Source organism: Amblyomma americanum, chromosome 10, assembly GCF_052857255.1.
Source record: "Amblyomma americanum isolate KBUSLIRL-KWMA chromosome 10, ASM5285725v1, whole genome shotgun sequence".
In the NCBI taxonomy this organism is placed as follows: domain Eukaryota; kingdom Metazoa; phylum Arthropoda; class Arachnida; order Ixodida; family Ixodidae; genus Amblyomma; species Amblyomma americanum.
The window spans coordinates 97,873,234-98,017,412 of record NC_135506.1 but is presented as its reverse complement, the minus strand read 5'-3'; the positions used below and the strand labels follow the sequence as shown (position 1 = coordinate 98,017,412).

The following is a 144,179-nucleotide window of genomic DNA, read 5'->3' as shown; positions in this document are numbered from 1 at the left end:
CGATTTCTTTTTTATGCCTTCATAAGTTCACGCCATCGCTAACATCGCATTACTATACAGGCGGCGCCAAAGCAGGGATTTTCGCTGGTGTCATAATCGGTGTTAGCCCTCTATCCTAGACTTTAGACTGCGTCCTTGCAATCAAGACTCAGGTATAGTATAATGTTAATAGCTGAAAGTTAGTGACAGTCTGGTTTGGGCAAATTTCCATTTCTTCTTGGCAAAAAAATACTTAATTATTTTTTCACCGTGAAGGCAGACTGCTCTCTTTATTTTTGAGAATCGAGACCTCCGGGGATATTTTCTGTTTATTCACTGGAGAGCTGCAACGCTGCTTAAATCCGATTACGAAATTTTGTAGAGGCGAACACGACACAAAAAATTTTAAAGGATATATATGAGTTCACTGACAGAAGTTAGCAATTCGTCATAGGTAATCGAATTGAACAAGTCTTTCACAAAAGGCTGAAGGTTCTTGGCGCAGAACTTTCATGGGAACTTTGTTGGAAAAGCTGGAGGTGTAGGCTAAAAGAGTAGCTTGGTGGAGAACAGTTTCAGGACGGCGAGGAACTCAGAACCGCTGTTGTCAACTGGCTCAGTTCCCAGGCCGACAAAGTCTTTGTTAAGGATTTAAGAAGCTGGTGCAGCGTTAGGAAAAGTGCTTAGAAGTGAACACCTATTATGTAGAAACGTAATTAGGTTTGTAGGAAGCTAAATCTGTCAATAAAACTTTTACTAAAGAATTTATTTTTCATGGCCTAACAGCCCTTACTTTTCAACTGCCTCATAAGTAATGAAAGCCCTTGAAATGAAATGAAATACAGCGCTTTTTTTACGGTCGGATACACGAACACCCATGACTGAACCGGCGTGACTCAAGCTTTGTGTATTAAATAACACACCTCCAATTTCGAAATTCTTGTTAGAACGAAGGCTGGTAGCTAAAGCGCGCGATGTGACAGAGCAAACAATATGTTTAAAACAAATACAGCAATTTAGCTTCTGCAGCGAAAGCATGATTCTTATATCGCCTTCTGTTCAATGAAGTTTACGCGCAAAGTGAGACTAAAAGAGCCCCTGAAACAGGTGCTGCCTCTAGACGAGATAAAACAGACACCAGCTAGCCAACACGTCGCTATAGCGGTTCATAAATAAAATTCTGACGTTCTCTAGTTGACGTTCACTACCGGCGCTTTCGTATAATAGACGTTGCACGAAGAACTTCTTTTATTCTAACACACTTTACCAAATAGCCCCGCAACATGTTCTGTTGGAGAATAATTTGATTGAAACTAATATTATAGGTCTCTTTTACTCTCGGAGAATTGCATGCAAACAAAAATCATGTGTTGTCTCAAAAACTTTCTGGCCTCGCTGTCACCAAATTTACTGCTCGGTCGAGACAGGTCGCGTGACCATGTTATAAGCCAACCGCGCCGGAGCAACGAAGTGCGGGGAACACTGGAGCGAGGGCACAGCAGAGATTGTGGCGTCGTACAAGCGCCACGTATTGACGCGATTTGATGTACAATGAGGGTCAAAATTCTCCAGACTATGCCCACTGCAGGACAAAGGCCTCCCGCATATCTCTCCATTTAACCCAGTTCTTTGCCGGCTTGGGCCGCCCCATCCACGCAGACTTCTTTATCTCGTCCGTGCACCGAACTTTCTGCCTCCTCTGATACGCTTGCCTTTTGTTGCAGTCCTGTGCGTTAGGCTCAACAGCCATCAGTAGCCTTGCCTTTACATAACATACCCTGCCCAAGCCCATATCTTCCTATTTGTTTCGACTAGGATGAAATTAATCCGCATTTGTTCCCTGACCCATTCTGCTCTATTACTTTCTCTTAACGTTACACCTAACATTTTCCTCTCCACAGCTCGCTGCGTGGTCCTGAATTTAAGTTCAACCCTTTTCGTTAGCCTCCACCTTCTTCTCTATAGGTTACTACTACTAAGGTATAGCTGTTACACATTTTTGTCTTGACGGGTACTGCCAATCTGCCATTCATGATATGACGGTGATTGTTCAGACAAATCACTCGGCTCTGATTGGGGCGCCCGATAAGGCGTACGGCTTTAAGGACTTCTGTGTGATGATTGCGCTCGTCGGCATGTTTGTATCGCCGAACACCTGAGCTTCTTTTCATGGCTAGTTCTGAAAGCCCCAATCTAAGATTTCAGCAATGTTTGCCTGTAGGAATCCTCTCTCCGTGACCTTGAGGTTGCTCAGGTGTCATAAGCCCTGCCGGTGGCGACACTTGCCATCACAGGGCTGTAGACAGTGTCAAATTCCGCATATATGAGTATTAACCCATTACACGCTGCCGCGTCATATCCTTAGGCAAAGACTAAACATGATTTCACCAATCATTGTCTGAGGTCTGCTTGACCTTAAAAACCTTTCCTCTAATCGTGACATGACCATCATCCACCATTTTTTTTATAACAGTTTGACCAAGAACACCACCGCCGGAAGTCCATCTAGTTGCATTTTTTAAAAATAAAAGTTGATAAATACAGTAACCAAACCGCTTATTTTCATCCCAACGATTCAGGCCAACTCTGTCACTTGTTCTCTGTTGACTGAGAGGTGAGCATACAGCATCAGAGCGCGCCCTTCGCTTTCCATCTGTTGTTATGGGGCGAAGGCCACCAACAAACGCGGAGAGGAGCATTTTCGCACTCCTGTTTGCCGTCGGCTTAGTGAGCCGGATGCGCTGTGACTCGTGAACGGAATACGATTCGCACCAACGCGCTCAATGCTACGAAAGGGATTTTGTGCTCAGTGTGCTAGCAGCGCTCGGCGATGGGGTTGCTTTCCCGAATTCATTGCCCAGGCGTCATTTTTATGTTGCAAGATTCTCTTATTGAGATTTTTTTTTACTCGCCGGGGTATGAGGCTCCGTACTCTGAGTATGGAATTTTGTAGGTAACGCACTCTTTGGGGACGCGGTCTTTGGGCCATGGTAGAAGTGGCAGATTGCTGAAGCCGGTTTGTGAGCCGCGCACATGTATTTTTGTAGAATGCGTGCCATCGCCTCACTGCCGCCCCTCATGTACGGCAGCACAATGTGAGGGTTTTTCTTGCTTCGCTGATGACTGGCCTTCGTGTCCTCTGTGCCTGAAGGCGCGAAACGCGTCGCCATTGTTGTCTATAGTGTCAGGGGGAGTGATTCCTGCCCTTCGTAATGAGTTTTTCGACTGCATGTGGACCGCGTAATCAGAACGCACCATGGCGAACTCTAGTGCATCGGGCATTGTTTGGTATATGTTCCAGTTGGGTGTTTTTAAAACAAAGGCTACAGGAAGGGCTACTTCTTTTTTAATTGCGCTAGCACTGCGACTCCCCATCTACGATTTCACCTCTGTCAGTCTGGCGAAGCTGGTGGCTCGGAAAATGAAACCTGCGTCTCACAACCCTCACAGGTGGAAGTACCTGCGATCGCAGGGCAGTGGCGCATCGCTTAATCGCTGCACCACTGAGCCTGGAGTGGTATGAGTGCTCTCAGCGATCAATGAATGTAGAGTATTCAGAATGAACAATTTCGCATATATGAACATTAACATATCTTAACACTGTCGCATCGTACATTTAGGGCGGAGCTTAAGTGTCCCCTTCAGTTTTAGAGCGCCAGCACTGAGGTACGTCACCACACCGATTTCGCCAAATTTTGTCTTAAGCCCGTCTGACCTATGAAACCAAGCCTCGAACTGATACCAAAACCGGAGTGAAAACAGAAGTGCTAGAGTACTAATTTACACTTGGCCTAAGCACGCTAAATCATACGCCGTTTTAAGAAAAACCACGAGATGTATTCGACCACCTCGGGATCTTTAACGTGCACTGACATCGCTAAGGCACGCGTGTGCTGTGCGATGTCAGTGCACATTAAAGGTCCCCAGGTGGTGGAAATTGTTCCGGAGCCCTCCACTACGGCACCTCTCTCTTCGTTTCTTCATTCACTCTCTCCTTTATCCCTTACCTTACGGCGCGGTTCAGGTGTACATCGATATATGAGACAGATACTGCGCCATTTCCTTTCCCCAAAAACAAATTATTATTATTATTATGAACTGCTCTTTCTTCGTGCTGCTTCATGCGTATTATTTCCTTCTATGTGAAGGAAACCTAAAAGAAAACCCGAAGTATAAACGAACATAATTCAATTAAAATGGGCAGGCCAGGGCCACAGACTTTGGAGCGGGTTCTTTAATGAGATGAAGCCGTCTTCATGCGGTCCGCGCCACGAAAGATCGAACATTTTTGTTCAAAGCATGAACCCTCAAGTGTTTCGGTAGCGGCTGCACCACACAGAAATCAGCAACAGCAATTTCCCAGCAAGCACACGGATGCTGTCCTGATGGGTGTCGGTAGCTCAATAAGGCCTTTATTTTACTCTCATAACCTTTGAACCGCACACACCCTCGGCACAACGACACGCATCATGACATAGAATTCGTCATCAAGGTTGTGCACTAAGCTGTCCTATGAATTTTTCAAAGGTACGGCGATGAAGCTTGTGTCTTGTGGTCAAGTCATGAACAAAAATTCGTCTGTTCAGGCATTTAAGAGAAAAGTTTGCAGTCACTGACCAAGTCAAACAATGATGGAAGACGTGGTGGAATATTGGCGGAGCGGAACATAGTTGAACAGAACTGCACCTCCCAGTCTTCTCTGCCTCGTAGTGATTAAGGAACCTCTTCGGGTACGGAAACGTGTTTCCTCATTGTGTGGCTTGGTCACTGAGTGTAAACCTTTTTTTTTCATCTTTGAGTGAAAACCTTTTTTCATCTGTTGTCTTGAAGCACGCAGCTCCAAGAAATAAAAATACCGTGTAGTATCAGCTCAGAAATTTGGCATGCTGTTCAACCACCAGCGACAGCTTCAATGCGTTACGCTTCACGTATGTAAATGACTCCTATTTGTGCGACACCGCAGCTAAAATGTTCTGATGCGAAACACAAGGCCACGGGCACGATTCTCCGCCTTGGAGGCCACTTATTGATGGACCAAAAGGAAAAAATGCATTGAGATTTTGGCACAGGTGAGGAAGGCTCAAAATTAAACCTGAGGTCTACTTTGCAGTCCCGGGCGCAGCTTTCTAAGATTCTCTTCCTGAACCAGACGTAAACCCCAGTGATAGAAGCCAAATACGACACACGTGCAGCCTCAGTCGTCATCTTCAAAGTGACAATTTAAGAGAGAATGTTCTCTTAGATAAAAGACATTGGCACCATAACATGTAACAACAAACAAATTTGGGGGAGCCCGCTGACCTTTATGACTCTGACCGAACTGGTCTGGGGCTATTCACTCCAATCTACAAAGGGCGAAATGTGCTGCAGTGGTTAGTCCTTCGAGGACGAACAGTACTGCAACCACCATTAGTCTTTAAGAAAGCAACTGCTACTGACTTCGAGAGGAACTGCAAAGAGCAGCAGCTGCAGTTAACCTATCCTTGGACCATCCGTTTGTCGCCAGGGGACAGTGGTGCAATTCGTCTCATTTGGCCAATGTTTGGCTAAGAGGGTAGGAAACATGGGGGAGTTAGTCTAGCTTTACTCGGCAATGCACTAACTATGGTGACAGGACCGACGAGGACCTGCGACTTTCTCTATTGATGGCGACGTGGACAGGGTTGTACAAGATACACAGTCACTACTTCGCGCGGTCGAACCAAGAGCTCTTTAAGATTATCGTTGCTAAAACATCTAGCAAATATATAGAAAGCGTAATATTTACCTTTTTAAAAACCGATTTGAACAGAAAGTTTCTTCGCAGCAATGTGTGTTTTCACACTCAAAGCGAGTCCAGCCTGTCCCACTTCTAGAAATACGTCTGCTGTGCTCGAATTGTTTCGTGCAACTCGGAAAAGATAACTGCCCGATTAAATTATTTCATACGAACTGTGCGTAAGAAATAAAGACGTAATGTTGAGCCGCTTGCGCTCACATGAGGACTTCGGTCCGCCACGACGCGTTAGTCGAAAGAAGTTTGAAAGATGTGAGAGAAAGTTTTGCGCTAGATGCTTACTCTTCCTCATCCTCGCTTTCAGCTGCCAGCATCAAACCACCCTTGAGTATTGTTTTTCTTTCTAATAAATGCCGCCAGCCGTATTACGGCCCTAGCGCTCAGACTTTTCGGCTGATTTCTTCGTCGTGGACATGTTATAAGAACGTACTGCTATTTTTTGTCGTTGTTGTCGCATGTGTGTCCATTTCTCTCGTCCTTTTCGACTTCCGTATGCTTTTTTTCATATTTCTCTCAAGTTCGCCGGAAGCTGGTCTGAGGATAAGTGAAAGTGTACTGAAAGTAAGCAGAAGAGCAGCACCACACTTTCTAGGAGTGTTATTGTTTTCTGTAGTTCAGCGTACTTTTCTGTTTGCCGAAGACAGATTGGTACCGCGTCTCGACTAGTCCTACGAGACTCAAAACTGAAAGAAGGCCCGGACGTTTCTCGCGCAAATGGACAACTGCGCAGTCAGGCAGGAGAACAAGAGGACATAAGAACTATGACAACGGCTCAATATCAGTGTTAAAGTTACGAAGAGGGCTGCTGCGAAGAAAAGAAAAGGCTTGGGGCAGAAATACGCCCCTCTTCAACGACGCGTGAAATTTAATAACGACAAACTTCTCGGTCGGAAGCATAGGGACGAAGAGAAGACACGGGTGGGGACAGTCGGAAGCTTTAGAAGTGGAGATACTGGAGATCATCTTATGTGCAACTTTCTCCGTGGTGCAACAGCTTCTCGCTGACGCAGCTTCACGGAATCTGGGTGTAACTCACTTTTCCTTGTCAATTAGTGTGGTATCTTTATAGCACTTTATTTTGTGATTCTTTTGGTGCGGAAATTCTCTAAACTTTACTTCTGACACAAGCAGAGACGACACCCTCTGTGTGAAGACTACCGTTCAATGTGAAAGCAATGTAATCAGATTGATTGACGAGACCCTCTCATGGCGTAGGAATGTGCGAGTGCGAACAAATGAAAGTACAATCGCGCTGGTGGCCCAAGTATTGAAAATCTGATGATTTGATTTGCACGTAACTCGCGTGTGCAATATGGCAATTTAGAGCGATGTGCCTATAATATTTTGTTGGGCAGTATGCCAAAGAGCTTTCTTTTCGGAAATGTGTTTCTTTGGTTCCTTGCATCACCTGCACGAAAAGCGTGTTTTTGTACACAGTCGCAAACAAAAGTAACCATATTGTGCTAAGATGGTCAAGCTCACCTTAGGCCTTTGCCAAAAGGAAGCATATTGCATAGCTGCTTCCTAGTCTTACAATAGAGCCCCTTGCTTTCATAAAGGTGAAAAGGTGTCGGAAGGAAAGGACACAGATTTTCCTTACCTCACAGATTTTGATTTTAATGTGTGGGGAGGGCGGGGAACCATAAGTAGTCCGCTTTGCGACTGAGAAACAAAAGACTGCGCCCCTAAGTACTATGTGGATTAAATTAAAGGATCAGCGCTGTAGATTTATTTCAATAAATGGTCTGAGCTGCTTGTATTTGCCAAAGCTTTTACGAGGCATTTTGTTGTATTGTGCAGTGGGAACAAAACTGAAGTAGCAGTTAAGCGTAACAGTGGCGTTCATATGGTTCTTTTGGGATCCATGGTTACTTTGTTGTTTCAGTGGTTTAAAAACACCAAAAAGGTTAGAGCAGCGTTTTAAAGGGGAGCGAATGCAAACATACAGATAAACAAGCGTTGAATTTTGAGGATTAGGCCGTATACATACGCCCATTTAACTTATGTTTGTTTCATAAATTCATTGCTCACTTCATATTTGCGTTGAGCAAAACTTTGTGAAGGACACATGTCTGTTGCATTCATGTCAAATGTATTTATTTACAAATACTACTAATCACATTTGGGATTGTGGCAGGAGGGCGTACTTAAATCAACGAGAAAGCGGTCTAGTATTAATGAGAACATTAAACAGGTCAACATGCTAAGAAAAAACTACAAAAGGTGCAAGGCAAATACAACAAAACTTTGACGCAAACAATGAAATATTACATGAAATAAGGCTATTGTCGGTAGCATTATACAAAAAACAACAATGTAGAAAATGATAGGTAAACAACAAGTACTGTTAACATACACTGCACAGACATTGATATATTATAAGTAACTGTTCTTGTAAGACTACATAGGTGAAATAAAATATTTCAACGTGAGAAAAACTACACACCCCAAAGTATAATGACGGAATAGAACCAGTCGGGAGTTATTACCGCCACAGGGTGTCAACAGCAATACTAAATTCTGTCACTGATATGCTGTTAGTAATGAATGGACTAAGACTGCTCCATTTATTAATTGGTAGTGAGGAGAATTAGTATTTGAAGCAGTCACTATGAAAATGATACTCACTTGACGCGTTGATTTTGCTTCGGAATTAAGTAGTGTCCAGTTCTAGACGTCGCTTAATTTGTTCAAACATCAGTTTAAACCGCCCGAGTTTAGCACGAGTCTTCAATGATTTGATTCCTTCTGCTCTAATTTTTTAAAGTAAGCGAATCCGTTATTTGTATTTGCTAAACGTGAACCTGCCTACATTTCTCTGAACTGCTTCAAGTTTGGTTATATCTTGATTAGTACAAGTAAACCAAACGACATTATGCCTATTCGGGAAAAAATCTAAATAAAGCATTGTAGGCTAATAGCTTGGTTTGAAAAGAGGCTAATCTGAGGCGTTGTGTAATAAAAAAAGTCGTTTTAGAGCCCTTGAAGTGACTGCATCCACGCGAGCATCCCACTTGAGGTCATGTTTTATTAGTACGCCAAGATAGTTATGTTCAGTTACTGCAGTAAGTCGTGCGTTATTTTTAGTGTTCTGAAAGCAGGAATTATGCTTCTTCCTAGAAACTGTCCTAATAGCAATTTTAATAGCGTTAAGTGTCATCTGCCAGTCGTTTCACTATTTAGTTAGAGTTTCAAGTGTGTTTTTAACGGCTTCATAATTCTCGATTGCAAATGCTTCTGACAGAGCTCGCTGTTATTTCCTGTTTTTTCTTGCACTTTTGATTTCTAGAATAGCAAATAAAAAAATTATGAAGACACGTTTCTTGCAATAGCTGACGTCTTTATCCAAACGACGGTTAATAAATGTCCTCTAGAATTCTAGCCAGGAAAAATTTGAGGCAAAGAAACTACTACTAAATCTTACCTTAACATAAAGCTCCTCAAAATTGACCACACAATGCAAAATGCGAGTCGCAACATGGAGAGACAAATTTTGAATAAACTCGTGAGCGTTGCAGTGTCGCTGACGCGGCACTCCCGGTGTAGAGACTTGCAATTAGATTTTCAATTGCGGACACAGCTATCAGCAAACGCAGCCAGTAAAAACATTTCAGAAACTACAGGACGCGACCTGTTTAGGTGAAAACAATTAGGGAGGGCAATCATGCGTAAGAGTGCGGCTTCGCCTTCGCGACAGAAAAGGTAAAAAAAGCAATACAAAATGAATAACTAGAAATACGGAGATCGATGGAAACATGCATCGCTCAGGATATAAGCTTAGTTGCCGCCGGGCGTTGTAAGACGAAACAAGCGTGATCAGTGTACGCGCCAGCTGCCTTCGCGAGGTTCCAGCAGCCGTTGTTAATTAAACGTTGCGGTGAGTCGGTCGTAGCGCCAGAGTCCAAGCTGCCGACGGCATTGAGGAGAAAGGACGTGCGCCTGTCCAAGCGCCAGGGAAATTGCGCCAGGCGTATCGTCAACAGGAGCAAGCGCCGAATAACGCCGCATGAAGCCACGCGCCTTGACGGCAGCGGGTGCGTCATTGTGCCTTGACTACCCATCCCTCTTGTTTGCCAGCATACGCCCACCACGCCCGCCCTCTCGGCTATGCTTGCCACGCGCCCCACAAAGTTTTGCGCCGACTTTCTGCTCTTGTTCTTCGGGTCGCGCTGGATGATCGGCCGTGTGTACCCGACCAAGCATCGCAAACATGCCGCCAGGTTGTGGCGGCAGTGGTTTCGGAGGGGTGCGAGCTGTCGTGTACGCGTGTACGCATCAGCGGATATTGCTAGCAACACAGAGTTTTTGTGTCCTGAGTGCCGCTTAGATTTTGCGCTGAGGGCTGAGTGTTTTACGCTTCATGCGGACGTGTGAGCCGGGGAAACGCAGAATCTACATGCTGATGCGCAATAGTACGCATAATGTTTAGTGCTTGCGGTGGACGGCCTCGCACGTACGCGTGTGTGTACGCAACGCTGATGAGTTTAGGATCAAATAAAAAGATATACTTGTGAAATGCGCGAGAAACTGCCTTTAGAAAACTTCTCGTTGACTTTGTCTTGAGTTCTTCTGAGCGGACTTAACATGCGATCTTTAATTCACGTTGAGGCCTAGAAGGTCTTGTGTTGGTGGAATGTTGAGGCGGTGCAGAATAAGGGAAACGTGGTCACCATGCTAGGTTTGAGCATTCTCAACACAATTTGTGGACTAGTTTCGTGTTTATGTACAAATTGCTGGGGCGACTCTAGACATCATTTTGAGTCTCGGCTGTAGTAAAAAAAAATTTCTATAAATACATTCCTATTGGACCAGATGAATCGACTACCTATGCAGCTTTCGGCGGCATGTTCACATTTATTACTGCAATTTCTCGTTAACATGACGCTGACAGCCCCCAGTCATGTCGTACTCTCTGCCTAGACACAAATACACGCGTGTATAAAGGAACCATCAATACATGCAATTAGGCCTAGAGGACCGTCACACAGAGAGCATGGAGCCGAATTGCAAACTAGTCTATAACCTAAACTGATGGACAGCACTTTTCCATCTTAAGCTCCATCTCAGCTTAGTCCATATATACTTCTCCCCATGAGTGTCTGGATGTGCGCAGGCAGTGGCCTGCTGATCAGGAAAGCTATGTCAGCTATTATTGCAACTATTTACTTATTTCACGAGCTGCAGTAGTGAATTTCGCATGCGCCGTTCTGTTAGTTCAAGAGCTTGATTCATGCTTTAAACAGGAATGAAGCCATAGTTAATAGCCATTTTTATGAGCGAACGTAAGATTTATGGTTTATGTGTGTTTAACGTCCCGAAGCGACTCAGGCTGTGAGGGACGAGAGCACATACGAATCCTCCGCAGAAGGTATGGCTAAAAGAGCATATTGCACCACTGGCACTTCATTATCTGCAAGGAAGAGTTTGGGCTGTTTACAAGCCTTAACATACGCTCCACGTGTTCTTAATGTGCATATGTGATGAGGCTCTGTTTACGTTACGCATATGTAATTTAGGCTTGATTTCATTTAGTTAGGCTAATACATATCGACGTCCATGAGATACGAGTCGACATAAATTTAAAAGAAATTACTCAATAGAGAGGCGTTCCCACTGATTGGCCATAGGAAAGGGAACTTGTCTAGGCTTAGTCATGGTCCACTCCAAATAGAAAATAAGACGAGAGGATGCCGAACAAAAATTTCCTTTATTGAAGTCCATGCGTTCTATATAGACCGCCGTCTTCTTTTTCGTCGACTAATTAATCATGTCGCCATTAGTTCAAGGTCACCTAGATAACATGGATAGCCTGTCGTACCCCCATGCTCAGACACATGTGTGAACAGTGCGCAATACATGGCAACGTATATATAAAGTACGCTTAAAAAATAATGGAAAATTTTCAGTATTATTCATGTAAGCGCAGTGCTAGAATGCTGTCCGAGTGAGCTTTTTTAAACGGATGCAAAGGTGTTCCTCCGATGAGCGCACGGGAAACTAGGTCTGCGCAAATCACGACCCACCTCTGAAGGAAGTTTTTACCTAAATATCAACTCTACTGTCCAGCTTTAGGAAACGCGATTGACTGAGAGTGTCAAGGAAGCTCAGCAATCTCTCACCACCTCCTACGTACGCGCTCTCCTCCATATCTACCTCACTACATTTCTCACCTCTCCCCGTGCTTTTTTCTACCGTGTCCGTCCACAGCATGCCCCTACGGCCCCAAACCTATATCAGTGTGGGGCCGTCCCATTTCTCCGGCCTCGTTATCATTCAGTTCCCCCCGTTATCCCTATCTATCTCCCACAACGTCACGAACCTAGCCAGCCTCTATCCTGACGACGGAACAGTTGGCCTTGTTTAGTTTGGCGCTGTACATTCTCGAGTTTGAGTCCTGCGGTGGACTTCTCTCTCTGAGTGGGATTGGACGCTGCCTCAGTTGGGGTAGCCAAGAGTGGAGCAGCCAAGTATTTTAAATGGAGTGGCGCAGTGGCATTGCTTGCCAGTGCATTGCCTAGAGAGCTAAGAGAAGAGCGGCACACTACAACTGCTCCTTTATAAGGGAGACTTTGCACCCACATCTGGATTTCAACTCGCTATCTTGGTGAGATTTGTAATGAAGCGCCGCTAAAAAAAGAACTTCGCGGCGCATCTAGCAGAATATACTGCCGCACACTATGGCGTATGTTCGCCTGGACTTCTGTAGAGCCCAACTTGAAATATAGAACGTATGACTGTGGGCTAGATGATAACATTAGGAATGAATAACCTGAAGAGGCATGACACCGTAGATGTAGACTGCACAAGGTGGTGCCAGACATGGTTTAAATATCCTAAGGGCCGTATTTATTTACAATCAATAGTCGTAGGTCTTTCGTTGTATGTAGCAACGCTAATGGGTGAACATGGCACACACTCATCATGGAGCTTGAGGCGGAACATAAAATAGCTTGCATATAAAAGTGGGGCCAGACTTTTTTTTTATGTCCAAGAATCAATTTCTAGATTTTGCATCCTGCTGATATGACATTCCTCTACACTACAAAAATTTGTTTACAATTGTATATTCGCGACTTATACATGGTCTCTTAAATCTTTTTCGAGGTCATGTTTTGCTTAAAGGTGGAAGTTGAAGGCTTTATGTGCGCTGTTCTCAGCCCACTTTGTTCTCAACTATAAAGTTTGGCAACCTTCTAATGCAGCATGTTCTACCTTTCAGAAAATATGTAAAGCTTCGTTAATCACTACTTCCAAAATTCTTATATTTATTCATGGTGGCGCCCAGCATAAAATGCCAGTTTTTAGATGATTAATGCGCATTTTAAAGGCATTTTTTGATATTCACATCACACTACAAAGCAGAAGAAAACAAAATTTACCCCAGAGTGAAACAAATGTTGTTTAGATGACTGGTGCGAGAATCAAAAGCCTTAAGTTTATTTTTATTTTTTGTAACTAAAAAAGTCGTTCATGGGTCGCACCTTTATTGCCCGAGAATGAAAATTGAACGTAAACAAATATTTTTGAGTAGAACAACAGAGTCTACACTCATGCAAAATGTCAACACACTACATTCATTGAATTTTAGAAAAGGTACATTAGCTGAAAACAAGTATTAGAGAAAAATTTAATGGAGTTTATAGCGCTATAACAAGTTTCATCTGTTTAGAAATTTGATAGTAAATTTCCAAGCTATTGCAACTTCACTACAGCAAACTTTCCAAAGCTGCATCCAAAGTCTCCCCCCCACCTCACTGCTGCGAAATTTTTCAGGATATGTTAGAAATGATGCTTAAGCGAGTTGGTATACGATTTCGAAAAACGAACAGCGCAACTCTTCACAGAGATGAAAGAAAGAACACACGAGGACAGGTGCTGTCCAACTTTTGACAGTATGGCTGTAGGTCGGCTGGCAACGCATGTAAGGGATGATTGTGCGTTATTCCTAGAACCGCGCGGAAATTAGCTCATCGCTAAGACCACTCAGAGACTTCTATGAAAACACGATGACCGTTGAAGCAAAGAAAACTTATAAAAAGTTGTGACGCTCCGCGCATGGTTTGACGTAAAACAGAAACACTGCGCACCGCGAAATATTTGTTCGCACTTCTAGTTCCATTGGATGTGTTGAAAAAATAAGATAAAAGTTTTGTTTTGTTTAGGGTTTTGTTAAAGCATGCACAAGAATGGCGGTGGGGTCCTGCTGTGACAGAGAGCACAAATCTGAAGAGAATGAGCAAACCTAGAAAGTTCAGTGGGCTTCTGTAAAAAATTGTTAACTGTACACTGAACGAACTTAGTGGTGTGCTTGATGCTGCAAATAGGCTTTTTAGCCGAACTTCTACCGGCCACATCTACCCCCAACTTTCCAACTCCTTCTAAATTGTGAGAGATGCCGTGGACGTAAAGCAACACTTCGAATTTCTTGACTGTTGTTATTTTTCTTCCTGTCATTGGCGTTAGCCCTATGTGTATACATAGGGCTATACTTAGGGCAAACCGGGAAGTTTCTAAACGACCGATTAAGACAACATTCTAATTTCCTTATCAGTGGCTGGCACATGCCAAGGGATTGCAGGGACGGCGATTGTCCTCCTTTGTTGTTGCAAAATAAAAAGTTTATTAGTGCAGAAAAAAATAAAGCGTGCAAAGATCGAACAAAAGTAATGTAACCCGACGCGGTTGAGAACAGAAGGGCGGAACGCAGCCACAAAGACGACCGCAGCGTGGACGTCGTTAGAGGCAGGATTCCAGGAATGAACATGGGCGTCGTTGCCACACTTTGCACCGTGGTAATGGCTCAGTCCTCGCGAGCACCCTCAATCAGTACCAGCTTGCAAGAGTGGTATAGGCTTTGCGTCGAAGAAGCAAATTGGCCTTCTTGGCCAGGAAAGTGCCGCACACCTCTCCTAGTACTCCCAGTTTTGACGCTGATGCCTGCGCAATATAACTGACATTGGGCACCGCGCAGAAACGATAATTATGACAACAAAAAAGAGGACTATTTTATTGCCTGTAGATCAGTGTATTCAGAAGAAGGAAAAGGGAAACCCCAAATTTCCTCAATCAATCAGGTTGTCTATTTCTTATGTTGATCTTGTCCTGTGCAGGATATGTGTTTGTATGAGCTTTCGGGAGAATACACAGTGCATATCGCTATCTCTGGCGGAAATTTATGCATCGAGATAGCATAGCGTAATTTGGAGCAGGTTGATCACTCGTGCTAAGAACAACAAACTTTCTAGCAGAAATCTTACATCAGAGTATTATCCGGGGGCAAATGGTCGGCGCGTGCCTTCGGCCAGCGCCCTGTCAATTTTCTTTCTACATTAATAGTAATAATTATTGGTTTTTGGGGGAAAGGAAATGGCGCAGTATCTGTCTCATATACCAATGGACACCTGAACCGCGCCGTAAGGGAAGGGATAAAGGAGGGAGTGAAAGAAGAAAGGAAGAAGAGGTGCCGTAGTGGAGGGCTCCGGAATAATTTCGACCACCTGGGGATCTTTAACGTGCATTGACATCGCACAGCACACGAGCGCCTTAGCGTTTTTCCTTCTTAAAAACGCAGCCGCCGCGGTCGGGTTCGAACCCGGGAACTCCGGATCAGTAGTCGAGTGCCCTAACCACTGAGCCACCGCGGCGGGTTCTTTCTACATTTGCAAATACCCAAATCAGGCAATTGTCACTGCCGTTTGCTTTTTGGTGCTCACCTTTAACATATGTATATTTGCAACGCAGTCAGTTTTGTGTTCAGTTCAAAATTAGCGCAGCTCCACCTCTTTTCTTTTTTGAGTCTCATTTACTTGTTGTAGTATTTTCGGCCTCGTTCAGCAAAGAACTTGACGTAGTGGGTGTCTCCGTTCGTGTGTGCGAGAAAATCGAATTGCTGTCGAGGGAGAAGACGTCACACGTGACGCCGGGGAATGAAAAGTGGTTGAAGCAGTAGAAACGTAATAATTATAGGGTCACAACATCATTAGGATATGAAAGAATACAAAGTAAATGGTCTGCGTTGAAAAGAAAAGTGGTGTAAGTAATTGGGAGTCGAATCCCTGACTCCTTCTGTAGCGATTCATGCATGCTACCTTCAGCCACGCAGGAACTGTTTTTTTGCTTTATTGCATGGAAGTACAACACTGACAGGGTTCAAGCCATACTTAAACATGTCGCACACCGCGAAGCCGCCATACATAGCCACACCAGAATCTTACCATCACTCTGCTAGTACATCAAAATTTAAGGGTACACACACATGCATTGAGTAAAGGCAGCCAGACAGGAGTTGTATCAAGAGCTGCACATATCCCGAGCACCAAAGCAAACTGCTATTTGAACCCAGTCTTCGGCGTATGTGGCGGCTCTGCAAGGCGGCCTATTTTTCAACTCTTCCACGCGCTGAACAGGCCCTATGTGAACAAAACGATCACATAAGACTCAAGCGCTTTCCATTGTAGGAAACAATTTATAGCATAGGGCGTGTCTTTTCTGAGAGTCCGTTTAAGAATACCCCAAAAGAGCACAGAATCCCCCAAAACATAAAGCTATTATGAATAGTCTCTGGCTGCTGTCACATGCGGCAGCTCATTGGTCATGGCACAAACACCTCCATAACACGAAGCCACGCTTGGATAGGTGTGGTCGACATGTGAATTTTCTATAAGAAATTTTTTGCGGCCGACTGAACAAACATCCCTTGCACGCGCTTCAATTATCTGTAGTCTATAAAGGCAATGTGAGGTTTCGAATACATTGGCGCATGAATAGCGTCTGAATCAGAAGTTGTGTTTTCTGTTTTCAGGAGAGGCTTTAGAGATACTCTAAAGAAAAACGTACAGGGAGGAAATAGAATATGTCGGCAACCTCCTAAAGAAAACCTCAAAAAGGCCTCTCATGTCTATGACTTTTTTGGCGCAAATAGAATCGGTAAACAGGGCTTCATATGTATGTCGTGGGAGCTTTCACGTAATATGAAAACACTGTCCGTATCTGCCTGGGCAATAGGAGCCACTGACGAGATGCGTTAACTATATCACGCCATACCCCACAGGCGGCGCTTAGGATTTCACACAATTTTTGCGCTCCAACTTTTAAGGGTTTTGGCTCATGTTTAGAATCGCAGTGGTTGCCTAGCTGTACGAGCATCCTCCTCGCATGCGGGAGGTGCGGGGTTCGATCCCCAGTGAACCTGAGTGCCCACTAGTGATACAATGTGTACAAGCCTTCCTCTGGCATGGTGCTCGGCTTATCATGGGTGGAATGCTTGGCAAATTGGCCTGTGATCACACCTTGTGTAGAAAATAGCGTTTTTCATGGCGCTCTTAGGCAAACCAGCCCTTGCGGCATAAACAATATCATCGTCACCACATTGTTCAGCAAGGTTTTCAAAAAGTAAGAAATAATTATCTCTTAACGATGCTAATTTTATGTGTGTGAGCACAACAAACCCCTTCAAAAATCTGCGATGGAAAGAAAACAATTTCAGAAGAAAATCGTAATAAAAGAATCATTGTTCTGACTTGGGCATCAGCAAAACTGCCTTTTTCAAACTTTAAGGGAGTGAGACGTTTATTCGTGTCAAGCTTCCAGTGCTGTAGCATTCCCTAAATAATGAGGGAAACTCAGAACAGCGCTCTTCACATTAGTTTCCTCGTTGTGCAACGTATTCTTGGCTGTCAAAATATAACAAAGCGTTTTTCGTGTCGAGTTCTCTGTTCTTCACGAATACATTTATAGAAAAGCGTCTTTACTAAAACGCACTACAGCTGGTAGCCAAAAAAGACGCCACATTTCATTTTCGTTTGTTATGGGACAGCGGTCATCGTGGGTCCGGCGGGTTTGGTGGTTCTTTCTCGGAATGCGCCGGTGACATCCAGCATTGTTCAAGAAAAAAAAAATAAAGTGAAGCAAAGATATTTGCTTTTTTGCTTGTTTGGACAGATGCATTACCCGAAATATCCAGGCTATTATTACCGTTCTTCCCTAAGCTAGTGCCATATTTCCGCGAAAGAGAACCCAATTTCGCGCTGTCCAGTAGGTATCATGGCAGTGTCATGTTACTAGGGCCTTCTAAACGACGATGACGTTAACTTCCTCCTCCCTTGACGTCATTCTAGCTGACAAGGACATCGGCAAGCTTTCTCCAACCATTTTCACACCCTTTCTATTTCTGTACCTCTCATTTTTGGACCCTGGCGACCTGCTTACGATGTGACTCTTTTACTTTCGCTTCTTGTTTTAAGATATAAAAGACAATGTACACTTTTCAGGAGAACCGGCTGTCTTCTTGACCCATTGTTTCTTTGCTCATTCTTGCGTTCTTATTGAGTCAGGAAATCGAAACGTGTTTCCTTATTTATTACTGCCACGGCTTTGCAATAAAACGAGTGAAAGACCGATACAAGTTGAATGTAATTTCTTCAAGAAGAAAAAGTTTCTAACGGCATTCTTATATCACAAAGACGCAGACTACATCTCTGCACCTAGTTCATTTCCAGAAAGAAAGGACTGCTATCTATAATGCAATAAAAAAATAGTTCAGAAACACAATATCTGCCTTTGCACGAACAGTAATAATTAAACCATATGTATGGGTTGTACTCCTCAGAAGCAAGGATAAAGAAAATATAGTTTACTAGTCATCAGGGACCGCTAAGGAAAAGCACGGCAGATTTAGATGCTCACTTTAATTTTTGGTGGTAACAACGTAGAATGCGACCGCAAACACTGTCGCGCTCTTTGTGCTTAATTTACTGCACAAAGAGAGAAATAAAAGTAGTCCGAAAGTAGATTTTCTTTTGCTTTAGTTAATAAATGCGCTTTTCAATTATTTGACCTTAATCAAACGCTAGCAGTTTATTCCTATACACATTCTGAACACCTGCGGTCATGTTCTGGGTAGCACAAATTTGAGAGCGATTCCTTCCCATGCCCTAAATAAAAAGTCACTTGGCGTGGGCATAATTTTCCCGCCCTAAAGTGAATTTTATAATGAGGCGCCTTGGATGATTCCCCTAAAACATTTGACTGAAGTGAAGTTTGTATTCTGATCAGAACAATTAATTGCAAACGTAACGGAGGATACGTTTCCGTAGTGTAAATATTTCTTATAAGTTTTGAAATACAATATACAAAAACTGAAAGTAACACCGGACTTTATAATACCCATTTCCCTCAAACAGAACGCTAAGCACTGACTCTACGCTTCTTATCTGAAGGTAATATAGGATTTTCATGGTGTTTTTACAACAAAATGCGAAACATTTGGCCACCTGAAGGTATTTGGTTGTCACCTACAACATTATTTTTAGTTCCTATAGCTGTTCAAAATAATTGAGTTCAATAACCTTTCTTCGACTTGCGCTCAGTTAATAGAATGAATATTGTTCCTACGTAGGCATAGATGCTACATTCTGACTGATTCTGATAGAATTCTGGTGTAGGCTAGTTCGTTCATACTTTCTATGAAACAGATTAACACAGCTCAACGTAATGAGGGCGAGAAGAAGAAACATGAAACACAGGACGAGGCGCTCCGTCCTGTGTTTCGTGTTTCTTCTTCTCGTCCTCGTTCTGTTTCGGCTGTGTTAATCTGATTCTGATGAGTGCTTTTTATAGAGACTGTAATATATGCTAAGTCGTATGCATCCAAAGGTCCAGTTCAGATAGTACACTGCCTTTGAAGGAACTCTTTTTTACGTTCTAAAGACAGTACATCTGGCAGATCTCATAGACTACCCTTTCATTATAACAATGGGCTCACATCAAGTAAGCCAGCGGAGCGCGAGCGGAAGCTTGGCCACGAATGCTGTCAAACGTACGACAGTTACGGAGAAAGTTTCTGTAATTGGCTGTGGAAAGCGTGTGGCTTTATTTTAAGAGCATTACCTCTTACTAATCACGTTTCTCGATTTCTTGGGTTCTGCTGCCACCTCCTTTCGGCGTGAAATTTTTTGTCCGAGGAATTCAAGATGGCGGCCCCCATAGTAAATCTATATAGCAACCCTATTGGTGATAGATTGGTGACGTCAATTATAAATCCAAGATGTCGGCGAAGTGAATTGTTTGTGAGCGTGTTTATCATGGGGGAAAATAAACGTACAAATTCATAGTTACATTGGTGTAACTATCTTTTAACTCATTCGTATCAGTTCAAGTAATCCAAACAGCCAACGCACGTTACTTCAACGTCTTCCAGACGGTTACGGCATCTTTTTGCTCAGTGATGTGTCCTCCGCTTCACTAGCAAGCGGCAGCGATCGGCTGGAGAGAAAACAAAAAGCCCCGTCTGGAAGAATCCGCCAAGCCTGATCAGTAAAAACACGCGTCTCGAGGGGAGGATGAGAGAGCGTCTTCCCCTTTCGAGACTTCTTTATGTGCGCGGCCCACTTTTGCGTCGTGTAAATTATAGACATGGCGGATTTGTAATAGAAGGACGTTTAGCGCCGTGGCGAGCTCTTGCAGTAGTTTTGTTGCTTTGAAGAAACCGCTGCCGTTCGTCTCTCGGGACTAACACCACTCGCCTATCCAGCGGATCAGCTAGCTAGCGCCCGCCAGTTTTCGGGACGGTCACTTCCATGATCATCGGTTCGTTGTATTGTCGCAGTGCCTAGTGAAAGGTTTCTGTTTATTCTGTTTGCCTTTCTCGTGTAATAGTGCACTGTAGTTAAAAGATCTCTCTTTGTAATGCAGCCTCTCTCTAGTATGGCTTTGTATGTTTTACGTTATTTTGAAGAACACTTTGCAGGCGTTCTTAAGACTGATCGGTAAGTGCTTTGCATCCTCTGTCTGCTGAGCAATAGTTTGTTCAGAGCTGATCCTTTCACTCCGGCCCATTGTCTTGCTTGCGACCAGTGTGGGTCGGGCACCTAACGTGGACGCTCCGTTGTCAGTTAACAACCGCTTTCTAGCTGAGCTTGTCGCGCAAAATCAAGGCCACCTGCTCTGAGACAGGAACCGTTGCACCCACACGCTCTAAGGGTGACTTTGGCACGCACTACATTTTTGCACATATTACATTTTCTTAACGCAAAGACTGTCGTGAAAGGTATTTTAACCCTTTATTGCAGGAGCGTAAAACATCTGATAAGTTTTTGCCGGGTTTTAAGGTGTATCTTTTATGCAGGAAGAAAAAAATCCGCAGTTTTGTGTCACTTACTTTGTGAATTACGATCTGTCCACTAGTATTGACACCATGCACCCGAGCTGTGGCGTCCGGGAACAAATTCGTTTGTTAAAATAACGGGCTTTTCTCTTCTTGTGCGTAAAAACGAACTTCTGTCGTACACCACGTTGCATGTGGAAAAAAATTCAAGCATTTGCTATTGATAACTATACACAAGTAATTAAACCTTGCATCTGATGCACGCGTTTGTACATTTCCGCTTGCAAATGCTAGTTTTACAATGTTGTGCGACGGACGTGCTTTGGCGTGCAGTGTGCGGAAGTACATCATAGCGTATGCCTGTTTGTACAGAGTCTGCTTTTCTCGATGGCATTCACTGTGTGGCTTCAACGTTCTTGGAAAGGTCGGATGGACGCGAGTCATATAACAGTGAGGATCTTGTTGGAGCTCCTATGAGTGCCTGTACATGGTTCCCTTCATATTCATATCCAGCCGTATTGGGCAGCTCCGTGACTAGTGCCTGTACACGAGCCAGGAGTTCAAAAGAACTATCTTTATTTGATGTAAAAGGATGCACTTGTAGCACTTTCGCGTCTAGAAATGCATCATTTATAATTAAAAGGAGGATGCTGCAATCTGTCTCTTAAAGTATAACTGCAAAAAAAAACGAACATCACAATACTTGATCATACAAGCCAGAAATACAAACGGAAGCGTGTGCAATGTCCTCCAGAAAGCAACTGCAACGTTGCTGCTTTGCATGGCATGCACGACAGTGCACAAATGCAGAAACGCACACTATCGTGTTAGCTAGCTTTCGTGATCCGAATAAGCTCAATGCACCTTTCCTCTGGGAACTACAAGTACTGAATGCAACTCCTTCTAAAACACCACTTCACTTTGGAATATATGCTACCTTTATTCATAATGCTGTGTCGAAAACATACCAGCCCTTCAAGCAAACTTCAGATATAGCAGTTCTTCAAAAACGGAACTTTATATAATTCGTCAGGGCTATTGCCAATTCTGATGTTTGGATTACTCGTGTTATACCTATGAGGTGGAACCTTTGAAATTAATGAAAATATTAGAAGTGGATCAGAATAGTGCAGTGAGCTATCTACTTGGACATTTAAAAAGTAACATTACGAGACGAGAAGGGGACAAAATTGGTCAGGGAGTGAACGCGAGTCAATGATCTCCTAGTTGAAATCAATAGGATGAAATGGGAAAATAGAGGGAATATAAAGGGACGGCAAGGAAACGGCTGGTCGTTTAGGGTAACAAATAGATTGGAAGACTGGGCAAACGTACCAGGAGCGACAAAGAGTCAGTTTGGCGGAGGAGATCAGGAAGTCTGCAGGAATTAAGGTGACAGCAACTCGTACAGCGAAGTCTCAATATGAAATATATTGAAGCAGTTATTTGTCTCTCTTAGACCGCAGCGGTGGCCAAGTGGTGGAGCATCCGACTCGTATGCGGGAGGTGTGGGGTTCGATCCCCAGTGCCGCCGGGTACCCACCGGTGATACAATGGGTACAAGCTTTCCCCTGGTCTGGTGCTTGGCTTATTTAGAGTGAAATGCTTGGGAAATGGGTCTTTGACCCCACCTCGAGAAAAAGAAAAACACCTTGTGTCATGACGCTCTTTGGCCATAGATGCCTTTACGCCATAAAAAATCCGTCATCATTATCAGTTATTTGTCTCGCAGTGGATGTAGTGAGGCCCATGATGGTGATTAATGCTGTGTCGAAGAGTGTGCTGCTTATTTAAGAAAATAAAGCAATAACACAAGTATCCAACACAACGACGACTATAAAATGATCTCGGGATGTTGTTTCGTATTGCCTTGTTCAAATTTGTTTCCTGATTTAAACTCTATGGTTGAACCCGTGTTATTGAAAAAGGGTGGTCAAAAGAGCTTTATTGGTAATGTCAGCAGCGAATACCTTCAATAACAATATAAATATAGCTAGACATAGTCATAAACTGAAAAATAAGAAGAAAAGCGGAAGCATTGATAATAAAAAGTGCGCTATGTAATGTTCCTAAAGAAGTTTAAAAATTTTGTACTTTAAAAAAATCTTCAAATAACGTGTTCTACTCAGTCGTAGCTCGAAGCAAATATAGTTTCACTGGCTATCATTAGAGCCAACGGAAGTTAGTATTTCACAATTAAATTTAAATAAGCGTCCTGGATGCTTCTGTAGGTTTTAGCAGCTCCGAATTGCCTTCCTTTTTACATGAGACCCAGACTATGATAGCATATCCTTGTTTAGAGCTAATGATATACTTACTATCTACTAACTATTTTTACGTCGCGTGGTGTTCCTTCCAGTTACACGCCAGAGGAGGCCGAAATTTTGTTAAGGAAATTTTGTTACTTAATTATTGTGCTTTGTCAACGAAACTGCGTAATAAATGTAACACCTAGGTATTGGTAACTTATAACCCCACTAATACGTCAACATACCCTTCTAAAGTTTGGTCCGCGCTCTTGTTTAAAGAACATTTTCGGTCCTGAATGTTTTCAAGACGATTGGATGAAAATGTTAGGTGATTCAATGTTCGTTGAACATTTGTGCGACACAATTCATTATGTTTATATCGTTAATAATTAAACCAGTCTAGGTGCTTTAGTATCTGTCGACATAATCATATTTTTTCAGTACAGTACTGCAGCTAAAGAAAATTTAACATAATAAATAAAAGCCGAAACACAACGGCAACACAAAAAGCGGCGCTAGATGATGCGTAATCATGAGGCGTCTTCCCACTCTCCTCTCTTTCGTGTAAGCACTGTTTTCCGCCGGAAGAAATACATTGTCAAGGAGAGTACGGTATCGCACTACATCCACGTCAGAATGCGTGTGCGTAACTTCTTTGCATTTAAAAATTTCAGCGCTCGTCATTGCAATGCAGCTCCATTGTGTAATTCTACCACAACTGCGGTATGTGTTTTTGTAACTGGTACGCATTTATTTCACCCGGTTATCTATTCGCTCTTAACGATAACTGTTTATTTACATGCATATCAATACGAGAAGAAGTGGGCTTGGGCATGGCATGTGATGCGAACTCAAGATAACCGTTGGTCCTTAAGGGTAACGGAGTGAATGCCGAGAGAAAGTAAGCGTAGCAGAGTGCGGCAGAAGGTTAGGTGTGTGGATGAGGTTAGGAAGTTCGCAGGCAAAGGATGGATGACGTTGGCAAAGGACAGGGTTAATTGGAGAGACATGGGAGAGGCCTTTGTCCTGCAGTGGGCGTAGTCAGGATTCTGGTGATAATGATATTACTGTCTATAATTGGGTAACTAACACGTAAGCTGTTTTAAAGCGAGAGTTGTTTAAAGACAATAAAAATCGTAAGGGCTACCACGTTTCTTTAATGTTACAGAACCGTATACCCCCAACAAAAGTGCTGCTTCGAAGTACTCAATCCTTCAAATGCACTCAGAGAAATGCTGGAGGCGGTTGCCGATGAAAATCCTGAACTGAGAGCGGAAAACACAACTCGATTGCCAGAGCGCAATGCGATATGGTTATCGGTTGACGTCCCGTGTATAGCGCAAAAAGCGGTAGCAGTTGGCTACAGTCGAACCCTACCCCACCCCCTAACTAACCGTCTTGCCTAAGGCGCTACGCCCGATGAGGCATAAGAGGCCGCCATCGCCATAACCCTTGCACATTCGGACGCCCAATACATCTTCAGCGACTCCAAAACGGCTCTGTCCAACTTTGCCAGGGGCAGGATTCACACCCCTGCCTGGCAATTGTTGAACACCCCTACGCAAAATTTACCGTGAAGGGTAGAGCTCTCTCGGAACTCTGGGAACCTTGAAACGAGGCGGCCGATAAATTGGCCTGAGGTTTGATTTACCGAGCTCAGGACAGTCTCGATCCAGGATTCTCGAGGGAGCGGGCGAACAGCTTTGCGGAGCTCACGCAAATACCCCGTTTGGACCGTCGTACTTACCCTCCTCCCCACCCCTCTCTTACGCACTCCTAACAGATCCTCTTCAGACGCCTCCAGACCCGCTCTCTGTCATCCCCTCAGCTTTTATCCCACTATTGCGGCACATCCCCTGCATGCTCCCTATGCGGTGACCCCCACGCCGCACTCTCCCATATCCTTTTCGGCCCCTCTGCTGACCCTCTGCCGCAGGCACATCACGCAATCTCAAGCTGGGAGGACTGGGAGGCCGTGGTCGCGTCTGCAGACCCGACATCGCAGCTTGCTGCGGTGACTCGGGCTGCCGACATCATGTCCCGACATGACCAACATGATGCAGTGCGGGACCGTTCAGTGGCCCAGGGACCCAGCAGGGTATAAAACTCGCTTGCAGAAATAGAGTTTTTCTGCCTGTCACTCTTGGTATTGGTTTGAAAACGGGCAAGAGAAGGCAAACATGTTGCGGGAAAAAATGCCCCGATCAAAATCACACTTCTCTGCCTTTCAGAACAATTTTGTTTCAACCTACCCACCTCAAGGGCGCATGACAATGTACTAACCTAGCTGTCAAGCTTTGGGAAAAATATTCAGGCGCTTTAAGATTTTACAAACAACGGAGGTGAACAACAGATGTTCTACAGCGAAACCATCTTCACACGCACACCTAAATCCTGACTTATTTGGAAAGCAACATTTTATAGACTTATTCCCGACAACGGCGGTGCGCTTGAGGAAGGCGGACGCGATGAAAAAAAGGTGTTGAAAGCAGGGCACTTCGCTTTTTCTCGGAAACAGGTTTCTTGCCTCCGCACAAAGCTCTGCGTGTGTATGTGAATCTTGCTTTTCTGTCAAGTAAAAGGTAAACATTTCTTCACGGTATTATTAAATTCGGGAGTGTTTTAAAAGCCTTCCATTCTTGTCATTCTTAATTTTAAAACGAAAGAAAAAAAATGCCGGACGTTCAACTGTATTCAAGCGGACGGATTAAGTCTATTTTTGTTCCGTCGCCGATCTCTGATTTCTTATTGTATTCCATTTATGATTCTACTCAAATTCTCTTTTCCTTGTAGTTCCCTTACCACTTTATTAATTTTTTTTCTATTTTACCTAATGTTCTATTCCAGTTCGATTCTACTCTGATTTTGATTTCAATCTTATTAGATCTATATTGGTAATGGCTTCGGTTCATTTTTGACGACTGATTTTTGCTTACTCCAATGTCTCTCTCTTCTCCTATAGAAGTGGGAAGGAGGGTGAAATAACGGGAACCGGTGGGTAAGAACAGCTAGATGGTTTACATGTGGAAGCTGGAGAGAACGAAATCCCCCTAAATAGGACCTACCGCAGCTTGGCAGGTTAGTCTTGACACAGACACAGGCACCGGACAGTTTTCACCTACATGGCCCTCCTAATGGTCTCGCATTAAAATACGCTAAATCTTGCATTAAGCAGTCATTAGGACATAGTAGTACAAGCTGTTGAAGACCGTTATCTACTTGCCTAAAAAAAAATCGGGATAGGTCACCCGGACTAAGACCAGTCCTTTTGCAGAAACAATGAAAAGTCGGCTGAGGCTGCAGTCTCGAGTTTTCATCATTTTCTTCTGCGCTGCTCAACACGTTATATTTTTCGTGGGTCACAGCAACTTAACGCCGCGTGTGCAGGCTGTGCAGTCACGCATACTGACTCACACGATGAAGCCGGTAGATTAGTTGAAAACATTCCGGCAGAAGCATTCACACTAAGCCGTCATTGCCATGTCTTTGTGGATCTAAGAAGCTAGTGAAACCACTTGCGCTCTGGAGGTTGGCGTCCATATTAGTATAATTAAAGGTAGCCCATTGGGCGGCCACTAATCACAGTGATTGGGGCTCCAAAACTCGCCACGGGAGCGAACTGTATAATTTGGGCGTTGTGTCATCAAGCCAAAGAGATGTTCGAGTTAAATGTTCTGCGTACTTTCCCGATTATTCATATTTTAATTTTATTTTGAATATTAGATGATATGCATACTTTGCCATATATGCCTAAGAAATGTGGAAGACATAAAAAAGCCAAGAAAAGATAATATTGTGTCCAGGCTGCTTTTTTTTTTATTCGAGAAGTGTGCCATGAGGCATAAGTTGAAAAAGGAAAGGGGGAAGGAATGCACGGGATTGAAAGTTAAAAGAAGGAGTGAAGAACCGTTGCGCTGAGCTAGTCGCAGAGGTTGTTAATGAAACGGTTGTCCATAGTCCACTTCACGAAGTCACTTTCGCGGTTCCACCGCAGGCCCACCTCCCTGAGGAGCCGTTTTCTGATAGCAGCCGTCGCTGGGCACGTCCACAACAAGTGCCGCACATCACATATGTCCGGTGCAGCGCCACAGTGAGGGCACCTGTCAGGTAGTGGCATTTCTTTGGCACGCCACCGATGACGGACAGATGGTGTCAGAGCCGCCCCTGCCCGAATCCGGCGCACGGATACCTCCTCCTGCCGAGTAAGACTACGGGGGAGAGGGTGCGAACACGGAGGAATTAGAGCGCGTGTTCGCTGGCGCAGAACTTCGGAATCGGAAACGTGGGACAGGAACGGATCTGGGGGAAGAGGGGAAGGTGGCGGATCGTCTAATGTATGAAGATAACTCATAGCATCCGCTTGAATGTTATGTGGATCCTGGGCATGGCCGCGAATCCAGTGTATGCGCACAGGACATGGATACTTTGCGCAGAGCACATGAATAGATTGTGAAATCTGGAACGTTCGTCTAACAGCCTTCAGCTGTTTAAGGGAGGCGCGGGAGTCGGTGTAAATGTGAACTGTATTGAATGTTGGAACGAGCGGAAGGGAAGCAATGGCATTGTAAATGGCTTGAATTTCCAATGCCAGGGGAGTGCACGTATCCGCAGTATACGTTGCGCGAGAGTTGAGATGCGGATGAGATGGACTATACACAGCAGTAACTCCCCTCTCTGCAGAATGAGATGCATCCGTGTATAATATGCACCCTTCAGGCAGATACGCTGCTGATACCGACGGGGAAACAGTGGGGCGATATTCAGTGAGCTGGCAATAGGACCACGGTGGAAGTGTCTTTAAACGATGAAGTTTGAGAGACTGTTTTCGAGCTCTATTTGCCACCCGTTGGTCGACGACTTCACTGAGAGTATTAAGTTGGGCGAACTCCTGTAGCACAGGTATGGGTGTTAAACGAGACAGATATGTTATGACGCGCATAGCCTCACAATTGATAGCTTCAAGGGAGTCCCACTGTCTGCGGGTGAGACGTTGAAATTGAGCCTGATATACTATCCGTGGCTGAAGGATAGAGCGCACAAGCTGGCGGGCCGTATCAGCACGTGCGCCACCAGAGCGCAAAGCTATGCGACGAATCAGACCTAGAGTAGCGTGAGCCGATTTACGGGTGGCTGTCAGCCACGGGGTGCCAGTCCCAGATGTATGGAGGAGAAGACCAAGAATACGAACAGTTTCTACCTGAGGGATCAGAGAATTATGTACCGTGAAATTAAAGGGGGAGCTTTCCGTAAGGCGGCTTTATTTCCAATTCGAATGAAACCTGATTTAGTAGGAGAGAGTGTTAGACCCAAAGGTGGGAGGCGAGATGTCAATACATCCAGCGCGTGTTGAAGGACCGATTGATGAATAGACGCATCTGGATGACAGCACCACAAGGTGATATCATCGGCATATGCAAGCACGCGGATAGAAGGGATGGTCTCTAGGGCTCGAACAAGAGGAATTAAAGCCACATTAAATAATGTGGGGGCGAGAACGGAGCCCTGCGGCACTCCTCTATTGGAAGTGAAATTACCTAAGGGCTTTCTGTGGACACGCACGCTGAAGGTTCGATTTGCTAAAAAGGCGTGAATGGAGAGGAGGAACCGGTGAGGGAGACCAAGAGTTTGAAGGGAGGCAAGAATGGCAGAGTGAAGGGTGTTATCATATGCCTTTGTTATGTCTGTAGCGATTACGGATGGTACAAGGTGACTCTGTGGAGAGTGGTCAAGCACGTCAGCAGCCAAAGTAGCAAGGCCGTCCTCCGTTCCAATTTGTGGGCGGAAACCAATTTGGGAATCTGGGTAACAATCATGGGATTCCAGCCACCATGATAAGCGTGCGGCTAGAATGTTTTCATAAAGCTTGCAGATGGTAGGGGTAGGGAAATTGGACGAAGGGCCGAGAGAGATACTGGAGGCTGACCTGACTTGGGGATTGGAACCACAATAGAATGCTTCCAGTCTCCCGGCATGACGCCAGAAAGCCACACTTCGTTAAAAGTATCAAGTAGGGTTTCCAAAGCCCTCCCTTCCAAGTTACGGAATAAGGAGTTAGAAATGCCGTCGTGCCCGGAGTAGTAGTAGTTTTCAAACGGTCAATGGAGGCCAGCAGCTCTGCCATGGTGAGGGCAGAAGTAATCCCATCAGGGGGCTCTGTTACCGATAAGTCAGGTGGAGACGTAGCGGTGCAGTCATGGTTTGGAAAAAATTGACGGGCCGCTTGTTGTGCAAATGTGTCCTCATCCACATTTAGCGCGAGGCGAATGCTCTCTGTGTAATCTGCAACCTGAGAAGGGCGCTCCATGGCGTGAAACACTCTCCAAAGATGTCGATTTCCCTGCGTAGAGGACAGGCGGGCTGCTTGAAGTTACTGATGAGAAGAAGAGAAAAAAAGAGGATTTAATCTATGCAAGGGCAAAATCTTGTTGTTTTTTTTCTGTCAGGAAGAATTACCTGCCTATAACATACATCGCGGATATATTCCAGCCTGAGCAAAAATCTATTTGGGCTATAAGTCATTACTTGCTTTCACTATATACATCACAGAAAGCAATTACTACTAAATGTACATACTGTCGTCCACTAGCGCAGCTAATAATGAACGGATGTGCTCAACAGAGCTCTTAGACTGCTTGTTAAAAAAGTTATTGGTGCTTTAGCTTGATAATGCAGTGCTCAATATTTTAGCTTTGGTCTTGATATTAAAATATCATCTAACAATCTGAAACGTTCTCACTGACACTGGCGTCTATCGCAAGACAGTTGTGCAGGGATTTCTTGCCAGGGGCTGTCGGGTTGCTATGAGCACGTTGGAGATTTGCACGAAAGCATCCACAGATTCATTACTTAGTTTGATGCATTTCTATATTTGCCCGAAACTTCTTCCATCAACCACAGACTTAAGTTCGTAAGGCTTGCTGTTTTACTACTATACTTCCATACTTCGACGCTTTCAGCCACTTCGTACTTAATTAGCGCGGTTCCAATCACCTCACGCCCTGCTGAGGAGTGCGTCTGGCGCAGAGTCGGCTCTCTAAAGGCGGAAACGATCTTTCAGCGCCGCAAATAGCAGCGCACTCTTGAGGACGTCGTAAGTGTGGAAGCTCCACGAGAGCTAAGTCAAGACCCCCATGAGAGCGCAGCAGTAGCATCAATGTAAGCTTTGCTTTATGATGGACGCGAGCTTCACTGTGCGCATAGTACACTGACGCCACCAGCATAGATAGAAAGAAAGAGATAAAAATGGAGAGGGAAGCGAGCTCACCTCTTCACGGAATGCATTCAGGGACACATTCACTTTCATCGTCCCAACCCCTGGGACTAGTCGGGGACTTGTGTTTCTGAGGGACAACTCTCCCGCCTGTTGCAGACTACCGAGTTAGCTACCCGTCCTGCTTCCACTGCCACCCACACTGCAGGTGGTTAACGAACCACTCCCAGCAACTCGTCGAACGTGTTGTCGGGACATGTGCCACGGAAGCGTTGTGCAGCCCGTCATCCGGATCGGAAAGGATAGGGCAAAGATGCCTCAGTATACGAAAGCAAATCTTGATGTTGCGACTAGGAAAGACAACAAAAAGATGAAACGACACCGCTGGTCCATCCTGACGACACTCAATGGCTCGAAAAAGGCACTGCCTCCGGCGATGCAGGCAATTTGGCCCAAACTTATATGTATTATTCGCTTCGCTTCTGTCTTTGGACTTCGTCCTACCTTCATACGATGCTCGAAGTGCTTGAGGCGGTTTGCGAATGGGGAAGCCGGAGCGAGGCGCAACTCTCGTTGTCGCTTTTATATCAGTGTGGTAGGTAGTTTCTCAGTTTCTATGGCTTTGCCGCCGTAGCACGCTACTGGAGAGACCTAGTGGGGTGGAGAGGGAAGCGCGCAGGGTTAACCAGGATATGGCTCTGGTTTGCCACTGGGCACAGGAGATACGGAAGAGAGTATGTGAATGAAAAGATGAAAATAGAGCTGTGCCTAAAATTAACAGTTCTATGTAAGAGTATTGAGCATGGCAGGGTTATACAGCCTATCGCGTCGGCACGACGCAATCAGGAAACGGAGAAGTGCCAGGGCGGCTCTCCGGGCTAAAGGTCGCTGCTGCCAACATACGCGAGTCGCCATCTCTCTCAGCGGCCGAGGACCAAGGTGGTCCAGTGTACAACGTTTACGCCATCACTGGACAACACGCAGGCAATGCACATAGCACTGCTTTGGCGAAAGGTCGTAGGTGTAGCTAAGGCAGGCAGGATGGTCATGCTCTCATGGTACCTGTCGGAAGTTGAGAATATTATCACATGTGCATGGGTTTTAGAAACGACAAACAGTCCAACAGGGGCTGCTCAAAGTTTGCCAGTTGCGCTGACGTAATCCAGGTGCATTTTTGACTGGGAGCTCTCATGCGCAGTGCGATAAGCCGTTTTTTCGCCTGTGAATAGGGAGTCACCGAAAGCTGGTAAAGTTCTTCAGCAGTTATTCTCGACGACCGCGTAAAAAAAATGACGAATTAAAAAACAAGTAATAAGATACTAAAACCAAAGCTACGCAAGGAAAGAACTAAGAATGATTCCAATTAGAATGGCCAAATGAACCAAAATGTTTCTTAAACGCAAATATTTTACAATGATGGCCATGCGTAAAAATATGTGCAGATATTTTCTGCTCTCTCTTAAGAATTGCGGCTCTCAACTTTTAAATTACCTGTGTTCATGTATACTTTTATTTGTATTTGTGGTGAAACTATAGTTTTGTATAATTTGAAAATTCGTGGAGGTATTGCCCTTTTATCTCTCTTTCGTAAAAATGTCCAACCCACTGATTCACCGCTAGTGCATCTACAACGTCCATACTACTTATCAAATAGATTGCAAAATAACTTCTCCTACGCTCGCATTTATGGAAGTGTACACGCTTTCAACTTGTCGTCACTCCACCCCTCCATCTGCATTTTGAACGACCTTACGGACTGCATCGTCCTACAGCGCAATCATAACACCTTTCGCGAATACCTATAAAAACGCTTCGTTGCTCACGCATAGCTCGTCATTTCTATAGTCATCATTCATAAAACTTTGTTTTCTGTCACTTGAGACTATTACCCCGTTTGCTCTATTTACGCGGAGTTGTCCTCATGTATAACTGTTTTATTTTGTTTCGCATTTCTGTGATACTTTGTGCATTCCCTTATTTTGTTCCACGACGCATAGTTGTACTTCATATTACTTCTTGTCAGTAGCGATATATTATCTGGGTTCACTTGTTTTTGGACTATTTTGCTGCTCTTTCATTATACTCTTGATTTCTAACCTATTTTAACACTAAAATTTGTATTCGACCCTCTGTTACACAGTGCCTTTCCTGAATCCTGAAGGTGTCTGTAAATAAATATATAAAGGAATTCCGTGGTGAAGAACAAGAGCTCCTATTTTGCTGAAATTCGTCTTTTTTTTTAAGCACTCTCTTTCTAAACTCTCTTCTGATTCTGAGAGAGAGCGCTGTGGGCAAACCAATATGTTCACTGCTACTGTTTAAGACACACGCAAGCTGCGTAACCCGTACCAAGCAAAGGTAGATTTGAAATTTCTATCTCTTGCAAGTAAACATGTAGCGCTGCGAGCTCGCATGGTTATGTTACTAGAGATTTTCTCTGTTCAACATGAACCTAATAAAACTTTTTGCTGGGCTAGTTGGTCACACATTCTTTTTATAGAAAGGTCACGCAAAATGTACGACCACTGAGCGAAGACACCACAAACACGAATCTTTCGTGTTTGTGGTGTCTTCCTTCTGCTGTCGTCCTTTTTGCGCTTTCTTTTTATTCAAGGTCAATCTGAATCTGAGAGAAATTGCTGCTTGCCTGCAAAAATCATGCATAATTCTTACCTCATAGTCTTACATTAATTCTTTCTAAGCATTTCAGTAAAGTGAATTTCTTGGTGCTCTAAAACAGGTTCAACTGAAACACATTTCCGACCGATGGACGCTGTTCTGACGAGTTAACTCGAAGTTAATTTTAACGGAAATATTATTTCTGTTGCTCTTAGGTCTGTTTGTAATTCACCTTATGGTATACTAGTACTAAAGCATAAGCTCATGTAACTGCTGTGTATTATAACTGTGTATGACACGGCATATTACTGCGTGGCATATGACACGGAAAAATGTTGGCAGCTTTTAGCGAAACAATGACTTCGCGCTTATGAAACTGCATAGTTTCGGATATCAAGGTTGATTCATTCCTTGCAACATACAACATCGCTATCGCTGCTCACTTCCAGCGTAATCTAAAACTGACAACAACACAAAAAACGCAAGAAAAAAGGAGGTAATGAAAGATGTGAAGTAAAGAAAATTGTCGCTTGTTCGCCATGAGAGCGACAAACCGGAAGAAAATAAACAATGTCGTATTCAACCCGGGAAGAATACACTAATGTAAACTCGAAGCAAATGTGTGAAACCTTATAGGAATATGCTTCTGGTTATTTTGAAAAAATAGGCAATTTCTGATGTTCTCGACAGTATCCCTGTTATAGAGGTTTCTTTGCATGCACACGGTATCCGGAAACTCACAGCTCGACCGCAAGCAATGTCCCCATGGATCTTCTTTTCGTTTCGGTAGTTTTAAAATATGCTGTACTGGTGCTCAAGGGAAATTTTGGTCATTTGTGATTGTATAAAAATACCGGTGCTTATCGACGCTATTATGAACCGGCCCGTGCCTGGAAAAAAGCTGTCGTTTAAAGAGAACGGATAACGAATATTACTGACAGATTTTGGACTACAGTAGCTTCTTTCCTCGCCATTGTTCTGTTGGAGAATATAACGCGAGACTTTTGAGCGAATTACTTATTTAAGAAGCCATTTTTAAACGGGAGCAAGTTATCCTCAAGCTTGAAGTGAGACACAGTACAGTTGCTGTTTCATACTTTCACGCACGGCGCTGCTGCGGTAGAGTGGTTACGGTACTCGACTGCTGACCCGAAAGACACGGGCTCGATCCCGGCCGCTGCGCACGCATTTCGACAGAAGCGTAAAGCTGGAGGCCCGTGTACTTTACCATGTCAGTGCACGTTAAATAACCGCAGTGACCGAAATTAAACGGAGCCGCGCACTGCGGTGTCCCTCATAGCCAGAGTCGCTTTGGGATCTGCAACCTCGCATAAACGAAACCAAAGAAAATTTGAGCGCACGGAATTACGCGTTTGTTCTAGTAGAACGTAAACCACGGTGCGGAACAATGTGTACTTGGATCAAATGTCGACAGTCTGAAACCACCTACTCGTTTTAGTACGAAATCCCTAGTTAACAAGGTCTAACCAAACCAAGAATTTTGTAGCTTGCATCACCTTGAGGTTGACCCACTGCAGGAGAGTACTATGCCATCGCCGTAGCCGATAACTCCTCGTGTTAAACTGCGACACACTCTCGCGTTGTGCATTGCACGTAGTCGTCTTCATCAACTTCCACCTGTGCGTGAAAGTCAAGAGAAGCAAGGAAATGACCATAACTGACTCCTTTTCTCAGTGGACCCCTCAGTCGCGTTTTGAGCTGCGCGGAGGCAGTGATAAAGGTGTGCGCTGTTTTCGTTTGTTCGACAACGTTTCGGCAGAAACGCGAAACTGGAGCAGTGGACCACCGGCGCTCATTGAGTTTACTCTCGTTGGCGCTGACAATGTTGGCGTCCAGTTTGTTTTTAATTGGTTTTTGGAGAACGGAAATGGCGCGGTATCTGTCTCATATATCGTTGGACACCTGAACCACGCCGTAAGGGAAGGGATAAAGGAGGGGGTGAAAGAAGACAGGAAGAAAGAGGTGTCGTAGTGGAGGGCTCCGGAATAATTTCGACCCCATGGGGATCTTTAACGAGCACTGACATCGCACAGCACACGAGCGCGTTAGCATTTTGCCTCTATAAAAACCTGCTTTTGCACAAATTCGTTGCTTACCAATGCTAATCTGCGAGCAATTTTGTGGTAAAGTGCAAGAGCGAAACTTTGCTAACATATTTAATCACAGTGTTGTTCGCATGAAACTGTTTCGCAAGGAGTCCACCACAACTATGACACGTCGCAATGTACTAGTTGAGACGGGCTCCACAGAAATGTTTTCGCTGCTTACACCCACATAAGAAAAAATCTTATTGTAATAGCATTTTTAAATTTTTATTGCTTGTTTACTGCGGCTCAAAATTCTGAGGAACGTTCCTCTGTTGCCTCAAGGACGACTCATTTTTACATACGAATCCTTCCTCGTTGGCCGGTACGAGTGTTTCTTCTAAGCGCGCTTCGCATAAGGACACACGTTGAAAGAAAGCTTGCTTCAGTGACCTGGTATTTTTTTCAGCTCTCGATGCATAAATGCATTTATTTTATGCTCTTAACGCACAGAATAATCCGAAGTGATGGTTTGTGTTGACTCTTGTGTTCAAATCATAGAATATTATTCAGTTAAGTCGCTGCCGATTCCTGCAATTTCAAAAATACGTTCAAGTTTGACTGCCTCAGTGGTTAACAGGAAGCAAGAAATATTTATTATAGCCTTTACTGAGCCTTTGCATTAGGTGTATATGTACAATTCTCTTTCAGTTCAAACGTTTTCACCAGTATAGCATATGTTCGCTTAGGTTTTATGCGGTTTACAATGGGCTGAGGGAACATAAATATTTCTTTACTCATATTTCACTGAGCTTTTTACTAGGGACCGCAAGCTTTAGGAGTTTTGATGGAATGAGAAAATGTGTGCTTATTGCAAAAAGGCGGTGTAGGACCAGGTGGGTTTGGCCAAACTTCACGAACTAAAGGAAGTAAAAGGCGGGCCTCACGATGGAGTAAATCACGTAACTGATGCCAATGACGGAGCGTATGTGCGCACTAAAAGAGAAACTTGAATTTTTGTACAAAGTGCAGTGCGAAGCCTGGTCTCGTACAGGTATCATTCTCGAAAAGAACATACATGATGAGTTGCGGCATATTGACTTTGCAGTTCATTATCCGAACATAACGCAGTGCGACGGCTCGTTAAGCAAAACTGTCTTTTTATTTTCGCAAAATAACATTTCTGTTTGTGTTATAAAAACACAGTTGAGGAAAGTAAGGAAAGTGATAGTTTGTAATTAGTTGCGCTGGAACAATGAGCTGTCCCTCTTATGAAAAATTCTCTGTACGAGTAGATTACATTTCCAAATCAATGAGTACTAAGCCAAACTTCAAACTTATGGCAAGCTAGCGTTCCAGCGAGACTTTTGAGTGTGGAATGATTATAAAATTAATCTAAAAGAGACAAGCAATATGGCAGGTGACAAAGTAATATTGCAGGCGACAAACGTGGCGGCATGAAAGAAATTGATTCGGCTTCGCGCAGGTTTGCCCAGTGGTATATATTTTTGTACGCAAAGCGCAGCCATACGCGTCGTGAAAAACTGCCTTTCATTTAAACTGAAAATGTGCATTTAAGAATAGGCTCGTTCTCGGTTGCCATCGAGTGACTTGATAATGTATAAAAAAACTTAGAGGTGGTCTAACATAATTACAGGTGAATACACTACCATACCGGAGAAAAGAAAGGAATAAATCTCATCACCACGTCTTGAGGATACGGTCGTCGTATCAGAACTTTACACAGTCACTTGGTCCGTGCCTGAAAGACCAATTTACACCATGTGTGAAGACAATGGAAACTTTCTAAAATGAATGTTTAGTAAACATTCTATACAATTAAAAGAAAAAAAAACTAGAGCCGAAGCAGGAAACTCAGCACAATTTGCATTGGCAAAAAAACACACTTTCTCAATTTTTAAGCGCTGTCTTCTCGTCGAAAGGCCTTTTCTCTAATTTTTTTTTGCTTATGTTTCAGACATACACATAAAATATTGCCGGTGAGCTTTTTCTTAAAATAGCAGGTCGAAGCCGCAATAAAAATAACCTATTTCTTGCGCAGATGATCCTCGCTTGCAATAAGAGTATTTTTTCACGACTCTGCAAAAGAACAATAATGGTACAGAAATCACAACAAAGAAGTCTCCTCCTCTTTGCAAGGTTGAAGAACCTGACACAGCTGATACTGTAAGATAAAAAATTGCATGAAAGATTACATTTATTCAATGCGCATTGTTTTCGAATTTTTTTATCTGGTTTGAGCCAGTGATAGGTAACCTGTCAGGTGAAATACAAAAAAAAAAGGCGGCCGACAACCGGCGCACTTAAGCTACCGCACGCGTCGTGTTATTGACTACGTTAAAAGTGAAGTGAAATTGCTTAACTACGTACAATAAGGGTTAAGAATAGACTAGTTCCTATCGTTGATCGTCTGGAAGTTGTTGTGACGGTGAACAGTCTGTGAAACAAGAACGCACAAAAGATATACGATAAAAATGCCATTTACTTTCATTTTCTGCAAAAGCAGAGTGGCTAAAAGGAATCATTAATATAATGTCGATATGTTGCGGAAGGTATTTACGATCGGAATAATTGCAGTCGACATGCAATGAATAAAAGGATGTCTTTTTGAACCAGGCATGCAGTTGCACGAGAATCGAGAGAATCCAAATTCAAGATCAATGGATTTCAGAGAGGTTCTCTTACATCTGCCATTCATATGACACAAGGATGAGTTAGTATAAGAGGTGCAAGCCACTTTTATCCTATTAAACATACGGGCGCCACGGTTTTGCCCATTACGTTATGTGCCCATTGTGAGCGCACTACAAACAGGGTGCCCGGTGTGCGGCGTTCATACTTGCAACGCTTTATTTTTCTTTCATACTTTATGGCACATACACAGAAAACCAATTAGTTCAGATTATACAGATTGAGTGCTTCTACACGACCGTCCTCATTTCGTAAACACCCTCTCGTGCAAAATGAACAACCTCTCCGTGGAACTGCCCCAAGCGATTAATTCTTGTTTAAACGCTTTCATTTAGAACAGAGCTACCGACAATTTTCAAAAGAATGATCGCCTAACGTAATACTTTTTATAGTGTCCTTCATATATTCGCTTACAAAATCTTTTGTTTTTAAAATTGACCGCTGGAAAGCGGACCTGCGAGCACTACCGCAGAACTAATTATTCTCGGTCACGTAAACTCACCGACACTGGAATCCTACGCCTCATGCTCCTAGCGAACGCAGCCATTACGTGATTACCTTGTTGGCCACATCGACATTTACGCTCGATAAAGGTGTCTTTAAAAACGTTCGAGGTCACTGCGGCAACCCGCACTGGAGGAATGCGAAAGCGTTGACACCTCCTCCTTTCTCTTTGTCCCTCTTTTCCTCTCTTTGCCTCTCTGTGCTTCACTCGTCGCCTTTATTTTCTTCACCTGTCCTTTCTCCTTACATTTACTTGATTAGGCAATGATGTAAATTCATCCAATTTCCCAATTACCACAATAACTGTCTTACTTAATCAAGTTCCATCCATTGCCCATTTTGAGTTTCCAAACTTGGCGCCACGCTTCGTTTTCAAATTTGGCGCCAAGCGTTCGCTCCGCCCTCACTTCCGATTTTTCAAATTTTGCGCCACACGTTGCCCTGTCTCCACCCACTTTATGGCTCTAATTAATTACGTAATTACTCTATGGACTTATTTTCTTTCTTGCGCAGTATCCTCACATCACCTCTTTCGAGTACAACCATTCGTTTGGCGCTATCGCTTTAAAGAACCTCACAACTGCTCTGGACACGTTTTGCGGACACGACATTCTCGACATCGCCTAGTAAAGCTTTCGCTTAATAAACCGATATTCCACTGAGTCCGATTGAGCACACTCAATTTCTTGTTCCCGTGGCGAAAGCTTAAGAAGCAAGCCGTTGTGTCCCGTATCGCAATAAATTTATCTGATTTAAGAGGGCGCATTATGACGCGCGCTCGAATTCATGTGAACGAATAAAACTGTCGAACCTTTAGAGTGTTCGTGGCACAAATAATTGGAAATAATAACTTAGCCGAACCCCGCGTTATTGCTACATGAGTGTATCCACTGTCGCACAAATATACTCTACGACGATGATGCCGTTTTACTTTGGCAAAATCCTCCACATAACAGTTCGTGACAGAATGTTAGTTTTCACATAGAATCATAGACCACGGCAATTTTTTCTTCTGGAGCATCACAGCATCAACTGTGTTTTCACACCGTCAGTATTACGTCGACCAAATACGTGTTAGAAACCTGCATCTCTTATCGGGCCGTGTAGGTCACTTCTTAACCCTGATTTGGATATAGTGCGTTCCCTGCGATCGCTCATAAAGAATGAAGAGGGCGGAATAAGAGGCTCTTGAGATTTCAGGGACATAAATACACGGTCATTTTCTACATCGCTTGCCAGCAGGAGAAGGGTAAAGTTTGTACAAAATTTGTGTAGTTTTTTAGTGGTGTCAAACTCGACCGACGTGTGTAAGGGAAGGAAATATCTTGTGCTGCTTTTTCAACGTCTATTGTGCTAACACGTAGTTGCACTCAAGAATATGTCGTACTGGCTTCCAGTCCTGGTGGCCAGTGGCTGCAGAGAGAAAATAAGAGGCTAAAGCTCATCCTTTGCGGATGCTTCTAAAGTAAACACGGTTTCTCCAGCTGCGAGACCCTGAAGCACTTCGGCTCTTTTAAAGCACCTGCGTTATTTATGCTCAGCGAAAATTTTTAGTACACCTTCTCTGTATGACTTGTATGCGCGGAACTATGCCGTTTATGTCACGCAAGGAAAAGTAGCGGCGGAAAGCCACTACGAAGATTTGTTTGTCTCAACTAGCTGACTCAGCAAACTCGCTCGAATGTTTGAATAGAAATTGTTTGATTCTTCATTGATGCTTCATAAACGTTTCGAGAACACTCACAAAGAAGTTATTACTCCTCTTACAAGCCACTCAGAATCGTCTGATATAAATGAAAAAAAAAATTATGTATAAACATAGGTCTACACGTGTTCTTGATTTCCAGCAGAAAACAAGCAAATGAGCATAAGTTGTTCGCCCTCGCATGTTTTTTCTTCCCTAGATAGCCACGAATCGACATGCAGACATTCACCAGAAAAGGCTAGAATAATTTATGCTACTACTAGTCGGACCGAGTCCGATGCGTTCTTGGCTTTGGAAATAGTTAACTTGAATATTCTTGGCGCATTGACTTGGGCTAACAAGGTTAGCAGAGTCTTCGACAGTCTCCTTTAACAAGATAGACGCGCTGGATAATTGTTTTGACATGATTGAATTTTCTATGGAAGATGTCTTCTTACTGCCGTGGGTTCGCTCGAGCTGATATGATGACAGTAATGTAATTAACAGCACGAACGAGAACAGTTCGGACAGCGGCGACAATATATGCGGTGCATTCAAGTTTTATCCCATCAAGATGAAAATAAAGGATCTGTTGTCTTTCTCGTCCCTGCTTCCCTTGGCACTTCACCATACACTCCGCTTCCCAAAAGAATAGAAAACCGCACAGATGACCACTGGCTCCACTGCAGTACCACAAAAAGCACGTCTGAAGGTCTGAAGGGTAGTGACGAGATTCTGATCTTTTGAAATAATGATCATCCTGATCGATAGAAGCCATGCCGGACATGCATTCTGTCATTACTTTAGTTCTGATGGGTTCGTGTTCTGATCTAGTGATACGCACCAACATGTCATTATAGCGTCCAACGTGCGCGATTGTAATCGTTTTTGCTACCTGAACTAGAAAACATCATCTAAGCGCCCTCATACCTTGCTATTAAAACGTTGTATCGATTGGTACTTGAAACAAAGCTCTAACCTTCAAACTGCGGGAAAGCACGACAAACTTTCTTGCGCACAGCTCCGGATTGGCCACTCGAAGGACATGTCGGGTCAGTTGTGATTATGTACCTGAGCAAAAGCCTCGCAATAGCACGGTAGTTGAAGAACATATGTATGGAAAGGCTGCATGGCAAGATTATAAAACGGACAACCCTGAAGCCTCTCAAAAAAAAAAAAACAGACATTTCATTTTCAGTGTAAGATACTTATCCTGCGTGTTGGTGCCCCTTGTTTCTCACCACATGAATTATGGTCTTCGAAAAGCATCTGTGTAAAAACCCGTTCTCCTCACCTCGTATTGCTATGAAAAACCAAGAGTATTCGCTACGATAAATTGCTCTTGACAGCCGACAAACGCAGGCAGCTTTCGTGGTGCCAATTGTGACAACCGCGAATAGTTCAAAAAGGCATTTTGGACGGCTAATTTAGGGGTTGAAAAGGACTGTAATTAAATTAGTGTTTAGCGCCCAACGTGCGAGAAGATACTTTGTTCTCCTCAAGTCTCGTTCCACAGTCTGCATTTGCACGCAACATACCGAATGCGTTCCGCAGCCTTCAACTTCAATATAACGCCAGCCTTAGACGCTAAAAAGCTGTAATGCTGTTTTCTTTATAAGAACAATAAGAGCCTATTACTATAAGCAGAAAGCATGAGCATATTTCCTGATACGCATAATCGAACATCTTCCATGGCTGCTATTTTACACATTTTTATGCAAATACACTCCTCGCACTTTTTATTTGCTCTGAATTCACACTACGTACTGAGGCGCATTGAAAAAAAAATGCATGCAATGGGTTTGTTTCATTTTTCTAAGGAGTTTTTTCGGATACGCTCTTTAATGGGACGCAGATATCTTAGCAAGATTTCACACTGGTCAGCTACATTTCATGAAACCAGTGTCCTAATGTTAAGAACGAATCCAAACATCAAAGGAAGGCTAACGTACCTTTTTCTACATTTTGTGTCATCTTCAAGTATATTTAATTTCGAAGCTATCTGATGCAACGTACGCCTTTATGGGATTATTTCTGGAGATAATGCTTGGGTTTGTAGCTAGAAATGTTTTAAAGAACAATTCACCTGCCTAGAGTTTAGATAGATAAAGATAACTTTTATGACTGGGAACTTTTGAGGCCAAGCCTAATTTCTGAGCCTTCAAGCATTATTTTCGACATTTTAGAAAGATAAACTTTAGCTGCGTGGAAAAGCTACGTAGCAATCGAAAAAAAAACGATCGCATTAGTTGACGTTAGATATGGAGATAGTGTCGACGTATTTGATGATCGATAAATAAATTCGCAGAGTCTAATGCAGGATATCGACCCATGCAATAGGTGCCAACTGGGATGCAGCGCCACCCACATTTATCTTTTCGTGTACATCAACTCCACAGAGAATGCGTGCACTGCAATATGGGAAAGAGCTGATAATATGAAGGACAGGAGCGCCCTCGCGCTCAGCTCTCTTCCTGAAAGTTTTTACACTCTACCTAGAAAATCAACTTCATTCTAATTCAGGTGTGTTCTGCAAGCCCCACGTATGCCACATAATAGACGGATAATAACACTCAAATTTTTCTGACACTGATATGTGGTCAGTAAGGGCATGAGATCACGTTTGCTTAGGCAGTGTCTTGTACCCACTAGTCATAGGTGCTTTCCTAGAATATGAAGGGGAATTTTTTTTTCTTGGGGGCGGACAATGAGAGGACACAACGCTGGTGTTGTTTTCAAAGCAGTGCTGCAGGGCTTTGCTTGCCAATGGTTGTGATGCGATGAGACGTGAGACGGAAGATCAACACGAAACGAGAATGATTAACCCAAGCTCCTTACACTGCCTTTTTTTTAGGTGAAGTGAAAATGCGTTTAAGTTGACCATGATACTACTTGTCCCAAACGGTGAATGGAACTTTTGTAATCAGTAAGGATTCCTTAGTCCTGCAGTCCGCTGCCTTATATTATCTGTTATTGGATACAGGTTCGACAAAATGGCTAGACAGAGCTGCAGTCTTTTCAGAGTATTGATTAGACGAACGTTGAATTATGCATTTTGTTTTAATAATAACAGAAGTAAAGAGCTTTACAAGGGCTTTTTGAAAAATGCCACTAAACTACTACTTGCGATGTTCCAAGCATTTTTGTAATGGAAGTGAACTATATTTTTTGTGTGCGTAGGGAAGGAGAATAAAAATGAGTACTGTATGTACCGTTTAAGTCGCTCAACTGGTGTCGCTCAGGATGTTCGCACTTGAGGGTTTTCAGTTTGACTGAGAAAATTAAGTTATCTCACTTTTATTCATCTGGCTGTTTTTGAGTAACGGGCCTATGAGATGGAGAATGCAACTGCTGATATATTATACAATTTAACTCCTGAGGAGTACACTTAGAGCACCAAACACCCGCGACTATCATTTTCCTGGTTTCAATTTCAAGCCAAGCTTCATGCCGAAAAGCTTGACATGAAAAACTTCGACTTTGTCGCTCAACGTTCTAAATTACCAAGATCGATTCTATGGTCTTGGTAGACTACATCATCTATTTACTTTTATTCCTATTTGAGAAGAGCTTGCGCGTAACTTGGTGGTGAAGGTCTTGAACGAACTAAACATCTTTATATGTCACGACCCATTCACAGGAACGAAAACATTTCCAAATATGTTCCCCCATAACGCTTATTCGTGGCGCCAAAAATTCACCGCGAATATGAATAATCCGTCCTTGCGTTGCATGCTTTTGTTGCCAAGTGTGATCTCAGGTAGCTGAAAATTTATTTAGTGAAGACGCGTGAAAATTTTCCCACCAAGTCTATATCTGCCGTGGAGTCAGCTGTAGCCAATTTTTACCAAATTGTTATGTTGTTCTCTCTTGATAAAATCCCCAACTGCGCCCAGATTACGTTTTTTGGAAAACTTTGAGAGTAATTATTTGAATGATTGCTTTTTCTAACCGTGAGCATTTAAAATTTCATTTCACGAAACCACCACTCTCAACAATTAATTTGTTCGCCGATATATCTTGCATCAATAATCACACAATTTGGAGGGAAAACCTTCAAAGCGCAAAGCTAGAAGTACTTTAGAATCCGAAGAGAGTAGAAACTCATTGTCGATATTTTTATAAATAATCTGTCTAGATTTAAATACTTTATGAACAATCATATTCTTTAGAATGGTGTTGCGTAATGCATAGGTGAGAACATACAGCACCTTAGAGCGATCATTTTAAGGCACAGTGCTCTATTTGTCAACATAGGTTACTATGAACTGAGTTAACATGCAAGAGCATGCAGTATTTACAAGAAGTGCATATATGCGTACAGCACGCATCGTTAATCTTGCCGATTTGAATGTTTTGTATATTTGTTATTTTCAAATTTGTAGCACGATGTGTTTTTTGTCATATTTGTATGTGTGAATATTTTTCTTTTCTCTTTATGAGGGTTTCAGTACCCACAGCGACTCAGGCTATGAGAGACGCCGTAGTGAAGGGCTCCGGAATAATTTTGACCACTTGGGGTTATTTAATAAGCCCTTACATCGCGCAGTACACGGGCCTCTAGAATTTCGCCTCCATCGAAGTTCGACCGCGGGGACCAGGATCAAATCCGTGTCTTTCGGGCTAGCAGCCGAGCGCCATAACCACTGAGCCACCGCGACGGCCGTAGGTCTCTATCTAAGAAAAGAAATAAACAATCACTGTTTGTAGTTTATATTCCATTTTACAACAAGTCAGGTAACAAACGACTGCAAATTCATAGATATGAATTTTGTTGACCGGGAGATTGTATTCCACAAATTTTAAGGAGGCATAGAAGAACAAAGATTTAGCCAAGCGACAAAGAAACAGTTTTATTGTTATTTCCAAGTACTCTCCAGGTATTCTTCACGTTTAGAAAATTGTAAACATTTTCAGTTAGACTTATGAATATATGAGTGCAGTGCATGATGGTCCTCATTTTAATCGCATATTGAAATCCTTTTGGTGGAAGAGAAAGGCCGCAGCTACGACGCCATGAAGAGAGTGGGGGCTGAGGGAGCGGAAGAACAAATAGAGAAATATGTGCCGTTTTGGAGGGTTCTGTAATAATATACGCAATCTGGGGATTTGAGACGTTCTTTCCCATCGCACTTCACAATGCTGCCTTTTGCATTTCGCGTTCATCGAAAGGGGGCCGCTGCGGCGTGTATTGAACTATACCGCCTCCCTAGGATCAGCCGTAGAGTACTCTAACCAATCAGCAGCTTCCGCAGTGCTAGAATGGAATTCGAAACGGCGCGAACTGTCTGCTCCAATGCAAACAGGAGCAACTTAACATGCTTTAAAGAAAATTTCGCTCTTTAGTTAGCGAAAAAGCGCACATAAAACTCATTTGCTGACCTGTTTTGGGGTTCTCGGTTCCAGCACGGTATTTTTATTTGTGTGCTTAAGAAGCGGACTGAATTTCCTGAAAATGGATTTATGTTGAAGCGAAGAACACGTAGCCTGATATTTTAATTTATTCTTGCAGGCGAGGGCTATCATTTTCTTATTCTTTTATTTCTCCTCACACTAGTATATGTGCTTCACAATTATCGTGCATGTTTCTAAAAGTAGTGCAAGACCTTTCCTGATACGATGGCACTTTGAATGTGCTGCTCCTTCTACTCTGGGGGTCCTTTAGATAAGCATTTGCAGACACACACTCGAAATGATTGGTGCACTGGTTAAAGATATGCATTTACAACCGTCGTCTCATAGCAGCCTCTGTACTGCATCGACGCAGCCATTTTCTTCTTCGCCCGTTGCATCTTCCTGTTCTTTATTTTCCACTTTTTCCGAGCACATGTGAAACACATTGGTAACCTATCCACCTAACTGTGCTGCCACATTAACAGTGAATTTTATACGCGGCTCTGCATGTGGTTCCCGCCCATAAAGGCGTGTCAAGTGAGCTTCGGCCAGGATTACCGTAAATTCCTATATACAGCCAGCGGCCTGTAGGCGTCTAAAAAGTAAAATTCTATACCTTACGGACTATCTGAAGGTGCGGGCTGTATAGTAATTCTTTTTTCACTATCACTCATTCTGCTTGAAATGACAAATGTGATTCTTTGTTCCGGGCGCAGACTGTGCTCCGGACTCAGACTGTGTGCCTCATGTGGATAAGCTTGTAAGAGAAAAAAAATATGACCAGAACTAAATTTACACACGTACAATACACCGGCTGCTGAATCCCACCGGAAATCATGGTATTATCTAGAAAAGCTCAGCTGCGTGGAGGTAAATGTGTTACCGTGTTCATGTCGTACCAAACATCCAGAATTCATTTCTGCGTAAAAAGGGCCATGAAACCTTGTCACAGCAGAAATTCTTCATTTTTGAAGACAAGTCGTTATATATCGTGACAAACGAAGTGATATCCCTGCTTCTGAAGAGCCTCTACGGCTGCAGATAATGCGTCCTTAGAGCACAAATATCTTTCTTTTTTGCTGAGCTTGTTCATGCGGTAACAATAGCAACCTGGCAGAGTGCCAACCATAATAAAAGGTACTGTTGCATACAATTTTCGCATTTGTCTTACTTTCAGGCTCTTATTTTGTTACGTGTCAGGATGAAAATATATTAGTGTCGTGGTATGATTTTTGTTTTTGGTTTTGATCAAGTAGTGACATAAGAAATCACCTATTCCATTCATTCACTCATTCATCCATTCGCTAAATATAACGATGAACCTACCCAGTAGTGGTAATAAAGCATACTCACCCAGCCTCGCACTCCATTAATAGAGCATATTACGTGTAATATTTCACTGTGAAGTTAGCGGCAGTATCAAACATGTCTGCAGCCCGTATACACTGCTTTGTAAACAGGTTTTTTTTTTCCTGTATTTCAGTGTGATGCGTCTAGCCATGGCGTGCATTGAACAGATGCTGGGCTGGAAGCCAGGAGGAGTAAGTTTTTTATTTACGCGAAGTTATGACTCACCACACTTGACGCTGTACACAACAAGTGACCTAAGCACAGCAAGAGAACGCCGACAAGATGTGTCGAAAAATGGCGTTTGTGTGGGTCTCACACTTTTGGTACACACATCGTACTTGAGTCAGGCGCTCTGCGACGCCAGAGCAGTTCATGACGTCAGCAACATGTGACACATCACCACCACCCGACAGCGCTTTCAAACGCCCTTCTCGCTCGCAAGAATTGACCGAAGGGGGCAAAAGATGGCCGCTGAAGGACAACCAGACATTGGAGACGTAAATATTTTAATGTGAAAAATAATTTTGTAGACTAAATTAAGGATATTGTCTCAGTGGAAAGCGCGAGCTTTAACCTAGTCCTACACGCGCTAAGGAAATACGTTACAAGCAGCAAAAAACACCAGGAAGATGTGCCGACGCGTGAAAGGACTATTAAAATATGTTGGCGATGAATGTAACGGTGCTGTTCAATAAGTACAAAACCAATTGGATTGTTATTAATTCCTGCTTCCTTACCCTCTTTCTTTTTGCTGATGCCCAGTTTAGAACTATTCTCACCTTCATCGTAATTTTCATTACATATTATCTACCCCATGCTCCTTTATGTAGGACTGGTGAGGTGAAGCTAGATACCAAAAGCACAGCGAACTTGCCATTCAACATTGCATTCTCTACGAATGAGTTCAGGAAAGTGATGCACTTCCTTTGATTTTGCATTTCGTACTATTTATTAAAATGTTTGCAGTTTGCACTAAAAAAACATTCTTAGAAGCCGAAGCCACCATGGTGGCTCAGTAGTTATGTCGCTCGATATCTGACCCCAAAGACACAGATTTCAATCTTGCTAAGAGGGTCGCATTTGAGTGAAAACCAAATGCTGGAGGCGCACGTACTGCGCGATGCCGGTGCACAGTAAAGAACCCCAGGTGGTCGAAATTATCTGGAGTCCTCCACAAAGCCGTGCCTCATAGCCTAAGTGGCTTTAGGACGTTAAACCGCATAAAATCCAATTACTGATTCTTAGAAGTCGATGATAAAACTAATACTATTGGTGAATAGAAAGAGTATGTTAACAGTTATTCAGCAAACATAGCCGTCCCTCCCCTCAATCCTCAGTTATCTGTGGTCCTTCAGTGGTCAGTGAAAGCGTTTGGCAGGTGGTCAGGAAAAGTTACATTGGAAGAACGCTCACACAGTATGCCTACGGTTCGCAAGAATGACCACGCACACTTCTAAAAATGACCCTGCGTGAGAGCTTCGACACACGAAACAGTTCTGTCGCCACGCAAACGTTGCAACTTTCAGATAAAAAAAACAAAGGCGAAGATAAAGGCAACAGCGTAATCCAGCCTAGTACTAAACTTGAAGCGTAATGTTCTCTAACAGTGGCTTTAGGAGTAAAAAAGTGTAGTGCCAAAAGCGGGATTACGCTGGAAAATTTACTCCCACCCAGCTTTGATGCCCCAGCGACAAAGATGCTCAAAAGAAACAAGGCTATGCCGCCAGTGTTGTTTGTTTTGTTTTGTTTGTTTGTTTGTTTGTTTGTTTAGGTGTAGGCAAAATACACTGGTAAAACATAAATTCACTGCTGCCTCCAGTACAAGTAGGTGTAAACAGGCTCAAATGCTTTGAAAATGTGGTACCCAGAAACAAGTATCTGCAGTGTTCTTTTAGCCCCTTCTACTAACATAGCAACTTAGGCTTTTGAAAGGAACTTAAGATTGGAGCCACATTAACCATACGGAATTTATCAGTGATGGAAGCATTTTAGGATGCGCACCCTTGGCTATAAGTCCTCAGGCCCGAGGGTTTGCTTTCGAGCACTTTATTTGAGCAGTTAAAACACAACCAAATTTCTTTATCTCTAAAGTATGAGGAGTCCTGTCCTTAGTTTTTGAGCTTAAGGTCTTAGGGAAGTGCCCAACTGCACTTTTGGAAAGGAAATCGTGTAGTCCGAAGACTTTTGACAAGGCTTGTTCCTTTCCAATATTCGTCGAATACCGCACCAGAAAAATGAACAGTTTTAGACACAAGCGGGTTTATTTCAAAGGCAAACGACAGGGTGATCATTTATAACTTTGACTCACGTGCTTCGTGATAAGCGATAATATTGATAAGTGGCAAACAGAAACAAAGAGGAAAGTGCGCGGGTGTGCCGACTGGCAGAATTTGCGCCACTATCATCGCCATTCGCTGATCTTAGAGCAAGTAAAAAGAACCCAGGAGAGAAGGAAAGAAGTGGAGAGAGCAGAACAAACCATTAGTTTCATTGCGCAAATAAGACTGATACTGCGCGGGTGAGAGTTGAATCAATCGCTCCTGTTGTATATTACAGTTTATGATGCTCCGCTTGTGCGACACATTACTAAAGTTATATAAAATGTGAAGCCAATCATGCTCTTCTTTCGAGAGTCGACCACAGCCTGCTTATAGATTGAGTAATAAAAGTCCATCTTACGACCTGCGCAAGCCTGCGCTGCATCAAGATATACACGAAACATTCACAAATTGTCGTGCATGTTGCTCGGGTTCATGTCTCACTCGCACGTTTTAAACGCTGCTACGACAGAAAAATACGGCTACATTGCATTCAAATGCATGATCCAAAATATTTGTGATTTTACATGAACGCTGCAAATTGAATTTTAATAGACTGCAGTATATGACATAACTAACTTATATTTTAAGCTCGAAATGTATGGTCACAGCTTATTCACAATACCTTTTCAAGCGGGCGGGTGCGAGGTTTTGAGATAAAAAATAAAAGAAAATATATTTGTACATTAAATATCGTGACTGTTCCAAGCCATGCCAAGCATGCAGCCTGAAATATAAAGTGTGCATAATACACTGCCAGGCCGGAGCTTCTTCGGAACAAGCCCCATATTCGGTTCTACGCACATAACATATTCAATTCAGTCTCTTTGTTTTCCGCCGTGAGCGAATGCTTATTTTGCGCAACAGTGCGGCTTCTTTAATCGTCCCCTCAATGGTCGCTAATGTCCGTGTGCAAACCAGCTCAACCTGAAAACTTTGACAGTATTAAACACTTATCTGACATTCAGATACGATACCATGTGCGTGTTCTTGTTCAGTGTTCAGCCTTGTACGTCCGCGAACAGAGTCACATTACTAGCAACCTAGATCCAATAAACCTGTACAGTATAACTAGCTTTCGTCACACACTTCTCTGTCATGAGGCGTTCTACAAGACTGTTATGATGTTTCGTTTCTGAGGAAAGGATTCACTGGCTTTCATCATTTAATATTGCACAACGTCTCACGCATCTAGCCTCAGTCGTTACGCAACGAGGACGTTTAAAGTACGCATTGGAATAGTTATAATTTTTTTACAAGTAATAACGCACCGGGAAGACAATTTCACTACAAACAGGTACACATTATTCACAAATACGAAAACACGGAGTTGTCTGGGCCAAACGTGCAGAAAGGCATAAAGAAGCCAGTAAACAGTGAAAGACGGACACTTCACAAGTGACGTGGTCACAATACCCGAGCCGAAACTCTCGGCCCAACCGCACCAAGGCAGCAAGTAATGCTTGTAACATGACTGCTCTGTGGCCCGCGCACATATTCGCAGACTACTACAGTGCATGCCTCGCTTCTCGTATCTTAAATGCCAACGCATCTCATGAGGGCAACCGTTTGTTTTAAGAGAAGCATCGTTTTTAGAGAAGCAGCTCTAAAACGTTGGTGCAATGAAAGTCGATACATGTTTGTTTTTATTTGGAAGATGCCCAATTTGTAAGGAGAGCAAAAACAAAAGCTTTTCCAAAGGCAGGATTCCTGAAGAATGTATGATGCCCCTTTCTATAGCGCCGTCTTGCATTGTTCAAGATACCATAATTTAGAGAGCATAAAACGCAATTTTCAATAAAATATGGTCTAGAAAGAGCATTCCAGTGCCTTCAAGGACTCACAAAAAAAAAACCATACACCATTTCTTAAACACAAGAACAGCTCCCCTGTTAGTTCTAGCCGAAGAAACGCCTCGATACACGTTCTGACATGTCAGCTATAGGTTTAGTTCTCGTTTTTGTTTTCATTCCTTAGAGGGAATGGGGAAGGATGGGCGATGAACGTACGAAATGGCCAGACGCTGGTGTCAGCCGTGGAGTTTAGGAAGCTTCATAATGTGACTGCAAACCTGCGGGTAAAATTAGCGTGGTTCAACTCCGACTCATGAACAACACCTTACTTAGAGGTCAGTCACTGTCCGCGTGTTGCGGCGCTATAACGATTGAACGGGCGCCTTCACATCTCGCACCGGCCAGCCATCAGCTAGACGAGATCACCTCACAGTCCACAGACTCTGCAGTGAAGAAAAATAGTTCGCACTCTCGCGGAATGAATCACAACGACCAGGGCACGGGCATTACAGCTACTTTGTCTGCAGGCTGAGGAAACATCCACACAACTCGCACGCAGTATTCAATGAGGACTCCGGTGCCTCAGACGTTCGACGGGCTATAAAGGAACAAGGTGATATGACGCCCAACTCCTTCAATGCTTTCCTTTCACCGGTGTCCTCGCACTACAGTTCGCAGACGGTGCAGGCTGAGGTGCTCTTCCATGACGTGTGCCTTGTGGAACGCAGTCGCGTACTTTGGTTGACTTTGGCTGGCCTCGAGTTGATGCGAAGCCGGCCTTCGGTTTGCTATAGCTCTGACGTTTCTGAAGCCTTGCGTCGGTCGAATCCGCAGAGCAACACACGCTTCAGGAGCCAGCGGAAGGACTTGTTGTACTCCTTGCGGAACTTGCCTTGAGTAAGAGAGCGGTAGAGACAGAAACATCAATACGTCATTATTATCATCAGCGCAGATACAGCGACTGAAGCACTAAAGGATCCCCAAGCTTCATGCAATAAAAAATTAGGCCTAGTGGATACTTTTAAGTAAAATAATGCTTCACAAGCAGCAAAAAAATAAATACACATATATACATAGCTACCAGAAACAAATCAGGTGAGTCCTTTAGGTGTCCTTCTTAGGGCTGTTTCTTGCTGATTGATGATCACCGTTTATTCAAGAATGCATCAGCAGCGAACAATGTGCAAGTAGCAGCGTTTATAGTTTTTACGCTAAAATTAATATTTTTATTTGTATGTTTGTTTAGTTACCCAGCTCTATATTGCCTTTAAGGCACTCAGGATAATTTGAAATAAATATATATTTCATGTAGCGCTAGATCATCATTCACACGTTTGTTGTGCTTAGTGTGTATTTAAAACTGACACAAATGTTGCAGAGGTAATGTATAGCGGCCGTATTGACTAAATTTTTCTTTCTTCATGGTGCAGTTGTCTCTCCCAAGGCCGCCGATGACTCATAACCTAGTAGACGATAATCAACTGCCAGTGGGCGATCATCGCGACAAGAGAGGTCAATCCACGTGTGAAAAGCAACGGCGAATGCCCTTTCTTTTGGGCGGGCTACAACACTTACCGCTCATGAAGTTGTAGACAATGGGGTTTATGGCGGAGTTGAAGTAACACAGCCAGTGCGAAAGCAATGAAGCGACGCTCATCAGGGGCGTCTGGGGAAGCTCCGTCGTGTACCTGCAGATGAGGCACAAGGCTGGGTCAGATTATCGATTGCTTGTGCGTGATAGCATGAACAATTTTCGGTGCGCATTGAGGCTAAAATAAGCTAACAGAGATGTTCTCATAATATTTCCACGCTCGATAATACTGCATGAACATCTGAACGAAAAAAAATATTAAGTGGCTGCGCACTAACAGGGTTGATTTTAGCTGTCTCGACAATGACTTCATTCTCAATAAACTTCTCATCGACTTCTGAAGAAAACTTTCGGAACAACAAGGAATATATCTGCTGTCTGTTGTTCATGAGATGCCTAAAATGCCACTACCCAAATCACACCAATGTAAAAGCAGCCAAAAGAAAGACGAAAGCGGAGGTGTGCAAAAAAATAGTCTTTTGACTATGCGAGTGCGCGTGCTATTCCCTTTTATTCCCTTTCATTCATGATAAACATTTTTTCGGCACAGCACTTTGACCGCAAGTAAATCGACGTTACATGCAAAAAAATCATTCCCTTTGATTTTATCACCGTTTGTTCCTTAGGTCCTATCACAATTTGGTGCCAGCAGCCCTTTTGCATAAACGCGTGCTTCCACAGTACTACAGTCTTATTAGTTGAGAACTCAATCACAAGTACAATTAGCCAGTAAACGATACGTAGCATCATCTGATTTATTTCAAGCTACTGCGACCTCGGAAGTTGAAGCGTAGACACAGAGCAGACTTTCACTTTACGCTGCTGCACCTCGCCGCGCCCGACAAAAAGGGCTCGTCTCCGTGACAGGTAGCCACTGTCCCGAATCGTAGTAGAGCTCAATGCTGCCACGATAGCGTAATGGAAATTACATCTTCTCGTGTGCGCCAATTACGTAGTCTAGTTTTCGGTACTGCCAGACATTTGTTAATACGAAACGCTGAACACTGAGTTGAACAAAGAGAAAAAATGTTTCATTGTAGGCACAATATCCAACACTGACCAAATCGGTGACTTGTTTAATTAAAGATAAATGATCGTCCAGTCCTGCAGACGCTAAGAAGGCATGTGAAAGGGTCTAGGATAAAAAATCCGGCTAATTCAACTAAAACTTGCAGGCCAGTGGATTGTCATGCAATCTGTGCCGTTGAGATTTTACATGAGCATCAAAGGCTCTGCAAAACATCTATCTAATAAAGGAAGAAGACCTGTACCACAGTCAGTGGCGCGATTGATCATAGCCAATGACCATCACCTAAGCTAAGAAAAAATGGCCGTACGTTATGATCGAGTTTTGAATCGAATTTCGATACCTCTAGTGGCATCAGAATTATGGTCTTTTTTTATTCAGCGGACAACCAATGATTGAATGGCAGTTAATTTTACAACGGAAGGAAGCACCCTCGTGTGACGGAAGAATGGTGAGATGGGCGAGTGTGATGTAGTTCATTTTGGCGAAAAATTCAGAGCGAAGGAACGGAAGGCACTGGAAGGGGGACAACACAAGCGCTTGTTTTGTCCCCCTTACAGTGTCCTTCGTTCCTCCGCGCTTAATTTTCCTTCCTTGCATGGTCCGAGAAGAGTGCGCACCTGAGCAGGTTGAGCGTGTGCACAGGCAGGTAGCAGAGGGCGAACAGGCTGACCACTGCTATGAGCATCTTGGCTGCCTTGCGGCGAGCCAGCGTCTGCGGCGGCGGCTGTGTGCCTGTCAGTGATCCGGCCTCGTGCAGCGCGGGCATTCGCCACAGCACACGCGCCATCTGGTAGTAGGCGGCCGACATGAGTGCGCATGGTACCACGTAGAGCAGCACAACCAGGCACAGCTGGTACACCGATGTGTACCCCTGAGGCCACGTGTACGCGCAGTCTGTCAGGTACAGGGCACCTGCGACAGTGTACACATAGCCAGGCGTCGACACACACGTAGCATACAGGCAGCAAGCGCTAGAGCCAGAGTGGCACTGTCCTTCATGATAGAAGTCGAAATGTGCTCGATTCAGAACCGAATGGTGGAGGTAAGAGTTAAACACACTGGGCAAATTATCTATCAATAATCAACGCGACCAGCATACTTCCTTGAGCGATTATTGCACAGTGACTGATTAATAGCCGGGGGACGGCGCTGTTCGCGATTGATTCCCTGTTTTAATGCAGCGACAACGCGGCTGTATAAACTGCACGAGCAACAAAGTTCGGATTGGGCCATTCATTGTGGAGGGTGCTCGGCAATAGGGAAATTCTGGCTTTTTATGGAAAGGTTTTTTTTTTAACTTTTCGAGTCCGATATTGCTTTCGTTAAAAGCCAGTATGATGAACAACCGTGCTCATCATGACCTGCAGCGCCGTAATAAATAACGCAGGCAACATACAAAGCTGCACAGCGACTCAATGCGCTGTTGTGCACAGCACTACACATTCAGGCGCACTGCAACCCACTCTAACTTTTTTTAATAATTCAGCTATTATTATTTGTCTGCCTTTGAGAATGAAAAGCGAGCACGTTTGGCGGAGAGAAGGGTACTCTCACCAATGTTACAAATATATGTCTGGATGACAATTAATGTTCCCATTAGGGGATCAGTGAACCATAAATGCGGCAGAAATGGGTTCGCTTTCCAGGATAACCAAGTTATTATTTTGTGCACTTCTCAGATTGTACATAATCGCTTATAGAGTCTAGAAAAAAAGAAACATGCGCAAAAAATCAACGCAGTCGAGTCAATTCATGGTACAGAAAAGACAGGAATGCAGTAATTGGGGACCTTCTACTGTGGCTGTTCACGCAGGAAGGTGAATTCCGTTTTCTGCATGCGCCTTTGTAAAGGAGACTGAAAACGTGTTTTACCTGCAAACTGAGATTCATGTCTTTGGAATCTGGCCTAGCCTGGTTGATACTCAGGTAAGCGGCGAGGAAATTTACTGGCGTACAAGCGGATGATGGGATATTTTAAGAAAAGACATATAAGAAACATTTTACGACGAAATAATAGGAAAGGTACCTCAATTCTAGATTTCATACTACTTGAATTTGAAGGTTTACGTTTCAAAAGCAGCGCCTCCATCACACTTTAGCGAGAAAAGTGAAGAGAGGCGGCAGGGGCACGAGGCTCCTGCAAGCGGCAGCCGCGGTGCAAAAACAACTCGCGTAGACAGTCATCGAAAGGCATATAAGTATACGCACCAGCCACGGGGCCCCGGCGTGTGTCCATGACCACAAGCTCGGGAAGCATGACGAGGCACGACACGATCCAGATGGTGCCAATGGCTACGCGGGCCCCGGGGGAGCCTTGGGAGCGGAGCGGACGACAGATAGCGCGCCATCGGTCCAGCGAGATGAACGTCAGCGTCAACACCGACACCGACACGGACACGCACTGCGAGTGGCCAAAAGGAGAGCGGTGTTCGAGCTCCTACTGGCTGTGCATATGAATTTGATGATTATGACGTCACGAGGCAGCAGCATTGGAGTATTTTTCGCTCGCCTGCATGTAATACTAAAACGTAATGATTAATATGGAGACAGCCGGGCAAACCACAGACGTGTTTCCTTATTTCGCGGGCTTTATAACATGAATTAAATCCTTGTTTGTGACCGATTTTAGAAAATAAGGTTAGGGCTGATACGTAAAAAAATGTGCAGAAATACATTCACTGAAGCTAACGTGCGCTTAAAGAACCCTGTCGTCTTAAGATGATCTTCTAAAACAGAAACAAATGTTATACACAAACTTCTCTTCCTTTATCGCCTGAGGACCGCGTTTGACGAGTAAGAGCGCGCTGAAAGCTCAACTTGCACTGAAAATAAGTACAAACTGTCAACTGTGTCCCAAGAAAACAGAAAGAAGGACGACAGCCTTGTGCTCATTCTGACTCTGCGGTGCTTTTTTCAGGGACGGAGTAAACGCTGATGAATTAACCTTGCGCTTGGCGAGAACAAGGTGTACTGCGGCTGGGACTCTCATTGAGGAAGGAATAAAATTGAAAGCGAGTTCTTTTAAAAGCTTCAAGTGGGTGGATAGTAAATTTTCATGTCGAAGGTGTCCACTTCACTAATTACGTTGAGCCTTATGTTTAGGCCTTCTCATCTGAGTTCACTGCCCGTTGGTACGTGCAACCTCGCTGAAAAGTTTGAAGGCCGTATGGATAACCTCTAAGCCGTGCAGTGCGGCCCTTATGGCTACATAAACCCTAAAGGCATCGAAAGGTGAAAGGTTGGGAGAGGTTCCTCCACTTTTGGAGAACAATGCCTCAATGGGAGGCATAAGTTCTGCCCCACATGGCTGAAAAGCAGACGATATCGCCGGAAGACACTTGGCCAAATATATATGTATATTTTTGGGCCAAGGGCCAGGACCCAGAAAATTCCCCTTGAAACACTTCGAGGTATGAATGAAAACGCCGCAAAATTTCCAACTGGAACGTAAATGGCTTTCGTAAAGCCTACCTGCAGGTACAAGACAATCTTGCAGAGCGCTGCACCGAAAAACCACGTCTCCGTTACGTCCCAAAGCACGGTAGGTGGCAGGCAGACCAGGATGACCAAGAAGTCTGCCACGGCCAGGTTCACGATGAAGTAGTTGGTGACGGTTCGCATGCTCTGGTTCCGGTACACCGCCACGCACACGAGGCAGTTTCCCACCAGCCCGACCACAAACACGGCCACGTGCAGGCCGATGAGGCCCCATTCGTAGGTCGACGGGAAGATGTACTCCTCCAGAAGGTCCAGGTACTCCGCCTCAGAAACACACAGTTCATTGACGCACGCAGATATATTGTGCGGGACGGCAACCGGTCCGCCTCCGGCGTACGTCTCGTTCAGCGGCGGTGGGTCGAGGTCGTCCATTACGTCTGATTTGATGTGGCCTTCGTAGCACACCCGTTGTCACCGCTCGGGCCCTGAGCGCATAGCACGCTGGTGGTCACTGTGAAAACGAGATGAAAAGTGGAGTAGAAGGTTTTGTAAGTTTTACAACACCACCTTAAGCCATAACGTGTCAGAAATAGTGTGGTTATTTACTGCGATAACTTATGATTGAGCAAAAAACACTAAACACCATCTACAGTTAGAGACCCCAAAATAAAATCTTAAATAGACCTAAACTGATTTAAACGGTTTATTTTCTTTGGAGAAGCGAGCGGCTTGTCCCCTTTTAAAATTGAGGCGTGAGATGACGTGCTCTTCTCTCAATATCCCCAAAGTTGTAGAGCCGTATAGTTCAAAAAGATTGGCATAAAATTATGTCCAAGTCTGAGGAGACATTCGCACCCTTCTCGCAGGCGAGCAGATCTACCGTGTGTAAAAAAAACTGAAGTGTCGAACGTCAATGTACGATCCTTACTCTTTCTTGGGTCACATCATAAGAACAATCTTTATAAAACTGGTTGGTGGAAAGTTGAATAATTGGAAGTTGGAGGGCAGTTCATCGAAGTGACAATTTTTCAGCCGGACAGCAAAACCTAGCGTATAATTAAAGGCATACAACAGAGGCACAACGTATTCTAGTAATGGACCGACGGACAGTTCTTTCTTCAAAAAGGAAGCACTGACTGAACAATGCTTTGACGTCTCGAAAAAACAAAAGCGGTCAGATATCTCTCTGCCTCCCCCCCCCCCCCCCCCCGTCTCCTTCGAATAAACGTCGCACTTGCAGTGCCTCTGACGTGAAAACGCAAAATGGTCAAAGTCAGTTCCCCTATTATATATGCAGCACTTTCAAAGTAACCCGCCTTTTGGGGTATAACAAGGCATTGCTCGCCTACGTGACATACACCAAATAGAAGACCGGTGTCTGCACTTATGCATCTCTGGCGCCGCAACATCAGAAACAAGAGGGAATTAATATTTTCATGTACGCGTGGCTATACTTTAAGTATGACACAGCAGTATACGATTTGATGGAAGCAATGGTGCATAAACGATGGAGTCAGTGCGAGTGGAGTGCGGACGTATATAGGATGCTGATATGTCTATCGCCCACCTAATCGCTAAGATTCGTTTACCTTCTCTCAAGCAGAACGTGTACCACTTCCACTACACCACCAATAGGAACCACTTCCTTTCTCAGCATGAAAAACCGCAGTTGTGAGTCACACTACCCTAATATGAACATTCTCTTTGGCCTTAATGAGAGCACGGCAATGCTAGATTCTCATTGGAGAGAAGGAGGCCAGGTGATCTCAAAATGTTCTATTCGAACCTTTCGTATAAGTCAAGTTAATGTAAATATCGGAAGATGAGGTCTCAATGACATTAGTGATACGCGGAAATAGGTAGCCTAGCGTACATTTTCCTCTTCGGTGCCATATCCTCTGCTGTGGTGTCCACATTATTCTAATATGAGGTGCATCACCTCATGCGGGATCATTATATATTTAGACCTATCCGTATCCGGCTAAGGCGTACGGCCTATAGACTGCATATATTCCACATGCTCCTGTTGTGAGCCAAAATAGAAAACAATAATTTCTTTCACGAGGAAGATTACGACACAAAGTTCATCGTTAGAGAAGCGTCAGCCCGTTATAAATAGTTATTACTTCATTTTAGTGTAGTGCTCTTTATTTTGATTCGCATATCCTATCTCACCATAGTGCATATAGCAGCGCTGCTACGATTGCTTTTTCGCTAACGTACACGCAAGCGAAGCTCCGTGTTGAGGCCATCGACGAAAAACAAAACGAAGCTACCAATAAGAGTGCTTGAGGCATCTTACTTCAGCAATTCTGACGCAAAGCAACTATTTGTTTTCCTCAGTATATTTTATGAGTCTATCTCTCGAGTCGTAAAAGCCATCCCTCATCCTTTCACAGCCTTACATTGTCACTCACTAAAGTGGGTCTATATGGTGGCTGGCGGCCTTCTGGACTGATTGACAGCAATTTGCTCTTGTTACCCACCGGCTATTGTAGAATTATACTCAGAAACAGAGAAAAACAGTACTGCGACGCCCACTAAGCGTCCACGCTATACTTGGCCAGAAACACTAATGTCACCATAGTTTGATTTGAAGCAGCGCAAGGCCGAAAGCCAAAGAAGAGAGCCGAGAAAGAAACGGACGACACAGCGCTGAACTAACAACTGACATTTATTTGGCACGCTGCACGTATAAATACATTCAGGCACAAAAAAGGAAAACAAAGCAAAGAGCTCATTCATGCACTGGGATTCTGCAAGCCAACACAAGCTAAAATGTGCGATTCAGGAAGCGAAGTTCTTTTTGAGATAAAGACACTGATGGAGCGCTTACACATGTGTCACCATACGTCTTGATGTTCGAAGCCTCGATTATTTCGCGGCACAGCTTATCTCTGTTCCTATCCACAACTCTGCAAAATTCAAACTGTGGGGTGCACTCGCACTCACGACAGTGCATGCTGAGGTTACGGGACTCTTTATTATCTACATTGTTACGGTGCTGCCTGAGCCTGTCATTTAAGCACTGTTCTGTCTGGCCAATATAAAACCTATTACAAGTCAGTGGAATAGATACACGACATTTTTTTGACACTTCCCGAATTTGCGCTCATGATTTTTCGTGCAAACGGGGATAGTTTTCCCTGGATTGTTGACACGCATGCACAAACTTGATAACTTAATGGGAGCCACTGACTCCACTGACTAGGTTTTATATTGGCCAGACAGGACAGTGCTTAAATGACAGGCTCAGGCAGCACCGCAACAATGTAGATAATAAAGAGTCCCGTAACCTCAGCATGCACTGTCGTGAGTGCGAGTGCACCCCACAGTTTGAATTTTGCAGAGTTGTGGATAGGAACAGAGATAAGCTGTGCCGCGAAATAATCGAGGCTTCGAACATCAAGACGTATGGTGACACATGTGTAAGCGCTCCATCAGTGTCTTTATCTCAAAAAGAACTTCGCTTCCTGAATCGCACATTTTAGCTTGTGTTGGCTTGCAGAATCCCAGTGCATGAATGAGCTCTTTGCTTTGTTTTCCTTTTTGGTGCCTGAATGTATTTATACGTGCAGCGTGCCAAATAAATGTCAGTTCAGCGCTGTGTCGTCCGTTTATTTCTCGGCTCTCTTCTTTGGCTTTCGGCCTTGCGCTGCTTCAAATCAAACTATGAATAACCAACTCGCCCATCAGCTTGTGCTAATGTCACCAGGTGTGCTAGCTACTCCGAGGCTAGCCAGGCGCCCCAGGTTCTGGGAAAGCGGTATCGATTGTAAGGGAGATCGAACAGCAAAGAAGCACGGTAAAAGAAATCTTCCAAATTAGCATAGGGTTCCGAGCATTTCGGACATGCAAGGCAGGGACGGAGGTGCTAGAGACCCTGAACTTGAAGGGGTTAGGAGTGTGTTGATGTGGAAGCGGAGAAGGCGGACAGGGAAGAAGGTTTCTTCTTTCAGAACGCTGTGCGTCATTTCGCTTGATCCTTACTTTCTTTCCCCATTTTGTGTCTAGCAGTTGCCGCTGTGGAATATACCAGGTCGGGACATACACTCTGGGTCGGCTCGGGGCAGTACCTGCTACGCTATAATCGGGCGACAGAAAGCTAGGAAAGAAAGAAAAACTGCACGGCGTTCTGCGCAAGAAAATTAATATCTTTCTTGCGCACACAGTACCTCTTGTAGTGTGAGGTTTCGAAACGAGAAACGTAAGCAATTGCCCGGACACCTTTATGATTTGCGTTTCCGCTGCCAATAACTAATTACCGCACTGAGTGTGATTGCTAATCCACACTGCTTTTACGAAATGCTCGCGTGAAATCCACGAAAAGCAGAAGTAGCCGACGTTCGCACACAGAATCTGCGTCACATGTTTTTTTGCGATGTCGGCCCTTGTTCGGAGTGCAAACGGCCTCGGCATGAGAGCTTTTCTTCTTTTTGAGGCGTCTGGGCAATCGCGGAATTCTCAGTTCTACATTTTAGAAAGGATGATCATGTCGTTTCTTCCATTTGCTACAAAAATGAGTACATAGAGATATGCTGAGCTCCGGTGTCTTTTACGTATGGGAAATTATTATTTACTCAAACCCACCTCAGCTTCAGTGAGGTGGTTGCAGGAATGTTAAAGACAGAAAAAGTCACCAATAAAAATAAAAGCACAAAAAATTCAAACATATATTAGAATCAATGGTCTCTGAAAACTCCTCCCTATATAGCGAGCGGATGTTTTCAGGGATGGAATAAAATATTTTTTGACCAGCCGCAAGAAGCTGTGTTCGAACATTTCAGTGTAAGAAAAAAGGGTCGCGATGAACGCTATGAAAATGTCTAGTGATTGAAAGTTTGTTGAATTTTTTTCAAATGTGAACCAGTATATGCAATGCCTTTAAGGATTCTAAATGACGATGAGATGAGAGAGCTGTTTGACCTAGAGCTGTATAATAAGAAGAAGGGCAAAACTGTCAGCTATATTTGTGAACGATGAAGTGCACTGATTTGTTTTGAACTAATTTTAATGAGTAATAAAAAAAACGCCTGTTCAATTCTTTCTCAAAAATATTCCAAAATTCAAGAAACGTTGCTCACGGAACCTTCTGTAAGAGCTCCTGGCGTAACAAGCTAACATACTACAAGATAATTTTATAGCTTGGTGTGAAGCCGTTTTTCGGTTTATTTTGTTGTGAGAATGATAGTCGTACTGCTTTCATTTGGAGCATAGAGTTAATATGCTGACTGCAGAACAAAACTAGAGGTAGCACTCACGGACATACCTTGTCTTACAAGTTCACAAGGGCATTATAGATGAAGAATGTGTAATTCTAGAGGACGCATTCCTTCCCGGTGTGGCGAATTTATTGTTGGTGGCCATTAATCCCGACAACATCATGTATAAACAGGACCGTCTCGGAGTCTTGCCTTTTTAGTAGGTTACATACTGTTTATTTCCTTTCTATAGTTCTTACGCATGTAGGCGACAAAATCCGAAGTTGTGACGTTGAATGCTGTGTAGGTGGCAACTGTACACTCAAAGAAGGTGCACATTGCAGTATGTACTCTCGAAATCTCATTCGTATTTCTGTTCTTTCATAAGCATTTGTATTACGGCCCCTTCACTTGCATGACCATCATTTTAAGGTCTCCTAAATGAATTAAAAATTGTTTCTTAATTAAATATTTATGAATTATTAATGCAAAAGGAATGAATGAGCGTGGTGGCGTAGTGGTTAAAGTTTTCGGCCGCTGACCCGAAAGAAGCGGGTATGCTCCAAACCACAGTGGTCGAATTTCGATGGAGGCGAAATACTACAGGCCTTTGTACGGTTCAATGTAAGTTTCAGCCGCCGCGGTGGCTGAGTGGTTATGGCACTCGGCTGCCGGATGGAAAGACGCAGGTTCGATCCCGGCCGTGGCGGTCGAATTTCGATGGAGGCGAAATTCTAGAGGCCTGTGTACTGTGCGATATCAGGTGGTTAAAATTTCCGGAGCCCTTCACTACGGCGTGTCTCGCTTCGGGACGATAAACCCCAAAAACCAAACCAAACCAATGTCAGTGCATGTTAAAGAGCCCCAGGTTAAAGACCCTTAGGTAGGTATAAATTATACACAGCCCTCCACTACAGCGTCCCTCACTGCCTGAATATAGCTTTGGGATGTAAAACCCCATAGTCCTAATTCTAAAATGAATGTACGAATTAAACAGCGAAGACACGAACGAAGGAATTAAATTTCCCCTCACAGCTGGCCAACGGCTTCGTGGTAACCGCTCTTAAAGTAACGAAGTTTGTTTCTACGAAATAACCAGTGCGAAATTTGCAGTGACCATACTTGTGCATTTGCGTCCCCACAGTGCACGACAAAGGGAATGATCGCGCACCTTTTCCAATAGCTACGCGCGAAGCGTAGAAATTTTGATGGTCGCATTCGTTTCATACCAAGCAATTCTGGACAAAAGAATTTTTGAGCGAGAAACCGTTTATGAACGCGGTCTTTTCAGATTATGTAAAATTTCACTATGACAATCAATATATCCGCAGATAAACTAATCGCAGTTCTGTATTTTTCTTCTATTCAGGTTTTTTGTATCGTCATAAGCGTTTCCCATTGGTTTTCAATATCAGACTTAACAGCTCGGTGCGATCGCTGGAAACAGTTTAAAAGAAAGATTTTGCTACATGTCAAAATAATGGACCATTACATTCAACAGTGTCTTACAATTTTCCAATTTTCAAAATTTTTTCACGAGAAAGCTTGACTTATAACGCTTTCTATGTGCCCTGCTTTACAGACGCTTTAAGCCGTGGGCGTTCGGAGTCAAGCCTGCGCCAAAGCCACCAGGAGGCAATTTAGCAAGACTGTTTAAATCTGCTCACAAATCCTACTGCATCTTGTCGGAATGCAATCACGCTTAGAAAGATCGCCTAAAAAGCAGTGTGAGCCTTGCCTTATTAATTCTTTTCTTCATCTAACACACTTTTTTTGTGTCTCTGTGCTAACACGTATACCTCTGCCGACATCATCCACGCAGCGTGCCTACGTGCTGATTCTTGAAAAGCATTAGCCAATATCGCAGGAACAATGGCGAAACATTGAACTTTTGTGTTGGGTTTTCTCGAAAGCGGATTAAGAAAAAGCTGCTTGGAATTTGGGTATGGATTGGGAGAGGAAATGTTTGCATTTTGTTACAGTTCTTTGGTGCTCAACAAAGTGAGTCTTGCCTAATATTTGTTTGCCAGGTTCACGAAGAGATTACTTTCTAGGAAGCAGATATGTAGAGACGTTCTGGAATTTGCCGATGGCTTGACAGCAGAAGTTGCGTTCTTCAAAGGCCCGTTCACCTCGATGCCTTATTTTGTTTGTTGTTTTTAAGGAATGGCATTAAAGAGGCCCGAAGAAAATATGAGACGCTAAAGCGTATAATGAGGAAATACCTTAGCGTCTACGTGCTCTGAACATTACTTTGGGGCTTTTCGGTAAGGCTACTGAAGCCTGCAATTTTGTAGCTCTTCGCGCAGCAATGTTTCAGGATATTAGGGTTCAAGTACACAGCTTTTAAAATTAATTTTCTGGCCCTTGCGCTTCCGTCCTTAGTCTTAATTTTTTTCTAACTGCAGCAGAAAGCTGAAACGTCTCAGAGCTTTGCGCGCCTCGCAAATTCTAGAAGTGCTTCATAAAACGGCTAGATTTTGTTGTCAAAAAACAAAAGCAAAAATTATTGAAATCTGGCAATGCACTAATAAATAAATGATTTCTTTTCGTGCTAGAGATAATTGTTGCTGTATAGCTTTTGCTTTCAGTTTGCGGTGCCGGAATATCACCCAGTCCTTTGTTTGAATTACCTACCAAAATATGCACAGCACTCGATCTTTACGTTTGTCATTGTATTAAAGCTCGCGCGAAAAATTTATGTGGATTAGCTCAGCTAATCCATGATATACAAAGCGAAAGATATCGGCGTTCACTGTGTTTATTGGCGTTGGCGTTGACTATGTTCTAGACGGCGATGGCTTTGAGCAAAGGACGGGCGCCTAACTGGCTCCCTGGATATGTGGACGCCTAATTCGTGATTTCATTCATGGTGAGAGCGTGAGATGTGGAATGAATGAATTAGCGCTGACAGCGTTTTGGCTGACACGCAGCACTGCAGCAACATTTAGGCCGCAGCTTTCATTTGGTGATCAATCTCCGCGGTCAACCATTAACTGCATGCGACCTCCCAGGGTGGCAGGGAGGACGCACTGCCTGTCCAGTGTGCCGAACGCAATCAAAGCAGGCTTTTGACACCAACTTATGTACATGAAACGGAGACTAAGGTCTACACTGACCCACGGAGCCGGTTGTGCATCTTTCTTTTCGTAAAGATGAACAGCCTTTGCAAAGCTGTCGACGCAAATGAATTCTATGAACGCCGTCGGCTCACTTGTTTTGTTTGGTTTTTGAGGAAAGGAAATGGCACAGTAACCGTCTCACATATCTCAGTGGACACCCGAACAATGCCGTAAAGGAAGGAATAAATGAGGGAGGGAAATGAGAAAGCGAAATCTGAAAACTGAAAGTTGCATTTTGAGGAAAGGCGCGGCGCTGCTCAGTGGCGGAACACCTGTGGCTCGGTGTGACTAGCGAGCGAGAGAGAGAGAGAGAAAAGGCGAGGAGTCTGCGGCGGCCACCTGCGCCGTGCGTGACGTCACTCGTGCTTCGACATACACCGGCTCGCGCGAAGCGCGGTGTTTACTAGCGTAGTGAAGCTTTTCGCTTCAAAATATTTGTTCATCGCGAAAAACGTAGGCTCCATCAAAAGACGTTCGTTGTTCGCAATTGAACAGCAGAAGTGACGTATTCTTTACTAGTTTTGCTAACTTGGTTTCATTTAGGCGCTTCCTCAGGAAGGTTTCATTTCATTCATGACTGTGAATTATATAATCGTTTGTGGGAGACGCGGCAGTAAATTTATTTCCGTTATGTATGCCTAAAATGCAACTTGCATTGCAAGGATATGTTACGTTCATGAAGATTCCAACAATGATTTTTATGTTAAGCAAGCCGCTACAGTTGCTGAGCACTCAGAAATTAACACCGGCACACAGTCATCGCTGGAACGTTAAATATTTATAAAGGAAGTGCGCAAGCTTTTATATCAGCGTGCGCATAAAGCACTGCAGGGTGCAGAAGAGCTATTAGTCTTTTTTTAGGTGTTTCGTATTCATGAAAACTCAAGCTAAGCTCCAAAATGCATATTTGCATGAAAATGACAAAACGCTAAGGCGCCCGTGTGCTGTGCGATGTCAGTGCACGTTAAAGATCCCCAGGTGGTCGAAATTATTCCGGAGCCCTCCACTACGGCACCTAATTCTTCCTTTCTTCTTTCACTCCCTCTCTTATACCTTCCCTTACGGCGCGGTTCAGGTGTCCAACGATATATGAGACAGATACTGCGCCATTTCCTTTCCCCAAAAAACCAATTATTATTATTATTATGAAAATGACAATAAAAAATAACCTTCAAAACCAACCATTCGTGCGCACAAGTCAACCGAAAGCTCTACCGCACTACACAACGTGCCAGGGTGTATTCTCAACCAACAGAATCGTGCTACTTTCATTCGCATCTAAATGCTCAAGGGTTAAGTGAGAGTCAAGGCAAAAAAAAAAAAAAAAAACTCCCAGGATTGTTACGAATATTGCAACCTGAGATTAAGCGATAGCTGTTTAGGCATGTAGTCATGACCCCTAGCGTAGTGGTTACGTGATCCACCACCGCACTGGTAGGCGGCTGTTCGAAACAGAGCCTCCCGTAGGCTTATGCGACGCAGGTTGACCAGCGCAACTGGTAATTGGCCTAGCACCCACCGGTTACGCCGACGGCGACGAGGAAGCCAGGCACTTGCGCTTAACAGCTACCGCTGTAAAAAAATTAAGCAGAGAAAGCAAGCCTAGCGTTCCTTCCTTGGTTTGCTTCATTTCTCGCGTCGCTTGCTCTCTGTTTATGACAAAAAATAAGGCATTGCATCCACCGCAACTTCCATTTGGTTTTCTCCACGGGGATAATAAAATGAAGGTGCTGCGTGGTCTGTACCGTGTGGTATCCTCGACACACCCGACCAAAATATGCTCAATTCACTGATAGTTTTTTGATGACGGCAAATCAACGTAGCATTTATAACTTTTCATTGTATTTTACTCAAAATTCTTCGTCACGAAGAACGTCAAGACTAGAACATCACGGAAAAAGAAAAATGAGGAATCGAACGCTTTGACCTAATAATAATAATAATAATTGGTTTTGGGGGGAAAGGAAATGGCGCAGTATCTGTCTCATATTTCGTTGTACACCTGAACCGCGCCGTAAGGGAAGGGTAAAGGAGGGAATGAAAGAAGAAAGGAAGAGAGAGGTGCCGTAGTGGAGGGCTCCGGAATAATTTCGACCACCTGGGGATCTTTAACGTGCACTGACATCGCATAGCACACGGGCGCCTTAGCGTTTTTCCTCCATAAAAACGCAGCCGCCGCGGTCGGGTTCGAACCCGGGAACTCCGGATCAGTAGTCGAGCGCCCTAACCACTGAGCCACCGCGGCGGGGCAACGCTTTGACCTAAGTGCTCACTTTAGTTGCTATGTGCGTCCTTAAGACGTTTTGTACACAACTACCTATATTGCACAGTAGCAACTTTTTGCATGGGTGTGCTAATACTAGCGAGTATTTTTTTTGTCTCGTATAAACATAAAAAAAATATTTCCCATTGTTTGCCATAACGCAAGGATCTCAAGGGTGAAAACCTACCATACCTTTAGCTCAGCTCCTCTTTAGCCTTCCATTTTTTTGTTTTTGAGTCGTATGACAATTGACTTTTCTTGCAGGTTTTTTTTTTTGCTTGGCGGCATCAGTACACCGGCAGAAAAATTTGCATCATAATTTAAGCTACGCACAAAATAATGTAACCTCTTGTGCAAAAAAAATTCAAACACGAATGGCGCGTAATTTTACCGGTGTTAAGTGAAACGTAAAAAAGAATTGTGGCTTACACATAAAATCGTACAAGCCTATTCTGAAGCAGAGCGAGCGTAAAGAATAACATCGCCAGCTTATGCCTTGTAGTTTCCGCCGAGAGGATGGCAAAGTGGGTTCCATAGGGTCTCTACATCCGGATGCAATTTTGTGGCCCTTGAGACTGAAGTGCCCCCGCACTGTACGCCACTTGACTCACGCGCGGCAGCCGTCGCACTCGGCGGGCATTGTTGGCATCTCTCTGATAAGGAGCCGCTGCCCAATGATGAGCAAACAGTTCCCGTGAAACCGCTCGCGTCGCATCGGCTCAGCTTCACGGCCGTGGGCAGCCGGAGAGCGCTCAGCCGTCAAAAAAATAAGATCGTCAAACCTACGCTGCCTCGATCCCCTCTGCGACAAGTACACATGTGCCTAAGGTAGGCACATACGCTATTGCCTATTTTCAGAGCGCTTTCATCTTCTTATTCGTGTCTCTATCTTTAGTTTATATCACCGACTCTTTTGTTTCATAACGGAGCTGATGCTTCCAAATTCACCTCCCTCGAGAAGCGGGCGCCGCGGCAGGAATCAGAGAGTGTCTGGCGTCATTGTGAAATGTGGCGGCATTCGCCCGCCGTCGATTTTTTCTCTATATTAGAGAGTTAAAGCATAGCGCGATCCGCTACCGTGATCCGCTACAGTGGGTCTTCAGCGCGTACGCGCTGACTGATCCCGGCGCGGCAGGCGGGCCTGCATCTTGCCGGCACCTGGCACCATCTGGCGTTCTCTGGACGGTCTGAGCAAGCACAGTCGTGACCTGCGGAAGGCGTTCACGCTAGCGGATCGCGGATCACTCTATGCTCTAACTCGCTATAATATCCCTTTTCTGACTAATGCATGCGACCTTCTTGACCCGCAACTTCAACGTATTCTTTCGTGGGCGCACGCATGAGAACGTAAGTCCCGCAATAGGATAACAGGAACATCCCGCCTTTGCAGTGGATAACTTTCCAAGCGCACTGCGATATGTTGGAGGCTGTTTCTCACACACAAAAAAAGAAATGAAGTAAACGAAGCCTCTCCTGCACGTCTGAGTAGCTAGACTCTATCCAGGAATTATTGGCCCATGCTCTAGGAAGCAGGACAAGATAAAACCTTTAAATCTCTAATACTTTAGAAAGAAGATTGATATAATTCTATTCTGTGGTATTGCGCCCTACTCTTTTCAGTTATGAATGAATATTTTTGTGGCCCTGCAATCATTTCTGAAGCCCGCCGACCGCAAATACCAGTGATCTTTTCGGAAGACGCTTGCAACGAACATTTTCAAGGTTGAACAAAAATCAATAGCCTCTGAGGTTGAGAATTTCTTTATTTATATGCTCGATAGACCTTCCAATCATTGGACTGCACAGATAAATCCTGAGAGTTCATTTTGTATTAAAAAACGTGCCAGTATTACACGTGAATAGTTGTTCGAAATCGAGACTTTTTTATTAGGCTGCTATACAATTTCCTTTTATAAAATTGTTCAGCAAAAATGACACCCAGTGCAGGCGTGCCATACAGAATGGTTGCTCTGTTTCAATCAGCTTTCTTGTCTTGGTTAAAAGGTGGAAATTTTTTTACGTTGAACTTGTGGTACCACAATACATGTAATAACAAGTTTGTTTTAAATAGGCTGTTATTTATTTATGCGGCAGAAAATCTCACATCTAAATTGCAAAGGCTCGAAAACTTGCAATGCAAGCGTGACAACTAATATTTTTCAGAAAATAAAAACTACCAAGCGTCCTTTTGCATTTTCACCTCCGCCCAGGAGGACGTCTATGACTCAGTGCGATTCGTCATCGTACTGATAGATCACACCTGTGCTAAGCTCTGAAAAGGATATATTTCAGAGCGCAGTAGAAGCAGCAGCCCTCCTTCAGCTGGAAAATACAGAGACCGTTTATCACGCCATTTAATAAAGGATGCCCGTTGCAGGTGCATCTTTGAAAATCGTCTGCGTCTCTTCGTGCGTGCGTGATGAACGACATGTCTAGGAAAGACCTTTTGAATGGTTGTGCCGCCCAATTCGTCTATTTTTTTTATTTTTATAGTGTTTCCGCTCTGCGGAAGGAGTAAGAAACGAAAAATTGTTAAGCCGGACTCTAGTGAAAGGCGACGCGGAGACGGAGAAACGAGGACGCAAGAAAAGTATTCGAAATGAGAAACGAATTCACAAAGTATGTGATACGACCGCGCTTGAGCTAGGCTGCGTTACAACGGCTCTAGTTTTCTAGCAATCCCGATTGAGACCTTGAGTGCAGTGGGCCTCTTGGGAACTCCTGTTTTAACAAATCGCGAAAAGTTATTTTTTTCTCGCAAAAAAAGAAACCAGAATGGCGACAGAGTGCGTTTCACGTTAAAAGAACACAGAAGTTTGACTAACTCGCTTCTCCGCATCCTAACCGGGGTCAAAAACAGCTAACGTAAGAGCGCAGAGCATTTCTATGACTTTTTTTATGTTAATGTTAAAAGTCGTATTAATTTGCTCTCATTCACTCAACAAGCATGTTTTGGTAAAAGTTCCTTGCGTGTTTGTTTCTTGAGCGGCGCCTGGTTTCACTGGGGTGCTTTAGTTTTATGTTCTTGTTTTCTGAACCGTAAATCGGTGCTGGCATGTAGCAGGCTCTTGTGTACCTTTGGCGCCTTTAATATGATTGGCTTCTCAATAAGAAGCGTTTGCTTCTATCCTTTCTTCGCTTTGTGTGCCGTCTTCGTTGCGCTGGAACGTTATAACACTTTACTATTGCACCTTGAAAGGCGAGGCATTCTTATAGAGCTGACTTTTTGGAATTGAGGCCCTAATTAGCACACACCTGGAGAGGACATTCTCAACCAAATTCTATTTCTCTTTCGCAGTTTGGGATTCGCTCACGGGAGGCCACGCTGCCACTGTCGTCAAAGGGAACAAGGATGAAGTAGAATCAAGCGGAAAGTTATCATCGTATCATACGGTAAAACTTCGAGCTTTCAAAACGCTGCCATGTTTGAGCGAGGCTCACTGCAGATCACCATTTCCTGCGTACATTCTGGCGGCTTGCTTGCACACGGACAAGAAAAACACGGGTAGAGCAGTGCTCCTAGCTTGCATGAGTGTCAGCGAATCTCGTTCATAGTAGTATTTTCTCCGCGAACCTGGTATCGGCAAATGGTCCTTTAGTGAGGTTTAACGAAGCACGGCGCGTCTATGGTGCATTCAATAACAACCGCAGCCATATGACGGCAACACCGAAAAAAGGCCGTTCGCAATGCTAGTCGTTGCAGACAAGTCTTTTTTTTTTGCGGCGTTTAGCGTCTCAAAGCGAATGAGGCTGTGAGGGAAACCACAGTGGAGGGAGGCCTCCATATAACTTCGACCACCTGGAATTCTTTAACAAGCTCTGACACCGCACAGTACACGGGTCTCTAGCACTTCGCAACCATCGACATGTGACCGCCGCGGACGGAATCAAACCAGTGTCATTCGGTTCAGCAGCCGAGCACCATACCCTGTGAGCCACCACGGCGGCTCTAGACAAGTTGCGATTGTGTTGGAAGTGCTTAGTAGCGCTCACGCGTTTGCACAGAAGCGTGAGCAATAGATATGTGCGAAAAGCAGACGTGGCAAAGCGAATGTGCCAAGATAATGTGCTCAGAGGCTGTGTTTAATGAGGACATTATGTCCACGAATTTATTTAAGCGTGCCCGGTCTTGGATGACTTGCCAGCCACAACTAGCATGGAAAACATGCAAGGTGGTTATGGTCTATAAAGATGATTCATTTCACGTTGACGAACACCATGACATATCGCAAACGGGGGGGGGGGGGGGCGGCGAGAGAGGGGTGGAGGCTTGTTGTAATAACTGATTGCTGTAGAAAGCTTGTTCATTCCTTATGAGATACGCTACGCAGACAAAACGGTCGAACTGAAGAGCACGATACATAGTATGTGTTACGTGACACAGCGCAACGCGCAATGACGCAGCATAATCAGCGCATGAGCCCTGCTCTTTTATTTTACCGTAATTTTTTCTCTCCAGTGTTAATAAAGTAGAATGACAAATAGCCACCTTACCCAGTTTCAGTACTTCTATAAAAAAACCGGGCCAAGCTTTATACCTTCTTCAAGGGATAGGAATTTTCTAACGTGTCGTAAAAAGAGTCCTTGCATTCGTACCAAGACACAACGCACATCAATGTCTAGCCGTATCAATGTGCGCGAGCACGCCTTTTTTTTTAACTTCAGCATGCTTGTTTACAACTTTTTTTTTTTTTCCTGAAGTTCGTATTCAACTGCGATGCTTTGACAAAGGACATCACTTCAGTTTCCGTGAACTGGCTGTCAAAGAAAGCTCCTAAATTTCATGCACGATTCCAGCACAAGCAACCGAACAAAAACACACGTCGTCCTACTGAGATCTTTCATATCTCGAGAACAAAAAATAACCAAAACGGGCGGGGGCACAAGTTGCAGGAGGGCGAATCCGAAGAGCCTCTCTCCTTTTTTTTTTTGTTCCTTGCGACATTTGCAGCCTGGAACATCACCTTTGTTGTCGATATTGATTGGCGGCTCATTTCTATAGCGCGACGCCCCAAAACATCCAGCCCACAATACCAAGCCGGCTGCTTGATGGTACGGCAATCACCGGTGCTTTTCTCGACTCGAGGAAAGCACTGGAGACTCCCGACGTGCCCGTTCCGACGTTTGTTTCCGTCCACTCAACGAGCGAACGGAAGTGTGTGAGAGGTTAAAACACAGTGGCGGTTCGCTGAGGACGGGCCCGGAATCGATGAGGGAGCGCTCTGCGGACTGCACGATAACGAGCGCTCCAATAAAACTGCGACGCAAAAGGCGAAGAACAAATTTGCAAACGAGCTCAGAACGAGCGCCCCGCCGCCGTGTTACTCACGTGCGAGGGCGGACAGTGCCTGTGATTACCCCTGGGTCTCGAAGGCCCCGCGTGGGCAAGCCGAACGTGAGCTGCCCATCGCCGTGAAAAAAGGCGCGGAACCGAAGGCCAGTGTTGGGTCGTAAACCGATCGCTGCGACGTGGCGTGCCTACCTTACCTTTCTCCTTGAGCGCCTCCAATTCGGAGCCTCTGGTTGCAAAGGAAGCTTTTAGAGCGGTTGTGATAAACCCAATTATATTGGATAAACATGGGCTTGCCACCTAACGTTGTGTTGCGGAACGTAGGGGCAAATCGCTGTTTTATTTACTCTTTCATTGCAAAAATCGGCAGCTAGGAGCAATCGGTGATAGCTTTAGACCCTCTTTCGTTGCAAAAGTAACCAGCTCGAAGCTTGTAGTTGGTGTCTTATCTACCTTGCTTGAGACCGGCTCCCTTGGCTCGAATCCAGTAAACTTTTTGTACCACATTAACTGGTGGGCGAGTTGGTCAGACATGGTCCTTGTAAAAAAGCACAACGGCTCAAAGCCAAACAAGGAAGTGACAAAACACTGTGGTCTGTTTTGTCCCTTCCTTATTTGGCTTCCAGCCGTTGCGCTGGTTTACAGGGACCAGCAAAACTTGTGAAGCAGCTGAATTAAGTACAAGTACCACAGGTTAATTACAGTTAGAGACCGGACGCAGGCTCGTGTAATTTAGTACTGAGCATTCGTTGTATGATGAATAGACTATCCCAGAAACGTGCTCTTTATATGTTCCTTGCTTTGCAAAACAAATTCCAGCGCAGGAAGAGTAACAGCCTAGGCGCAAATGCAACCAGAGTTTTCAGCCATTATCAGCGCAGAAACGTTTACTCAGGCCATTTTCGTTTTTTCACACAGCCTAGAATACCCTCAACTTGCACCACCAATGTACCGCAAGTGAACTCCTTCCACAAAAAGAAAAACAAACGGAGATTTGAAATCACCTACAACATCAGAATTACAATGTAGCTCAGCAAACTGAGCAGAGTAGGCGGCGGAATGTGCGCTAATAGATCTAGGATATTCGTTATTCTCTCTGAGCTCTCTGCCATGAAAGTCATCTCTTTCCAGGCAAAGTGCAAGCGTGTCCGTCCACCTCCGCAATATACCACAGTTTTGGTCAAGATTATTAACATATTTCAACATACTATAGATCTCAAAGGCCAGATGCCATGCGGCAGTTCAAAGCAAGAAACCAGGGATACTAATGCATCAGCGGCAAATGGTAGAAAACAGGTCCTACATAATTCTTAACCCATGTAACTGTCAATCTCCTGTCGTCTTTGGCAAGGCATGGAGGCGGCCTGCCAGTACAGAACCACAAAAGGCCCATTTGTATTTTTGAGGAATGGCGGTGGTGTCGGTGATGGTATTGCCTCAGTTTTTCTGGAAAAGAGTCAGCTTTCGTAAGGAGCGCTTTGGGAGTGCTTGGAAAAAGACCTTTCCTTCCTAGTCTTCCTCTGCACAGAAATTCATGCGGCAGTGTGGCAGAAATCTGGTTCTCATTGGGAAAAGATGCGCGCTCTGCTGCACTGGTGTTCCGTGTATTATAAGCCAGACCGGTTGATGCTGGTTAATGTTGTTGTTGTTCCCTTAAATACGATGGCATATATCTTCTTCTTCGTTTGATCATAGTCAGGTGGGCTGATAACTGGGGTCTTAGCGGTTCTACGTGAATATTATAAGACGTTTTAACAGTTCATCCTTGCCTGCACACCTATGCTGTGTAAGTCAGTGGCTCTAGTAGTCGCCTCAGGCTTACTTAACGCCTACTGAAGTTCTACATGCAAGAAGCTTCTATGTCGCGCTATATGTCTAGTTATGATTGCCGCGATCAAAACATTTCATGGCGAAAGATTACAAATAAATTACACTTTCATCATTCAAGAAAAAGGCGTGTCCTATGTCCCTAATATTATCCATTTTCTGTGCGAGCGGTGGCCAACTTGTCCCGCGCAATCTTCCTTATCATGTTCGCCCACCTGAGTTTCTGCCACCGCGTACTACGCTTTTCGTTTTTTGCAATCCACTCCGTTACCCTTAAGAACAATCAGTTATCTTTCCTTCGCATAACATTATCAGGAGTATGCCCATTTGATCTTCTTGGTTCAAAGAGTACATAAAGAACTTCTAATTTTTCTTTGACCAAAATATGCTTCCTCCCTTCTCTCAATTTCACATCTGTCATGATTTTTATATTACTCTGTCAGTCACTCCCGCCAGTCCTGAATACCTGATTTCTCGGGGATATCTAGGTTGCGTCATAGAGACGGGGCTCTTCAACATCCTCTATCTCATCTGAGTCCTTGACACTTTTATTGGCAGTATTGGCGTACGACCGCTAAAAAACTTTAAATCATATTTATTCTTGTTGCTGTTTGGGTGTCAGGTTAATGAACCAAATTTTTTGTTGTGTCTTCTTGGACCTGTTTAGATCTCATGAGGCACGGAAAAGAAATCTCCAATATAACCGCTGATACGTTGTTTGCTATCATTACAGCTATTGAAGCAGGCTTACCAGAGCGTTATATTGAATTAAAACTACTTATCAACAATTAATTCGCCGTAGTTTTGTGTGCGTCACGTGACCTGAACAATCCTAACGCCTCACAGTTATCGTTCGACTAATGAAACCTAAAACAAAACCGCATCAAGGGGAAATCAATTATAAATTATTTACCGGTCGTAGGCGGACAGCGCGTAGGATACATGTATTCGAATGTCCAGAGGATCATACGAAATACGTAATCATGAAACTGAAATTAGATGTAGATGGTAATTTATTAATATGCTGAGAAGCTTGAAGAATCTTGATGGCCTGCTGTAATGACCGTGGTGATAACAGCAAGAATTGCGGAGCGAGAGGGATATTTGGTGGGGAGTTTAAACGGTGATGGGTGCGCTAAAATTATATTTTCGGCAATGCAAATCTATATGTAGGTCTGTATGCAAATTGGTAAGAGACGCATAATGGAGCTCGCAATTTTCCTTAAACCATACATTCGCTCACAAACAAGACAGACTGAAGATATCGTGAAGGCACTACACGCCTTGGGAAAAACAGACATGCTTGAAGCACAAGGCGAAGCCAAAGGGTGATGCTTCTGCAAGAACTGCACACAAGCTGATGCAGGGCTTATGATAATTCTGCCCGAACGACCGGGCATCCTCCTCAAAGCACTACCGCCATCGAGCGGTAGTTTTTTACCGGGAGCGCACGTATGGCCTTCTTAATGTTGTTCGCAGTGGCAAAAATGAGCGGCATGCTAAAATGAGTATGCAAGCCGCTACTCAATGTCCTTACATGAGCGTCTCATGCGTAGACAGGCACTGGGGACTAAGCAAAGCAGCCTGTGGACTTTGGCAAAGCACGTTTAGTGAAGGCAGTAATCTGATCTCGAAACTTCCTATTCTGCTCACTTCAGTGAAGTTATCTTCGTTCTGGTGGCTCTTTGCGAAGTGGATGTGAAAAAACAACAAAAGCGTCATCTGGCTGAGACGTGCAGACTGACATTTCTAGTCTTTTCACGACGCTCTGCCGGCATTGTTGTAACCATGCAACTCGGAGTAATAGAGCTAGCTGAGCGAGTTGTTCGTCACTTAGGCGAACGTGAAAAGTATTTGTAGAGCACGGGCTCAAGTCGAGACAGTTGTGTCGAGTTCTACCATCTTTTTGCTTTTTTCTGTTAGTTTATCCCCATAAGGAAGAGGGGCTGATGCCTTAAAAGCAAGCACCGTGGAAGGACAGGGAGGATTTACAGCTTTCCCCGATAATGGAGTTCTGGCCTAGTTCTCGGGAGAAAGCTTCACGTGTTTTACCGCTCCGAGTGTTTCGGAGGCTGTTCTCTGTTCCCCTGAGAAACAACCACCCACGAGAGTTAAAACTTCTCTCATGTTGTGAAACCACTCTTCGCCCCTCCATTTGTGTCAGTAAGAAAAAAATTTATAAAAAGCAGAAAGAGCCAAGACTCGCCTTTCAGCCATCTTCTGGCAGTCGTTTTCCCGTGTATAATAGCGCTCTGGCTAATAGTCTATTGATCAGATACTCCATGGCGCACACTGCATGTAGCCCTTCATTTTGGCCTCTTAAGTCCCCGAGTAGCCTCTAGAAACGTCGAAGGCTGTTGTTGTAGCGGCGGGTGCCGCTCAAGTACACGAACTGCTAGCAACCAAAACCATCCTCGTTTATTGCCAGATACAGTCATATATATACACATAGTGACACTGGGGCCTCTGGCGGCAGGTGATCCCCAAACCGAAACCACATATACAACATATTCCCTTCCTTATAAAAAAAGACAGCTACATGGGTTAGTGATTTAGTAGTGGTAGTACGTTAGTGCTCTTTTACAGAATTATAATTACAGTAACAACAATGTGCTTGTCTTATGCACTTAATACAAAAATATAAAACAAAAAGAGGAAAACAAGATACAACTTCATTTATGTCCATATTTCAGAACGTCAGCAAACTCAACACTCGTGCAGATTGTGACACGTTCATGTTCACTGCAAAACGTGTCTTTCTGTACTTAGTGTCCATAGCGGTCTGGAGGTCATCTATTCCTTGATGGCTGTACCATACGCTGAGGTCCCGATGCTTCTGAGAAACCACTGGCGGCAGGCGAAGTCTCTTCCGGCTCACAGCCGATCACTGGTGACATAGGCGGCTGCTTCGCAGCAGCCACAGCTGAAGTTCCGGTTGGCGCTTCTGAAACGGGTCTCTCCATGGTAGGCTGTGAGCTGCTTTCCCTAGCGGTGTCATTTGTATCACTCCTTTCCCCCCACCCACAGATAGATGCAGAAGCTCGTGGCATCCTTGCCAACTTTGAAGCGTTCCACGTTTTTCCATCATCAAGTTGGAAGGACGATTGCCCCTGCTTTCTTATCACTTTTCTTGGGAGGCTAAAAGCCAGGTCACCTTTAAAAGCAGTTTGTCTGCGTACTCGTACAAGGTCACCAACATTCACTTTGGTTTCCCTTGCGGCCCTGCGGGCGTCTGTGTATAGTTTACTGGATTGCTGCTTTTGCTTCACCCGCTCGCGTAGGTGGTGGAGCTCTGAAGTAGGGTCGGTTGCAAATATTGCTGACGGATACCCAACGACATCGAGCCGAGTCCTTGGTAGACGTCCATGCAGGAGAAGTGCTGGAGCAACTGCAGTTGTGGCATGCGGCGTACAACGGTAAATGCCCAAGTATTCTGTTACCGTTTGGCGTAAGGAACGCTGCTCGAGTGTAGCCACTTGAACAAAGCTTCTAAAAACTCTGTTGAACCGTTCTACCTGTCCGTTTGCTTGCGGGTAGTATACGGACGAATGCCGCAAGCGGATGCCGCGATCCTGCAGAAAAGCTTGGAACTCTCGAGATGAAAACTGTGGCCCGTTATCGCAAACAATTTCCTCTGGGTAACCTTCACGTGCGAACACTGACACCAAGAAGCCTGTTACTGTGCGTGTTGTGGCTTGGTTGCAAAAGTATACTTCGGGCCACTTAGAAAAGTAGTCGACCAGCGTGATCGCATATCGGCAATCGTGTGGTGCTCTCTCAAATGGGCCAACACTGTCCATGCCAAGCTTTAGCCACGGTTCCTTTGGTAAGGGGACCGGGTTCAATGGTGCAGCCATAACCTTCGTGCTCTTGTCCGCTGCCTGGCATATACTACACGTTTGAATAGCTAGCTCGACTTGGCTGTCCATGGCTGGCCACCAAAAATTTTCTCGCAGACGTGCTTTCGTTCGTACAATTCCAGGGTGAGCCTCATGAGCAGCGGTAATTATCCGCGCTGTAAGTGATGCGGGAACCACAAGGCGTTCGCCACGCAAAATCAAATTGTCCACCACTGACAGTTCATCGCGAAGTTTGAGGAAAGGTTGAAGCTCACCCGGCAGAGATTTTTGCGCAGGCCAGGACGATTCAATGTAGGCCTTGATTCGTTGCAGTGTGCTGTCTTCCGACTGGGCCTGTTCAAACTCTTACCTGGTAATGCAAGAAGATATAAGGGCAACTGATACAGTTTCATCTGGTAAAGTCTCTTCTTCCTGAGGAGGTGACGCAGGGAGGCGAGAAAGCGCATCTGCTACTCGATTTTGCGAACCCTTCCGGTACTTTACTGCATAGTTGTACTGCAGCAGGCGCTCCGCGCATCGTGCTATCCGCAAAGGACGCCTTCCTGGCCCTTGAGTAGACAGCAATGCGACCAAGGCTTGATGGTCAGTAAGCAACGTGAAATGGCGTCCCCACAAGTAAACATGCCACTTCTCGCACGCCCAAACACACGCAAGCGCTTCGCGTTCTCCTACTGAATATCTCCTCTCTGCAGATGAAAGCGCTCGAGAAGCAAAGGCGACAGTGTGTAGTTTCTTTCCCTCTACCTGTTGGAGAACCGCTCCAAGCCCACAGTCTGAAGCGTCAGTGGAAAAACAACTGGAAGAGATGCATCGAACATCCGCAGGACTACGTTGGACGCAAGTGCCTCTTTGGTCTTTCGAAAACTGGAGTCTACCTCGCCAGACTAAACAAATGGTTGCCCCTTTCGAAGCAGAACGCGCATCGGTTCAACCATATCGGCAAAGTTGGGAACGAACCTAGAGTAGTATTCGACCAGTCCCAGGAACGATCGAAGGCTGACTGTATTGGTGGGTGCCGGTGTATCCTTGATGGAAGCAACCTTTTCCTCCAGCGGAACAATACCACTTGCTGTGATCCTGTGACCCAAAAATGAAAGTTCCTGCGTATCGAAGATACATTTGCTGTTCAGTTTGAGTCCTGCCTCTTTAATGCGTTGAAGTACTGCTGCAAGGTTATCTATGTGCTCCTGCCGGCCCCGCCCGAAGACTATAATGTCATCTATATAGAAGAGCACGCCCTTACATCCTTGCAGGACTTTGGACATCACACTCTGAAATGCAGAAGGCGCTGAAGCCAGTCCGAAGCACACTCGTTTAAAACGAAAGAGGCCTTTGTGAGTTATAAATGCGGTCAAATCGCGACTCGCAGGGTGAAGCATGACCTGGTGGTAAGCTGATGCGAGGTCTAGCTTATAAAAATTTGTAGCCCCCAAAGAAGGGGAAAGCTGTCTATTACGACAGCTTTGTTTGCTTGTCGAAGGTCTACACAGAGGCGAATACCTCCCTCTTTCATCTTAACGACCACAATGGGTGACACCCATTCAGATGCCTCCACCCTCTCTATCACGTCCAGATTTTCCAACCGATGGAGCTCTTCCGAGACCAATGGTCGTAGTGAGAGCGGAAGGCGCCGAAGTTTGGATTGCACTGGCTGCACCGTGGATCGCGTTTTGACGTGATGCACAAAACCTTTCGCGAGGCGAAGGTCTGGATCGAAAAGAGATCCAAACTCGCCAACTAATTCCTTTGGGAGGTTAATATCCTGCACGGCTTTCGTCAGGTCAGGGCGCTGTTCCCTTCGAGAATTAGAAGTTAGCGTCGTTTCAAGGCATTGCAGAGATGACCCATCAATCTGTAGACCGAGGGCCTTGATGGCATCGATACCCAAGAGTGAGGTGCCTTGTTCTACGACGTAGAAAAGAAGGCTTGTTGTGCTAGCTTTGTACGTAACGTCAGCGAAGAAACAGCCACGAACCGGAATTGGCTGTTTTGAATAGTCCAGTAACCGAACAGTCGGGGCCAAAAGTACTTGGCCTTCAAAATACTGCTTAAAAAGATCGTGTGCAACAATGGAAACTGACGACCCAGAATCTACAAGGAAAGTTATGTCCGCACGGTCAATCGAAACTGTGACATAAACAGCGGAGCAAGCGGCCGTCGTCACAGCCAGAATGCTCAAAACTTCCTCGCTAGGAGAGTCTTGGCTGTCTACCTCACGCACCGGAGCGGAGCCTCGTTTCTGGCAAACAGAGCGGAAGTGACCCATGACACCGCAATGGTGACAGCGCTTGCTTTTGGCTGGACAGCGAACTGATGCTGCATTGTGCCGGGATGAACCGCAGCGATAACAACGAGACTTGCGGTTGTGCGACCACTTCGAGCTCTCGTCGGATTCTGGTGTACGCGTAGGCGTATTTCCACGAGTATTTATGCGTCCAACATCTGCAGAAGGAAATTCTTGCAGATCATTGCACGCCTGCTCAAACTGCCTTGCCAGTAGTACTGCTCTAGCGAACGAGAGAGACGCTCCTTCAAGCAGAAGACGCTCGCGCAAGCTCCGAGACGAAATACCAGCAACGAACTGGTCACGCAGCGAATGTTCTTCGGCAGGAAAAGAGCATGTAGCAGAAAGCTCTCGCAAAGCAGTGAAGTACTCATTCACTGACTCACCAGCTTGCTGAACTCGCCTACTGAAACGATGCCGTTCGGCAACAACATTGCTTGTTGCCGACCGAAAAATGAGCATGCAGAGCGGCGACTGCGATATCGTACGACGATACTTCAGGCCTTGTGTCGCCTGTGCCCTTGCTATCTTCCGACGTTTTCTCGGTAACAGTTTGCTCACCGAGCTAGACGTTGTCCAACGATAGAAGTGGTAATGTGTAAAATATGCGCTGACCTTCTACGCCGAGGCTGTGAAGAAGTAGTGCTTTGCGACGATCCGGCGTGCAGTCAGAGGCCCCCGAAGCAAGCACGTAGTTCTCGAAGATGCGGAACCATTGCGGCCACGCAACAGCAGGTCGACCAGGCACAGGCAGGAACGGGGGCGGCGGCGCGAGTCCAGAAATGCTCATGGCGCCGGAAAGCAAGCGGCGAAAGTCACGCCCCCCGCAATGATACCGTCCTCGTCGCCAATGTTGTAGCGGCGGGTGCCGCTCAAGTACACGAACTGCTAGCAACCAAAACCATCCCCGTTTATTGCCACATACAGTCATATATATACACATAGCAACACTGGGGCCTCTGGCGGCAGGTGATCCCCAAACCGAAACCGAAACCACATATACAACAGCTGTCGCAGTGACATTCAAGTTACGACTCATGATGCAAAAGCAGCGCTGATCGCGTTACCGTTTTTAGCAGCGCCAAGTAGGGCAAGGAAGACACAAGAACACTGAGCCTTAAATTTACTTTTGAAAATCCCAGAACCACAGATACTCTGTTGCCGCTTTCTTGGGCACAGAGAGTCAAACAGATTAGTTGATTTCTGTACTCATACCCAGGCATGATTTGTTTTCTGTATTAGTGCCGAATTCTTTTGCAGTTATTAGTGCGAAAGCGTTATTCCGATGGGTAGACCGCGAGCAAGATCTGGAGAAGTTTTTTGCTTGCGGCGTTTGTGCCAAGTGAAATGAATAAATATAAATAAATTAGATGAAAATCTGTGACTGTGATTTGAACCCGCGGTGGCGCGGATAGCTCAGCTCCACTGGCCACTGTGCTAGAACACTAATCTATAGCTGCAGCTGAACACGCCGCGTGTTAAACTGCAAAGCATTTTCGCACTGTGAAAAAAAAAGTGCCTAATTTCTTCTCTCCGAACACCAAGATCTCATTTCAAGACATTTGTTTCGCGCGCACAATGTATTTCATTTGTATTTTTGCGCGTGAGTTTAATCTTGATAATTGTATTCTTAACCGAAGAGAATTGCAATGGATGACAAGTTATTCATGCATACTTTTTTCGGGCTGACTTTTTCGTTTGTACATATGACACAGACAAGTATTCATACTTTAAACCTTCTTCTTCATGTATTGGTGGCTCTTGTTGTTATAAAGTTTATAACAGCGTTTTTTGCTGCTTTTATTGTTATTGCTTCGACCTTTATTGTTTTTCTACACACACTGGTGATTGTGTATTTGTTCTTAGAAGTGCCGTCGCATGCCTCTGCCCACTTGCTGCACAGAGGGTGGGAACCTTGTCAAGCGATAACGGCTTTTATTCCCATCCCCTCGGCCACTGTATGGTGATGGAAATAAATTCATATTATAAGTCGCCACCTGCAAGAAAGGAAAAGTTCACTAGGGCCAATGTGTGTTTGTTTCCTGCTGTGCAGAGTGAAGAATGCACGTCGCTTAATTAAAATCGTAATTTCAACATGGTAAAATTACAATGTAGTCATAATCACGCTCTTAGCTGTAGAATACTGGGAAAGCAGTGTCTCATAACAAAATATTTGGAGTTCCCGCAGTACCATTAGTTACATTATTGAGCTTGAATATTTGAGACTGCTAAGTATGAAATATATCTCTTCATCCAGTTTATTTTCCTTCTTCAACACGCTTGACCTTTTCCCCAGGTCCTCTAATTCAAGTTGAATTTACGCTCTCTGTTTTGTTCATTTCCTCTTTCTTGTTCTATTTAATATTCCATCAGCATTCCTGGTCCGGAAAGCGTGCCTTATGTGAACACTTTCAATTTACCCACCCCATTGTAAGCACACTAGCGCCAAGGCGCCCAAATACCTCATCAAATACGCCAACACACAATTCACCGACATTTTCAAGATTCGTTGTTCAACCTTTTCGCAATCTATCTTCGAGACCAGCGCCCTGTAGCGATATGCTGCAAGGTATTAAGTTAACTTGTCGAACGCCGCCCTCAAATTAATACAATTTGCACAGCCAGCACATCTCTCTCCCACATACTTCCAACAGATTGAAGCAGGAGGAGGCGGAAAGGTGAAGAGATTAATCGGATGAATCCTTTGTAATTGCAGCACCCTCTTCTCAGGAAGATTAAAAGGTGTAATCTAAAAGCAGAAGTTGAAATTGTGCAACTGAGAGCATTTGTTTTGCTCTAGTTATGCTGAGAAACCTGTCGAGCGTCCGGGATTTATTGTGCTTTATCCAGACGTGCTTTAACTGAATGGTGAAGACGCACTTTACGTAATTACTTTTTCTCAACATTTATTTTCGCCTGTATCATGCGTTTAATGGCTTTATTTTGGTAGTGAAATCACGCAGATTTTAAAAAAATTGGTAGAAAACTGCTTTTTTCCTGAGTATGCATTAACCGCCCTTTTTCAGCACTTTTAATCCTATTCACCTGATCGGTCTCCTCAGCCTCTGCCAAGTTGCGTACGCTGCTTAAAGCTTAGCCGTCCCCATATAATGTTCCCTTTAAAGTAACTACTTAACTGTGTCGGAATTATGTCAGTACCTATATATGTCGCCTTATATGTAATCCAAAACAGTTGAGTGTGTACAATTTTGTGTTTTAATGAAGCATCTGAAAAGGCTCGTAAGCCGATATCATTATGCCATGGTCGATACATTAAATTAGTGAGAAGGAAACAGGAAGTAAGGGCAGATATTCAATCGATGCCAACAGTTCTCTCAAATGAGAGGTTTACAGTGCAAGACATGTCATTATTTCAGTAACTGCATTGGATAACCGTCTTTTCTGCCTTTTTTGAGAGAATACAAAAAGAACTGATTTGTTTATAATGAGCTGGACGTTAGATCAGCGCGAGAAGCGGAAAATTAAGGACAGAAGATCAGCATTCACATTTATCAGTTTAGCAGCTGTGAAACTAGCGTTACTTTACCATTTAAGATCTATATTTTTCAAAGCATATTGCTGTCGTTAACACCCCTGCATGTGAGTAGTACTTCTTTTTGGAAAAATCTATAAAGCCTCAGGCAGAATTACAGAAACGGTAAAAACAACCATTAGTTCACAGTTCGGTACGTACACTTCTATATTGAGTGTCCCTGAAACATCAGGCGCCTAATCACCGCAAGCGCTTCTAATGATGTATAAACCAGTTTCCTCATTTTTGGTAATCAATGAAAACTACATAAAGTCGAATCGACGCAAGAAAAAATGCGTTTTAACGTAAGCAAGAGTGCACGGCATATAGACATTGCTAGGCCAAATAAAGCACTTTGTAGAAGAGAAATGCTTCTAGATAATAAGCGTTTGCTAATGACTGATGGAGCACGTCCTTTTTACGGAGTTCTTGGGGAAACTTGAACCCCTACCCGGAGATTGTTTTTTTTTTAGAAAAAGAAAGTTTCGCCTAATTGTTATCGAGCCCCCTTCATTTCTTTTCTTATACACTTTTCTCAACCGGTGCACATTTTTCACTTTGCATGAGTTATAAGGGCACTCTGACGTCACACTATCATAGAATCACACGCGGTTCTAGACACACGGCACCAGCGTGATTGGTTGGCTCCTCCCACTTTTCCAAGTCTTCTGGTGACGTCATGGTCGTGGAACGCGATTTTATTTTAATTTTTGCTTTCGTGCCACACACTCGGGCGGCAGTCACTTGCACCTGATGTGCGACGTCATGCGGCCAATCCATGGTCAAGCTACTACAAATGCTTTTTTTTAACGGCCATCACAAGCCTCACAAGATTGTTCGTAATAGCTGTCGTCGTAAAATTCTCTCTCTTCTTTTATCCTACAAAAAGCTTTAGATGCCTGATTGCACCTGTTATGAATAAACTTACCTTGAGATGCTCTGATTTCTACTTTTATAATGAGCAGTTATATAAAATTAACAGAATGAGGCGTTGTGAATAATAGCAACCCAAAAGAATTGGTAATCAAAATTTTATTTAGGCGAATTTCACTCCCGTATTGAGCGATGATCAATGAAAATATAATATATAGTACAGACAGAAAAGGATGGGTCTGATTTACAAACTCAAGAACGCAAGATCAACGCGCTTATTCCGAACGAGCCTTTATCTAAGCGTGTAAAGGCAAGAAGAACATGAACTTCCAGTAAAACGTGATCAACGATCAAGGCTGCACAGCCTTACCGCACATTGCCGCACTAGTATCTACTTTGCTCGTGAAATGCGTCGTGCTTATCGTTGCCATTAATTGATCACTGCTGCATAAGCGGATTATTTTCTATGCCCAATGCATGCACTGCATTTGACACCATCCCTGCTACACCTGCGGGGGGGCTTCTGCCAGCGCACACCACATGCACCCTGATTGCCTGATGTCTTGTTCAGCTTAACTGTGTCTTCAGAACGCAGGCACCTTTCTGCAGGAAAAATAGCAATTTCAAGACTTCATAAATGTCTTGTATGCCTGCTCGGATCTTCTTGGATGATCGTGAGAATAGAGGTCGATGAAAGTTAGCCAGCCCTCCTAGAGACATGAAGTTTTCGATCATTGTGTGGGGCAGGGCATGTGCCCGATGTGAATAGGTTTAGGCATGTGGGGACTCCCTGACGATCGCGCCTGTCCTTGTAATTCTTTCTAGCCCATGTGTTCTTTTCAGCGCTTTTCTTCAGCTACGGATCGCTCAGAAGGCCAGCCTGAGAAGCGTTCGAAGAGTTGGCCGACGGTTCTCTCTTCGCATCCACTGCCGTTGCGGTGTGTTTGTAAAATATTTGCAAGTGTAATAAAAAAAAAACATGGAGTAAGATTAAACACCAAGGCGCCCGTGTGCTGTGCGATGTCAGTGCACGTTTAAGATCCCCAGGTGGTCGAAATTATTCCGGAGCCCTCCACTACGGCACCTATTCTTCGTTTCTTCTTTCACTCCCTCCTTTATCCCTTCCCTTACGGCGCGGTTCAGGTGTCCAAAGATATATGAGACAGATACTGCGCCATTTCCTTTCCCCAAAAAACCAATTATTAATTAATTTAGGATTAAGCGCGGTTCGAAAAGGAAATTGGTTTTTAGGGAAAGGAAATGGCGCAGTATCTGTCTCACACCTCGGCTGACACCTGAACCGCTCGGTAAGAGAGAAAGGAGGGACTGAGAGAAGAAAGCAAGAAATAGGTGCCGTAGTGAAGGGCTCCGGAATAGTATCGACCACCTGGAGATCTTTGACGTGCACTGACATCGCACAGCACACTGGCGCATTTTGCGTTTCGCCTCCATCGAAACGCGGCCACGGTCGGGTTCGAGCCCGCGTACACGGATCAGTTGCCGAGCGCGCTTACCACTGAGCCACAGCAGCGGGTAGCGCGGCTACGCCTGATGCGAATTAGGTGCGGTAGCACTTTGGTTTTCACTTAGGTTTCGGTTCGAAGCTCAATTTTAATAGTCAAGGAGACTTCAGACAAAGTTGGGCGAAATCGGACTTAAGCTCCGCTTCAAGGGTACGACGAGATAGCGTTAACGAGTTCATGCACATATATGTAGAATAGGTCATTCTATGCTCTACACTCATAGGTCAATGAGAGCCCTCACACCGCTCCTGGCGCTGTAGTGCTGCGGTTAAGCGATGTGCCACTGCCTTTCGATGGGGTTTGTAAGACCCAGGTTGCTTCTGTCGAGCAACCTCAAAGTCACAAAAAGAGGCGTCGGACGGACAAACATCGGCAAAATCTGAGATTGGGGCCTTAGTGCTCGCGAACTAAAAATATTGCTAACTGTTATTGTGGAAAGCTCTTGGGAAGCAAAGCAGACATGCCTGTCGTCGCTTACAGGCATGCAATGTTTACAAGCGGTATAACAATGTCACATATAATAGGGAGTTGGAAATAAAATTATGAACGAAAGAGGCCTGAAGAAAACGACGAGGATGGCGATAAGGATGACGTGGATTATCTGAAAACTAATGAACGTGAAGTACAAGAAATCGGTGAGGGGGGAAGAGATGTAGGTGGAGAAGAGAAGAAGAAGAGGACGACGACAAGGATGACGTGGACTAACGCCAAGGCTGTAAAACCGCGAAGGAGAGCGAGGCACAGGGGAAAGAACCGAGAAGCGGAGGCTCCGGCGGGTCAGGGACGCTTCAGCTGGAAGAGAGCAACGCCGGCTACTTCTCCGGTGAGCTCGAGTTCTACGGCTTCGCACAGTGGACTTCCTGCCGTTCCTGAGCCCGTTCAGGGGAGTAAAAAGAGGACGCTACCACCTGCTACCGCCAGGGTTGTCTCCAGCGCTGTTGCCACCCATCAGGGTGGTGCCTCCAAAGTCAACATCATCGGCATCACCTCCACGGGCGCTTGGACAGGGAGCTTGTACGACGCAGACAACGACGCCGCCAGAGACGCCAGCCCGAGCACGTCGAACGTCACCTCGACGCCAGCCACTGGACCCATGCAACGCCGCATCCGCACCGAACCAACTGTGAGCACGAACGCAGACCGCTGACAGTAGAACGCTAGTAGTAGACGCTAGTAGCAGTGTTCTCGGGTCGTGTGTATTGATAGTCTTTGTGTTTTGTGTTAGTTTGTTATTTAGTTTTATGTGCTAGTGTCTGTGTCACGTAGGGTGTATTAAATGATCGTCTGTGTGGGTACACCTGTGGCCTAGTTCATTCTTTCAGTCTGAGTGCTCTCCGTGGAGATCCGTGACAAACAAACAGCAGGGAATTTGTAATTATCCCTCAGGTGAAATGCTACCATTAGAACAAAGGAAGTAATCACTCAGCTCATCTTCCTTTCCTGTGCAGTTTTTTAAAGGCATCCTCTGTTGTTGTACTTTGTTCCCTATCACGTATTTCTTCATTAGATTAGTAAATTCTACCAGATAATTCTCTCTTTACACCAGAACCAGCGATCTGTATATTGCTTGTTGGCTGCAACACAGACGTCACAAGCCGTAGCTCCAGTTTATAAAAATTTAAAAAAAATTGCGATCGATTAGCGTTGTAGGACCAAATGCGAATTAGATGCGTCAGAACTTCGCTTTCCCTTCAGTACCGGTGTGCGGACTTACTGTTCACGGATGGAAGCTGTTCTGATAGCAATAATAGGTTAATACAAATATATACTAACTGGTCATTGTGTACTTTACATTCATAGATTCCTGGGCGTCCGCATTCTACTCCTGGCGCAGTAGTGCAGTGGTTAACTAATGCGCCACTGCGTTTCTACGGCAGGTGCTGCCATCGGCGGGGTTTGTGAGACGCAGGTTGCTCTTCCCGAGCGACCAATCATTCGAACTGCCTCCTGCCACGGTGGGCAGGTTTCAAGGTGTGTGCAATGCAAAAAACCGGCAACCTGCTCACCATGGTATGTTGCCAGGCATGTTATGTGGGTTTCGAATACACAAACCTTTGCATGTGGGCAGCCAGCCACAAAGGAGGCTTTAGACAAAGAAACTAACAAATACACAACGGCTAAATGTTGGGAATGGCCACTATGAGTGCTAAGGCACTAAGTCAGCAAGTACAAACTATGGTTGTTTTTCTGACGGGCACCAAAGACGTTTTATCGATTACTTTACTACCGCCCGTGCAACGGCTTTTTGCCATAAGATTAAAACTACTGCCCTAAAAACTTGGTCGCTTTCATTCTTTTTTCTTTAGGCTAGCTATTCAGACTGTCACGTTATAATGTGCTTCTAGTGAGAGAATGCGGCTCCAAATGTGTTTTAACGGACGTCATATCTAACACGGAAGCTAAGTGGCCAATATTTCATTGGAATGGCTCGGGGTATTGTCCACCCCTCTCTCCGCATAACTTGGTTTACCGCACCGCTCACAGTTTGCTCTGTAGCAGTGCGGTACTGAAAGCGCGATTACTGTCTGTATTCAATGCAGCCGCGATGCTGCGGGTCTCGCCGCGGCATTGTACGCCTCTCACAAAGAAGCTTATTCGGGAGGCCGATATTCGCCTGCGGCAACGTTTGCATACAGATCGCTTTTTCCGCGTCCATTATCTGGGCGCCGCCGAATGCTCCCTCATGTGTGTGTGTAAATGCGCGGTCGTGCCAAAGGGAGCTGGAAAAAAAAACTCACAAAAATAAATTCAGGCGCAACCCGAGAATGCGTATCGTGTAGACATCGCGTGAGAGCCATTGGAGGCCGACCGTCCGTGTAAGGAATCCGCCTCTGTTTGTTCGAGTCACCGAAGAAAGCGAGAGGCCCGAATGCTTCGCGTAGTCACGTATTCGCGACGCGCTCGCTTCCTGGCTACAGGGATAAAGGAGCGGTCTACCCACGACTGCAGACCATTACCATAACATGCTCTTCCCACAGGCTTCCCTTGAGCTCATAGCCGGAGGCGATATGGTACTCGCTCGTACGACTGGAACGGCACAAGCACGATTCCCTATAGTCTGGTCTGCACAAAGCGCTGTTTTGTAGCCGAGTGCGGTCTAAGTTTCTGGGTTGCTAAGCAGCGCATCCGGAGTTTAGTTTCCAGTGACCAAGTTTCCTTTACACTTCTCAGTTTAGAAGTGGCAAACGTGGGTTGGCGCGTTCCGCAATCGCTTCGCTGAGCGGCTTGAGCTCGAAGAACATTCTCCAAAAAAATGGGTGAGGCTAAGCATACAGGACGTGTTCTAAAATTAGATAGTGTATCTATTTTAGTTTTGCGTCTTCTCGATTTTAAATCGCTGTAATGGCCTATTCGCAGAGAAGCGTGCCGGCGTGTGCGCTAATATATGGCGTTTTGTTTCACTGCGTGCATTCTTGGGTGGCTCCTCCTGATATCTCACTGTGAAAACACTTAAAGTCAAGATTGCATGGAGGGGGATTGGTTTGCCGTTCGTTGTCACCTATCGAATGAAGCAACGCACTCGGTACCAGAATCGCAAGTTTTTTTCTTCACCTTTCTGCCACTGAAGGGAGCACGTGGTGCTTGCTGGCGATAAAAAAAGAAGGAATGCTCTCCTTACGAAGAGGGTCTATATACTGCCTATAGACTTCCTACAGACTTTATAGCTTTCATATGGATTTGTATTTTTCTATATTCATAGTCTTTAGACTGCTAAAAGAAAAATTTACCAAAAGGACATGGTCATATTTCCAAACATTGTTTATAAAACGTCTAAACGATTTTGCATTCCCTAAGACTAGTCTTTACGACTTATATACATAAAGTGTATAGATTTCATAGACAAAAGTGTGTGGACAGTCAATGAAGTGAAATGCGGACAGTCTATAAAATGAAAAGGGTAAACTGCGCGAAAGGGTTACGACAACAGAAACACACGACACTTACTAACGCAGACTGTCAACTCTAATTTCATCACCATTTTCAAGAGCATCTTATTCCAACTTAAGTCAATAGACTGAGAAAATATTTTTTTAAGGTCTGCGAGCAGGATGAGGGTGATGGCGACTTAGCAAGTTAACAGTGCAGATCTTTTTTGTGATCTTTTTTTTTTCTTGGGCTCATTTTCCTGGCTTGACCACAGATTAAAATATTTACTTGTCCCGAGCTTGTGAGTAAACTCCCGCTTTACTCTTGTCGGCTATCGTCAGCGCAGTTATGGTTAGAGCCAGGTTTATGTGCATCTAGCTGCGTTCCAGGCTCATTCCTCGGGACCTGAGACGAGGCTGCAAGAGCTGGGCAGAAGCCGGGTTGCCGATACCTGCAGGCCTTCTGATGCTCAAAGAGATCTAGCAGAAGCGGCGTTAACATGATACGCCGCGAACGCCCTCCCTCAGAGCTCGCTCATTTCAGCGTATTGCCGATCTCTTGAGAAAAGAAAGCAGCCGTGAGCGAGGGAACGAGGCGTTCTTAGCGCAATGCACAGAAAAACGCTACCTGTCACCAGATATCACTCTCAGAGAGCCCTAAAAACAGCCACGAAGGGCTATGTTCAAAACGAGGCACTATTCTAAGGGCTACTATTTGAGGCCGCTATATCAGTGCGGCTATATGGGATGAAGTTATAAGCGGCAGCGTACTTTAGACTGTTACATGATTTGACTCCGTAATGGCGGATACGTAGGATAAAGAAATACCGCAGCAGCCACTTACGATGCCGAGCGAAACTACCTATGTTTCCACTCGGAAAGTTCATGACTGCGCTTCAGCAGTAAAGGGAATTGTATGCCTTATGTCATCCGCAAGTTTGCGTTGTGTCTTGCTTGCATATGTTATTGAAAGACGGCGAGTTCTAAGTCCTTACTTAGACATCTGGACATAAAAGTTCTAAACAAGTTTTTGTTCGCGACAAAGGCAACAAAGATATCCGCCTTGTATTCTTAATATTCCCCAATTTTTTTCTTTACTTGGCATAGTTAGGACGCTTACATGAGTTAGTGTTAAAGCATTTAGACGAAAGTACGCTTTCAGAAGTGTCGTTGCTTTCCAAACGATGCATAATATGCCGGAAATTAGAGTTTAGAATTCGAAATAAACCGTCGAGTAAAAAGTTCTTATTAAATACATAAAATTATTGAATAGTTAAATGCTCCCATTCTGCAGCAATTCCGTCGTTGTCGGCATCGTCGTTGCGGGCGAAAAATCACTGAAGAAGCAGCCTCTCTGGGCTATCGAAGCCACGTGACATTGAGGCGTCATCACAACCTGCCCACCGGATTGTGTGCAAACTGACCATCGTTGCAGGTGGAAGTACGATTATTTATTTCTCACTAAAGGTTGCTCCGGCAGAGCAACCTGGGTGGCTCAAGCCCCAGCGGTGGCTGCACCTTCCATCAGGGCAGTGGCGCATCGTTTAACCGCCGCAACAGTGTGACATGAGTAGTATGAGGACTCTCAGGAATCAATGAATGTACAGTTGAGAATAAACAATTTTGCACATAGCAGCATTAATAACGTTATTGCGTTACACCCGTAAGGTGGAACTAAGTGCGCCCTCCAATTTTTAACCCGTCAAATTCACTGGAAACGACCGAACGATAGAACCTGATAGCGAAATTCGCAAGCGCAAAAATATATGCTCCCTTTCACGGCGCCTAAACGTTATAGCACTAAAAAGCGAGACTACGGGAAATGATCTTACAGCAATCGCTATTAAAGTGGCGAATAATTGTGATATTATTTTATTTTTTTATTATAGATATCTCAAGGGCCCTTGAGGGCTTTACATGAGGGGTGTAATCTCGTTAGCGGCAGCAGGCAAACGCCTAATGCGCTCACGAAATAGAACGGGTTTGGGACGCGAATAATGCACGGCATATATTAGGAAATAAATGCAAAAGCAGGGAAACGTGATTAGGATAAGAGCTTGCAGATCCTACACACTCTTCTAGTAGTTTAATGGCAACCACTGACAATTTTTCTGGAGCTTTCTTTCTTGTTCCAAATTTCTCGTGACGGCTCCCTTCTCCGCTCATGACTTCTTGCAGACAAAAAATAGGCGAGATCGGGCTATATTTAAATTCTCTGCTGCGTTGAAAGCAAAGTTACCTGATGCAAAGTTACAGGTTAGAGTGCAACGGTCATCCTATATTGATGAAATCTTCTTTCCCACATCAACACTTTAACTCGTTTGACCAAATTTCCAGTTACTTTGACTTTATGTATTGTTTATTGACGTCAGAGAAATCTGTTCTTCTTAGACTTTTTCTTAGTCTCCCTGAATAGGTTATAGCAGCATCAAGTGATGTGCCATATCCAGTAGTATTTTATTCTCTGCATTTGCGACTAGATTTGGATACAGGCAAATGCTTCATCGCTAACACATATTTAAGGCTAACTCGTGGCTCCTTGCACCAAGCTTCAAGAACTATCCTATATTCAAGAAGAGTATATGAGTAGCAGGAAAGTAATTTATTTACAGCTATACAAAGAAAGTATGGCATAAAAGTGGCAGCAAAGGAAAACTTCTGAGAGCATTCTGATATGATTCGGTGACTTTTCCGCTTTGTGGTGTTCAAAACGCCTTTGTAAAGAAAGACTGCTTGGAGGTGCCGAGAACAAAAATGGGTACCTTTGAAACTGTTTGGTGCTGAAACCCGGTAAATCATGGATATACATAAGGGGATAAGTGATGAGGGAAATGAGAAGGATGGGTTAAAAATTCTGTTATTATATGGAATAATCAGAAATCATCTTGCGTCGTGCTATGGTTAGGTTAGGTATTGCGCTTATTTCTTTCGATCATCTTGGTTCAATATTCTGCTTGATAATGTTTTGGTCCTTTGTTGGCCAAGAAGAGAAGACAGTCATAGATTTTTACCTGACATGTTGTTTCCTTTGACGGATTGACAAAAGTCACTACATTCAGCCGTCTAGCCGTCTGCAAAATGAAATACATTTATCGCCTTTGTTTTCTGCTCACGTGTGCTAGCAGGTATAGTAAAATTTTGTAACTTCAATGTAACGAATCAGGCAACACGATGACGCTAAGCACTGCTTGCAGTGGGCTCTAAACTGTGCTTCTTGTTTTTCCCCTTGCTCACTGTTCATCAACTGTCACGCCATCGCAACAGTTGCAGTCTGGCGGCCAAATTAGCCTACTTATGTTTGCAGCGAGCAACGTGTACTGCTCTATACTGGCATCAGACAAGCACTTCCCCAACAAGGTTGGCTGTATGCTAACAATATGGTCAGGAGATGTCATTACTCGTCTTGGGACAGTCTGCAATGCCTGCCGAACTAATAGTCGTTTCCTGAGACACCGGCATTGCATAGCATTAGTGATAAAAGCAAAGCCCCACCGAATTTCCTGTTGCTCTGAAAGGCAGCTCTCTCGATGCACCGTCCCTTTATCCCTGAGGAAATCTGCCGCAGCCTTCTTTATAGCATGTAACGCTCTTAAGCGAATCTCATTTGCGGAAGTTACAGCAGGTGCTGTCGGCCTTGGGCAACCAATCGCGTTACGCCGTGGGCGGTTACTTGCCCAGTACGCGCGAATGGAAGCGAGCAGATGTGGCCTTCGGAGCCATTGCAGCTCCGGCAGAAATAAGAGCTCGGTGATTGGTGTTGAGAACGCGACGTTTACATCAAGTGCTATTGAGTGCGCCGAGTTCCTAAACGGCGTACATTACACCGCAATGCATTAACTACTATTCTTGCGTACGGTGTAATTTCTGGCATGTGCAGTTGCGTGTTTTGTTTTTGCGTCACTTATAATATTTGCCAAATATGTTCATTAAAGGTTGCTGCTTCTAAGCTGTGTGATGGAGCTCTATAACACATATTGGTCTCCTCAGCTTCGAAGAGGTAGGGAGGACAACGCCTCTCACCTTCAAGAAGTTGGCGACGCTGGCGAATGAGCCAGAACGATCCATGACACATAGTCTACCCACAAGTCCCTGATTTCCACCGTTCCCTCAAGTTCTTCTCTCAATCTCCCTCCATTATTTGACAGCAAGAGCTGTTTAAGGTACACGCGCTGGAATTCACGCGTCGCTGTTTCCGAACACCCTCCAGGTCACGTGCCAACACCAGCACCCCCCCCCCCCCCCCCCCCCCCCACCCACCTCATCAGGTAACGCTTAGGCATCCGTCCCTCGTCAGTGGTAGATTTTCTAGGAGAAATAGGTGTTGGAAAGAAATTTTGTTTTTATTAAGAAAGTTTCAAGCAACGCATCATACCACTGAGACCCTCCGACACTCTCCTTATCCAGCAATATTCTCAATGACAAGCTCATACACCCCTCCCCTGCTGTTCGCTATAAATGCACTTGAACCATAAGAAGACAGCACGACATGGATCTTAAACTGTGCAGCACAGCTTCCTTAATGAGGGCAGTGCAATCATGATTGGGTGGTAATTTATTCTAATCTCAAAACAAATGATAGCAATAAACATTATTCATACCCAGTAACCCAAGTTCAGAAACAGAAACAACATAAAAGAAAAAGCTAGCTACAAAATAATAAATGCTAGCAGTGCCCGCTTCTCCACTCGTTTAAAAACTAAGCTCCCACAGCCGTTGTTTTCTGGTTCTCTTTTTCTACGAATGCAGGCGAAAACAGGACGCATGCCGCAGGTACAAAATGGACGAAGGCCCATATACAAGAAGCAACCAACAGTGGTACTGCGGTGTTTTCTCGCCTCCGTCCCAGCCCAGGGTCTCGTGTCTGTCCGAGTTGCGAGATGAGTGTTATAGTCCCGTGGCCAGCCGGACACCTTGTGACTTCGTTAATCTTTCGGGGCTGCTGACCCATTGAGCAGCAAATCCGATGTCAAGCATAAGGAGACACTCCACTGATTGCTAACAACGGCATTTCACCGCACAAGCTGTCTTAATTCCGCATGCTTCAGAGAAGCGACAGTACTAATTTTGCGGTTTTTAAATAAGACACGCAGTCTCTTTCGACGCGAATTAATGATTTCCCACGCATTCCGAGCACATCGAAGCTCCTTTACTTTGATATGCTGCGCACCGGGTAGATAGATAGATAGATAGATAGATAGATAGATAGATAGATAGATAGATAGATAGATAGATAGATAGATAGATAGATAGATAGATAGATAGATAGATAGATAGATAGATAGATAGATAGATAGATAGATAGATAGATAGATAGATAGATAGATAGATAGATAGATAGATAGATAGATAGATAGATAGATAGATAGATAGATAGATAGATAGATAGATAGATAGATAGATAGATAGATAGATAGATAGATAGATAGATAGATAGATAGATAGATAGATAGATAGATAGATAGATAGATAGATAGATAGATAGATGGATGGATGGATGGATGGATGGATGGATGGATGGATGGATGGATGGATGGATGGATGGATGGATGGATGGATGGATGGATGGATAGATAGATAGATAGATAGATAGATAGATAGATAGATAGATAGATAGATAGATAGATAGATAGATAGATAGATAGATAGATAGATAGATAGATAGATAGATATAGATAGATAGATAGATAGATAGATAGATAGATAGATAGATAGATAGATAGATAGATAGATAGATAGATAGATAGATAGATAGATAGATAGATAGATAGATAGATAGATAGATAGATAGATAGATAGATAGATAGATAGATAGATAGATAGATAGATAGATAGATAGATAGATAGATAGATAGATAGATAGATAGATAGATAGATAGATAGATAGATAGATAGATAGATAGATAGATAGATAGATAGATAGATAGATAGATAGATAGATAGATAGATAGATAGATAGATAGATAGATAGATAGATAGATAGATAGATAGATAGATAGATAGATAGATAGATAGATAGATAGATAGATAGATAGATAGATAGATAGATAGATAGATAGATAGATAGATAGATAGATAGATAGATAGATAGATAGATAGATAGATAGATAGATAGATAGATAGATAGATAGATAAAGAGGAGGAGGGAAAGACAGCGATGTTAACCAGAAAGGGGTTCCGGTTGGCTACCCTGCACCGGGGAAGAGGGATTAGGGGGCTAAAAGGAGGAAGAGAGAAGGGGAAAAAGGCATAACACACACACACACGCACAACGCTGTCACAATTTGTCACTTGCGCACCGGGTAACTTCGTAAAAAGTAAACGTTGTCACTGTTAGTTATTTCTGGGCTTGAACACATTCTGCAAACATGCAACGTTGCCATTAGTTTTACCTGTTCTAACGGGCCTCACTCTTTCGTAATCATAGAGGAGGAATTCATAACCTTCACAGACGCTGGAAAATGCAGAGGAAACGTAGCCACAGAAGAAATCAGTTGCGGGAAAGAAAGGCAATGCAATCACAAGCGCTACAATTCTGACTGAACAAATTCAAGTGGCACAAGAAGTCGCAATCTCACTAGCTATCGAAGAGGCATTACGAATTGGCATAAAAATAACAATCATTTATGACCCCCAACGTGCGTCTAGAACTTTTCAGATCGGGAAAATTAGCTCAAAAGCCTGCCGGATTAGGCAAATGAACGATAAGGACCTCCCTGGACGACACAAATTATTATGAACATATGCACACATGCGCTTGGCAGTGAATAAAGACGCAGACCGAGCCACTCGAGGCAAACACACCGAGAGGTCCTGTATAGGCCCACGCCAAACACATGCAGAGATATGATTACATACTTTAAACTCGAAAGGGAAATACTTGCAGTGCCCGACAAAACATTGAAGAGGGCACAGGCAGCAGACTGGAAGGGCCTGCAAGCCGGCACTTACCCTAGCTTAGCACGATACCATGTAACGTGGCCAGAAAGTTACAATGGGTGGTGCTCAAAGTGCGGACAGGTCTCGAACCTCTACCACGCAGTTTGGGCTTAAAGCAAGGAAGCCTCAGATATTTAGGAAAACTGAAGGAACCTCGAGCAGTATGAGGCGGTACTGGCCAGCTGGGACTTCTCGATCCAGCCTTGAACTCCTGGACTTGGGAGAACCACCCACTTAAACTGAAAAAAAGATGTTTTTCTCTCTTCTTTTCTGCATTATGCAGCTTCATTCGGACCTGGCGGCTCTTTTCCATGCAGCCCAACTGCACTGCTCTTCAGTAATGTTTTCATCTTGGGGTGAGGGGAGGGATGTGGGTTCTTCTCCGCCACCCTTATTCTACTAAATGCTTGCCTATTGATGTCTTAATGTTCAGGATCGTAGCGTCCAGCACCCTCATCGTAGCATGCCGAGCGGATAGCATAAGTACAGCCAGCATAATGACGCCATGGTCAAGACCGGGAACCACCAAATTTCCGGATTTTCTTCATTTGCGGGGACACCACTCCCATTTTTGCCGAAATCGTTCCCTTAACAGCGCCGAAAATCAAACAAGGTGACTTGATTCCACGAGCCAGATGCTGTTCGACTGCTCTATTCGTAGGCTTCCAATTTGCACATCAAATAAGTTTTTGAGGCTTAACTCGATTGAGTGCTGGGGTTATGCCTCTGATGCTCCTTTGAAGTGCTCCTGAAAGGATATCAGAACGCTATGCACGTGTCTATTAGAAAAGGAGTGAGTTTCCTGCGCGCACTCAAAGGAATTTGAGAAGTTCTTGGCGGTGGATTCCTACGATGCCTCTGGTAGTAGCGATTGTGTCCGGAGAGCGAGCTTTGATGTTGGGACAAATGTAAGAGCAGTATAAATTGAGAATACAATCATTCGTCATGAAGAAACCTTTGATTTCTTATTTATAAGTTTTTATTACTGGCCCAATGTCTCACTTCGTAAATGAAATTTTGGAACTATGTTTTGTAGCAATTCAATTCGTTCTCTTTTAATTTGATCGTAGCGTCAATGTCAATGAAAGCTAGACGAGGTGCGCATGCAAACTAAAATCAGACGCATGGTCCGTCTGGTTTGGGGTCGACGGCGCTGCCATACCCCTCCTGTTGAATACAAGATGACAGAGTTACACAGACAATGCGCTGCAATTCGGCGCGCAACCCACACACAATTTCTGTCTCGAAAAAAGATTAGCGCTTATCAATTTCGTCACGCGCGTCAATCCCGTGAGCGCGCTCCTTATCCGTCATCATCGACACCGGTCGTCTAGTGTGGCATGGGCATGGAGCGCGTTATGCCAAATGAAAGATGGATGTCTTCACGCGTTTATAATAGTGACGTCAAGCCGAGCGCCATCGGGTGCGGAGGCCAATATTGGAGTACAAAATGAGATGATAACGTTATGAACAGTGTGAAAATACGGCCATTCACATATAGCGAAAACGTAATGTAAGAAAGTTTCTCAAAAATTTTTGCATTTAGACCAAACCCGGAGCCGTGGCGCCGCAGTCGATTTCACTCCACCTCCAAATTCTATGAATAATTAGGCGTCAACCTCAGCAAGTTCACTACAATCTTTCTGGCACATGCACATCCGCATTCTGTTTTTAACTTTCTCATCATTCTACTGCTTTCCCCCTCCGCCTATAGTAAAAGCAAATTTGACTGCCCTTAGTTCATGAACACTCCCTATACAGCCTCTCGAGGGAAGTTAGGTTTACCCACTTCATCCTGTCTGATATGTTTTCTTCTCTTCTTTTTTGCTGCTCTCTTTCTCACTTTTTCGTTGCTCGTAGGTGGTGTACTGAACACACGATCAGTCGCCTGTTGACCTTTACATAAACTTGAGTTTCCTACCAATGTCGCTGTTTTTACTTGCCTTTTTCCCCATCAAAACGCCTCCCATGAAAGCTGTTTTGTGTGCTAGCTAAAGCAGCTTTGCAAGATTAAAGAACGGCACTACGGTTCGCTGCTTTCGCATGCGCCCACTGACGTTGCGCAAAGAAGGCGAGTCGAGGAGCAACCTGTAATGCCGCCACCTTGTAATCCCGTGATTCACCGCCCTCCGAGAAGAAGAACAGAAAGTGACGAGCAACTCAAAAAGTCAAGTGGGCGGCCCAAGCGGCGGCTACAGCCCTGCCGAGAAGCGATATAAAGGCGCTCTTTGAGCTCTTCTATGTTCTTATTTGCCTATTGTTACTTATAAGCACGTCCTTCTCGCAACTTTTTCGCCCGAGGCTCCTAGACTCGCGAAAAAAGGTAAAGAGAAAGAAACATCATTTGTTTTTGCAAGCCCAGAAAGCACATAGCATTAGAATACAAAGAATCCTAGTCAAGTAAAAACTTGCCGGTAATTTACATTAGCTTACTATCGTGAGCTAACAGAACCTGCCCAAACGCGTCAGAGTATTTCCCGGAGGCACAAAATAAGTACATCGAAAGGAACCACTTAGTCTCTCCGGCCAGAGCTAGAAGATAAAACGAAGTGAAAGAAGGTTTCGTCACTACATTAGCAGCCACTCCGAGCGCCCGTCGAGGTAAAGAAAATTTTCTCAGCACGTATTCTTTTCATTTATTTCCGAGACCAGCCGCAGAGCAGAGGGAGTGTTTGCTCAAGCGCGCCTTCACACAGAAGAGCGCCGCCAAGGTTTCCGTGCTTTGAATTCCCAATGCACACACTGGGTAATTTTTTCCCTAACCAGTGAGCGGAATTCGCGTGGACCGAAAGCCTCGACAGAAGTAGCCCATGCAGAACACGGGCAGCAAGTTCTGAGCAGCACCGCCGAGAGGAGGAAAAGTAATGAAAAAAAATTAAGCAACTTACTAGGAGGAGAAAAAGGAATAACTAGACCATGATGTGGCAAAAAGACGAGATTGAAAAAAAAAACGTATGGTTCGATAACGGGCTGCTCAAGACCGCACCAGCTTGGGGTCCAGCTCTTGATGAGAGTGGCCAGGCGAAGAGAAAGTACGTTCTGTCTGCGCCGTTGGCTCAGATACGCCTCCAAGCGGACAGAAAAGAAGGTTCTGTCGAGATGTACCGATAGATTTGTCGTGAGATACGTTCTGGGGCCGGATCTGCGCTATGCTCGATGCAGGCAGTGGAAGAAACCCGCCTACTTGCTTTCTTGCGACCGTTGTAAACACACCATGCTTTTGGCCAGAGTCATGATAAAGGAAATAGAAGAGAGTATTGATCCCCAGAGCGGATGGCGATGGCGTTTAGAAAAAACTGTCGCGAAAGTTGCCCGATGCCATCAATAGGCGCTTTCTTCTGGTTATTTTTTGTCACTTGTGTTTTTATTCTCTTGACTCGTACGACGAGCGAGCGATGTATGATCGGCTGGCGTTGTCGTTTTAACCGCGGTTCAACTGGTCCAATCCAGACTTAAAGCAAGATTGTTTGTCCGGAAAAAAGATTTCTGTCTCTCTATCTCTTTCTTTAATAGTTTCCTTTTCTTCAGCTACGATATTAAGGGTCTCTGTTTTTGTTTGAGGAGAACGCATTGAGAACAGCATTTGTAAATTAAAAGAAAAATTGCCTCGTCTTGTTTTTTCAACCCTGCTCTTCTCTGTCACGAAGAGGCTTGCGATAGCAATGCTGAAGAACAAGTGCGTGACCTGTTTGGATTATAACCTTGGCTTCCTTTTTTTTTCTTCCCGACTCGATGCCTTCCAGTGCCTCAGTTTTTTTCGATTCTGGCTCACGTTGATATAGGAATATATTACGTCAACATTATCAATTCTCTTTTCTACCGTAGCTCGAAAAACTCGTAAGCTGTCCCGCCCTTGCAAACATTTTAAGAGTGGATCGACAAAAATTTTGAAAGTCTTCGGTTATGGCACTTAAGACTGGTAATGTATGGGAAACGAAAAGCATTGCTTACGCTAGGTGCACTGACCCCCCCCCCCCCCCCCCCCCCAAACACACACAAGCACCCGCGTATGACACCACGCACAGAACGATGTATGACCAATGGTTGCATCCCAATTTTGATACAAAAATTGGTTTTGATGAAAGGGAATGACGCTGTAACTGTCTCACACCTCGATTGAAATCACAACAGCGCCTTAAGGGAAGAGTAACCGCGTTCGAACTCGATCGCGGCAGCAGAGTTTCGATGGAGGCGAAACGCAAAGGCACCCGTGTGCTGTGCGATGTCAGTGCATGCTAAAGACCCCCGGTGGTTGAAATTATTCCGGAGCCCTCCACTATGACACCTCTTTCTTCCTTTCTTCTTTCACTCCCTCTATCCCTTCCCTTACGGCGCAGTTCAGGTGTCCGCCGGATGTAAGACAGATACTGCGCCAATTCCTTTCCCCAAAAAACAATTTTAAATTTTTCTTAGGGGAAGAGGCAAAGAGTCTAGGAAGATATACGATTGAAGGTGCATATGATGTCAGTTCGAATCCCTGTGCCACGCTAGTCTCCAACTTGACTAACACATGTAAGCTATATGGAACGAGATTTCGAATGACACCACCAGGAACGCTGTACGACAAACGGTTAATAATTGGTTTTGGGGGAAAGGAAATGGCACAGTACCTGTCTCATATATCGTTGGACACCTGAACCGCGCCGTAAGGGAAGGGATAAAGGAGGGAGTGAAAGAAGAAAGGAAGAAAGAGGTGCCGTACTGGAGGGCTCCGGGATAATTTCGACCACCTGGGGATCTTTAACGTGCACTGACATCGCACAGCACACGGGCGCCTTAGCGTTTTTCCTCCATAAAAACGCAGCCGCCGCGGTCGGGTTCGAACCCGGGAACTCCGGATCAGTAATCGAGCGCTCTAACCACTCAGGCACCGCGGCGGGTCACGTTTGCCTTACAGTTTTGGTACAAATGTAGTTGAGAAAACTTGCGTCACATAGAGGTCTGCCAGTAGGGAGTATGTGTGGACAAATTACATGTAATTACATGTAATTACATGTAATGGTATAGTCCGCACCCCACAGAGTAATATGTTATGAGTCCAATGGACTTATTTTTGGGAATGTGGCGGAGATTTTGAAAGATGCTTCACTCCCGCCACCGGTTGGCCCGGTATTGCACTACCTCCGGGATCGGCCTTGTCTTTAGCGCGTCTTTACTATCCTGTCTTTCTATCCCATCTTTCAACTCTCCTACTATCTGTACGTCGTAGCGATTGTGGCTCGGCTTGAGCTAGTGAGCAGGCCTGTGCATTTTCCTTTTCTTTCATCCTGGCAACAACAGACAGATACATGTAATGAGAGGGTATAGGGAGGAGCATGATTAACTGACAACTGATTTAATATCTGCTGCTGGTCCTTGAACCCAAGCTTTTAAACTTATTTTTGGAATATGGCGGTTTGCTAGACGCACTCTGGCATGGGTCGGCCCGCTATCGCACTGCCTCCGGGATCGGCCCGGGGCCTACGGGCCTATTAGCGCGCGGCGCCTTTTTTTTTTTTATCTTTCCTCTCCTTTACTTTAACTCTATTACTTTCAGCACATGGCAGCGAGCGTGGCTCGGCTTAAGCCAGCAGGCAGGCCCGTGCACTTTCCTTCCTTTCTTTCTTTCTGGTAGCAGCAGTAAAGTAGATTACATTAGCACATGAATATGAATATCTGAAATAGCGGTGCTCGGTTTACAGTGAGCTTGATGGCGTCCCCCTATTTTTTCCCATCGTTGGTATTTTCTGCACCATCGGCGAGTGCACACACTAATACGAGCAGCGGTTTTTCTCGTAATATGAAAGCAATGATATAGCATTAATAATGCTTCCGTGGTGCAAAACATTCCGTTCCCTGCTAACGACACACACCACTGGCTCTAATAAGGCGATCAGCTTGGGAAAAAGCATTCATCCTCAAATACTGCAGGAAAAAAGCTATAAACCTCGCATATTGTGCTGCGGAATACTGTGTGAGTAACTTTACGGTCTTCCTGATATCTTACCGGGCATTACGTTTAACGCAAAAGGAAAGCGCAGCACCTGAAGCAAGTGTTAGCGACCATCCTCACGCACTTTGGGCCATCTCCCGGGCCGAAGAAACAGCGTTAGGTGCGTCGCACCTCTATGGGCACTCATAAATCTAATGTCTACCTGTGTGTACTGCGCGTACCGGTTTACCCATGGGTATATCATGCGCCTATATCTGCGTTTGTATGCAGCCTAACGGCGACATCTATCGTGTGTGTCTGAACCGTATATGAGCATGGCAGGGTGCACACTTGGAATCTTGTGACACCTGCGGGAAGATGGTCCGATGGGGCGGGATGGCTCATAACCTGTCCCGGACCATGCTGTTCTATCTGCGCACAGATGGCGGCGCATTCCCGGCAATAGTTGCCTACGGCCCACATGCCCCTTATGGTATTTCTTGTGCCATGCGCTGTTTGGCCGCAGGTACCCTTGCGGCAGAAAAATTCACTATCATCATCATCGCGATTGATTGATCTACTCTACAGTACTTTTGGGCAGCAGGTAAGCGCAGCACTTCTAGGATGTGAAGTCGTAGTATTCCGCAGATGTTTACCAGTAACTTCTATATGCCGAAGCTGAATTCCCCTACTGCAGATATCTCGAGAAATCTAGGCAGGACAATTAAATATACCTGAAGAATGTTACGGAATGGTGGTCCTTGATAGCGTAGTGGGAGAGCGCCAGGTTCGCGACCCATTTGGCCGAGGCTCTATTTCAGCACTTTAACTGCGGTTTTGCTCGGCTCATAACGAATTTTTTTTTGTCCCCAAAATGCCGAGAAACTCCGGGTATTCTGCCGAACTGTACCTTGAAAAGGTATTGAATCTTGATGCCTCACTGAACATTGGACATGCCAGTTCCTAAATGCTTAGGCCCGACAGTGAGCCTACATTTAATTGTGTCCATTCGAAATCGTAGTTTTTGTGTTCTTAAAACAGCCATGTGACGCCGTATGCCGGCATACGCATTGGTCGATTACGTCATCTTAACACTTTTTAGAAAAGCAGACACGTTTTAACTTTAGTTTTCCTAATATATTACATTTATAAAAACGTTACGTAGTAACGAAGAGAGTGTGCCATTTATTTGCACACACAACTGATAAACACCGTTTCTGTCGCTCATGGCTCTGGGATACGCGGCTCGGTCACGCTTGTTCCTTCACGGTTGCTCGCCACGGCTCGCCGTTTTATATGTCATAGATACGTTAGGCTGTGATTTTGGACGCGTTCTGCATGTCCTAGTGCTCGCGATACCGACCGTGTGATTTTTCAGAGAGTGCCGCACGACGTAACCGAGCGGAACACAGATTCGATTTCCGATGTTTCTTAGTGTGCACAGACAACCAACGCACCAATCACATGCGCATTGATTTAGAAAATGCACAAGATATAAACTATCATTACCGGCGCTAATGCTTACAGGGTGTGCCTAGCTTTGGACCGATATCACCAGCTGCACGCAACGGTCCTGCCCATTTAGCGTAGTGTTCTGAAACGGCCTCAACCTAGTGGACACGCGAACCCAATAATACACACTTAAGCGTGGTTGCCACGAACCACGGGTGCGTTTGCAAAATTTAGAAGATGTTTACGTGCGTAAAGCTCTCTTACGTCGACTTCTGGAAACTTGCTATATTAAGTGCACCTCCGATGGACAAGCCTCTTAAAAACAAGTTTGACAGAAGTTCCAGGCACATGGGAGAAAAATCCTTGCGGCTTAACTGCTGCCTTGTTTGGACATCAATTCAGTACAGATGTGGCACTTAGCAGTCAGTTTTGTTTTACAATACGCTTGGCTGGTGTACTTGCCTGATTCAGACAGAATCGTTCATTAAGTCATCATCGTCTGCAGCGATGAACAAAAAACAAAACAAAGAGATTACACAGGAATGATACAAGCAGCGCCAGCTCACGGCTACTGGAGGGTGTGTTTCAAAGCGGATTTAGACCTCTCACTTACTAACGAGCGCACTATTGCCGCACCCTCAACTCTAGCGAGGAGCCGCTACCGGCACTGTTGTTACGAAAGTTCTTTGTCTTTTTTATTTATTTACATGAACAACAAAGGAGAGGTCGGTGCCCTTCCTTCAATGATCGCCACTGGGTGGCTGAACGCCGCATTCCTGCTTTCCGAGGCGAGCGCGAGTGAAGCCACCGGAAGTTGGCTGCTTGTCCCGGAAGTGGGGTGTCTGCTGTGGATTTCAATGGAAAGAGGCTGTTTTCGTACCTTCGTTCCCAGTTTTTTTTTCGTATTTATCGTGTAATATCTGCCTTTATATCAAAAGGAATAAGTGAACTGACAGCGAGAAATATGATCGTCGTTTGGAGAACCTCGTATTTTCACAGACCATGAAAAACTGAGGAGCAGCTTTCACGCTGCGTCGGATAAACGGGAAAGTATAAATAACACGCTACGTTCTTGACTTCCGAATGCGAAGTAGCATTGGTTGTACGACGATGAAAAGTCGAGCGATGACGGACGTCCGGAAACTCGTCTCTCGAACTGCCGCTCTTTTTCGGGCTATAGTTTCAGTTTCGAGTAGCAAGCAGCCGGTGTCTCGTCTCCTCGATGAGGCACGCAAAATAGTTTTCAGTCTAGTCATTAGCATACCTAGAGATGCATAGCGAGAGAGAAAAGCGACAGACGAGAATGGCGCATAAGTTAGCGCGTACCTTTTTCGATGTAGAAAGCGGGTGAGAAACTGTCGACGAGAAAGGGGAACGGAGAACCCCAGCATCACGAATAAAATTCTATTCAGACATGGTACTTTATTTGGTACTATACAAAACAGTACTTGATGTAGTAGTTGAGGGAAGCGGAGTAGATTCCAAGAGAAAGCAAGCGTAGCAGGGGCGGCAGAAAGTTAGGTGGGCAGATGAGATTAAGATGTTTGCGGGGATACGATGGCTGCCGCTGGCATAAGACAGGGTTAATTTGAGAGACATGGGAGAGGTGTTTGTCCGGCAGTGGGCGTAGTCAGTATTATGGTGATGATGATGATGACATGATGCACCCCGTTGGAAAAGAAGAACCCTCTTTTAGGAGGCGCTCATTTGAACCATAACACCGTTGTCACCTGAACAGATAGAAACCGTTCCTTTGTTTCGGTACGATCTAAATATGACTCGGTAAAGTGGTCGCTCCAAAAGCTGGCTGCCTGGTGAAGATTTCAGCTACCCTTATTAAATTTACACCCCAAGAGACGCTATAACTTTCGCTTAGAGCGCGATAATGTGCATCACAATAAAGCGCAACATTGGCGGCGCTATCGCTACGGGACGAGACAGAACTGGGGGAAAAGACTCCGTGTGTGTTAAGTGTAGCGAGGGCCTGTCGTCTGCTAGGGCCACCCTATTGAGATACAAAAGACTTTTATATTTAAAACTTCTCTTCGGAAGACCTTGCTGCTCTCCAGATGCAGTTGCCGGAGCAACAGATAGACAATGTCGCGGAAAAAGACGAGAGCGACGAAAACACGAATTGCTAAGTGAAAAACAGAAAGTGAAAGTGGAAAACCACCCTGAAGAGCTTACTTCCGGGACGAGATTGCTTCCTTGGGGCGCCTTCAATATCGACCGTGATTTCGAGGATGCAGTCGAGTGCCCGTTGCGTCATCCAACCCCATTGGAGATAAGTGTTTTCGATTGTCGTCGCAGCAGACGAGACAGTTTAGGAATTAATTCTGGCCGAATAAGAAAATACCCCACTTAAACTTACTACAGAACAAAACTGACCGCCATATGCTACCCCTGTGCAAAATTCGTGCCCGAACAGGTTCATTCGTCGCCCTCGCTCCACCACTGCCGACGTCATAATGGAGCCGTAATTCTAACAATATGATGCTCCGACCTCGGTCAACGATAGCTCAACAGGCCTAGATAGGGAGCCATGCTTGTGCAACGACAGAAGTTCTTGATTGGTCGGCTAGGATGGCGTCATGCTAGAGATGAGTAGGACGCGCGTTGGGAAACTGAAATTATGTTTTGGTCGTTATTTAATTAAACCTGAGGATGAAATGAGTCTAGATGTACTGTAGGATGAAAGATCTGGATTCTTAATACACATGTCATTCAAAATTTTCCCAAAACGTATCACGACCCCTTTAAAGCTACCTTGTTACAAAACGCGAAGAAAAATTGTGCCGCCTCGTTAAGGAACTGAGGGCTCACGAACTCAACGCCGCTTCAAACACAGCCTAGGCAGCCAAGGAGCCAGCATACCTATAAAACAAAGCGGCTCTGGCAGCTAGCCCTTTTATCGGCAAGCAAAGAAGCATTCGCTTTAGAATAACGTATTTTCGGGGGATGCGAACCTCTATCAGATGCTCGCGTGACGCGTAAGCGTGATTGTCTATTTTCCGGCGTCTGCAATAACCAATCTTCGACGGTGTCCCGCCAACGATTAGTTGGTTAGCACCCTTCGACGAGCAGGCTTTATGTTTTTGTTTCCGTCTTTGCGCAGGCCTAGTTAAGTAACGTCGAAGTTGAGCCAAATAGAAATTTAAACAACATTTATCCATGTACATGAAACAATCTTTCCAATGAAAGTGTGTCCATTTTCAATGGCCACATGTTGCAGTAAATTTAACAACTGTCGCATAAGTGCTCGGCATCTTATATTGGGAACAACTTATATTAGAAACTGCATTCAACACTGTGGCTTTCGCATTAGTTTTCCGGTTTTCTGCGCCACCGGAATCGATGGGGATGCAAACGCAAACACACCCCACTGCAGGGCGATCTTAGCGTGCGTTGAGAAACCGCAATTGGACAAAACTAATCAGGAGCCTTTCAGTACTGCATAGTAATGCCCCACGTGTAGTTTCATGGCGTTACCTTACATACTATATGCTTCCTCGTTTTCCTCTGTGCACTTACTCCGCTCTGAAATGCTTGCTCAGACTTGAAGGCAACAAGAAAAGACTAGGCAAATGCTAATATATGCCATCATTTATTTACTCATACGCAACTATAGAGCGGACGGAAGTGGCAAGAAAATTTATCTGAACACAATAACATATTGACCAACAGCCGACCGGAGAAGCTGCAACTGAAATTTCGCTATGAAATTCCGGGATCAGTGAGCGAGTTCAATAGTGTGACAGAATATTCATCGCGGATGTCTATGACACGGAATACAAAAAAATGCTGCAAATCAGAAGCCAGATGTAGTGCAATTAGCAGGCGCTACCATGTTGTTAAGAGTAAGCCAACAATGAGCTCAGCTTCTTTATGGCTATGCTCTGTACTCCAGGTGGTTACATCAGCTGTTCATGACTGATATGAATGATTGTCTGCATGGCGACGCAGATCTCCAGGTCGCATATGTGTACCTCGAATTCCTGAGCTTAATTTACCTTCAACTGTCGCTACGGTCGAGCGATTTGCGGCAGAATAATCGGCTCAAAGCGAATTAGTCGCCAATAAGCGAATTAGTCGGACTGAAGGGGAAAAGAGATTACCAAATATACTTTGGCCTAGTTTGTCGCAGACAATACAAACGCACCACTGGAAGAGATCATTGAGGTATAACAGACCACTGCACAATTCTGATGATTTTAACTATATACTTAACTGATGCTTCGTCGATATTCGTGGTTACGGCATGTCCTTCTTCCGTACTTCTATTCGCGAAATTGTGTAAGGGCGTACGCGTGTGTGCATCTGCCCTTGAATGAATTTGTGCGTTTTGTCTGGCATTCGAGTGTGTTATGGCTCCTAAAACTGCGACATAGGGAATCAGTAGGCTTGTCTAGTGAAGTAGCACGCTGTGGGGCCGTTTTTTTTAAAATTATTTCCTGAAGCATGCTTTGTAGCAAGCCATATATATATATATATATATATATTAGCAGACAAGTTAAATGAAATGAGGGGCCCGTTTGACAAATTTATGAAGGGAGCTAACAGTCACCGAAACCAAGGTGCATATATATATATATATATATATATATATATATATATATATATATATATATATATATATATATATATATATATATTACGAACGTAGGTTGCGTTGGCTCCGCAGAATAAAGATTTAAGAGAAGTGGGCACTTCTACAAAGACACTTTTATTTATATATATATATATATATATATATATATATATATATATATATATATATATATATATATATATATATATATATATATATATATATATATATATATATATACTCGAAAAAGGCTGGTCCTCCAGCCGAAACGTCGTGAATTAAATCCTGTTATTGGTGATTTTATATTATATTGACCAAATCAGCTGCCAGAAATCACTTTTGGTATATATATATATATATATATATATATATATATATATATATATATATATATATATGTGTGTGTGTGTGTGTGTGTGTGTGTGTGTGTGTGTGTGTGTGTGTGTGTGTGTGTGTGTGTGTGTGTGTGTGTGTGTGTGTGTGTGTGTGTGTGTTTCCATTTTTTTCATTTGTTGCACCAATCTATGGTAGAATACTCTTGTGGGTATTTATGTTTATTCCGTGCAAGCGCACCTTGAGAGTGTTCACCAGCGCCAGCCTCGTCCATATTACACACACACACACACACACACACACACACACACACACACACACACACACACACACACACACACACACACACACACACACACACACACACACACACACACACACACACACACACACACACACACACACGCACACGCACGCACGCACACACACACACACACACACACACACACTCACACTCACACTCACACATACACACACACACACACACACACACACACACACACACACACACACACACACACACACACACACACACACACACACACACACACATTTATATACTGCCCTTCCGTGGCAGGTGGCAGTCCATTTAATAATTGATTGCAAGAGGTTGCTCATGTAGAGCAACCTGGGTCTCAGAAGCCCCACCAAATCACGGCACCTGCCGTCGCAGGGCAGTGGTGCTTCGCATAGCCACTGCACCACTGCGCCAGGAAAGGTATGAAACTCTCACGGATCTATGAATGTAAAGTAGAAGATAACCAATTTCCCATATACGGGCAACAATCCATTATCACTGTCCGAACAATTCCCATCCGTGAAATATGGTTCCAAACACCTGAACCGGAGAGAAAACGCAAGTGCAAGCGTACTTAATTCGCATTTAGCCGATCTGCATAAATCTACAGTCAATTTTCTGTCAACTTTATCCTTTTTCACAGTATGTCTTTAAAGTAGGTAGGAAAGGGTTTTTAGTGATTAAAGGCTGACTGAGAAATAAAGAAATTGATCACATGTGGTTCCGTATTAGCGTGCCAAGGTACCATACTATACTACACTCCAGACGCTACCGCTATTTCTAGAAGGCCAAATATTCACTTCTCATTTGATACTCTGCTCCCATAGAGTTAACAAAACAGAGCCGCGGCATACAGAATAACTCTTGCAGTGCGTATTACGAAGAGCAAGTAGCAATTCTTTCCAATTGTTCTTAAACATTTGGCATTTGAATAATTATAAATCAACTCTTCCTGTTCTAAACGCACGAACAGATGCTAATACTCAACAGCAACAGATTGGCCTGTGATGCATGCTGGAGTTTAGCGCTTTGTGTTAACTTAGACTTCCTCGGATTATTTTCCACGCACCAAAGGTCGCTACCAGAGCGTTTTTGCGTTCCGAGTCCATTAGTGTTGTGCTGCCCGGATGCATTGCTTCCATTTTATTCTGAATCTTTCGTACCATTCGCGCAAACCATTCCCTGTAATTTGCTCCGGTATGGCATGGGGTGACTTTATTTATCAGGCCATTTAAATTGTTTTGTTCCTTTGACCTGCTCTTTCTCGTTAGCAGTAAAATGAAGGCCATTCCATGGAGGTAATTCAGGTCGGTAAGTGCGCGGTGAAAGGGAACAGTATTTTTTTTACGCAACTAGTTAAAAAATGCATACAGGCGAACACTAGGCGCCCGTAATGTCTCATGGGCGTGTTTCATTTTAATTCAGTATTCCGCATTTTACCTTTTGTTTCAGCTGTTACAGCCTTCCCCTTGTCTTCTGCCTGAAGTAAGGGTAACATCAACCCATCTTCTATTTGGACGTTCACATGGAGTAGCCATTGCCATGACCTTCATCGATCGTGGTCGGCCGTCTACAGAGTGCACTCAGAATGCGCTGCGATCTGACGCATCTCATGGCTTTTTAGGGAATGTGACTCAAAAAGGAATTTCAACATAACCTATATTTTCTTTAGTCAGATGTTTAGGAGAATCTCCTAAGGTAGAGTAGATTTGTAATAAGGAAAAGGGTGTTTTTTTCTTTTCCTACGGAGTTTCTGAGTAAGCTCTATAGCTTTCCTTTGTATGCGTATGGATGCGCTCGGGTGGATTGCAGTGAGTAATTACTCCCTTATTACTATATATTCTTTACGAATCCATCCTTCGCCAAACAACCTTTCTTCCCATATTTGGTTTGCGTTACCAGAGGCGCCATCTGGCGACACGGAGGCACACCATGTTCTCTTGAGTAAGGCCGGAGCGTGCGTCTGTGCACCCTGTGAAAGCCGTTAAAATCTCGCGGAACTTGTGGGCTCGGCATTCAGCTTTCAGTGTAGTTATCATGAGATTATCCTTGACCGCTGGCTGCGCACTTGATGCTGTGACCTTCCCTATCCACTCGTATTATCGCTTGCAAGCAACGCAGTAGGTCAAGAGCCGCAATAAATCTTGCGGTTTCTGTAAATAGGCTCCTGTGGGTTACTTTACGGCCATAGATATTTCGTGCAATGGTAATCGTTTTTTAACCATGCATCAGGCCAACCTTCGGATGCACTAGGGAAAAGCAAACGACAGGCTATCGAACGTCATTTTCAAAATACTGACATCTCAGCAAATACTTATTTCTCCCCCCCCCCTCCCCTCACAAGAACCTTGACGAAGTTGCAAGAATGGAATTAAGTTGCCTGGAGGAATGCATGAAAAACAACATGTCTCAAACTTTTCTTCAACACCTGAAAGCGCACATTAAGAAGGAATCATAGAAATAAATCAACACTTCCATACTCTGCTAGCTATTGCACCCTCATTTCATACACTTACCACTAAATCGTTCATATTTGAATCTCCCCTCTAATATCTTTAAATGGATAGAATAATTCTTGACTAACCGCTCACAGTACGTCCCCGTTAACAGGCACAGCTCCAAACCTATTCCATTAACCTCTGGTGTCCCTCAAGGCTCTGTTTCCGGTCCATTTAATTCTGTTTTTAATATATATTAACGGTTTACCAACGAATGTATATGGTAATATTCGCATGTTCGCCAATGATTATGTAGTTTATCGCCAAGTTATTAACGCTGCTGACCAAATATCTCTTGAAGACGACCTTAACCGCATTCAGGAATGGTGTGCCATTTGGTTAATGGAATTTAACTCTCATAAATGTAAAATCTTCTCCTTCACGCGTTGCCGCAACCCGCTTCATTTCCCCTACGTCATGGCTAACGTCCCTGTACACCCGGTTCTATCAAACAAGTACTTAGGCTGTACCTTGTGTAACGACTTCTTCTGGAGCACACACGTTACGAACATCATTTTATCTCCTAATAAAACACCTTGTTTTTTAAGACATCTCCGCCAAGCCCTTAAAAATGTAATGTTATTAGCATACGAATTCCTTGTCAGACCAAGATTAGAATTTGCCTCACCGATTTGGAACCCGCACCAAGCTTACCTTATAAATACACTCGAATCAGTCCAAAACAGAGCAGCCAGATTCATTCATTCATTCATTCATCATATTCTTACGACATCAGTGTGTCAGCGTTGAAACCTGAATCCAGCTTATTGCCCTTATCATTTCGTCGCCGCATTGCCAGCCTTTGCTTGTTTCATAAATTTTTCCATGGTTCACTAGGCAGCGCATCCTACATCGTCCCTCCAGCCCCGCATATCTTATCGCACTCGTCATCCTTTTCAAGTTTCCCGACCTCGTGCCCGTAATACCACCTTTGCCGCATCATTTTTTCCCGTACTTCAGCAGACTGGAACGACCTATTCAACAATATCGCAGCCATCATGTGCTCACCCAACTTTGCCAGTAATGTTACAAGTCATGTTTCGTTGTGTTAACACTTGCTCACCGAAATATATGTACCCACTCCTTATGTAATACCCCTCGTAGGTCTTTAAAGTAATACAATGATATGAAATGAACGAAATGAATCAATTTTCAGAAATATTTACCGGCGTTGACCCCTATGCTGTTTCTTCTTGTTTTTTGTGCATACTGATTGTATCGTCAATGTGCGAGTTCTTTTCATGCCTTCTACGTGCTGAATTTTCTCAGTGTGCCATGGAATTATTTTCTCATGTCTTCACCCTCACGTTGGGACTGCCACATTACACGTGCAATGTTTAAACACAAGCCACGCGTTTCTTCAATAAATGTTCAATTGTTAGTACTGCCCTGTGCTGTCGCTTGCCTCTATCCCGTCTCCTTTTACGGTTTCTGTTCGTCATAACATCTCAGACATCAGCACGTTGCTAACTATGAATAACAAGCATTTGATCCATTTCCCTCAGCTCGCCCGTGACGTGGAAAAACCGGTTATATCGAAGGTCAAACAAGGACGTGAAGCGCCTGGGATAGCACACAAGTTTTTATGCAAAGACTGTTTTCCAGTTTCGCCTACAGATGTTCTCAGAACAGTAAAGAGCCGGAATTGATGAACGGTGGCTGAAAGTTTGCACAATCGCTGCCCCTTTTTTCTTCCCGCAGCTTTTCCAAGTGACGTACTCCGCATTTTTTGACGAGAAAGTGCTGGTAATTTATGATTTAACGTCAAACTTTGTGTCCAAACTTCATTTCTTAATTGATATAGGGCGCGCCGCAGTCACGAATTTATTACACTTTGCATTAAAGGCTGCCCAAGTTTTTCCAACGCTCTCATAAAATTTTTTGAATGGTTTTACAGCTATTTGGCGTTCTTAAACGCAAATAAACTGTAACAGCTGGCAAGAAAAATAATCATGTGGCATTCATTATCACCTCGTTTTGAAAAACTCTGTCTTTAAGTCGTACCGCTGTTTATTTCCTGCGTATTCAAGAAATCAAGATTACAGATTTAACAGTGCATGGTCATAGTGCTTTGTGATCGGTGCTCCGCATATATTTAATATAACCGAACACTCCTCTCCTTCAAATTTCGTACACTGAGCGAGCACTAATATATGGTAATTCGCGAGTGATCACGGTATGTTTCCAGCGCTCAGTCTTCGCTTAATTTCATAATTTCGCTCAGAAGTCTTTGTTGTTGTTGTTGTTGCGTTTTAATAAGGCGCATGCAGTTTATGGAGTTTCTGTTTTGTTCCAACCGCAAAATATGCTCTATTTAATGGCATCTTGCAACACTGCGATTCCAGCCCTAACACCGCCGAGGAAAACTCTTTTGAAAGAGAATAAAATTAACAAATACGAAATAAAAGGCGCTAATCCGTGGCTTCGGCAGCACTTACAGTCCCCGCTTCTTCTCCGCCGGTGATTAATGACTGCGACATTTGTAATTGGTGGCTTTAATATTCTGGCCTCTCGATCGTACGCCCTGGCGTGTCCCGCGTACGACTTTCGGAGGGAATTGACTAGTTTCGGCACTACCCTTACGTGAGTGATGGCTTCGCAAGTGGCTGGGCGTGGCCTTTCCTCCTTCACATTTACCACTTCGAAGCACCTACCTCTTTCTTTCCACTTTTTCCCACACTGCACCTGTCAAGTGTCTGGACGAAATTTGAGCCCTTTTACTTTCTATGCCGTTATACGTCGGTGACCAATACGCTAGCTTGAGTTTTGTTGACCACTGGGTAACAAAGTGAGAGGGACTTTGAACACGAAATCCTACCGCCCCGTCTTGATTGAAGATAAATCACGTGACTATCAATGGCCAAAAATTAGTAACAGCTCCCATTGCTTGGCCCGAATGGTCGTTTGTTACGCTTGTCCATTTCTGTAACGTTTTTAAAACCGGCAAAGGGTCTTGATAAAAGTTGTCCTGAAAATGCGTCTCCAAATCCGGCTATTTGCTTTGGCCATTATGTAGACCTTAATAGAATACCGCGCCCCCTATGAGCAGGTTGTCAGCTACTCTTAGCGCCTCCAAACTCTTATTATTTTTTAAATATCTTCAGGCATAGTACAACGCGGAACAGCGCGTCTCACAAGTGCGAGTTCTCTGACAGTCTACTAATGTGCAACCTATGTCTCAATCACATCGGCGGTTTTGAATACATGGGCATTAGAGGGCGTTTCGCAAAGGATTTTCTCAAAGAGCTTTCCTGCCGGTGGCTTCGCAAAAAAAATTAGATCTAGATCTAGTAGTTACCAATGACTGCGAAGACATTTTTCGCATTGGAAGCCTGTTGTCGAGAAAAATGATGTAACATAAGCCTCATATGTATTTTGCGCTCCGTTGCCTCTCGCTTGTTCTCTTCTTGTGTTAAGATACCAGGTGTGACGGTTGAATCACAATAGAGGCGAAATTCTATAGGCCCGTTTACTGTGCGATATCAGTGCACGTTAAAGAACCCCAGGTGATCGAAATTTCCGGAACCCTTCACTACGGCGTCCCTCATCGCTGGTCGCTTTGGGATGTTACCCCCCCCCCCCCCCCCCCCCCACAATACCTACACCATCTTCTTGTGTTAAGTCGAAACAATAATAAGTGTCGCACAGTAAATCAGCTGTGTTTAGGATTTTGACGCTGACATTAAACTTTGCCGGCGCTTGAGAGAGTTGACACCGCTTTGCTTTTAATGTCCCGTTGTTTGGCGTTGACGGTCAAAATGGTATGAAAAAATTGGTGTTGTTTTACGAGGATAATGTTGAGAAGTGCTTCGTTTTTATTCGTAGCAAAAGGAGACTATCTCGTGCCGCTAGCCCGGAAACGCTATGTAAGACGAACTTCATACCACGCCGTATTCATTTCGTCTGCACGTCCCCATTCACCAGCCCATAATACTGGTTCTTTGAAATCGACATTCCATACATGTTTTTGCACCCGAAATTGCTGACACTCGCACATAACATTTTTTGCCGTGTTAGCTATTCATGCTCTCATTTCTTTCCTTCCCACTACACTTCTGGACAAGTTTTCAGGATCAAGATGACATGCTTTACTGAATTATGAAGACGCCTCAGCGCAACAATCTTTAATCTTTTCGGCATTCATTTCTTAAGCTAACCTTGAACGTCTTACCATTCTCTTGTGGGTAAAAGAGCACAAAGCAATCAGGCACGTGAAGGAAGATGTTGCGTTTTTCCTTCTTCCATCACTTATTGCTCTCTTCACTCTTTTCTGAGCACCTACTTAATGGATCCAGCTTGAGAGCTCTGTGAGAAGCTTAGAAAACAAAATGTCTCTGTTTGCAACCTGCTCAGATCAGTTGGCTCGGAACCTTTCGTTACGTTCCCGTGTCACTCGCATACATGTAGCGCTGCCTCCTTAAATATGTCTTCAAACAGATGAAGCTTCAAGTCCGTTTACCGCATTTCTTTTTTCAGACGCTTGTTGGTAGATATGCTGCTTTCAAGACTCAAACGTATTACATTAAAGGATATTTTCTTTCCTGGAAATTTTCGCAGCTAGGAGGAGGAGGAGGAGGAAAACTTTTATTTCTATTTACAGTGAGAGGTCGATGCGGCGAGCCGGAAGCTAGCTCTGAAGCGAAGTTCGAAATGTCTAGTTCGGAGTCCAATTTCGATTTATCGCCGTACGAATAACTGCTAACACTGACTGCTTTGTATGTAACCTAAGAGTTCGGACACTTCGCAGTCCGCATCATGTTCAGTGTTAAAAAGCAGCGCATCACATTCGCCACCCGCAGGCCCGCTGCCTGGCTCTGACGTAGTGCTCAGTTCGAAACAAGCAGGAAAAAAAGAAGAAATTTCCTCATCCTTATTGGAAAACTAGCGCTTTCTCACGTAGAAACTACTCCTCAAGAACATGTACAGAAATATATGCCTACGCCTTTTATTCGCCTACATAATTAAAGTACATGTTCTTCGAGCAGCCGGTGTTTCGCCGGCTTCTCCCAATTTCGATCTTTCCCTCGGGCCGCCGTATCGCCGGATCCGGAAGTGATTAGATTAATGCCACAGTTACCTGCTGGCACACCCGCAAACCCTTTGAGCCCTCTTGCGTCGGACATTATGAGGAACTTTCCCGTAATGTTTAACCATTATTAGTTTATTTGAACGGCGAGAGCAGGGTGATATTTACGACCCAATAAAGCTCGCCAACATCATCGCTACGATTGATATTGCATTATATTCAGCTTTGTGGCTTTTCCCTTTGACCAGGGATGCCCCTCTCCCAGTATTCCATTGTATGCTTGAACTCCAGCCCAACACGTAGACGGAGCCCTACGGATTGAGGTGTCTCAACAGCTTTACGACTTGACCAGTTCTTGTGCAATCACTAATCAGCAGCCGTCCCAGGAATGTGCGAAGCGCATACCCAGCAATTCTCGAAAAAAACATTTTTGAGCGGGAAATCGGTAATGAACGCAATTGTTTTCATATGATGTAAGATTTCACTATAACAATCAATATACCCGCAGGTCACCGGACAGCAGTCTTGTGTTTTTTTTCCATTCACGTTTTTTCTATCGTCAAAAGTGTTGCCGATTGGTTTTTTATGCGAATCTTAACTGTTCGATACGATCGCTGGAAACGCTCTAAAATAAAGACATTGCTGCATATAAGAATAATGGACTATTACCTTCAATATTTTCATATCAGTGTCTTACAATTTTGGAATTTTCAAAATTTTTCCCGAGAAAGCTGGACTTGTAAGTACGGTTCCGCGTCCGTCTTACCTTTCTGCAAAGGAATAAAAGTACCTTCGTTCACATGAAATTCTTTCAATATTTCACTTAAACTAAAGTCGAAAAAAAAACTCGGAAAAAAACAGCGCTGCTCTTACGGCGACGCAGCTGCTTATAGAAATAAAAACCTTTTAAAGACCAGCACAATCCAAGGACTGCCGTCATTATGTTGTGAAATCCTCGTTGAGACACTTTCAGCCAAAAAAAGTACACTTAGAGAGAAAAAAAACATATATGTATCGTTCGCGGTTACTCGGAAACCATTATCAAAGGCGGATGCCTCTAGAGTTTGGCAACAGCCGCTACTACACGATGCCTAAATGGTGGTGTCGAGCAGGTGCTTCAGTTTTGGCTGACATAACAACGCGTTCGGAGCGGCGGCTTCACAAATGAAGGACATAGATCACCGCAGAACAGTTATTGTTGTTGTATCGAATATATCTCCAGTGTTAGCTTTAAATTCAGACATTTGCAATTCATATTGCGCTTCGGTGCCTTACCTGGCCTAGAATATTATTGACTACACTCAGAATATTTGCTTTATAGAGAAAATATAAGAGTTTACGATGAATTCTTTCTTTTCATTTATTTTCTAATGCAGCACTTTCTTTGCGCCATATCGTTGCAAATCGACCCTCTCTATCGAACGTCTTCGTATTACCTGCGAGGAAGTAGGAGCTTCCGTGGAAAAAAAAAAAAAACCTTTCGCTAAGCCCCGAAAGTTACAGCATGGTATAAAGGCGTATTGAAATATTTCGCAGCAAAAAAAGACAGGGCCCAGTGAAAGCGGATGTTATGCTCCGCACATAAAATTGTTTCGGGAAGTCCTTATGCGACCGCCGCCGACTAGTGCAGAAGGCTTTCACTCTATTGTTTTCTACGTGTTGCGTAAAATTGTACAGGCGCTCATCATTATAGCTGAATACGGCAAGGGAGGTGGTATACGAAGATGAACAACGCAGTTGGTAGAAAGAACTCTTGGTTTTCTTTGTTTTGATATTAGCATGTTCTTGACTGGCATTTTTTTTTCGTTGCATTGCCGATGCAGTATCTCTCTGCAAAGTTCATGGCTGGTAGGAGCGCAACTTTTCCTGCAACAATATTGGTTGAGAAAACTATGAAGCATTCTTTTGCAGCAGCAATATTTCGATCCGATCTTTGAAAACATGAAAATAAATTTTTTTTAATGTATTCAGTCGAAGATGTAACTATAGGCAGCGTAAGACGAACGGATAGCTTAAACATACTTTCTGAATTAAATTTGCGCTTTCGCGTGCAAACCCTCCACAGAGGACTCAATATATTGGTATATCATTGGAATCGCGAAAAAATAGGTTTTTGTGGCAGCTTGGAAGAGAGTTTGGGATAGCGTTTCGAAACAAAAATAAACGCGCTGCTACTAAACAAACTAAAGATGCAGCTATAAAAAACGTAAACTCGCTTAGAAAACGCTGAAGAAAGGACGAAGGATCTCTTTATGAAAAGGAGGTATATGAATGACTCATTACTATGATATCTAGAAACATTTTCAGCTTACTACCAAAATACTCAGGACAAGCAATTTTCCAGTTGTGTGCGAGAACCGTCCAAGTTTAGGGAATAAAATCAGGGAAGTCGAAAAACGGATAAAAAGGAGAACTGAAAACGTCAGATTTTTTTGCTCAAACCAATTATTCTGTGAATTTTGTAAGCGTGCACGCGTTCACTTCAACTATGAAATTAAAATTTCACTCATGCTTGCAACACGTGTAAGATATTCTTTCAGGCATGAGGTTGCTTATTAAAGGAGATATAGCGTCATCAGCTTCTCCTTAATTTTTTGTGTTCAGACACGTTAGAATAGGTAAGTGAACACTGTGGCCGAAAGTTTTGTTTGTGAACTGCGGATAGTACATATAGAAGAACATTGAGGGGCTCAATAAATTTTTGTCAGAAATGAAATTTGAAAAATACTCCTGCACAACGTTTTATGTTTTATTCGTCACAGAATCTTTTGCATTTGAAGCAGAACAAATTTGCGAATCAATAAGTGTGAATCTGGCTGTATCTGACATCTTGTGTTTCTGCTCTATGAATTCAAAACCGTTTTTTCCCCACTTATGCGCTCAAGATTTTGCCCTTCTCTTTTGCTTCACTCGACAATGAAGTTGGTATATTGTTGAGACTTACAGCACTTATGTCTCTACAGTTACGATGACTGGAACTTCCAGTGTCGCTTGCTGCAGAGTTTGTTGGCAGGTGTTTGGTAAAACTTTCGCTCTTAATTCCATCAGACACGTGATTTAGAGCGAATAAAATGGAAGGAACCGGCATAAAACGACGGTAATAAATAAGAGACCTCAAAGTTTAGTTGTATAAAAGACATCCTTCAGCTGTGCGAATATACTCTAGCTTGCTAAATTAAGCCAGCCGAAAAGCTCTGCCCCCATTGAACGTTCTTCTGAAGCGTCGAAAAAAATACTGATTTGTAGACTATGTGTAATAAGACAAGGAAAACTTTCATTTTACGGAGTATGAATTTTTTTGTTATCGCAGCTGGGCACCGCCTGCCCACCTGCGATCAAACAAGATGAAGGGATACGAAAAGAAAAAAAAACGTTATTTATGCAGAAATGTTCCTATAAATGAAGCAGCTTTTCTGCCTGTAGCAAGGATCGAAGTAAAATATCAATCAAAAGCATATTTTTTCTACCCGAAGATATATGGGCGTAGAAAACATCAGAAGCAAGAATAAAATACTTCTCGCATTCGCCTTTTCGTCAGAAGTCGCCAAAAAATTAAGCTAAAAGTGATAGACTTCAAGTCGACCCTGTACGGCGACATTCGCACCAAGAACACTACTAGAGAAAAAGAAACATATTATGTCCACATGCTGCACTTTGTTAAAGTTCCACACGACAAAACAGCAAATTTTGCTCAAACTAACGTCGCTCACCTTTTTTCTCGTCTTTTCCTGCAGAGATATCGCACGCGTTCCTTTCCTTTTCTTTCCTGACCTGCACTGAGCTGTCCAGCACACGTACTCAAAACTCACGAAGTCCCGGCGCTCCACCGAGCGCGCTGAACACTGGAGAGACGCAACGCACTCGCGCCGTCAGTTCTGCGACCCGCACTGAACAGGTCCCGCGCGCTCAGACGCCCGACTCGGGAAAGAGGGGGGTGGGCGAAGTCTCTCCCTCCAAAGCTCTGTTCCCCATTCTTCCCCGCCACCCTCTTTCCTAGCATCCCACGCATGCGCTTTCAGAACTGGTCTAGACGCGGCGCCACTTTCCCGTGCTCTCCCTCAGCGGTGCGCCTTCCGAGCCGGTTCTCCCCTGCGAGATCCCTCTTTCTGGCGTGCCGTCATCTTAGCGCTTGAGTAGGTCGAAGTGCCTGCAGCTCCTGAGCCATGGGGCGATCACGTTGACAATGACCGACTTCGGTCAGTGGCACAGCACGTAATCTCAAGCGCGCCCTTTGCAATGTGTTCCATGAAGCGAGAAATGAGCTCGACAGTGCGGGCCGGCTCGGTTGCCCAAGATTCAAATTCGGCCAGAGATATCTAAGAAAAGTCATCCTTATAAAGATCTGGAGGAAGACACTTGAATACAGGAGAAGTCCGCCTGGTTTTTAGTCTAGCATGCTACTCCAGAATATATATAGATATCCATTGTTCTGCAAATAATGCCTAAATTCCAGTCAATAGCACTAACCTATCTATTCGATCTTCATAGGTACATCGATACTAAATTCCTCAAAATTTTTGGTTTGCGTGGTTTTGTTAGAAAATAAAAGCGACCGTAAGCTTTGCAAAGTTCTCAAGCGGCAATGCACTCAGACCCGCCTCGGTGGCTCAGTGGTTAGGGCGCTTGGCTGTACTGATCCGGAGTACCCGGAATCGAACCCGATCGCGGCAGCTGCGTTTCGATGGAGGCGAAACGCTAAAAGGCGTCCGTGTGCTGTGCGATATGAATGCAGATTCAAGATCCCCAAGTGGTCGAAATTATTCCGGAGACCTCCACTGTGGCACATCTTTCCTCCTTTCTTCTTTCAGTCCTTCCTTTTGCCCCTTTCCTTGCGGCGTCGTTCCGGCGTCCGGCGAGATGGGAGACAGATACTGCGCCATTTCCATTCCTCAGAACCAATTTTCATTTTCATTCATTTACTCAGTTATTGGTTTGGTCTATACTGAAGGACATACTGAGGGAAGAGAAGCAGTGAGCACGGTTTGTATAGAATGTATTCTGATCCGCAAAAATATATGTACCAAATTAGTGACAATAAAAACGAGAAGTCCCTCCAAAGGTTAGAGAAAACAAATATGAATGAAGAAATTTATTGATAACAAGGAAGTCTGCGTTTCTTAAAAGCGATGGGTTTTTTTCTTTTTTATTTCCCAGGTGGGCAGATGAATTTTTGCTTGATTATTGGCTTCGAAGTAATGGCGGGTAACGCAGCATATTTGAGGCCGGCGCTTGTTCTTAAGTGCTAGAAGTGAGGGGATTAGCTGCATATGCTCCTTGTATAAAACGAATTCCCTTCAACAGCGGTGGAGTATTGTTTTTAGCAAACTTTACTGCGAATTGTCTTAACGTGCTTAGAAGCCAGTTAGTCCTATCGCGCTGAATGCTCTTGGAACAAATTTTCTTCAGTCTTACACACTATGTTCCGTATAAAAAAAAAAGAGGGTAGAGTTTTTACGTAGTTAAACCGAGTAGACGGGCGAAAGCATGCGTTTAGCCTGCCTGGCTCATTGATTGATGATTTTATCCGCGGGTTCGAATCCAAGTCGCGGGAATATTTATTGGGTTACTTTCTGTTCAAAGTGAAGGTCGAGGATCAGCGATGAATCGGCTTTGGCAGCATTGGTCGTGAAGTAGAGGTTCCGATCTAAAAAAAAAAATAGAGCAACACAGCAGTCAAAAACTATTAAAAGAAACGAACAATTCAAAGGGAATAAAAATAAAGAAGTTCTATTGTTACATCAGTCGTTTCACTTCCCGTGACGTAAACTTTATGTTCCTTATATTTCAAAAAATAACCTCTCTACAAAACTTTTTTGTAGGTCTCAATTGGCAAATAATATGTGCATAGTCAGGTGCCAATGAATGTTGAGGGGGCTAATACTTTTTATGTGTTTTTGGCCATCAGGCGTCGATGTGGCCAGAATGAAAGCTGTATTGTAAGGCACGCGTAGTAAAGATCCATTTCTGCACAATAGATTAACGTCTGCCGTGCTTTTTCGATGCCCTAAGCTAGCCAGCAGCACTTAGCGCCCGGAGTAGTCTGGAGGCATCTTTAGAAATCACAAGCAGAATCTGCGGTTCTTGCACTATTACATTTCATCCGGCCAAGGTGGCGATGGCTTAGAACATCTTTCTCTGAAACAGAGCGAAGTGTTTACACAATTTCGCGTTCTTGACGTCGCGCTTTCACTTGAATTGGGCGGTATATGGTATTGTGAAAATTTCGGGACACGGTACTTTTAAATGCGGAAAATTGGCTTAACACTAATTGGACCCAATCTAGACTAAGGAAACATCTTTTGTTATTATTTACCTGTTCGTAATATTGAATTTCTCTGCGTAAGTAGCCCCAATATGCAGCTGTTAAGTATTAGAGCGAACTGAATGTTTATTTTTCGTGCATTTCATGCGCCACAAAGTCGTACGAACATCAAGCGCTACTCAGTGCTCAAAACTACGCTTTTTCTTCTCTTTGTTTGTGTTACATAACGATGCGGTAATAGAAGCAACTTTTTTATCACCAAGCGATTCCGACCACACAGCACTTGACGGATGCGTGTGAAACTGTATGGTGGTAATGGAAGTCAACCTCAGCCACCGCCGAATGTGCGATATTTTCTATTAGCTAAGGGCCCAACGAGCACAACTGATGCAAGCTGCAAGTGTACAAGCAGTGTATCAGGTAGGGAACCAGATAAAATAGACAGAAGAAACAAAGCTCATAACGTCATAAAGAGATTATGAGGTGTTGCTGTGAAAGTTGCAACCAGAAAGCAAAATGTGGGTTTGAACTACAAAAGTATATCCAGATTTCGCGAGCTCACTGTAGCAGTTTTTTCTGTTATTTTTCTTTTAATCACGTTCTGATATTCATTTTCAGCTGCCCGCCATTCTGTGCACAATATTTCACTAGAAGTTACCTTTTCTCCTTGCAATGCTTGAAACCCTCGTTGATGTCTCAACAGTCAGGCTCAGATCAGTGGGGCAACAAATGACGTTGCTTGCGCACGAAATTTTCCGCTGCCCGTTTTCCCTCTCGGGATGTCTTAAGCTACCGTGCCTGTTTTTCCCTGCAGGATATATCTTCCTGGAGATCTGCCAAAGCACAGTGTATTACGCAAACACATGGCGCCGGCCTAAGTAAATATTTCCTGTAAAGGCCACGTGCACGTTTGGGGCTTAGCATGCTTCAAAAATATTGGGAAATGCCTCCCAATACTTGCGCTTTACAGTTCTCAGATGTTTTCCTTCTGAAAAACACTTGGATAAGAAGCTGTGCCTGTGTAGCTAAGATGAATAATAACACGTGTGGTCATCCAAAATAAAACACCGGCATCGAGATGAAGGCGCGCTGGCATTTACCATGCCGTGATTGCGACTGCGAAATAATTTTAATAAGCATAAACAGATAGCAAATGTTTCCAACGTATGAGTAAAGGTCATGGATTATGATAGGGCAATTTCTCACGGATAAAAAGCTCATAAAGGGCAGTACAATTATCCTTAAGCGCAAGCATAGTGCTGCCCCGAAGCTGTAACTAAGTTTTCGAGATTTGCAAATATGTCCTGTCTGAAACCTTCTTTCTTTCCTGACATCGCTCCCGTTCTGTTCGCAGGAGCATTCTAGCGCACTAATCCGTGCGAAGGTGTCTACAAGCGCGGTTAAGGCACTTAAAGGGGCTGCGAAACACAGCTTGAACGGATGCTGGTTACACTTCAGATGGATTCTTTATGTCACACAGATGCTGACTCAATAAGAATTACGAGAATCGATGCAAGGGAACGGGAGTTAGTCAATAAAGAAATTTCAAAATACAAGGAAACAAAATGCTGTCCTCAGCTCGATTTTCGCGCATCTTCCCATCCCCATTTCACTCTCCCAATGATGACACCCAGTGCGACCAATCAAAACAGCCTATCTTAGCACGTGGCGGATGTTTGCATTCCATGGTTGCCTGTTCTCTGTAACTCGTTCATGTCAAGGCTGGCAGCCCCGTTTGCATGGTTACAACAACCATGTGAACGCACAGCTGACCCAGCGATGCTTCACCGTCACGTCGACGGCGCAGAAGGGAACACTGATCAGTGACGTTCTCTTACTTATGGATCCGAACTCGAGTGCGAGATACCGCGACGGTGTGACAGCCTGCGCAAGATATCAGACCCATTTAGCATAGCGCGTACCTATACTGCTTACCGCCAACCATCGCCCGTCGCTCCTAGCGCACTAGTTGGCCACGGCGAGCAAGGAGCACGCGCTGTTGTCGGGGTCGTGGCGGCATCTGGCGCCACCGCCCGGTGATTTGCAGTATATTTACTCTTTGTCCAGTCAGCAAGCTCGCACTAAGTGATGTCATATCGGCTGCTAAAAACCGCCACTGTATGGTGACACCGTCAGCGCCATGGATTTGTTTTTGCGAGCTAATTAAAATAATAAAAACCACAGTATACGCGGTGCGACCAATGCTAATAGCATCACTATAACTCATTCTATGCAACCAACAGGCAAAACAATGCACTGAAAATGTGTTTCGGGGCCCCTTTAAGGTAGCTTTTTCAAGAAATATAGGTTGCCGTGACGCGCTGTGTAAAGTAAAAAAAAAGAGGAAGCTTTCATACTTGTACGCCTGTTCAGTCTAAATAAGATCTGGATGACATGCACGCAGATGGCGTTACCTTCCCTCTAATTCCACCACCTAGTCAAACACTGACCACATGCCCCCTCCAAAGACCCGTATGCCTGTACAGCCTCCAGGGACTTTGCCTCCTGGGAAAAAGAACATTAATAGCGACAGCTTTAATGACACCCCATTTCACCGTCGTCTTTGCACTGAAAGAACGCAGGGGCTAGCTCTAGTTAAGTCACGTTACATATTGAGGGAAAAGGACGCAAAGGAGGAGTCCACAAAAGTTGGAGCCCACCACTCGCCATGCTATTCTTGGGGGTCCTTTCGCTCATCGGTTTGGTGAGTTTCCTTCAAGGTGCAACACTCCCCTATTCCTCTGCATTCCTCCTTTAGTGAAAGGGTCCATAGAAAGCCACATATGTATTAACTTTCATAGGCAGCCATACAGAACAATTCAGCTTCCAGTGCGAACATACTAAGGCACCTAGGCAGATGCGATTTATTGCGGAGAAACTCTCTCTTGCAACTATAATTGTTAAAAGAGTACAAAGAACAAATGGTAATATTTTTAGTGTTTTCACGTAGCGCTGGACTACAGGGATGCTAGAACATCAAGTGATATGACCCAGTTTCCTGTAAAGAAGCTTTAATAATATTTTTTATGTTTTCACTTTTGATTTCTGTTTCCCGGGCAATGACGTATAAACAGCGCCCCCAAAGGATCATAGGAAAACATACACGCTGCAGAAAACATTACGGCGATTTGTTTTTGTTTCTTTGCATACATTTGAGGCAATCTCGTTCACAACGAATGGAGAAGATGGCTTATGCGTATTCGTCTGCAATCCGCTTCGTGCAATATGTATATCCGCTTTAGAGTGCGCGGTGCAGCGGTTTTTTCCTGGATTCCTTTTGTTCAGGCGAAGAATCGGATGTTGAGGTGCCGTGTATGATGCTAGATCTAGCATTGCATCCTCAGAGAGGGAATAGAAACCGTGTGCCCTTGCACGCAGAGTACACAGTTCCGCGTTCTTTGGATGCGAAGTTTAGGCGGCATTTGGTCTCTCCCAGGAAGCAGCGGGCTCAGTGGATGATTCGTGGTCCGGGCTTCGATTGGTAACACGGGACGGCTTGAAACAAGAATGGCAACACAAAAGACCGTCTTAATCGCCTTGACGTATCTCGCAACGTAGGCAACGACGGTGTACATTTGCATAAAGATTTGATGTAGATCTGTCGAAAGAGACTGAATCGGCTTCTGGGCATTCTATTCAACATTTCGAAACACTAGTTCGCTAGCCAACTGCAGAGGAACGCAGCTACAGCCAGCTGCTCTTTGAAGAAATTTATTTAAAAAAAAGAGAAAAAATGGGCGACATGATTTGACGAGCTGCATAGATGAATGCCTCGTCAAAATTCTTCGGCCATCTGAAACAGACCAAATTTACTTGTACTGAAAAAAATGTACCATACAGTGATATTCCACGAAATATGTAACCCGTGAAAAAATTGATCCACGTGTTTGCCGGGTATCCTTGATTGGAAAGAAGCACCTGGGTCCTCAGAAACAGATTTTTATGAAAATGATGAACACAAGTGTCGATGTGGGAATTAATTCCTTCACGATGCATGAAAACAAAAATAAGCATAATATGTAGAGGGAAGAAAAAGGTCTGTAACGTAATTGTTGACCAAATGAACATAGAGGAACATGCTTTAATTTTTTGGCACCCCAAGATAAAACCAAATTTTATTCGTTGATAACGCAATTATAGGCACAATTTGCTGTTGCAAGGCTTCGACAAATGAAGAAATTTCATTTTAATTTAAGTGGCGCATGGAATGGCATCTCTGGGAGTTGACGTAAGCATCACATTCCATTCTCAATGGCATCCCGCTTTAAGTTCGTAGCCACTCTCACTCTAACTATGCATTCTGCCGGTGCGCTTGCTTTTGGCTTGCTCATCTTGCCACAGCCCAAAGTTTCTGGAAAAGTTTGGCTTCTTGTTGCAGCTCTAAATCCTGATGGTTGAGGTAACTGTAGTTGCAGTGACGAGCAGCTAAAAACAAATAGCTCTGAATTGATACCTTTGGCTTCGAATATAACTGCAGGTGCAGTATGACCCAGCAAGTCCAAGGTAAAAAAACCAAGTTTAAAGTGGTGACATACGGTGCTTTCGTCAGCACGCAAAAAATGCAAATGAAAATGAAGGAACTATTATTTCTGTTAATACATGAGACAAAAGAGTATTTCATGACACAAGCACAATGTACACAACCACAGGTCACCTTATGTCTTAGAACACGTATTTGATTCTCATCCAAACGAGCATTCATTCGATGGTTTGCTGCCTTGAGGTAAAATATATTCTGACGGACTAGAAGACCACAAAGTGTGCAGTGGAGCGGGCAGGAGTGCTCGCGGAAAGCCATCCACCATTAACACATCCTGTCACCACCTGTCAACTCGTCTCACTCACGTAACAATACGTTCGCGGCACCTGTGCCGTTCTGCACGGTTTGAACTTTCAAGCAGGGAAAAAGAGGAGGCGGGGGAAATGGTCCACATACATTTTCCTTTCGATGCAGATAAATCTCAATTTCATCATAAAATTGCAATTATAACAGTTTATTTTTATTGCGTATGCCTGATAATTTTCTTTATGACGTATAGTCTGCTGAATCCATGTATGCGTGCATAAATGCACGCATGTTCTTTTATTAACACTTGTCTGGGCGAGTTGGTTCATTTCTAACAAAGAATGTACCTGCGCAAAGAACACAGGACACAACAAAGTAACATACGACAAGTACAGAGCGCACTGTACATGTCGTATGCGTTACTTTGTTGTGTCCTGTGTTCCTTGCGCAAGTACATTCTTTGCTAGAAATGTTGTTTTAGAATATCGCCACCGAAACACAGAAGCGTGTGCAGCAGCTAACATGCGTGCTTTTATGCATTGCAAAATAAAGTTAGCTGATCTTTTCCAGCTCTATTCGGACGGAGACATACGCTGGTGTCCACATGTCCTCCGCACGTGGCGGTGCTCCTGGAAGGGCCGAAGAGAACGCCTCCACGTCGCCCAATCACGTGTTCTGCGCCATGTTGGCCACGAATCCTCGGATGTTATGAAGATGGGCTCGCCCGACTGCGCACGCATTCACGTCGTGGTTCAAGTGGGTGAAATGTCGAATGCGTTGTTCTCCTGTCCTTTTTTAACACAAAACTGAGACCACCGGCAAGTGTCTTCAGTGCACTTTAATTTAACGAAAAGCTGCTGCGGGTCAAGGACAGCAGAAAAACTTGGCATCCCTACTGACAGTTTACACATGACGAGTTCGATAATTCCTTATGTGTCCATAATAAATTTTATGGAGTCAACATTGAGCACAAGAAGTCGGTATTGACTGAATGGAATCATGTAATTTAATTTGCGGACTCCATATGAGGTCATGTACATTGTGTAGAAATCGAATAGAAATTTCCGGAAATGCTTGTGTGCTCCGTACAGACATGATATCGATTTCTATGTATTACTTCATATCTTATGGACTCGATAATACCAACATTCTATACAAGTGGCTCATATAGACCATTTCAGTAGGTATTCTCAGAATCAACGTTATAAAACAGCTTATTTTCGAGAAAAATAAGCCCTCGCTCTTCCGCGACGCAAGGCAGCGCCTGTAACGTGCTGCCGTCTTCAACACATATCTTTATAATGTGACCCATTGCGGCCACGATCCGTAGACACTATGGACATGGTTTCGGCGCTGTCGTTCCTCTACAAACACAGCGCCACGACAAGCGACCAAAAGGGCACGGTCGCGGCGCTGTGTTCGCAGGCAGGCAATGTACCAACCATCTGAACACTCCGTTTTACTGGCGTTCTCTTCCTCGCCCACTCACCGCCTGTGTCGAGGACCAGCACTGCTTGGTGAGCGACAAAAAAATGCTCTGCAGCGCCTTCACGACACCTGTTTCTGAGCAGGTCTGGAGGTAGGAACGTTTACACTTTGCCGAAGACGCATATAGTTCGCCTGTACGTGACAAAGCTGAAACTGCCGAAAAAAAAAAGCACCGAATAAGAAAACGCTATAAGTCACGTCTGCATGTGTTATATTTGTAAACGGGGTGAAGATTTTGTCACGAACGAAGTGTTTGTTATCGACAGTTTTTGTTTGCGAACGAGCGTCATGCCGCCTCAGATGCTTGGATTCTCTATAGGAGGCGCAGCAGCCTGGCCTGGCATCTTTTCGAATATGGCGACAATCTCGAAAGTATACCTGCTCTCTCGCATTCGCTCTCCGCTACGGCGGGAGCAAGATAAACGTGCCTGGCATTCTGGATAGCGGTACGAGCACATTCGCAGACAGGTGTAAAAACAAAAAACAGTCTATCACGTCACCAAGATGCGTTGCGCTGCTCTCACCAGGTGGGTAAAAACTAGGTGTAGGGCGAGTAATATTTGATGTAAATAAAAGTTTTCAAAGTAGTTCTTCTATTTCCGAGTTCACCTGTGGGGTTACTTTTTCACTAACAAAAATCGAGTACATCCAAAAATACATTAACTACGGTGAGTTATTTCATAGCTAATACTTTTTTTTAAAACGCCACATTATGTGTGGGCCGGAGTTATCCAGGCTGGGGATACCAGGCGAGGTACGTGCGGCGGCCCATACATATAGGCGTAAACAAAACGTCGCAGTAATATTTTCGGATTTCACCGTGTGCACCTATAAATGCGGTCATTCGTCAACAACTTCCGGGTGCTTTTAAAACATTCGTGAAAAAGTACGCAACATAACTTTGAAGTGACGTCGTTTTACAACGTCGCAATAAATGTGCGTTGTGATGCAGGACATTCCTCTGACAGCGTATGAGCACTCAGTCATCTGGGTGTTTCTCAAAATCACATAAGCTTCTCCGGGCGCTACATTTTCTCCGCACAGCAGTCATTCAATATGGACAGTACAGCCAGCGCTACATGGCAAGCCGGTCTCGAACGGCATGTTAAGCGAACCGTACACACACAGTAGGAGACTACGGTGCATACGATACCCACTGGCGCCTAGGGTCATATAGCTGCTCATTATTACCTAGAGAGAAAGATGGAGCCACCATCTATGCGACCTTCTTAAAGGCCAATTCATCAACCACGGGAATGCCGGGAAGACAAGGTTCCTTATTTGGCTTCGCTAAAGCCTGATCGAAAATTGTATTCTGCTTCTAATAGGCAGCCCACCGCGGTGGCTGATTGCTTAGGGCGCTCGGCTACTGAGCCGGAGTTCTCGGGTTTCAACCCGGCCGCGGCGGCTGCGTTTAGATGGAGGCAAAACGCTAAAGGCGCCAGTGTGCTGTGCGATGCCAATGAACGCTAAAGGTCCCAAGGGGGTCGAACTCATTCTGGAGCCCTCCACTACGGCTCCTCTTCCTTTCTTCTCTCAGTCCGTCCTTTCTCCCTTCTCTTACGGCACTGTTCAGTTGTCCACCGGGTTATGAGACAGATACGACATTTCATTTCCTCAAAAAACCAATTTTCAATTTTGTCTTAATCGGCAGGTGCGCCGCTGTCACTTCTCCGAGCAGACGAAATGGTTTTAACGATGCCCTTTTGACAAATTCATTTATTTTACAGAAATGTTATTCTTGCATAAAAGCTTTCTCGGCATTGCTCCGAGGTTTGTCGGGGTAAGAGTCGAATTTTGATGGCGAAACCCACATTTCACGCATTAAAGTATCCAAACCAACAACAAAACCTCCTCTCTCCGGCGTTCCGCTGCCTTTCCATGGTGGATGAAGGAAGGAAGGAAGGAAAACGTTTATTGACCTCTAGAGAGTAGGTGAGCAATTGGGCGGAGTCAGGTGTGTCGTCCGTCTTAGCAATGGTCGTCTGCCCCTAGACCAGGGCTCCGCTGGATGCCGCTGCCAACTGTACTTGCCGGTTTAGCCCAAGTTGGACGTCCTGATGGTGGATGAAGTGCAGCGCCGCCTACGTTCCTTCTCGGTTTTATTCAGAAAGACTACGATAACGGCGACCGCGAGTTCCATTTATGTTTTTAACCAAGCTTTTCGTTCTTATTCCGACCAATTCGAATCTCAATGGGCTGGCTAACTCGCATACAGACGCGAAGAGGCCCAATTCAATGCTTGGAATGGTTAAGGAAACCAGTCGCAGGTCGTTTCTAAAATTTTAGTCTCCTTGTAAACTATACATTAACGGATTGCGACACCACTTGCGGCATTAAGACATACTGCCCTTGCTGCTTGTGTGAGTTCTATACCACCCAACAGCTTATTCCTTTCATCATTGGAAGAGTCGCCACCTATTAGTCTGGAGAAATCAGTCGCTCGTTCTGGCCGAATTTCGATTCGTAGTTTCGCAATTGCTAGAACTGCAGCGCTGCTTTCTGCTTCGCATCACGTTCTCTGTCTTCCAAGAGCTTTTATATAATATTAAACTCAGAGGCTCTGTATGGACGTCACGCTGCTGCAGGTAATAGCTTCTAAGACGCGGCAGGTGTGCTGAATTTTTCAAACATTATCGTCCCATTTATATATGTTTTGTGCCTAAGGCGCAACTAGAACTTATTCGAAGCCATGTCTGCATTACTAGGAATCGTATTACAGTTTTAAACTCGCCCGCCTAGCTATCGTGCTTAATAGTAGTACAGGTTTCGCGCAATTACACACGCTAATTAGCATACATCAGTAGGCTTACTAGACTCCATGAAACACGAAACACCCAAGCTCCCCCTTAATCAGGTCGATCGAACGTGCCCATATGTACTAGGGGCAGCGTTTCTGCCTTATAACCAGGAGTCATGGGTGCTTTTACTACTAGACGCCCCTGTTTTCCTTTCGGGCAACTTTATTTACTTTACATCCTTATAGTCGTAACGACATTTCAGTTATGGTACGATGTGATCATCGGAATTTAGCTCGAGTTTCAATGATTTTCATTCCACAGCTGAAAGTGTGACGTCCGAACCCTCTCCACCAAACCAGAATGAGTGTGCCAACGCAGGCGGCTTTTTCTTCTCCGCCACTGCGTTAGCCTTGTACAGTAAAGCTATAACTGCTGAAAAAAAAAGAAAAAGAGCGAGAGATACCAGAAACGAAGGTTGACCCGGCATTCATGGAATGGGTACCTTACACGCGGTGAGGGTATAAAAGGAAGAAAACAGAGAAGGAAACTTGAGTTCAGGTCATTCCGTGAATGCAAAGCCTGCACTCTTACATGGAGGTGAGAACAACGAGCTGATTTCATCTCAAAGCGAGGGTCGGCACATGGGGAAAAGCAGGAATGAAAAATGAAACAAACAAAATAGGCGAGTGCAGCTGCAAAATCGGACCGCAGATCTAGCCAAGCAAAAAATTTGAGGGCTCGTGAAGTTCACAAACTACGATTTATAAATGTTATAAATTCACTACAGCTGGTGCGTGTGCCACCAATACGATGCCACGCGCACCCTAGTGAAGAAAGTAAACTAGAATAAACTATGAGACGCAACGATGATACTGTTTCTCTATACCTAGGTTTCAAGACATGTTGAAAAAACGTATTTTTCGAATGTTTTTCTTCTCAGTGGTTAGGGCGCTCGACTACTGATACGGAGTACCCGGGTTCGAACCCGACCGCGGCGGCTGCATTTTTATGTAGGCAAAACGCTAAGGCGCCCGTGTGCTGTGCGATGTCAGTGCACGTTAAAGATCCCCAGGTGGTCGAAATTATGCCGGAGCCCTCCACTACGGCACCTATTTCTCTTTATCTTTCACTCCCTCCTTCATCCCTTCTCTTACGGCGCGGTTCAGGTGTCCAACGATATATGAGGCAGATACTGCGCTATTTCCTTTCCCCCCAAAAAACCAATTATTATTATTATTATGTTTTTCTTTGTATTTTACATAGTTTTATCCCAATCGCTTTGCCTCTCAGATATAGAAGCCTGCGAGTCCGGTGTATTTAACAGCATAGTTTCCATATTTTCACTCGATTTTTTTCGTATCAGAGAGGGGGTTGGTAATCGAAAAAAGAGGCAATTGTATCAGTGTAGACAGAACGGTAATATGCTCACGAAATGCGGCTTAAGCGAACGCTACTTCCAGCGAATATTTCTGAGCGTAACCTTTTGCTTCCCTTGTAACGGCGCGTTTGATCCTGCAAGTTGGCGCTTGCAGCCTGATAGTAAACCATGTCATAAAGTCTGATGTCAACGCCGTTTTATTCAATTCGGAAGAGCAACGGGGTGCAGAGCATAATTTGTGGGACCTCTTTTACGTCCATGTGTTTCGATCAACGACCTATCACGAAAGCTCAGAAACAGGGGAAAGGCATAATATCCAACAATACTGTGCAGACCAAAATATACAGGGCACATCAGGCTACACGTCCTTTCAGTGCGAAAGCGTTGATGTTTTTCCTTGTTCTCTTTCTAATTTATTCTTTCCTTTGTAATGACGCACCTACTCATTAGCATACAGGCGTAACGCAACGCATATACTACGTTTACGTTTGTTCGCTGAGATGGAACTCAGTTTTTGTGGCCTGTGATTTTCGCTCTCGCCTAGCAAGCTGAAAGTCCTGGGTTCAATTCCCCGCGCCTTCAGAAGAAATTATCTTTTCCTGGTCAGGCGTGTTTTGGAGCGCCACTTTTTATGGGCGTCAGGTTTCGTTTCTGGTGAGCCATATAATACTTTCGCGTTACAACTAAAGCAAGAATCACTAGAGCTTTGCGTAAGAGTGTTCCATGATTTCCCCTGGACAAAGAGGCAACCGCATGTGTATAATAACGGTTAGGACGGTATAACAGTCTACAAACCTCCACAGTGGACAGTCACCCACTAAGAAGACTCTTTTAGGTGTAAAATGTTCTCGACTATGCACCGTGTGGTGCCGTTACACTCTGCAGTTTATGACTGTCTTTCGCAGTCCACGCCGGTATGCCCCCTGTCATGTTACTCTCAAAGGAGACGTACTGATACCGGACATCACCATTGAAACGCGAACCAAGCCTTTTCTGCCACCTCGATGTCAACAAGCCTCAATTACTGTTTAAGGACTTTATATGCCGTTTGTCGCAAAATATGCGAGGTGAATGCACCTGTTAAATGCAGCATGTAGAGAAGATGAATGAGGATACATTGTGGAATGTTCACTGCAGTTGCTAGCTTGCTTATATTCACTGGGGTACACGGTAATGAGTAGTTACTTCCTTATGAGAAACAATATTTCACTAATAACCACAGAAGTTAATATACATCAATTAACAGAGAGATATGTTCGAGGCCTACTTTTAGACAGTAACACCGTTCGCTCTACCATTTATAAAACGCAAGTGGTGAGGGCGCAGTCAGCTGCCACGATCGAGCTCGTGCGCTTAAATTAACACATTGCTTTGGATATGAGACACTTCAATTTCTGCTCCGAGCGAATAATGTCAGGCAGACGGCCCTGTGCGAGAGACGGTGCTTTTTACTTCGCATGCTCTCGAAGCATGAACAAAACCCCGCAGATTACGCATAATCCAGGGCGTTTTTTTTTCTCTTAAATAACGGTTTTTCACTTTATTCTGGCAAAAATGTTTTAGAATATTCATCTAACAGATTTTCTATATGTCTTCTGCGAGTTTTTTGTTGAAATTGAAATTGATTAATAATCCTTGTACAAGCGATAGGAGCCAGGGACGAAATGCTATCTGAAAGCCTCACAGAGGTCAATGCTGCTCACAAAGATTCGGCACCGTGTCATCTCAAAATATAAACACCAGCAACAAATTGAAATTGCAAACACTATTATGATAAAACATAAAATGCAGAAAGTGATATACGGTTACAATCAGTTCTATCATAATCTCATTACATTAGAAAATTTCAACTTAAGTAATCACACATTTTCATACAAAACGTTGTGATCGTTCGGAACAAACTGGAGGAAACTGATGGAATAAACAAGTACAATTTCAATGCATTATGAAAACAACGTGCAGGAATTGCTTCACAGAATAGAGAAAACGTATCTGTAAACGTTCCGAAACACATATAGCCTTGGACCAGCAACTCAGCGTCCATTTTATTAAGGTACGAAGCAAGAACGACGGAAGCCATAGCTGCCGTGTTTTTAAATTATTAAAATACACAATAAATATTCCGGAAGATGTTATGTCGCCTCATAATATTCTTTACATTATATCCTTCGTACTATTTGCTAGTGCCACCTCCCAATCAAACATGCGGATCAAGTTGATTAATCTATAAACATCTCTTCTTAGCAGCTTCACAAGAACAGCGCACCTTAATGCGCTGGATGCATCTGTGTTTGAGAACAATGCCTTATAATATATTTGTAATAAGGACTGTTGATGTCGCTGAACTCGGGAACCCGGCGAAATGCGTTGAGTCCCTTGCAGAGCTTAGCGGAAGATAGAAAAAGTAGAAGGACGCGGAGGCCGCATGGCGCATACTAAATACCCCTCTCTTCATGAAGCACAATATTCTTGGCTGGTTGCCTTTACTCCCTCATTATTAGCGATCCAAACCAAGCGCTTCATAGATGTTTCAAAGTGAAGGCCGCCATGCCTTGGCTGCCACAGACTCTTGCTTATGGGCGCGTATTGGGATTGCAATGGACGAAAAATTATTTCAATGTCATCTCCTTTTCCTGACTTTATTTCCCTCGCTTTGTGTAGGGTAGCGACTGAGGCATTTCGCCTGGCTCACTTTTTTCTGTTTCCACTGTTCACTGTCTGTGTATTGTATGAAATGACTTTTATGGGGACTGATTTAGCGAGTTCGTGTTTTTGGAGTGCATTCTCTGAATAATATTACAAGTATTTTGAAAAGGCTTTCAGGCACTGGTGTTGTTTGAGGTTTGTCTGTTCAAAGCGTCACTTCAGTTGTGAAGAAGTCCAGTTTCTTCTCGTATGTCCGTGCAAAGCGCAGCCTAAGTTACCCAGTGGTTGGATATCAATGAAGCCTAGCTATTGTTCGCTTCCCAAGGTGCTGCACTACTCTATCTTACTCACTCACACACACACACGCCTACAACCCGGTCAAACACTCTTTGCATGGTAAAATACAGGGTACGTAAATGTCAAAGACAGTAATGATGTGTTCACAACACTGCATGCCGAACAAGAGTCTTCTTGGCGCTCGTTCACGTGTATGGGCTTTATTTGTTCCGACTCAGAGAAGTGGCTGAATAACAACACTGCACGGCGCTTTTGAAAAGATCATGCAAGTTATAAAGAAAATTTTAAAATAAAGCTATTAAAAGTGTCTTATAGAGCACTATAGGACTCGGCACTGCCCGCAGTCAGTCTAAGGATCCTTATCGCTACGTGCCGCGCGAGGTTTCTTTTCTGTTCAAAAACCGCCTGTGCAAACGTTTGAAGAAGATCGGGCAGGTTTTACGCAGGCTTTCGCAAGAAAACTGCCAGGAATGATTGCGTAAGTTAAACTGGAGGTTACATTACTTTACGCCCATGTCTCCCTGGAAAAATTCAGTGACTATTTTAGTTTTTCTTTCAATAATGGCGTAGCGGCGCTCAGTTTGGATAACACGAGATATGACAGCCGGTTAGGCGCCCTGACGGAGTGTTGAAAAAATATCTTTCGCGTTTGGCTAAACACGTCACACGCATTAACGAAGTTGGCATCGAGGTTTACCAAGATTTATTAACAAGAAATCTCGTTGGCGATAAACCGCAGTGGTCTCATTCCTGTAATTGTTCTTTTCGAATGTTGCCCCATAACACATTTCTGCATTGGTGGTCAGCCTTGAAGCATAGCTTGGGTCTAGATGAAAATTTTAGCCGTTGAAAAGCATTTCTTCAGCTCCGCCCATTCAGTTCTTTCTACATTTTTTCCTTTACTGGAAAGGAAGCAGACGTAATATGTAAGCAGTGCGAAATAGAAATAATTTTGTGTTAAACTCAGTATGTGAAGAAACTCCAGTTATATTGCGATCAGCTAGATATCAACACTGACCGCTTTTTGAGTGAGGTTTGCGCGCAGCCTGGCAAAGGACAGGGTGAATTGGAGAGACACGGGAGAGACCTTTTCCCTGCAGTGGGTGTAGCCAGGCTGATGATGATGATAATGATGGCGCAGTTAAACCACTCTCTAATGCTTCAGTTCTCGTTTCTATATCGAGAAGTAGTTGGTTGACCTTGTAATTTACTTACGCAAACATACGTTGCGTCGCCGGCGCTTGACAGTGGTGAAGGTTTTGTTTTTCATGGCTGTACACAAAAAGCACAATCACTTTGGATCCTGTACAAAAACCCGGCCTACCCAAAACACGAGATACGCATTAGACTTCAGATTGAAACACGCGAATGATGAAGTGGCAATCATAAATTAAAAAGCTACACTGCTTCCAGGCTTGAGTGTATATATATAGTAGCTGCTATTAGGTTCAGTAACTTCTTTTAAATATATTATTTTTGGATTCCACTCATAGGTTTTATCAACGCAAAGCGACTCAGGTAATGGAGGGCTACGAATAATTTTGGCTACCTGGCTCACACTGACGTGGATGGACGTAACACAGTGGAGGCGCCCCTTGCTTTTCGCTTTCGTCGAAACGGGAACCACGCATCCGGGGTGAAACCCGATTTTGTCGCGTCAGCAGCTGAGCTCCATAATCACTGAGCAACTGCTGCGGCTTTTTATCACTTTTGTCCCTTGTTACCATTCTCAGGCTAAAAAAAAATAATGCTGCTAACATGATCTCTGCAGTAGTGTGGAAGGTCAGAAACGAATAACGCGAAATTAGAGGCATACAAAGTTACTTGAAGTTCCGCTGTTGTGGAAATAGCGAAGCTTGGACCGCTCAGCTGCGTACTTTCCCAGACACCTGCCAGATTAAGAAATAAGATGTAGGGCTTCAGTCTTCGCATTCACCATCCAAGTCGACCTCAATGTTCTCTCCTTACGTACTTAAGGTATGCAATAGAATGAGTTGCTTAGCCATAGTGACTGAAATACAGTTTCTTATCATACATGATTTCACCGGAAACGATGAAATAAAGAATTTTTTCAACAAGACGCAATCTCTGCGCTAATTTTATCAAAGATTTTACCGGTAAATACGGCACTGTTTCTACATAGCTTTGTGCTCGAGACCTGCCAGCTCATGTTTCCACAGAGGGCGTGCGCGCGGAACCAACGCGCATTGAAGCCAGTCGCTATTTGGCCGCTCCCTATATTTACTGAATATCATTTCCCTAAACCCTTTTAGATGCCCATTCTTGTGTCGTTTATGTACAATTTCACATGCACGTGAATTCATTCTTTTTTGTCTGAATGCTTCTATCAGGAAAAGGAAAGCAAGAAACAATGTTCCTTCTCGATGCAACTCCAGAGGTCAGCGTTCTGTCCTTAATACCTCAGTGCCGAGTTCTGGGAAAGCCTGTATGTCATTGTTCTTTTATGTGCCGAGTACCACTATCGAGGTTAAGACGCTGCCTTCCCAGGCTGCAGGGAGAAACAGCGGCCGAGTGCTTTCCTTCTTCCACATTTGTGGGGTCACACGCGTGTGTTCTGAGAAGGGGATCTACGTGCCTTACCGGCCGTTGCCCACAGCTATAGACTGTTGCCTAGGAAACCCTTTCTCTGGCGACGACGAACAACCATGCTTTATGATCTTACATTTGCCTATTTGCGATTCATGCTTGCAAAATCGGATTGTTGCTTGCCGCCTTTTCTTTTGTTTCCTTTTTTCTTATAAAGGAGATGGCAGAAAGGTCACGCAGACAGATCCTCCGCTCCTTGCCCTTGCGTCTGCCTTGTAGTGACGAGCCGACAACGCTGGCCATTGGTTCCTGACATGCATTTAATTGGATGGAGACACCGCGTCAATCTGTCACGGCTCCCTGTTGTTTGTACGCGGGGTTTCTTTGGACGAAGTCGTCACCTTGACCTGGTCAAGTAAAAAACAAAACACAGCGATGGAGTGAATGGTATTTGGGGTTGAACGCGTAGATGCTTTCGTGGTTTATAAGAAATTGCTGATTGGAAGGGCAGTTCGGATTAATTTAGGCAATATATGAATCTCTAGCCTTTTGGCAAGCCATATTTGCATCGAAATAATATATTCCAGGCTTTAAGAAAGACATGTTGTTAGTTTTTCAGCGCAAAACACCTGCGGTTTTTTTGCGCTGATAAGGAAAATTTCGCAGAAAGTGCAATAATTGAAGAAACTAGCAACATTGACAGGCAACGACGTATCATGAAAACACTGGAAAGATGGTGGAAATAACTGCATATTCGATGATGAGCACAGCTTGATATGCAGAAAAAAAAGTGTGTGTGATTACTGGTGCGAAAATGTGCCCTCACAAAAACGCCGGATGACGTGCTACCCAGCTCAGGTAGTAGCAATATATTATTTACTGTTTTCGTGAAATGGAATACAAAACTCAAGGGGACACTTAAGCTACGCCTTAGGGGTATCACATTATGTCGTTAACGAGGAGATGCCCATGTATGAGGAAATTGTCATTCCCTACTTTACATTCGTAGACGAGTGGGAGTCCTCACACCACTCCTGGCCAAGCGATGCAGCTGCTAAGCGATGCACCGCTGCCCCAACAGGTGGCTGTTTCATGCTCAACCACCGGTGGGGCTTGTTAGACTTAGGTTGCTCTTGCCGAGCTACCTCTCGTGACCAGTCATTTATTTAACTGCCAACTGCCACGTTTGGCTGTCCGCTCACAATCTAGTGGGCAGGTCGCCACTTGCCAGGGTGGGCAAGTTGTAATGACGTTACAAGTTCACGTGACCTATACGCCAGGTTCCAAATTCTATCTGCGTGTTCCAACTCCGAGGCTTTAAGCAGTCGTCAACGCCCACACCAACGGCAGAAAATTTTTTGGGGGCATCGGGGTACTAACGCTCTTGTGTTAACAACGGTTTATTTGCGAGGTGAAGGATACGAAATTCTCCTGAAACAAAGAAGCCATTGCTAGATGTGGCCCACTCACAGAAAAAGCTGCAAGCTCGCTTCATACACAGTTGCGTATAAAGCGTGTAAAAGGGTGAGCGTGCTCTAACATTCCACATTACATGGTCGATTTTGCCTTTTTGTATTATCAAATTGAGGCCGATGTGGCTGGCATTTGCTCCCGCTGTAGCCGCTGAGCCACCGGAGTGAGTTAAGAGGCGTGAATGCGCGACAATCGTGCATCGTAGATTCACCTTAAAATATTTTATTAGGCTACATTTCATGTAGATGCTTCGAATTTTTGGCACTTTCAGTTGCAGCTTCCTAAACAGTAGCACATTTTTGAGAATTCAAAATTGTTTTTTGACATCAATCGCATGTGATCGGTAAGAGGAGTAATTTAATTGCAGGTTTTCATCAAAATTACAAAAACACTTTATGCACCAAACGTGGGGTCATTTTTACCGGTTTCATTTTTTTTTCTTTGTCATTGGGCAGCCTCATATATATTACCAGAGTTGCCGATTGAGATTGCGTTGTTAGCCACGATGTCAAAGGGGTTAGCTATCAATGATACTAGGTAAAAGCAATAAAAGATGAAATGAATCGCTTCAAAATGAGACTGCTAACCTCACAGCTTCCTAAACAGTAGCACATTTTTGAGAATTGAAAACTGGTTTTTGACATCAATCGCATGTGATCAGTAAGAGGAGTAATTTAATTGCAGGTTTTCATCAAAATTACAAAAACACTTAATGCACCAAACGTGGGGTCATTTTTACCGGTTTCATTTTTTTTGTTTTTCTTTGTCATCGGGCAGCCTCATATTTATTACCAGAGTTGCCGATTGAGATTGCGTTGTTAGCCATGATGTCAAAGGGGGTAGCTATCAATGATACTAGGTAAAAACAATAAAACATGAAATGAATCGCTTCAAAACGAGACTGCTAACCTCACTGCTTTCCCTACACGTCCTCAAGGCACCTAGAAAATGCTTTGAATTCCTCTTTTACTTGCCGCAGTATCTTACATTTGGACTAGAAAAAACCGCACTAGCTACGGGGAGAGCGAAGCATAAACCGAAAAAGTTTACTATCGGGGGCAAACGTTTGCAGTACGCCAGTTCTTGGCAGAATCCTTTACTGTAGTGCCACCTCGCTACCCAATCACCTGATACTGCATGAAGGTATTAAAGGCCGAAACGCTCCTTCCTCTGGTCACAATTTCAGGCGACTGGGTAGCGAGTTGGAGCTGCAATAAACCTTGTATATAGAACTAGTGGCTTGCAAACGTTTGTCTTCTATAGTAGAGAAATCTCTTGGTGTTTGAATTAGCATTGCAATGCCAAAGACTGCGTATAGACTGCGTGAACGTTGTTGTCAACTCTCTCTCTCCGCAAGCAACTTGACTGCAGCGCTCAAAGAGTCAAAGGCTGGTATAATCGGCAAATCAGAGGAAATGTTGTCTAGGGTGTATTACAAAAACTTTCTATTAGGACCTCCTTCTGCGACACACGAAGGAATAAGGAATGAAGCATCGGAAGGCACAATGTATAGCGGTTACAGTGAAGCGTGAAATTAACGTCTGTTTATTCAGCTCAGTGATAAATTGAAAGCGAAATGAACCGTTACGCAAGCTATGGGGAAAGAGGAAAAATAATCTCAGTTAAGAACATAGTTGAAGGCGTAAGAACATAGTTGAAGAGATTACATGAGGAATAAAATGAATAGTTCAGTAGATTACAGTCTGTGATGGCTGTCTTGAATGATTGTGGACTGGAGTGGAAGTCGGCTTTGTAACAAAAAACATTTTTTTGACGCGACAGCGTTAAGGCTCCCATAGTGCAGAAAATCCGGCGCCAGCGTTGTCGGCGTTGTGAGCTACAAATCCCAGGCGAAATAGCCAGGTGTGCCGCATAGGTCACGTGACATTGTTTCGTTATCTGAACTTGCTCACCGGATAGTGAACAAACTGCCCCCCGGGGCAGGTGGCAGTTAAATCAATGATTTGGTGCTCGGAAACCGCAATCTGCATCACACAATACCCACCGGTAGCAGCACCTGCCATCGCAAGGCACTGGAGCATCGCTAAACCGCTGCACTTTTATGCCAGAGATTGTATGATAACTCCCAAGGATATATCAGTGTAAAGTCAGGAATTACCACTTCTCTATATAGGGCTTTTAATTAACCCATTACGCTACCGGGTCATATACCCTTAAGGCGGAGCTTAAGTGCCCCCAAAAATTTTTTCGCAGCCCGGATGAAAAACGACAAATCCTGAGTAGTGTCGAAAAAGAGCGTGCGAAGATTTCCGTAGAAGCGAACACGCTGTGAAATTTGGTGTGAGGGAAAGACAACAAAGGTAGACTGCTGCGAATGATAATGTTTAAGTAAAAGCATTCAATATTTGTGCCGAAAACGTAGTGTGACCAAATTAAACTAAAATTTAAGATTAAATATACAAATATAGTAGGTGTTGTCGAAAGAGGCGAGTAGTTATGGCTGGCTACGACGATCTGAGAAGATTCAATGGTATTAGGAAGGGATAGCTGATGTGGGTAAAAAATAGCGCAGGGGTACCTAGTTCTAATAGATAAAAATCAAATAGCCTTAGAGTGTATATCGCAACGTAGAAAACGATGCATTCGGTTAGCACTCTTAAAGAACGCTAATATCTAGTCAAACAGCAAAATTATGCGGAATATGGTAATAAAGTAATATTGGCAGAACAGAAGAGAAGAAAATGCTACGAGTAATAAGAATTCATTTTGGCCACAAGTGAGATGCGTATGAAGTATTTCAGAGTTACAGCCGCAACCTCTTCAAAAAGGGGACAGAAAGATCGGGTATTGGATCATTTTGCGGCCATTTTTCTCGTGAAGCCACGTTGCTGTGTTACAATTTGGGGTTGGCCAAAAATAGAGCGTCAGAATTTTCTAAACCGTCACTCGGCTAGACATGGCACCCTCTACAAAAAGGAAGACACGAGGAAAGTTAGAGGGTCAGTTAACTTTTCTGCTTTAAATTCGATATAACAATGCTTGCGTCAATTCAGACTGAATTACAATAATTCTTTGCTTTCCAGCAAGTGCAACCATTCAGTTATCATTCATTCCTCTTGGAA

The 144,179-nt window shown here is 44.2% G+C and overlaps 1 protein-coding gene across 1 annotated transcript; it reads right to left on the bottom strand.

Annotated features, from left to right (window-relative positions):
* Positions 1-46,806: 46,806 nt before the first annotated feature.
* LOC144106780 (orexin receptor type 2-like) lies at positions 46,807-121,367 on the bottom strand. The gene is made up of 6 exons (XM_077639714.1): positions 121,189-121,367; positions 56,829-57,306; positions 55,566-55,758; positions 53,975-54,269; positions 52,312-52,424; positions 46,807-51,628 (listed from the first exon to the last, which is right to left on the bottom strand). The coding sequence occupies exons 2-6, from the start codon at positions 57,225-57,227 to the stop codon at positions 51,525-51,527; spliced, it is 1,104 nt and encodes a 367-aa protein (XP_077495840.1). The 5' UTR covers positions 57,228-57,306; positions 121,189-121,367; the 3' UTR covers positions 46,807-51,524.
* Between the last annotated feature and the right edge of the window lie 22,812 nt (positions 121,368-144,179).

What these genes read in the sequence shown, in the direction of transcription:
- LOC144106780 (XM_077639714.1), bottom strand. Translation starts at nt 57,227, where the DNA reads ATGGACGACCTCGACCCACCGCCGCTGAACGAGACGTACGCCGGAGGC. An exon ending in ACGCCGGGGCCCCGTGGCTG is followed by an intron (nt 54,270 to 55,565) that starts GTGCGTATACTT and finishes ACACTGTCGCAG; the next exon opens with GTGCCCTGTACCTGACAGAC. An exon ending in CACACGCTCAACCTGCTCAG is followed by an intron (nt 52,425 to 53,974) that starts GTGCGCACTCTT and finishes CCTCATCTGCAG; the next exon opens with GTACACGACGGAGCTTCCCC.